The sequence below is a fragment of the Copidosoma floridanum genome, unplaced genomic scaffold (genome assembly GCF_036245765.1).
Source record: "Copidosoma floridanum isolate Cflo_tuat_1 unplaced genomic scaffold, Cflo_Japanese_pri ptg000027l, whole genome shotgun sequence".
In the NCBI taxonomy this organism is placed as follows: domain Eukaryota; kingdom Metazoa; phylum Arthropoda; class Insecta; order Hymenoptera; family Encyrtidae; genus Copidosoma; species Copidosoma floridanum.
In genome coordinates this window covers 13250054-13394232 of record NW_028321904.1, presented here as the reverse complement: position 1 = coordinate 13394232, position 144179 = coordinate 13250054, and the positions used below count along the sequence as shown (strand labels likewise).

Here is a 144179-nt window from a genome sequence, read left to right as displayed (position 1 = left end):
GGACCAGTGAATTTTTTGAACCTCTGCGATGGCAACTGAGGAGCGGTTGCAGGAGCTTACCGCCGCTTTGGCTCTGGCCACTCAACAGAACGAGCAGCTTACTAACTCTCTAGCCAACGCTCGCACTCCTCAGGTGTCGGCTTTAGTGTCGTCAATGTAAGATGTTTATTCTACTCAACTGCGATATAGTACTATGAATGAGTACTATATCGCAGTTGAGTAGAATAAACATCTTACATTGGCGACACTCTGCGATTATTGTTTAATATTTGACTTGATAAGGACTGCCTTGGAGTAGTCGAAACGTCGTTTTTCAAATAAAGTCAATTTGAACACCATAGCCCTTAGTACTTGTCATTATTTATTGTAATGTTTTCTTGTTGAATGTTACATGACACAAAATGTTTCAGCCATCTAAAAATTTAATTTGAATTAACGTTTTTTTTTACTGTTTTTTTTTAAATCTCTATCGCATTATACAGCGTCTGCATTTATTGCAATATACAGAAAAACATACAGTACAAAAAATTTGTATTTTGACGAGATATACAAGTCTGTATATGAATGTGTACTAATGTTTACGTTATCAAGTTCTTAGACTAAATTAAGTAGTTATGATTTGGGCTAAAGTTTGTTGACAGCTTCGGGTTGGATGTCTCAGCTGATGGCTTAAATTCATAAAAGTTTGATCAAAAGGTAAAATTTTGACATCATTTTTAGTGCAGTGCTCTTAGACAAAAGAAAACCAGTATTCCCGCGATAACTTTTTTTGCATACATTTTATGACACGCACCATGGCACATACTCAGACCACCCTCTTATTTAATTTAAAATATGACTTACATAAAATATTGATGATTTACAATTGCTGTAACAATTATGGCTCTGACAAAATTATAAGGCACTCCTATACATAGATCGTGCCTCAAACGTGCAATATCAACTGTAATAATGGAAAAACTAAATGTTGTCAACTACCTAACCGCATGGATTTGACGTTTTTCTGTACAATGTATTTTCAGCTTACTGACTACAAGATAATTTTTTTATAAATTAAAAAAAACAACCAGTTGTATCTGTAGAAGAGCAAAAAATTAGTTCTTAAGTATGTGAAGTACTATGCGTCCAATACGTTATCTTTTTTTTTACGAACGTTTCCATGGTTTCCTGTAAGTTAAGCGATGCCATACTTAACTGTGCATTAAACTGAGCCTTTTATAGATAAATATTTGTGTTTAACTTGAAATGGCACTAAAAACTATTGGTAATACTTTATAAACAATCCATGAATGACTTTTCGAAATGTTTTGGTTTTCAAAAATTTATTTGAAATAATAAACTGTTCACTTAAATAAATTTCTAATCTTAAAATTGATTAAAATAAAAAATTTAATTTAAAAATAAGACAAATTCTAACTTCCCAGAATTAATTACTTGTTTATAACTAAAGACTGCGCATAGATAAATCTTTAAAGAAATTTATAAAAGTGAAAATGTATAATTCGAAATAATAAGATCTGTCTTTCTTTGCGGCAATTAACATTTTTAAAATACAAAATTGCCAAAAATATCAAAAGATGTCTGAAATATTTTTTTTTATGTGGTAGTCTTATTTACATATTTTTTCTAAAAAAAAAAACTCAGAAAAACACCACTGCTGTTCATGAGAGCTTGCATCGCGGTATCCGACTTTATCAATTTGTTGTAAAAAAAATCATTTGGAAAAAAATGTTTTAAAAAATTACTCTCGTTCCCAATAGTCTAACTAAGTATTTAACTAAGATTTATAGAATTAATCATAAGGTTTGTAAAAGGTGTGATTCTCTTTAAAAGTTTTGATCATAACCAATTTGAAAACGTTGTGAAATAACCAAGTACTATTAAATTACTTTTGCATTATTAACTTTATTAATAATAGCTGTATAGCCATCTCAAAAACGATGAAATGTTAACAAAAATTTTCCCCAGTATAAATGTTATATTGTTATAAAAAAAATTTTACTCAAAGAAAGTCACGTAACTAATGAATTCACAAAGAGTAGTCGTTACGCAACGTATACATAAACATTAAATATCATTATTGATAAAAGTTTTATACTATTATTTTTAAAAAGCCAGGAAAAGAAAGCTGCCTTGGTCGAGATTTGAACCCGAGAGTGTTGAAAGCAAAAGTACACGGTGCGGTATTTAGCTACCTTAACTATACAAACGCACTGTTTTCCATAGAACTGAAAGTGACACGTTTATAGTAAAGTTCCAAAATTTAATTTTCAGTCCAAGTGACTGACAAGTAGAATTATTATTTTCCTTAATATTTTTACGAATATTTATTCTTATTAGAAAAGTTACATGCGTTAAGAATAACATTTAAATTCCGGAAAAGTCATCCTTGACCAAATAAATGTAAGATTAAAAGTAACCAGAGCGTATATTCTTGAGATATTTTTAATGTGTAGAATATTTATTAATAAATTTATATTTTGTAACGTAACAGTACATATTTATTAATGACGTTAATTTTTTTTGCCTAGCTATAACAACATAAATGATTCAAGCTATAAGAATAATAATTTCATAGAGATTAAGTTCTAAGGATTGACATGAAATATCGGGGCTTAAGTTATTATTGCTTATTTTTTCATTTAATATCAGAAAAATTCATTATTTAGCTGTACAAGAACTTAATACTCATTTAACGAATAATCCGTATTATTACGAATAATAACGAATAATATAACAAACATATAGTAACTATACAACACTTAAAATCGCTTTTGAGGAAAAATTCGATCAGGAATAGGTGTAGGCATGAAGATGAATGATTAGCAAGCTCAACCGCCAGAGGGCAGCAGGACAAGGTGTAACCAAGATATATATAGATATATTATTTGAATATGGTTTATTTCAATTGATTCATAAAAAAATTCATAAAAATTAAGTACATTGCTGCTTTTAGCAGTTTCTTAAATTGACTTGTATTTAAAGTAGCATAATAGTTCCCTTTTTAAATTTGCTCATTCATCCTTTAAATTAAAAATCTCCCGCTATCTCACATACAAGTAACAGTGAAAGTGTTTTGGTGAGACACCATGATAAATAAACCGATAAACCGTATTCAATCAATATATCTATATCTGTAGGTTGCACCTTGTCCTGCTTCTTTCTGGCGATTGAGCTTGCTCATCATTCATCCTCATACGTGCATATGAGAGCTGCAAGCTGCGAGAGCCGAGAGCCGAGAGCTGAAAGCTCAAGCAGGAGACGGCCAGTGTACACTGGCCAGACATTGACTTGTTAAGCGCGCAATTTGAATATCACCAAGACAAAAGGTTATGTACCTATCGTACCTCAGTCAAAGATGTACAGCTGTAATTGACCCTATAAATTCTAGCTATAATTATAACTATAATTACCTTTAAAACAGCTATAATCCTATGTAAAATACAGCTATAAATATAGCTATCAATAACAGCTGTAAACTTTTCAAAAATTATAATTAAAAGATGGTTTCATGGTTAAAATCAGATTTTTTAAGGATAAATCGAACAGTATAGATACTATCATCCGTATGATAACAGTAAAAGTGAGGGCCTAGAGTACTTTTAAACAATATTTAAAAAATTTGAAATTGTATATGATTTTTTGTTTTTATTTTTACTTATTCAAAAATACTTCAGACACACAGTTTTTATGTTATTGTATGGATGATTGCACATATGCTGTTCAATATGTGTTTCAAAAATCTAATTTTAAACTCACTTTTATTCAAAATTTGAGAAAAATTTATTGCTGTACTTGACACATTATTGTAGCTGTTTTATAGGTAATTATAGCTATAGTTATATCTATAATTTATAGGTACATTTATAGCTATAAATTTTTGACTGACACGCACATTTTGGTCTTCACCTCCGCTGCTGAAAACGAGCATATAGTTTGGCTGGTAGGCCACGACGGGGCGCTCAAATCAGTTTAAAAAAAAAGCAACACACCCTTCACCATAGGCACTGGCAATCTCTCTACTAATCTCTAAAAATACACTCACTATTAACATACTGAGCAACCCAATTCTTTGAATGCAAGAAATGTCGTTGTACTTATTTTTTCGATGAAAAAATTTTGTTTTCAAATTAAAAAAAAAAAAGTTATGTAGTTTGGGAAAATATTTTATGTAATAAATAAGAAAATCCATATTAAAAAAAAATCAATCTCCAAGAAATCATTTTTTAAATTTATTGGAATAGTTCATAATCACCAAAAATGATTATAATTACAAAAAAATATTAAACATAATGAGGAGGGGAAATATTCTTTCGATTCAAAGAATGGGATTGCTCAATGCAGGTATTTAAGAAATAATTCGTTGAGTAATGAATAATTTCTTTTTTAAGGCCATAGTGCGAAAAGCCAAGTCAGATGACTACAAGATTTTTAATAAGAAAAATAATAAAGAAATCAATCCTGAAGGTCACGAAATATTGAAAAAATTACTAATCCTTCCACTGTTACCCGCCGAAAAAATCGAAGAAGGGTTACAATTGATCGAAGATCTGGTGAATAAATCTTTTGCTAATGATAAACGTATGAAAAAAAGTGGCTCAAATTTTTGAAGTATTATTTCGTAGAAGAATGGATGAAGAAAGTGAAGCCGCAAGTATTCTCTGTCTACGATGTAATGGATCGTACAAACTTTTTGGAGAGTTTTCATAGGATACTTAATGAACTGTTGGGAACGAAACCAAGTACCTTTAGATTTCTATGTACGTATTTGTCACATTTTAAGTAATTTATGTTTATTAGCGTATCGTTGAAAGCTGCAGTAATCAATGTGATTTAAAACTGCTATTCTCCATGTAGACAATAAGGCTAGCTATACGTTTTAATCTACGACGGCTGTTAGGTAAAGCATTGCTTAATCTCGGACGCATGACTTCTAGTGTAGTAGAATTAGCTAAAAATCATATCGATAGCCTAAAAATTCTGGCTTACTTGACAAAAAAAGGATAGTAGTTTCAATGCATAGTAACAAATGGACATGAAATTGAAAAAGCATAATTGCAAGCAAAAGGCCCAAAAAATTCTAAAAATGGTTAAAACATGTTTTTTTTTGCGTTTAGAAGGCAACAGAAGAATCGCACGTAAAAAAGTGTTGTGTGAAAAAGCACAATTTTATTACTAACCAAATGAACTACGTTGGGTTTTTTTTTTTTTTTTTTTTTATGTTATAGTGCTTTATGTCCGACTCGCCTTCGGCTCGGGCCGCAAACCTCTCGGTTCGCAAACAAAGACTTTTCAAACTCGTAGGAAAACTCTAATTTCTTACCTAGGGCAGAAAGTACAACTTGCGTGCCCGAAGGGCGCGGTTGTTGTATGTTTCTGCCCGAGGTGAGAACGACATTTTTTGTATCGAGGAACAAACTTTGGGCCCGGCAGGGCTACAATGTTTCTTCTTGCCCGTGGGTGGAAAGTAATTGGTAGGCAGAAAGTGTGCCCTGGGTCGGAAAGCACTACGCCCGAGGGACGAAAAGGTGCCTTTTATGTAACCGATTTTTACGATACTTTTAATTAGAAAAAACAAACGGCGTTTTAGGTACTTGTATAGTAAATATAGACGAAGAGAAATACGTGCGAAAAATGTACCTACGTTGGCTAACAACTTTTTCATTGAACATTTTTGAAGAGGACTTTTTTCGGTTTTTGCCGCGGTTCGAGAGAAGTTTAAAACCGATCAAGCTAAAATTTTGTGTTTATGTTCAGGGATATAATATTCACTTTACGTTAAAATTTCAGCTCTCAAAATTAAACATAACATGAGTTATTGAATCTCAAAAAAATGGCTCAAAATGGCAGTTTTTTACGATTTGTAACAAACCGTTTAAACCGATTTAAGCCAAACGTAGCTCATTTATTTGGTATTGAAATTGTGCTTTTTTCACACAACACTTTTTTATGGGCGATTCTTCTGTTTTCTCCTAGACGCAAAAAAAATGTTTTAACCATTTTTGCCATTTTTTTGGGCCTTTTGCTTGCAATTATGCTTATTAAATTTTATGTCCATTTGTTACTATGCATTGAAACTACTATACTTTTTTTGTTAAGCTAGCCAAAATTTTTTAGGGTCAAGAAACTAATTCTTCCATAGTATACAAATAAAAACTTTCTTCGGTAATAGCAGTGACGTACACTAATACGACACTGTCTTTTTTAATTTAATGTTGAGGGTATGTCAAAGACTTTACTACAACTGGTGACAATTACATTTATGTACATACTTAAGATCTGAAGTGTTATCTTTAAAATAATATTCAAAATAATTTCTCTTGTTTGACTGTAATTTGCTAGTTGCATAAAAAAAAATTTTTTTTGCCAACTCTCTCTCTCAATTTTTGTTTTTTAATCGACCAGAGTTTTATACCTGTAATTAACATTATGGTTCCTTGGCACCGAATAAAAAAAAAACAAATATGCGACTTCCGTTTCATCACAATCTGTCGTTTTTAAAATTTCCAGCCCCCCGAGTATGAGCCATAAAAAACTTCGTTCTAACAAATAAGAATTGTATCCACAGTTTTAGTTAGTGTTCAGGTAAAAGAACGTCATGCTATTGATCGGTAAACTTTTTTATGCTGTAAGTCGATCGGTTTTTGTTGTTTATGTTGTGACGTGGTAGCTGAAGCTATCACGTCACTATATACCTATACATATTGGGCGAGTCATTGGCGGCTACCGAGTCCTATGATACAGTATATATTTTACAAATGTATCGTTTTACAACACATTCTTAATGTGTGTTCTCGGTGCCGCGGACTACGAGCCAGAGGAGAGAGAAGGACCGAAGACCAGAGAAGGGATTGAAAGTGTGTGTGGTATGATTGGGTGAGCATGTGTGTAAGGTAGAGAAGGAGAGAGAGGCGAGGGCTCGCGACACGTGAGAGAGGTGTGAGCACCGAGCGGCCGCGTCAATTCCCCAGATTTGAAAACCTCCAAAAATTTACCGGTTTTTAGGCGTGTTGGAGATTTTTCATATAGACGGGAGGGGCGCGCGCATCTGTCGAAGTGCACTGCCATAACGAGTCAGTACGGCACGGATGAGCATAGAGAGAGGATAGCGGAGAGCAAGGGTTTTCAAGAGATAGGAAAGTGACAGGTCCAGGAAGTAGATTGCACGGAGGAGCTGAGGGAGCCGATCGAGGCACCGTTATCGAGGGAATTCCACCGCGATTAGCCGAGTAAGAGACAGAGAGAGGTGAGAACAATACCCGCGAAGAGCAGAGGAGCCGTCGACCGGGAGATACCAGCTGAGTCAACAGCGAGGATAATCAGGAGGTAAAGTTATAGTATTAGGGCACCGGGTGGTAGACTGGGCAGAGAATCAGGGCGATTCGAGGGTGAGTGAGTGTAGGAGAATAACCTATGTTAGTGGCGCGGGTAAAAGAGCGGGTAGAGGCTCAAGGGCTGAGGTCGTGTGAGTATCGGGTATAAGAGGCGAGGCGTGCTTAAGAGTGTGTGTGTGTATGCGCATGGGTGAGAGGTCGGAGTACGGGCCACCGTCAGCTAGGTCAAGGTGAAGGCCAGCGGAGGACGATCGGGAGGCGTCCGTACCAAGACATCCACGACGGGAGCAGTGCACAATAATATATATATATATATATACATACATGTATATAAAGATTACCGCATAATTCGATATAGAAGAAGAGAGAGAGAGAGAGAGAGAGAGCGGGCATAGTGTGAGAGCATTGAGGAGGAATAAATAGCGCGCGCGCGCTGTGAAAGATATATCAGTGTTAGTGTCAATAATTCGTGTCCTCAGTTTTCCCCTTTTTAATTTCCTTTAGGGAGTGTCCAGCGTTCCCGAGCCGGACACCTGTGGCCGACCTCCCGGAGGAGAGGTATCCAGTGAGTAGGGATACGGTAAGAGACGTAAGTGAGAATTTTGTGAGGGGATACGGGACGGCTGTCTTTCGGCCGAAAAATCTTTGTCACAAATGGCATCCCTTGTGGGGAGCACGTCACAGAATTAGGAAGGGACCACCGGGGCATAAAATTTTCAGTGTTTGAGTGAAAGTACGTGTGGATTGAGAGCGATTGCCGGATCTGAGGGAATATTAATAGAGTTAAGAAATTATTTCTTATTGATAAAAGTTTTCATTGTTTATATATACATATATATATATATGGTTATAGAAATAAGTTTAATTATAGTTTTTTTGGCGATTTGGGGTTGAGACCGTCGGCGACAAGTGTGGGTAGGCGACGATACACAAACAGTGTATCCTCGTTAGGTAAAGTCGTTTAGTGTTTATAGTGCTTTCTTGTATTGTAGCGTGGGACAGCAAAATGGCGTCACATGAGGATACCATGCAGGTGCTGGTAAATACGCGAGAGCTGCGTGCCCTCAGGCGTAGTACCATGCGAATGCCGCTAGAGGCGCTAGGGAGAGAATTAGTTCTGAGAGGATTTAGCGTAGAGGGAACAGAAACTACCGTGAGGGATAGGTTTCTTCGAGTGTTGATGCTAGAGATGGAGCCGGACAATGAAAGGGTACCGTGGTACGAGGAAGACGTGCTGGCGAGAGCGGAGGAGGGGCAATTAGAGCACAGTACTCCACCGACGATCCAACTCAGTACCGCCGGCGAGTTAATACATAAGGAGTTATCACGGGGGGATAGGTCGAATTCCGAGAGGCGGGAGAGTCTGGCACCTCCACCTGAGCCAACTACTACGGGTTCTACGAGAGAGACACCCGTACCAGGGTCATGGAGATTGGAGAGCGGAAATGTGGAAGTGAGCGAGTCCAGAATAGAGACGGGACCACGGCGATTGAGTGAAAGCGATGCTAACGGGTATAGGCCATTAACGGACTCTCGGGTACCGACGGTGACGACAACAACATACACTACGACGTATACGACGCCGGTCACCACGTCAGTAGTAGGGGGAGAGAATAGACCCAAAGCAGGGAAGGGACAGACGCGAACCATCACTATTGATCCTAGCCTGCAGAGGTTTCTGATGGCAGGCCTTCAAAGAGAACAGACTTTTAGTGCGACTACCTACACCCTTGGCAGATGCCTCTCCGCTCCGCAGGGGTTATCCCAGGAGGTGTTAGAATATCTCGCGACAAATTCTTCAAGGTCGATGCCAGAGGATAGGTCTCTCTTGGAGGCACAGGGACACCAGAGGGCCCATCAGGCCGAGTTAGGGCATAATCAGGGTCAAATAGGGGGCAATAGGGAGATCGAAGAATCAAATCCGGCAGCCTTAACTGATACTCAGGCACCCCTTAAGGGAAATGGGAGGACCCCGAAAATTAAATTAATAGCTCAACGGTCGATTATGAAGAAACCCGCGCGGGATTTTTCCTTACGGAATCAAACAAACCGAAGTGAATATTTCACCCCGGAACCGATAGTAGACGCGGATGATTTAAATTCAGAGGAGGACGGCTACGATAGTGAGGGGAAAGCTAACGGTCTGAGCCAACAAGCAGAGGAAGAGTACAGGTTGGTGTGTGCGAAGATTAGAAGAGATTTAGAGAAGAAATGTAAAGAAGAGTTGAAGAAGGGTTTTCCCAATAAGCGCGAGTATTTTAGGCCCAGTGAGAATCCGAGTGGAAAATCTACGAGCGAAGAGTCAGGCATGGATGAAACTCAGTTCAGAGGATTACCACTCGCCCAAAAGAAACTGGCGCCGAGAAAACCCAAGAAGGGAAGGAACAGGCGTTCAGAGAGGGCCTCCGGTGACACAATTTCTCTCGGGGGAAAGGGGCACCCAGATCACCGAAACGCCAGATCTTGGCCCGAACAACAGACTTACCAGAGGAGACGAGTAAACTCCCCCGAGGGGAAACGTGAGGATCGGCACGAACCTAGAGGAAATGAGTGGCGTAACGAAGGGCAGGGACAGCAGAGACCGAACTCCGGGGACGAGGGGATTCTGAGCGAGCAAAATAGTCTCAGGGAAGGTTATAGGACGAGTGGTCCCCGGTCCCAGGCCGTCAAACTTCTGAAAGGTTGAGGAGTGAAGTTTTCGGGCGAAGATAGAGGCGAGGGTGCGGAAGAGTTTTTAGAGCAACTGGAGGATTGTCGAGGAAGTGCGGAATTCAGCGACCGCGAGCTCCTAAGCGCGCTACCTTGCGTTTTGTCAAAGGGGGCTAGCCGCTGGTTCCGTACAATTAAGAGAGAGTTAGGAGATTGGGAGGGATTTAAAGTGTCCTTCAAGAGACAGTATATCGGAGAATATGATGAGGAAGATCTCTGGGATGACTTGCGCCGGCGCACGCAAGCCAAAACCGAGAAAATCGCGGTGTATTTATCGAAATTCAAATACATTGTTTCAAGATTCACGGTGCCGCCCTCTATGAGATCGATAGTAGAACTGGCACGACGGAACTTGCTGCCAGAGTATCGCCGGGCGATGTCCGATAAATTGGTCATGAGTCTGGATGATATCGAGACCTATGGTTTGTGGTGGGAAAGGCAGAGGGAGCTGGATAGCCGCTATGTCCCGCCACCACCCGCGGACAAGATGCACGTGCCGGGGGCAGGATTTTCCGGAACTTCAGCGGTCAAGGCAAAGATTGCGAGCGTAACGGAAGTGAGTGATAAAGAGGAATCCAAGGAGGAGAATTCCTCTATCCATAAAGAAGGAAACAAGGGAAAGAAGAAGGGTAAAGGGGGGAATAAGCTAGATGGCGGAGATAGTGAGGTTAGAAAGGGGACGGTGGGTAAAGAAGGGGGCGGATCTCCGTTCTTTGACCTTCCCTCGGAATTGATTGCGAGCTTCAACCAAGCTCAAAACCGTCCACCATGGGCCCAGTACGGGAGACCGATGCCTTGGAACAATCAGGTGGCCTTTCAAACCCCGACTAACGTCAAGGAGGGGGGTCAGCCGATCAGCACCACGGTGACCAGGGTTCAACCAGGGATCATCCCTAAGCGGACAGCTGGCTAGGATGAAGCTGGAGGGGGAAACGGGTTTTATACCACGTGTTATACCTGCCGGGCTGTGGGTCATCATTCAGCGCAATGCCCAGAGGTGCTCTGCTACGCGTGTGGGACCAAGGGACATTTGGCCCGAAATTGCCTGCTAAGGAAGCCCCCAGTGGATCCCAAGCATAAGCCGACCGTCGAGTGTCAGGTTTGTGGAACTCCAGGGGTAGCTTTTTCGTCCTGCCCCAAATGTGCGTTTTGGCGGAAAACGATGGGAAACGGGGCGTGCGGGGGCCAGAGTTAAACGAGTTAACTTCTGCAACCCCCGCGTTCCGTCCGAGGATAGAGTTAGAGAATAATAGAATTGAGACGAGACATAGAGGAGAGGTTGAGAATGAGTTAAGAGATTCCGTGACATTTAAGGAAAGTGAAGGGAAGAGAATCGATAGTGATAAAACGTAGATCATTGGAGGGGATGGCCAATTAGCCTTGGTCCCTAGAAGGACTCTCCAAGAACCATCGAGTAAGAGTAAGGATAAACGGTCCAAGGCACCGTCAAAGGATGCGCGCGGGCAAGTGGCTACCAACGTTCAAGACACGGCCGAATTCTCTCGTGAAAGCCTTGAAAGGCTGAGAGAAAAGAGTGTTAATCAAACGTGGAAAGATGATGATCCGAGATGGCAGTCACGGGAAAGAGAGTGGAAGCGAAAAGTGAATGAGAAAAGTGAGTCGATTTGGTATACCAAGGAAGTGTCAGGTCCTGACAGAGACTTTGACGTTATTGTGGACAATTTTGAGAGGGAACGAGACTTGAAAACCGAGAGAATTCGTTACAGCAAGGAAGTCATCGAACCGAACTCTGAAAATGTCCGGACGACGACCGATTGGGAAATCAAGAGACAAGAGAGAGGAGAGCGATTGGTGTCGGGCCGAGATGAAGGGGAACCGCAACAGATTGATGTCGAAGACCTCCACGACTTCTTCGACAAGGCTTTTGGAGACCAGTTGGAGGACCGACATTTTCGGGTAACGAGCTCAGAGGCAGTTCTTCGGGAGAAGGACGGAGCGTCGGGCTGCAGTCGGACTACCCTTCCCGAGGTTAGTGGCGAGCATTCCAAGAGGAACCAGGATGGAGAAAATAACAACCAAGAGATCCAGCGAGAGGATGTGGCGGGTATCAATAGCGAAAATAGACCTTATCTGTCGGTAATGTTAGGGGGCCAGGAGTATAGTGCCCTCCTTGACACTGGAGCTCAAACGTCGCTGGTGGGATCCAAACTAGCCGAACGATTCCGTAATAGGTTGGAGCCTACTAATGCGGCCATTGTTAGTGTGAACGCCACATTGTCACGAGTCTTGGGGACTTTGAAAATTAGCTGTGAGATTGACGGTCATGTACGAGAGATACAGGCCCGGGCAGTCACCGATATCAACCAAGACATGATCTTGGGACGGGATTTCCAGGACAGGTTTGATATGGATCTGCGATTGGGTCGAGGGATATTTCGGGTGTTCGAAGGAGACTGGCACTCGTTCAAAAATATGGGGGACGCACCCAAGGGCACCCTTCATGCTGAATGCGCTGGTATTAGTGAAATCTCGACAGAGGAGCGCGAAGAGATCGAACGAATGGTAGATGAAATCTTAGGGTCAACCGAGAAACCTCTGGGGAAGACCCCTCTCACAGAACATGTGATTGAAGTTACGGTCGACAAACCCATACGCCATGCGTATCGACGGATGTCCCCAAAAATGCACGAAGTGGCCGTCGAGGAGGTGGAGCGGTTGTTCCGAGAAGGAATAATAGAGAGGTCCGCAAGCGATTATCGCTAGGCTCCCGTATTACACAAGAAGCCAGATGATACATATCGGTTCTGTATCGACTTTAGGGATCTGAATAAGGTAACCAAGCGGGACGCATACCCTATGCCCAGCATGGATACTATTTTGGATAGGTTACGGGATGCTCGATATTTGTCGAAAGTGGACTTAAAGCAGGCATATCACCAGGTACCAATGGCAAGGACTAGTCGAAGGTTTACGGCTTTTGCAGTGCAAGGGTCTGGACTTTGGCAATACAAGCGAATGCCTTTCGGACTAAGTAATGCGCCTATGACCTTCCAGCGTCTGATAGATATATTATTTGGAGAGGAGTTGCGACCCCATGTGTTCGGATATCTGGATGACTTAATTGTGGCTACCGATACGTTCGAGAAACACAAGTATTATGTGAAGTTAGTTTTGGAGAGATTAGCAGAGGCGGAATTACAAGTGAAGCGAGAGAAGTGTGAGTTTTGTATGCCTCAGTTGACATATCTAGGATTTATTTTGGATAGCGAAGGGTTAAGACCGAATCAGGAGAAGGTGGAGCCGGTCCTTAATTATCCAGAACCAACAAATGTCAAACAATTGCGGCGATTTTTGGGAATAGTGGGATGGTACTCGAGGTTTATAGAGGGGGATTCAGAGCTCAAAGTACCCTTGGTCAAGCTACTTCGAAAGAAACAACAGTGGGTTTGGGAACAAGACCAACAGGAAGCCTTTGAGGGATTAAAAAGGGCCCTCACTACCGCTCCCGTGTTGGCGAGGCCCGATTTCTCGAAGCCGTTCGTTCTACAAACAGACGCTAGCGGATATGCCCTGGGGGCCGCACTCACTCAAATGGGGGAGGACGGGGAACACCCCATCATATACGTGAGTCGAGTCCTGTCACCTGCGGAGAGGAACTATAGTACCACGGAGAAAGAGTGTTTAGCAGTGATCTGGGCTGTTAAGAAGTTACGTCCCTACTTAGAAGGATACGACTTCACCGTTATCACCGATCATGCGGCTCTCAAGTGGTTGAGGAATTTGCGAGAACCGACGGGAAGACTAGCTAGGTGGGCTATTCAAATGCAGCAGTGGAGTTTCGAAATCATACATCGAAAGGGGGCGCTTAATTATGTACCAGACGCTCTATCCAGACTATATGAAGAGGAGGAGATGGCGATTGGTACGTTTGAGGAGATAGTGGACCCAGAGTATTTAAGGTTGGTTAAGGAAATAGGGGAGGCCCCCCACTAGTTTCAAGGGTGGCGAGTGGAAGAGGATAGGCTTTATAGGCACCGTTACAATCCCTTATTGGATCCTATCGCATTCCCAGAAGAAAACTGGAGACTAGTGGTGCCAGCCAAGCTCCGGGAGAAGGTGATTTACGAGGCACATTGCCTCCCCTCCAGTGGACATTTGGGAATAGAGAAAACGTACGACCGTATAGCCCGAGAGTATTATTGGAGAGGGATGTATTACGACGTGAGGAGTTTTATTAGAGCGTGTCCCGAGTGTCAGATGTATAAGGTGCCCCAGACCGGTACTCAGGGTCTAATGGGGAAGCGAATAGTGGAGAGGCCTTGGGCCGTGGTGGCGGCCGATCTTATGGAATTTCCACCCAGCAAGAGCGGACATAAATACTTGGTGGTTTTCCAAGATCTTTTTACTAGATGGATTGAGGTGAAACCTCTACGGAAGGCGGACGGGAAGTCGGTAGCAAGAGCATTCGAAGAATTGGTGTTATTTAGGTGGGAAACTCCGGATTTCTTCCTCACCGACAACGGGAAGGAATTCGATAATCAGTTGATGCGGAAAACGCTGGACGAGTATGGGGTCAAACACGTTTTTACGCCACCGTATCATCCACAAGCGGACCCGGTGGAACGCAGTAATAGGACGATAAAAACTATTATTGCCATTTTCGTGGGACAGGATCATAGGAATTGGGATCAATATCTTCATGAAATTAGGCATGCTATAAATACGGCAACCCAAGCTACCACAAAGGTGTCACCCGCGTATTTAAACTATGGCCGACACCCTCGACCAGTGAAGAGTTTGCGGAGAGACGTAGAGGCCATGGAGGCGATTGAGAAGACAGGACCGGAGGTATGGGTAGATAGGGTAAGGAGGTTAGATGCGTTGCGGGATCTGGTAGCGAAGCACATAGATACGGCAAGGGAGACCCAAGCGAAACGATTTAATAGGAACAAGAAAGATGTTAGATTTCCGGTAGGGACTTTAGTACTGCGTAGGACCCACCCCTTGTCTGACGCGTCAAAAAAGTTCGCGGCGAAACTCGCACCTAAATTCGAAGGGCCCTATGAAATAATCGAGGTTAAGTCGCCGACGGTCTATGTGTTAGGAGAGGGGGAGGGAAAAAGTCGCCGCCTCAAGGAAGCTCACGTGTCGGAACTTAAAAGATACGTGCCACCGAGAGGCCAAAGTATGGAAGGGGCGATGAGGATAGGTTAATCAGACCTTCTTGATTTTTTTTTTGTACAGAGAGATATCGACAGGAGCTAGCGAGCCCGAGGAAGTTGAAGCCATGGAGCGTAGAGAGTTTTCGTCTCCAGGTCCAGTAGGGGACCCCCAAGAAATAAGTGAGGAGAGGGAGAAAGAGTTGTTGAACTCCGATCAGGAGGGAGAAGGGGGAACCACCAGAGTGATAGGGAAGAGAGAAGAGGAAAAAGAGAAGAGAGAAGAGGAAAAAGGGCCGGAGAGGGAGGAGGCAGGAACGAAGGAAGAACGAATGCAGGGAAGGACGGGGCGAGAAGATGCGTGGGAGGATGAGGATTATGGGTTGGTGGAGCTGTTTGATGAGGGACTTGAAGAGGAATTGGGCAGGTCCTTGGAAGGTGGCGAAGAAGGGTCCATCTTACAAGAAGCTCGGGACAGACCCCTTCCCGACTCATGTGAAGGAGAAGAGGACTCCGATCCCGAAACCCACTCCACTTTCCTGGTTCCCCCGGGATTCCACCAACAGCCCTCACGATCCCCGGTCCCGGAAAGGGAGTTTGACAATCTGGTGAGCCAGATGGGGATGTGGACGACTCACACCACCTCGACCACTACGGTGTCAAAGCCCTCGTGTGGATGGTTAGTCTCCTCGGGGACCCACGGTAGATATTGGTGGCCCCCCTCTCAAGGCTTCGAGGGAAGCAAGGACGTTGCCCCGACCCAATCCCCAGAAGGAGGATCCAGTCTGAATGACCAGGGGGACAACTCTCAATTCCCACACACCGACGAGTTTCCCCAGAAGATCGCAGGCGTAAGGGAGACTCCCCAGGGCCCCGACGACGCCACTATGACTGAGGCGAAGGCGGAAACCTTTCGGACATACGTCCCCATCCAACCCCACGAACGAAGGCCTACCAAGGAAGAAGAGAGTTGGGATGTAGCTTTCCCGGTCCGACCGAAGCCGAAAGGGCTGGGAAAACTAGAGACCATTCCCGAGGAAACCCCAGTGAGGAAGGGACCCGTTATCAAGAGGACCCAGATATTCCCGCCTCCGAATCGAGCGGTCACGGAGCCGTCGAGGGGACCTCCAAGGGTCAAGACCATGGGCACCATCTTTGGTAACTTGCTGCCCATCCCAACTGACCCCATTCGGGATCCTCCACCGTTCCGATGTTTCCACTGCTGGCAGCCTGGACACATCGCACTCCAGTATCCCCGGCCACCCATCCAGCATTGCCGTAATTGTGGACGTCGGGAGGTGGACGTAGTCAATTGCCCTCGATGTGGACCAGAAGAGAAGCGTCGACGGTTGGAACGGAAGAGGAGAGTAGAGGAGGTCACCACGGACCCGGGCGAGGTCGCTAATCTAGCTGCCCGTTTGGACTTGACCCGGGAAGGAAGGCCTAGACCACCCCTACATCAGGGCGAGTACCCCCACCGATTTCAAGACCACTGTCGGAAGTATTTGGCGAAAGAGGCCGGAGTGAATAGAGGGGAACGGGAGGAGGCGAAGACCCAAGAAATGGAGGGAAGGCGGATCTTTCAACTTCCGGATTTGCGAAAACGATTGGATGAGCTAGGGGCAAAGAAAGGAAGAATGGAGGTATGTGGTCGGGGCCTCCCAGGAGAGCCAGAGCGAAGGGAAGAGCGTGGCCGAAAGGAGAGAGAAGAACAAGAAGAAAAGCGAAGAAGAGAGAAGAAAGAAAGAGAAGAGCAAGAAAGAAGACAGATGGAATATGAAAGGAAGATGAGGGAAGAAGAAAAGCGAAGAAGAGAGAAGAAAGAAAGAGAAGAGCAAGAAAGAAGACGAATAGAATATCAAAGAAAGGAGAAAGAAGAAGAAGAGCGAAGAAGAGAGAAGAAAGAAAGAGAAGAGCAAGAGGGAAGACGGAGAGAAGATCGGAAGAGGAGAGAAGAAGAACAGAGAAGGAGGAAGGAAGAAGTAGTTGAACGAGAGAAGAGGCGGCTGGAACCAAGGAATATGTCGAGGGAATCGGATGAAACGAAGGAAAGGAGAAAACGGGGGAGCCTGGAAGGAGGGTGGACGGAGCGATGGAATCAACACATGGCTGAACAGACCCGGAGAAAAGAGGACGAGAGGAAGGCTCAGGAGGAGATAGAGAGGAAGGAAAGGGAGGAGGAAGAGAGGAAACGGTGCGAAGAACTGAGACAGGTAGAAGAATATCAAAGGAAACTAAAACAAAGGATTGAGGAGACGCGGTTGGAAGATATCAAAATGAGGAAGGACCGGGATCGAGAGCTGCGTCGTAAGAAAGAGGAAAAGGCGAATGAGGAAAGAAGGAAAAGGAAAATACAAGATCAACGTGACGCGAGGCGGTCTCGACGACAATCGCGGCGGGAGAATGAATCTCACTCTTCGGGGTCAAGAAGGGACGCATTCTCTACCCATCGAAGTCACCGATCCCGTTCGGGGAGGCGGGACGTCCATTCCCGTAGTGGTCGATTAGAAGCGGCCCTACAGCTAGTCGAACGCATCGACGATTTACCGTCCTCCACTAGACAACGGGTATTGGATGGTACCTTCCGAAAGTCGTCCTCATCGCCGTAGAGAGATAGATAACCGGAGGCGCGAGGGTAGGTGAGAGAGGGGAATATCAAGAGAGAAAGAGAAGATCAAGAGAGAAAAAAAAAGAAGATCAAGAGAGAAAGAGAAGATCAAGAGAGAAAGGGAAGATCAAGAAAGAAAGAGAAGGGAGAGTTCATAGGGACAGAGTCGGTATGGATAGAAAGCGAGTGAGGGAGAGGGATTTTTATTTTTCAGGAACTAAGACCAGGAAAGGAAGAAAGGGAGTAAAAATAATAAATAGGGGAAACCCTGGGCCAGGCTAATGATTATTTGTTTTAGGCACACCAAGGAACCCACGAGAGGCGAGTTAAGGAACCATCGGGGGAGAAACCCCCAGGTAAGCGTTTATTTTTCCATTAACCATATGAGGTAGTCGCCAATGATAGACGGCTTTAGACATTCGGGGAAATGTCTAGCCTAGGAGGGGGGTTTGTGACGTGGTAGCTGAAGCTATCACGTCACTATATATCTATACATATTGGGCGAGTCATTGGCGGCTACCGAGTCCTATGATACAGTATATATTTTACAAATGTATCGTTTTACAACACATTCTTAATGTGTGTTCTCGGTGCCGCGGACTACGAGCCAGAGAAGAGAGAAGGACCGAAGACCAGAGAAGGGATTGAAAGTGTGTGTGGTATGATTGGGTGAGCATGTGTGTAAGGTAGAGAAGGAGAGAGAGGCGAGGGCTCGCGACACGTGAGAGAGGTGTGAGCACCGAGCGGCCGCGTCAATTCCCCAGATTTGGAAACCTCCAAAAATTTACCGGTTTTTAGGCGTGTTGGAGATTTTTCATATAGACGGGAGGGGCGCGCGCATCTGTCGAAGTGCACTGCCATAACGAGTCAGTACGGCACGGATGAGCATAGAGAGAGGATAGCGGAGAGCAAGGGTTTTCAAGAGATAGGAAAGTGACAGGTCCAGGAAGTAGATTGCACGGAGGAGCTGAGGGAGCCGATCGAGGCACCGTTATCGAGGGAATTCCACCGCGATTAGCCGAGTAAGAGACAGAGAGAGGTGAGAACAATACCCGCGAAGAGCAGAGGAGCCGTCGACCGGGAGATACCAGCTGAGTCAACAGCGAGGATAATCAGGAGGTAAAGTTATAGTATTAGGGCACCGGGTGGTAGACTGGGCAGAGAATCAGGGCGATTCGAGGGTGAGTGAGTGTAGGAGAATAACCTGTGTTAGTGGCGCGGGTAAAAGAGCGGGTAGAGGCTCAAGGGCTGAGGTCGTGTGAGTATCGGGTATAAGAGGCGAGGCGTGCTTGAGAGTGTGTGTGTGTATGCGCATGGGTGAGAGGTCGGAGTACGGGCCACCGTCAGCTAGGTCAAGGTGAAGGCCAGCGGAGGACGATCGGGAGGCGTCCGTACCAAGACATCTACGACGGGAGCAGTACACAATAATATATATATACATACATGTATATAAAGATTACCGCATAATTCGATAAAGAAGAAGAGAGAGAGAGAGAGAGAGAGAGAGAGAGAGAGAGTGGGCATAGTGTGAGAGCATTGAGGAGGAATAAATAGCGCGCGCGCGCTGTGAAAGATATATCAGTGTTAGTGTCAATAATTCGTGTCCTCAGTTTTCCCCTTTTTAATTTTCTTTAGGGAGTGTCCAGCGTTCCCGAGCCGGACACCTGTGGCCGTCCTCCCGGAGGAGAGGTATCCAGTGAGTAGGGATACGGTAAGAGACGTAAGTGAGAATTTTGTGAGGGGATACGGGACGGCTGTCTTTCGGCCGAAAAATCTTCGTCACAATGTGAAAAAGAGAAAATATGAAATGTTTTATAGTCAGAACTTAGTATATTATATAATGTATTTCTTTGATGAGAGTGGTTGTGGCACAGTACTACAGTATATATTTGTTATATTTTATACTAGTTTAGAATGCTACATAGTTATGTTAATACTTGCACAAAAAAGCAATCTTAAAATTTTATATCTGATTTTACACTTCCTAATTTGTAACTTTTTTTTAAAAACGATAAAATAGACCACTTTGAGTGATGCGCTCATCACGTAAAAATGATCAAAATTTTGTCTATAAGTAGGTATCTGTGAAGAGGGCGTCACTACGCATGATTAGGATTGATAATAAAGAGTTATCTTATTCTTATAATAAAGACCTATGGTTATTCGTTACAGATTCGTTTACATCAATAAAAGAGAAATCCTTGCTTGATCTTCGAAGAGCCCAAAAAAAATTGGCTACCACTGTTGGACCGAATAGTTGTCCCAACGTTCACGAGATGAAGTCATCAAATCTGCATGGTTAGAGTTACAAGGAAATCCACCGTGGACAGTGTCAAAGTTTATCAACCACTTAAGGACGTTCGGTAGTGTTAGCGGGGGGAAACATTTGCGCGGTGAGGGGAAACCAGCGATGAATGAAGATTTGGCAACGTCGTACGGGTCTTAAATGTGTGAGTGTTCATGTACACGCATCAGGTGTCTCTGCACACTCTACACTGTCTGCTTGTCTGCTGCGTGCTGCGTCGGTTACGACAGCGTTCGTGTATCAATGTTTTTGTGATAAAGCTGTAAGTATTTGTTACTGATTTATTATAAAAGTGTAGTGAAAATGAATAAATGAGTAATTAGAAAGACTTGTTCCCCCATGTCGTCTATCATTCCCAAAACAGTGATTAAAAATCTAAGTCAAAATAAAGTAGATTTTAATATTATTGTTGATAAATTTATGGAAGGTAATGATGGTTTAAGATCGTTTCTAATAAATGGGCAAAGCCCTTTAATCAAAAGAGCTACCAGTGTAAATAAAATACTTGAATTTTTAAATGACTTGACAAGTCTCATACAGCATGGGATGTCAGATAAGTAGGATGATTTCTAAGATGAGTGATTCAAACTATGAGCATGTGATTTTGTAATGTGCAAAAAAATTGTATCTTAAGAAGAAATAATAAATCTGAAATTGAAAAAAAAAAATAAATAGCGTGTTATTAACATTTATTGTTTTTTATGGGAAGGGGTGGGCGTTCTGTACATACACTCACGCACACACGTAAGCTTGTATTTTATGCGTGAATGCATAAATATCTACAATAATATTGAGATATTTACTGATCAACATCCTGGAACATTTTAAATTTCCCGCCACTTGCGACGTTGCCGTTGCGTTTCGGTTGAGCTTTTATTTGATTTTTTATTTATAAACGAATCAGACGATCGTCGCAAAACTTGGTATACATCAAATTAATAACATTATCTGTAACATATAAAAAAATTGGCCAAATTCACTGGCCCAATTTGCTTAAAACTGTGATTTAGTCAGTTCTCCCATAAGCGACAGTGTTAAAATGACTTAACTTTGAAATTCAATATCTCGAAAACGAAACAGAGGAACCTCTTTAAATTTTGACTGGTTTATTGTAACAACAATAAAAACGTCTGGTCAAAATTTCAGAAAAATTCGTTGGAAAATTCAATCACTACCGAACGTCCTTAACTGGTTATGATGATGATTGTCTGCTTGAAGATATCAGTCAAAGTATGGTAATTTGTATATGTTTTTTGTAGAATATCAGTAGTAAGCTCTTTTCTGTTTGCACGCGTGAATGAAAATAAAATTCTCTAATGTATACACATTTATTTGTACACGTACGCTCAAGGGTTGTATATCCATTTCCAGACTTCACATAAGTAAACGTCAAGGATGTAACATTACCAACAATTTTATGTTTCACTTCCAAATTGCGGTTAAAATTAATATCATACTAGGAAAGAATAAACAACCTTTAGGTTTACCATGAGTACAAATTCGTATATTTTTATAATAACTACCGTATTTGCAAGTCATCTAATAATCATACTACACACTTAATGATTATAAATACTGAATAATTAAAAGTGGTATATTTGTAGATGAACCAGACACCGAAGACTGTGATTTTGACAAGGAACAAGTTATGGATTCAGATATTGAGGACGAGGTCATGGATTACGAAAACTTTACGTATGACCTCAACAACGAAAACGACTTAGCAACCGAAGCTTGTACAGATGCTGTTGCAAATGAACTGCAAGAAAGCGTAAGTTGTAAACTGATTCAACGTTTATACGAAGAATCAAATTTTTATAGGATTTGTATGTCCGTTTATAGTATTAGAATTAAATGTGATAAATAATACGAGATAAAAATTCAAAATTGACAAAAAAAATTTTTTTTCATGTCGAGGGCTTTTTTTATAATCTTTAGTGAATAATTGAAATACCCCAACATTAAATCATCTGTCTGTATTATAATATTTCTTTGAAACCTCTAAATTTATTTTCCTACTTTTTTCAAACTGTTGAAGTTGTTTGATAGAAAAAAAGAGTTAATATGTAAAACATGGTGTAAGAAGGTAAATCAAATCTGACTTAATTAATTATTATGTACATAGTGGCATTTTCGGGAAAATGCATTTAAGTTGAGCGTGCTTTCATGATTAGTAAAAAGTCGATTAATTAGAAGTGTTGCAAGTCATAACGAGAGAAAGAAGACAGTAATGACATAAATACCTTTAAATTTTTTGGAAAAACTAAATATATAATAATGAAATCATAACGTGCAGGAAATCTTTGAATCATCGAAGAAATTGTTTGTCATTCAAAATTCGTGGTTTAAACCATTTAGAGTTTTATTTAATTAATAGACCGAAGTTGGATGTCCACTAATATTATTAAAATTATCAGTCAAAGTGTTCGGGAAAAATGTAGTTTAATTTACTATAATGCTTTGTGGGTATTCAATCTTGATAATGCACTAGTCTGACATTAATGAATAAGTTCGTTTTTGCTCTATCAAAAAAATTTATTAACTCTATTAATAGAAAAAAAGTTAGTTATAAGAAGCCTTACACTACCATGTTGATGTTAGTATGCATTTATTTGTTTAGATTTCAGATACGAAATCTTCAATGAATGTGAAATAATGGCGAGTTATTAAATTTTTAGAAATACAGTAGACATATTTTCAATGATTTCGAAATTAATTTATTGTTCACAAATATGCGTCACTGTGACGCGTACTATTCGTAAAAATAATACGTTGCTGCACTTGTAGAAATATACTTGTTCGCGAACTCACTGCAAATGTCGGTAGTGGTACTTTTTAAATAAGTAATTTCTTTGCCAGGTTCCAGTCCCATACTACAGTGATTTTATGGATAGATCAGTTGTTACCATCGATGACAGTAACGACAAAAACACTATTAAGGAGCCAAGGATGCAGGAAAACGTTTTGGATCAAGCAACTGATGAAAAAATAGTAAAACGTTCAATGAAAAGAAAGCTAGTCAATGTTACTAATATCATGACGGGAAAAAGAATAAGAAAAGACAATAAGAAAAATGAGTATATGTATTCATAAGTTTGAAAACTGTTAATTAATCGTGATTTAGAGTATATGAGACTGCGATTGTTGAATTTTGGTTATATCAGTTTTATGCGAGTCATACTGTTAAGTAAAAGTTACGTACCAAAAAAATGTATTCGAGACTAGTCACGACTATAATGCTCAGCAGTATAAAAAAACTTTTAAATATTTGTAATGGCAATGTATTATTAGTTGTTTGCTGTAACTTAGCAGTATATCATTTTCATATCAGCATGGTACAGCTGTACTTGATAAGAAATAAAATTTTTTATCAGAAAGTCCTACATTACTGTTATAAAAACTTATATACTCAATGTTATTGTAACAATATGTATACTATGGTACAAGATAAAGTAGATGTAAATTGATAAGTATTGCTGAAGATTTAAGAACTATTGTTGTCTATAAATTAATAACTCATCCGCAACTAGTTTTTAATATTTAAAAATAAGGGTATTCTTTTCATACGCAAAGTAGCTACTACAGTTATTGTCATCGTAGTTAAACAAAATTTTTTTGATATTTCAATCCATGGTATACCAAAATGAGATATTTATATTAAATATTGAAATTATATATTTATGTTAAATATGAAACATCAAAAATTGAACTACATAATAATTCTTTTTGCCTGAGCTTAATATTTAATGTATATGCAAATATCGAAATATCGAAAGTATTAAGAAACTATAACCATAGAAAAGTCCAAAAAATAATTAGAAATAAGATGCAAAGACATACTTCTCGAGATGTGTTTAATTACTTTATTTGTAATGAAGATAAAAGATATACTCCACGTTACAGTTATACTGAAATATTCATTGTGTTATGTCGATATAAAATTGATAGCAGTTAAATAGTTACAAAGTTGTTATTGTCTAAGTAATAAAAGTTCGCGAAATTATTGTAAGCCTGAATGTTTGTATTGAGCATCATTACTTTATGAGATTGAATAAGCATGTACATATATACTAGCACCTGCAAAGAACTAAAAGAATAAAGTTACTACATTTTTACACTTAATTACTATAGAATAAATGCTGCCGCTAGAACAATTGACAAATGATTTTTTATTCAAATCTTTATCAGTACAAAAAAAAAAAAAAAAAAAAAACCAAGCCTACAGAATTTTTTCACTAATACATACACAGCAAAGCAAAATTGTGATAAATAATACTGTCTGGAGTAAAAAAACAATTTAAAAAAAAAGTTTTTCTTCATTTTATTGCTGTATACAAATCAACTTTTATTTGTTTCTTTATTCTCATACTTAAAAGCACAGTAAATTTTTATGAATACACGTATGCATGTCAATATATTTGTACGTAAGAACAGGTTCAAAAAAGCCAGATTTGAACGTTCTGAAGCTCATGATAAAATTATTACTTCCGTAGTACTAGCATAAAAAGTAATATGAATTAACGTAACAGTACGAAAGGGAACAAACCAAAAATCTATATTAAAAAGTAGTAAGATTTAGAAGTAAGAAAACTTTACAAGAACCATAGTATATAATTTATTGTACCTTAAAATTTGTTTTACAAGAATTAAAAAAAGAAAAATTCAAGCCTTTTGTTATAGAAATGTCAATAGAAATCTGATATTTAACGTTTTTTTTTAAGAAAATCGTAGTATTTTCATTATTAAAAATATCGAAGCAACACACAGAATGCCGTGCATTGCAAAATCAATATAAAAGCTCTATATTTTGTAAATTTAATCCATGTATAAAATAGGGCTAACATTTATGTAATATCATAATTTTATGAAAATCGAAAAATCGTGATAGCAGCCGTAATAAGATATAAAATTGAAATTTTTATTTATAACACTTATAAATACAAACAAAAATCTGTTTGAACCCTGGATTATTATAAACTGACAATAAAAATCTGATACTTGTCTTGTTTTAAAGAAAATTGTACTATTTTATTTACAGAAGAAAAACGAAACAAAATTATAGAAAGATTGGAAGTAGAAATTAGAGTTACATTCATACTATATAAAAAAAAAAATTGTATAATAACGGATAAGAATTTTTTTACCCTCTGAATCATAAGAAAGAAGTCATCAAAAATTAATTAGTTGTAATATGACAACCTTTACAAGGTATGGAAACTTGGATGTTTAGTCCAAGTCAACGTACGAGGGAAAAAATTAAAGCTTTAATTCGTTGAAATCAGTTGACAGGTTTTGGAGACAACAGATCAAGTATGTATACGTATATACACTCACGCAGATGAATATTTTGTAACAGTGACATATTCTCATTTCTAATCCTATTAAAAACTTTAATAATAAGTATAGTTAACTGTGGTGTCGGCTGATACAAAGATTTGTCTGTAAGGAAGCAAAAGTAACGATAATTTAGAATACTCCATGATACCAATACTTAATATATGCATAAAATAATATGAAAACTTTTTTACCATGAAAATATCAAAGTACTAATAATTAAAACTCGAAAAATCGTAAAAACAATCTCAGTATTTTTCTTAATATTTAGATTTTGTATCATGGTAGCTAATTCTTCCATCGTCACTTTAAATCGCCAAGTGGAGATTCTATTCTATAGTAATTTTTATTGGCAAAACTTTGAGGTATACAGCCATGACGTAGTTAATAAATAATGTTTTACAAGAATAATTACAAGATTTGACTACAGACTATGGAGTACTTAAAAATAAATTTATATACATCAAGTGGAGATTTAGTTTAGTTTTTTTTTTAGTTTAATTCATTTATTGGCGTCGTATTGGATATACATATGCCAGTACACTACTGGTTACATTTAATGATATTTACATGTATTTATACATACAATATATTGGTTTGACTATAAGTAAATTATTGAAACATTCGTGCGCTTAGAATACTAATGTTGCGCTTAACAATTCATAAAAATACAAAGTAAGGCTGGTCCTAAGAGTACGTAATTAATTGTTACATTTTTCCTATTAGTACGTATTTAAATAGTAATTTTAGTTCCATAAATGACGCTCTTAAGAGCATTAATCACAGCCAAGTTGTTTTCTTGAATTAATTCGTATATATTATATGGTCAGAATAACTTTAATCTATAGAGTTCCTGATTAGTTCTGTTCGGTGCTTTTCGTAAAGAGGACACGCAAAAAATACATGGTTTGCACTTTCGCATTCTAGACCACATTTACATATGTCAGAGTGTACAGCTTTAATTTTGACTAGCGATTGTTTTAGTGAATTGTGGTTACAACGGAGCCTGTTTAAGCAGGTGATAATTTTTCTAGGTAATTCAAAATTGTGAAACCAGAGATTGTTGTTATTATCCGAATAGAAATTTTCAAAATAAAAGGCACCTTTGTTGGTTCTAGCATAATTCTCTCTGATTTCACTAAAGTTTAATTCTTTGTACATTTTTTCCCTCTCGGCTACCAAGTCTGTATAGGGGACTTCATAGACGAGTTGGGAGCAAAAGCTCGCAGCCTCTTTGGCAGATTTGTCAGCCTTTTCATTGCCGTGAATTCCAACGTGCGAAGGAATCCAGAGGATCTCTATGGAAACGCCCAATTTATTGAGCCTGTATAAATCGTGTCTGATTTTAATTATTAATGGTGACTCTGCCGCGAGTCCATTGCAGTGGAGGAGAGCTCTGGGGATGCTTTGAGAATCTGTAAATAGGCGAAATTTAGTTTTAACATCGATCGCGCCATTCGTGACGCCGTCCAAGATTAATTCAGTGGCTAACATGACAGCATTGCACTCCGCCGAGAAGATCGACGCCTGCCCGGGCAAACCTCTTGAACTTTTAAAGTGATCATTAAGTGACCACAATGCACATCCAACTCCGGAGGAGCTCCCGCTACTCACTTTTGATCCATCAGTATACAAGTCAACACGTCCTTCGTCTTTGTCATATTCGGAAAGAGCCCCGATGAGGTCCTGATTAGGAGTAAATGAGTTCTGTATTTTGGGTCCAAGCTTAAGATTAATTGAAGGTCTATAAAATGTTGAGTCAAGAGGATAGCTAAATTTTGGAAACCCATCATGCTTGAGTACAAGGTCCTCTCTAAACAGACACGATTCGTAACACTTCACTATCCTTGGTACATGCCAGTTATGTGCCAATATCGGGCTTTCAGTGGACTCGTGTAACTCAGCTATAGATTTAAGGGTGATATTTTGGATAAATGACATGCATTTTAAGATAAATGTAGAGCAAAGATAGTTCATGCGATGTTGAATGTATTCGATCTTATATTCCGCGGCAATAACGTTAGTGGGGGTAGAGTTTCTGTAGCCCATGGCGATGCGGATACCTATATTTTGAACTTTTTGAAGTATATTTAGGTGATCAGGATTCTTTGCGGGAATCAAAAAACCCCCATATTCCAGTCTAGATCTCACAAGTGCCTTGAAAAGCTTCAATAAGCTCCGCGGGTCCGCGCCCCACCACACTCCCCTCAAGCTCCTGATAATTCTTAGCGGGAAGGAACACTTGTTCTTCGTGTAATTGACGTGTGGGAGCCAACTAAGCCTACTGTCCAGTATCATGCCTAGAAACTTAACTTCTCGCTCCGGTTGAACAGTTATTCCGCAAATCCTTATTTCTAGTTTTTTATATTTTTGTGGATGTTTGTCAAAAATTACAAAACGGCATTTATAAGGTTCAAGGTAAAGGTTCCTGTTGTTCAAGGCTACGTTTAGCAATTCTATTGATTTTTCCAAAAGTTTAGAAGCGATAGTGGGCTCGCATTGATCAATATAAAGTACAATATCATCTGCAAACATTAGTATCTTAACTCTGGGGTCGATGAGGTTTCTAATGAACTTGGTGTATAAGGCGAATAGGATTGGGCTAGATCCACTTCCCTGCGGTAGACCTATTTGAGCAATGTGCACATCTGTCTGAGCAAGATCTCTGGTGATATTTATCGGTATGAGTGTTCTTTTGTAAATTAAGTTTTTGATAAACAGTACGTAATTTTTTGTCAATCCTATGTCAACTAAATCGTTTAAAAGTATGTCCGGAACTACGCTATTAAAAGCGCCCTTAATGTCCAGGAAAACAGCGCTAACGCTAGAGTTGTTGTAAAAGGCCTTGTGAATATGATTGGTTAATATGGTCAAACTGTCTATGCAAGATTTCCCTTTTCTGAATCCGAGCTGGCAGTCCGGCATAATTTTAAAGTGCTCCACGAACCAAGTGATCCTGGTAACTACCATCCTCTCAAGCAGCTTAAGAATGCAGGACGCCAGAGCGATTGGTCTGGCCTTACTTGAGCCCTGAGAGGGGATGAAAACCAATAAGAATTTGTTCCAATCCTCAGGAAATTCAGCCTGGGCGAACAGGTCGTTAAATATGTCTAACAAAACTCTTTTCAAGGCTTCTGGCAGAGCTTTTAATAATTTGTAATTGAACTTGTCGAAGCCAGGGGATGATCCCTCTCGGAAAGAATAGAGCGCGCAGTCTAGTTCCTGTAGGGAAAATAGAGAATCAAATAGCCGCTCATGTTGGGTCGAGAAGCTGACAGTTTCAGCCTGAAATTGTCCAAAAGCGGGATCTTTAGGGACACATAAGTCTTTCAACAGCTTCTGAGCGCTCTCAATGAACCTAGCGTTACCCAGGGTGGCAGTAGACTCTTGACAGCCCCTTTTAAACGCCTTGACTATACGCCATACCGTTGACAATGGAGTAGCAGGGCTAACTGACTCTGCAAACGAGCGAAAGGACTCTCGTTTACTCTCTTTGAAGGTTCTATTAGCTTCAGCAGCCAATTTTTTGTAATTAATATAGTTTTCAATGTTTGTATTGTGTTTAAGAGTCAGTAGAGAGGCCTTTCTGAGTCTGCAGGCCCTATCGCATCTATCATTCCACCAGATTTTTCTAGGGTTGTTATTTGAGTGTCGAGAATTGTTATGATTTTTGGTAGTTGATTTAGTGTTGGCTTTGCTAATGCTATTGTCTATAAAGGTAGTGAGCTCATAATATCTATTCAAGGCACCAGAGTCAACAAAGTCAATACTATTGAAAATGTGCATGCTAGTTGTTAATATTTCTGAAAATTTGTTCCAATCAAGTTTGTTAGTATTGTACTTAAAGGTTTCCCTATGGACTTTACTTGCGGTGGAGTTGATTTCAATGGTGATTGGATAGTGATCGCTCCCCCAGGGATCAATGTCGACTGTCCAGTTAGTATTCAGGGCAAGGTTAAAGGATGAATATGTTAAGTCTATGTTTGAGTATTTTAAACTGTTGTCTCTATAGTCAAAATAGAAGTGCGTTGGGTCGTTATTGTTGTGCAGAAAAAATACGTCAGGATCGAGCGAGTCCTCAAGTACTCTACCATTACAACACGTGCTGGTGCTCCCCCAGATAGTATTGTGACTATTAAAATCTCCCAACAGTAAGAAGCTGTCGTATTGAACCAGTTTGCCGGACACTAGCCCGACCTCCCGGGCAGTCAGCAGATTTCCTCGCTTTGGTGACCGATAGCAAGCAGCAATACAGAGCTCTCCTCCACTGGTGTGTATCTTTATGGCCCCTATTTCAAGGCTGTCGAGGGTCAGGTTCCAATCTAAAATATCGAAAATTAGGTTATTTCTAATAAAAAAGGCGATTCCACCCCCCTTAATACTATCATCTCTATGGTATCTCATAATCTGATTGGTTCAAAACCAGCTATCTTATAATAGTCTCTGGACTTGAGATGAGTTTCTATGATTATCAGAATGTCGAACTCTCGGCCTTTCAACTGGATATCTAGTTTGTTATTAATAGATCTAGCATTCCATTGCAATATTTTTATCTTTGATTGAGTTTGACTAGGTAGTGAGTGAGTGCTATTATTATCCATTAAAGTTGTGGTATGGTTATACGTACAGTAATTATTTATCAGTTTGAGAGGCGGAGAGTTCTCAATCTGAAAACAAGTCTAATTTATACGCTTCAGTTGCAATCCTGTCCTCCTGCGAATACGTCCTGAGTTTTGTTCCCTTGGTTAGCGTCAGCAGCTTGGTAGTTGGAGGCAAAAGAGTGGGTGTAGCAGGCCTGGACGTTGTGTGCGACGGCGAGGTAGTAGAGAGAGAAACAGCAGTGGTACCGATAGCAACGGCATTAATGGTGGTAACGGGAGCAGTTCTCTGGACCGGGTCCAATGTTTGGCCCCGAAGATGAACCTTCTGGTGTCCCTTGTTCTTGACCACTTCATTATATTTTTTGGTGCAGTTATTGAGCAGAATATTTTTTTTTGCTTCTTTTAGCCTAGAAAAGTTGGCTCTATTTAACCTAGGTGCTTCTCTTCTTTGTTCACCGAATACTTCCAGTTTGGCCTCGGACGGAGATTTATCGTCGTATGCCATGATCACGTTGACTTTGTAGTGCTTCTGCCATACTGGACAGCTGGAGTCTATACTTTTGTGTTCTCCCTCGCAGTTTGCGCATTTGGGAGCATCGTGACATCGGGAGCCTTCATGTTTAGCTTTGCCGCACATTATGCACAGCGATTTTTTGGCTGCAATTTCTGGGTTCGGGTCGCACCTTGACGCGACATGGCCGAACTTAAAACAATTGAAACATTGAAGTGGCTTATTGACATAGGGTTCCACCATAACATATGCACCATTGTAAACAACTTCAATGGGTATCTTGGATCCTTCAAATGTCAAGAGGACGGTTTCACTAGGAATCCACTTTTCCTCTGGGGCAGCATTGGGGTTCCTGTTCTTCTTATTCAATCTTTTGACATCTGTAATTTTAATGTCTGATACTACCTCTTCAGCTATTTGTTGCTCCGTGTACTCAACTGGGATAAATTTTATCATGCCTTTTCTTGTTTGCTTGAATTTTGGTATGAATACTTGCAGGTTAAATTGTGAGATTGTGGAGTTGCATTGCATAATCAAGTTCGCCTCTGCAGGGGATCTGCAGACGACCTCAACGTTCTTAAATCCTCTTTGCTCAATGACTTTGAATTTGAGGTTATTTTGTATCAGAATACCTCCTACTCGGATTTTGTTGATTTTTTGACCGTCGTCCTTGATTTTCGTGATCCAGACTGTTTGACTCCCTTGCTGGGTGAGTGGTATTTTATTAGCTGAAAGCAACTGTGCAGCGCTGATCGGCTTGAGCACGTGTTCTTGTTTTGATTTCGAATCTTCTGGAAGTTTTCCTAGGGATTCTTGAGGTGTGGCCTCTTCTCGGGCCTCGCGATTAGATTTATCTGCGGCAGCGATTTCTATCTGCCTTTTCTTGGCTTTTTTCTGCGCCTTTTTAGAGAGTCCTAGGCCTGGGGGTAGGCCTTGCTCTCCTTCGTCCTTCAGGAATTCGCACTTTCTCTTATTGTTCATTTCGATGCCTTCCATCGAAAAGCCATAGCCATTACCATCGCTGGCACCGGCCATTGAGGGTGATCAAGGCCACCCGCGTGCGGGCGCCCAATGATTTGTCAAAAGAACACTCTCCTTTCCAATATTGTACGCACTCACCTCTGTTAATAAACGAGCTGTAATTTTCTGTATCGGGCAAAAGGTGTTTATTTAATTAATTAGTGGCTCGATCTTGACCGCTGACTCGATCGCTCGATGCACGACACCTTTTCTCCAAGTGGAGATTAAAACTTTAATACTAGCCCTGACATCTAGCGGATTTACAAATATTATAATAAGTCTACATTACCGGCGAAAGATATCTTACCAGCGGAAGACTCTGTGGTAACATGATTTTGTGCTGAAATAAATTATTATATACGCAGTTACCACTTGGTTTTGCTACAGTTCGCATTACCCCCTGAGTGAACGCTGTTGGGAACCGACCCTTGCCCTGATTGGTGGGCAATATTTATGATACTGTCTTCCCATTGGTGGGCGTTTTGTCGTCCTTGCTCTGATTGGTGGGCGATATTTAAAATACTGTCTACTCATTGGTGGGCGTTTTGTCGTTTGGGCAAAATGTCCATGACTCAAATAAACGTGGGTCAGTACATTTTTCTTACGAAGTCAATACGGTATCTACGGAAGATTAGCTACGGATTCTTGCATTTTAATCTTTATTGCTTCTATGATAATGTAACATTGATTTGAATATGAATTTAGTACGAGAATTGATTTGGAAGAGGAATTATACAATATTTTCCTTTGTATTCCACTTCACAACATATAATTTTAATATTATTTGTTTGAATTAAGCTCGTACGTTCGCATGAGCCAAAAATTATTTTATTGAATTTATTATGTAAATTTGAACTAGTTTGTAGAACATCACAAATCATGTATTCTATTTTGTTTTCAATATCAACTATAAATTTTAAAATGCGTACATACCGACCATCAATTAATTGGGCATAGTTATTGCACGATCTTTTACACATGTTTTCCGATGTAGTGAACAAACATCCATTATAAACGATTTTTGAGTATAGTAAAGCATTGTGTGAGATGTTCAAAGAATCTGCTAGATTTTTGTTTATGAATTTTCCTTGTCCAAAATATGTTATAGTAGACAGTTTTAATGTATTTTGAGACTTCTTACTCAAAACGTTTTGACAAAAGTCTACAATTAGACTAGGACATTCAGGATAAATTTTTCTTTCAAGTGTTACTATAAATCTTTGTAATATGTTTAAGTATCTTAGTATCTGCATAATTACTCCTTTAGCACAGTGAATCGCAGTGAGAACATAATGATTAGCAGATTCGAAAGCAAAACATGAGTGTGCCCATAAAGGACCCCAGTTATATACACTTTTTGTAATGTGCAACAACTGGTGGACATTATAGGTCATTCCTTTTGTTGATGATAAATCTTCTGTTTGTTTATTAAATTCATGCAACATTACATTAGCTTCGTTTAATTCTTCGTAAGTTATGTTACTTTTAAGGCACACGTATAAGGGTTGAACTAGTAGTTTCCAATACTCCATAATCTCCTTGCTTTTTATCACATGTTCGAAAACTGGAGTACTGTAATAAAGGGCCCAGTTCTCCCATTCCCTAAATTTCCACTTACTTCTTTCTTTTATAGGTCTTGTCAATCTACCAATATGATGTGCTGTTTTAATATTAATTAAAAAATCATCCATTATTCCTATATCTACAGGTGTCGCATTTGATAAAATATACACTGTGGCTTGCTCAGCAACACCAGCCAAATAACAGTGCATGTAGTCCGGCGTAAATCCGTTGATTATATCAAATCCATTGAAATTTAATAATGGTGATGCACTTTTTTACACCGTAGACAGGCGTATTTTCTTCTATCGCTATTTCTGCGTTTCGTATGATACTATTTACGCTACGAGGTTTTGCTGGAGGCACCAAATACGGATATCTCATAGAGCCTCCGTAGAATTCGCCCGGGTGTTCACACCAATCACAACCATACTTTCTATTAAATTGGACCGTTCCGTTTATTGGCGCACGTACTACAGTGTCAACACATGCTACGAGAGGAAAAAATTTTATGTTTCGTTTTTGACCTTGTATTGTGGATGGTATGCCAGTGACGTGACAGATAACTCATTCATATTATTCACAAACACATCTAAGCATACACCCATATCAGGCTTACGTTGGCCAAACCATAGACCGCATACTACCGGATTTTTTAACCTATCTTGTACAGGAATTTCATTTACAATTAGATATACGTTGGCCAAGTTGAAAAACACGAAGACTCAAATACTGGGGCTCCATCAGTATTAAATACTGCGGTAGCATAAGCACTTTTATTACTTTGTGGTAGCTTTTTCACAAAATTACGGTACATTTTACCATCATAAATGTCTTTGATGTGCTTTTTCTCTCTCTTTCGTTGGGACACCACAAAATTATAATAATCGTCGTGTAATTCTATAAGATTTCTTATGTGATCTGATGGATTAACATAAGCAAAAAAGGCAAGGATTGGATGGATTTGATACATCTGTTTCAGTATTACAGATATCACAACAAATTGACTTTCCTGGATCGGAGAATACTCCTAAATATTGGCAACAAGTTGGAAAAACACCATGTAGTGTAACTTCTATGTTTTTGGAAATTATTTTGTCCATTATGTATCGTGAATCCGGTAAAAAATTTGTTTCACATACGCAATTTATAAGCTTTGATAAATTGACCAAGCCAAACATTTATAATCTGTTTGATATTGCATATTTTAAAGCCATTAGTAAGACTTCAGCTGGTTTTTTATTTGTTTGAAGAGATGATTGCTCAAAAAATTTTGCTCCCAATTCAAATCGACGTTTTGAACTTGTCTTCTCCTCTAAGATATTCAATAATTCATCATCGCTATCACAATCATTAGGGCAGATGCTACTAGTATTTTGTTATTTTAGGCCAAAAAAATTCGTGGTGCTTAATATAATTTTATTGCAAACAAAGAGCAAGGAAGTTTTAAAGAAAGCTAAATTATCATACCAGCCTGAAGTATTGGGAGAATCTGAAGAAAACACAAGCGACGATGACAATAACTGCCATACGAATGATGCTCAAAGCCAAAAAAAGGAGATCAATGTTTTGTCTACTCAGAACATTAATTCACGAATAAGAATTGTGAAGTGCGGGAACATAGGATCTGCTCTTGCTACAAATACAGGTTAGTGTATAATACTGGTTTGTACTGGTTTGTACCTTTTTTCTTACGTACATAAATAATGTCCCCAACAGCAATGCGTTTTACAATCCATTATAACGATTGTTATTCATAACGACAGATTTAAATGTAAGAAATTTAATATAGATCATACAGGCAAAGCGCATAAAAAAATCATTTTATACATAATATTATGATAATAAAAATAAATTTTCCATCCAGACAATCCAATTAATAAATAAGTAGTTGACAGTTACATGAAATATAAATATATTGTTCCTCACATTTTTGTTGACGAATGTATAAAATTATACTAAATGTGCTTGGAAATATTGAACTGAAATTGTTGTTGATGACCAATTAAATGCTTACCCAGTTTAATTTAGCGTTATGATAACTACCTTAATACTGTTTGCTTCATACAACAGATCACTTGCCATAATTCTAGTGATAAAAACTATTAAATATTACTTTGCTTGGAAAATTTTGTTTCAATTCTATTTTATATTTAATTTTTTTTCCATCATTTTTATCTTATAGAGAATATATACATGAAGGTAGCATGTAGTACTAGCGGCGTGAGGCAAGTTGCGAGAGAGAGCGCTCTTGCAGAAAGGGATTGGCGTTCTCTCTCATTAACCTTATTTTGTAGGTATAAATAAGCCCGTCGACAATAAAACAAAAAATTGTAATCAGTTAATGTCTGATAAAAAGAACGGAGTAAGTAATGAGAAGTCGGAAGAATACGCATTGAATAATTTAGAAGTTCTGGATCAGTACAATATCTTATTTGAAATTGACTCTAGGGCAACAAACGTCAATAGTCTGTCTACCGCACAAAATCATCCCCAAACCCATGATAGAAATCCGTCACCCAATGTTTTTAGAGATATATGAGCCAAGATCTCCTTATAATGAACACGTAGAGGATGATATTGAAAATCAAAACACTGGGAATAACAAGGGTATGTGTACAATATATTTTTAATAATTTAAAATGTTTCGTTATATTTCTAAGCGGTTTTTGAAAGCATTCCTAATACTCTTAGACAACTCCAGGATAACAGTTAGCAAAATAAATTTCATTCTGCAATGTATTAAATTTTATCAAGACAAACAGGGTTATGGGTTTGAAGAGAGAACCAAGCGTTATACCATGATCAATAATATGGTACTTGAGTATTTTTTACAGTACTATTTTTTGTTTATATTATAAGCCACAAATACGATCTAAAGAGTATGGCTGCTTCTTAGACATTCTGGATATTAAATTATTGTATTTTTTATAATAGGTTTATTTGGGTGAAAATATATCTATTGACAGCTTCAAATGGGAATTGATTCAAAAACAAAAACATCCATCTTTTTTTCTAATACAAGCAGCTCTCCACTTGTGGAAAAATGATTTGTGTAATCGAGCTTTTGACCTAACCAGAGAAGTTGAAAATATCCCTGGCAGAAGCCCAGTAAAGCTGATAGAGACAAACAAGCTTCGTCTACTAATAAGTGAGTACAACATTTAATTTTATTAATTTTACTCATACTTCAAAGCGTGTTCATATGATCTACGATCCGTAACAATAGATGTGTAGAGTTATTTGTAAAAGTATATTTATAGTCATGTAAAGATCGAACGGTAGTTACATGTTTTATATCGAAAAGTTCTGACAAAGAAGCAGTACACAAAGATAAAAGTCCCTCCTCGTACTAATTTTTACAATGCCTTTTTTGTAATTATTGAAATATCAGTATTTTCTGTCTATCTACAAATGCTGTCATTTTTTAAGCGCCTTTTCTTTCTGAAATGATAATGTATGTTAATAAATTCTACATGAAATATTTTTTTTTAACTATATGTATCAATGAAAAATGTTATTAGTTGTGATATATAGAGATCTTCCGTGCAATTTAAACCACAAATAAATGCATAAAATGCCTAACTTTCATATTACCTAATTCGGATATTATGTATGAATGAGCTTTGTATCTCTATTGAAAATAACCACGTGGTTTTACCACGTGGTAAACCACATAGTTTTACCACGTAGTTTTTGTCTCAAAATGCCACATGGTTTTTAAAAGCAGTCGGTTTTTTAATACCACGTGGTTTTTTCACCAAGAAGTTCAATAGTTTTCACAAATATAACCTTCTTCTTTCTAGTTCTATTGATAAATTTTTTTCTTGTCTTGTTATATACAATCGTAACAAATACTTTTACAAACAGTTTTCTGAGCGATTTCTGTTCCTCTATTGAAAAAAATCACGTGGTTTCACCACGTGAAAAAACCATGTGGTAAGCCACGTGGTTTTATATCATAAATCACGTGGTTTTGTTTCAAATTAACACAGGGTTCTAAAAATCACGTGGTTTTATTACGACTATGTGGTTTTTTAAAAACCATGTGGTATTTTTAGACAAAACCACGTGGTTTATGATATAAGACTACGTGGTTTACCACAAGGTTTTTCTACGTGGTAAAACCACGTGGTTTTTTTCTATTTTTGAGAATATTGGATAAGACAAACAAACATAGCAAATAAGGTAATCTTTATTTTATATTTAGAAGCTGCAATCAGTTCATCAATCACAATAAATATTTTTCTTACTACCTCCCCCGAAAGTTCGAGTTTCGGTGGCTGTAAATAGGGACGAAAGCCGATATTCCTTCCCTATCGATGCGACATTTATATCGCATAGAGGGGTCGGGAGAAAAGCTCCCTGCTCCTTACTTTTCTTTGCGTGAGAGAGAGGTAGAGAGAGTGAGCAGCAGTGCAAATGTTCATTAGTATTAAGTATTTACCTACGCAGCGTTTATTAATTTTTTTTCAAGCTGTGAGAAAATTTGGAGCACGTGTCGAACTAGAGTGTGATCATAAATTTGACGTGCAATACATGTTATCTCTTTTGGTAATGTGTAACGTAGTTAATTTCTAACCTAAATCTGAATATAGAAACAATCGTAAGATGATTGTTAAAAAATCTCATCAAAATCTAACTCTTGACTTTTGCAGCAACCAATGCCGAGAGTCGAAGAAATAATCATATTAGCGTATAAATGATTGAATGCTGTTGATAAGCAAAAATAATATTTATACGACATCATTTAGTACCTCATAAAATTTAAAGGATTTTTAATAAAATTAAATTGTTTTGACCGACTTTTTCGCATTTCGGGCCTGTTAACATCCACTAACCAACAACCCTCACTTCACTTGGGTCGTAAATGTTATTGGATGATACAGGCTCTATACTTTTGCCATAAACATAACCTACCACTACTGAAGCTAATTATTTTCTGATTGTTAATGAACCACAAATTTTTAGCCGAAGCTGCAGGAAAAACAGTATACATTACACGGAACGTCACTTAATAATGCGTTCCGGCGGTTTACCCCTCGGCTTCGCCTCGAGGGGCAACTTCACCGCCGGAGCGGAGAAGTTGTCCCTTGTAATATAATGTACTATGAATTACATGTTGTGTGTAGTTTAAAAATCTAGTTAACACATGTTAAAGAATGATGTTTCTATATTTCAGAGTGTCTTTTTTGGGTTTTTTGTGTCATAACAAATGTAAAAGTACAAAATAATCATACACTTCAGTTTAAGTTATAATTAGTTTAAGTTAATTAAATTTCATATATAATATTTAAAAATAATATATTACAGCGTCTTACATTATTTTATGGATAATTATATAATTAATTAATATGGTACGAGAATCACGTGAATTGTCACGGAAAAATCTCGTGATTTAAACTGTGATCAATCACACGATGCATAGTATGATATTTTATTTAAATTAACGTAAGAAAAATATTATATTGTAATAAGTATTACAATTATCAAAATTATGATAATGATTATCATGACTAAGATAAGTACGATTTTACTTGTAATTACAATTATTACCGTTCAAAACCAGGATTATTAAGATACATGTACGTAATTAAGACTATAATCATCATTAAAATAGTTATGTGATAATTATGATTATTCTGATTTTTTAATTATTGTGATGATAATAATATTTATAATAATAACAAAATAATAATAGTAATAATAATAATAATAATTATAATAATTTCTATAGTTACGACGGTGGTAACAAAAGTTATGATGATGATGAACATGCTCATTCTTTTTATGATTGAAATGAGTATGATAATGATAACAACGATTATGATAATTATAAAATTATGAAGATACTGATTACTATGATTTTTTTATAGTAATAATAGTTATTCTAATGAATGAGATGAATGCAATTGAACGAATCACAATGATAATGATGATTGTGTTTATGATTAAAATAAATGTTATGTCTATTACAATATTTATTAAGACTGAAATGCACACACATACACGCGCGGGCGTACAATGACTATGATAATGTTTATGATTGCGATGATTGTAATTATAATTATAGAAATTATCAATAGTATTATTGTTTTAATCGCCATGATAATCATCGCCCGATACTAAAAATCCATATCAATCCATACAGTTTTTTTTATTGGGCGTAATTATCGTCATAGTTAACATCATCTTTATCACAACAATCATTATCGCTATTAATATGACAGTCATTGCATTTGTTTTCTTAATTATTATCATAATCATATCAATAGCCTAAATAATTTATCCTGATCGTAATCACTACCATCTTAATTGTTATTACAGTCATCTCAATTATCATACTCGTTATGTAATCGTCACGACCATAAACATCACCCAATTTTCATTATTATCATAACAATCCTTATAAAAACTATAACCACCAGTGTAATCATCTCTATCTTCATTATTATCATAATTTTGATAATTGTAATACTTATTACAATATAATATTTTTTATTGCGTAAATTTAACGAAAATAACGTGTTTTATCACGTGACTTTTTCATGATGTGTAGCGTGACATTTTGCTCGAAAATATCATGTGATGCATTGTGTGATTAATCACAGTATAAATCACGTGATTTCTTACGTGACAATTCACGTGATTTTTGTAAGTAGGATATAATACTTTGAAAAAAAGTTTGCCTCATATGCGAACAACGCTAATGCTTAATTATTAACTATTGGAGATGTGTGTACTAAGACGCTGAAGTCATAAGATGCAATAGTAAAACAATGAAAAATTTCAGTCAAAGATGTTTGAAACATTCATGTACGAATCGCTTAAAATTTTTACACTTTTCAAAACTTAGTTTAAAAATAATCACGTCGTATCTTGAAGGAAAAGCAAAATTAATCAAAAAATAGGACTAAAGCTACATTATATAATTGATAGTCAACTGATTTTATTATTTTCACAGAGCTTTTAACTATAAATTATTTATACACTTCCAAACATTTACTTACGTTATGATTGTTACAGACTATTATATATACATCTTTATTTATACTATACATATTATATATACATAGTTTATCTATAATTAACTGAAGCATGCATCTTCATTGTAGACACTGTTGTACGTGCTGCGCTTGGCAACAAACTTTTGTTATTTGATCTGTAATTAGGTCCACCTACGGTCCCTTAAGTATATAATTAAATGAATAAATAATCTAGAAAAGGTATTGTAAACGTGGTGCTTACAGGAGAACAAAAATATTAAGATGCACCAAATGAAACGTATATTATTGATATAAATACTTATACTGCTATACGAATTAAAGGTACGCTGTTGAAAAAGTTATTAAATTTAATAAGAATTTTATTAAATTTTATAAACTCTTACGATGTATAGGTATACTTAATCTACAGAATTAATAAAAAGTTTAATGATACAATAATACAAATTAATGACATTTTATAAAGTTTTGCCGAAAAATTTTCAACGGTGTACACATCAAGAAAAATATAATAATACTTTTTAAAAAATAATCATAATACTATAAATTTCGAGCATAAACAGCAAAGAAATGTACGGAAATCGTGCCAAATAGCTACATTTTGTTTACAATATATTATATAAGACAATATTATTCTAATCTTTGATAAATGATTAGTATTGAATATAATAATCTCCAAAATTATGATCATTTATACAAAACACTTCTTGTTCTTCAAGCTGTAAAAGATAAATATACAGATATGAACAGATTAAGAATGATTGAACAGATTGTAGCAATCAATTACTATTACAATCACTAAATTATATATTATATAAGAGTATAGATAAGTGATCTGTTGGGAGTAAAGCGGGAAAATGACTATACGAAAGTATTTAACATTTTCCATGATAAAACTCTATAGGCAGAGCTCTTTTTGATGCATACGTCCAATAGTTGCATTGGCCCAGTATACACAGCAAGGTTGGGTATAAGAGGAAAAAAGGAAAGGATTTGAACACGTTTCGTCCTAGATCGTTGGCGGGACTCATCAGTGTGGCTGTGCCAACGATCTTAACCATAGACGCTGGTGTCGCAGGATGGAATTGTTGCGTATGATATGCATTCACATACCACGGGCGTATGTATGATGGAGCAGAAGGGCTGGACGAACAGTGCAGGATGTTGTGCAACATTATTATACGTCGCGAGTCTAACTCTGATCCAAGACTCAAATATTACTATATTCAATTAGTTAAAGCACCCTCCACTGTCATATGATATAGGAGTAGAGTTAAGTGATCTGTTGGGGGTGAGGCGGGAAAATGACGTATACGAAAGTATTTAACATTTTCCATAATAAAACTCTATATGCAGAGCTCCTTTTGATGCATAGGACGAAACGTGTTCAAATCCTTTCCTTTTTTCCTCTTATACCCAACCTTGCTGTGTATACACTGAGAGAAACCTAGCGCGTGATCCGTCCTTAAGGTGGCGCGGTTGAGCTGCCGCTTGTTTGGAACGCACGGGACACCAGACTAGCGCGTCAGCTGCACCACTAGACTGGCTTGAGCGTTGAGCTGTTAGGCTAGCGCAAGTACTGCATCATACAGTGTACCATACGTTAAGCATGAGAATAAAATCGTATCTGTATTTATTCGTCGATCAAAATGCGATAAGTTTGAACGCATTATGACTCAGAAAGCCACTTTGTTTCATTTTCCATTATGAAAAACTTGTTCATTTTCATCAAAAATTTGAAATAAAATATTTTTTACAAATACTACCACTTTTATCATGAAAAAACAAATATTCCAGCATACGGTGACTAATAACAAAAATAAAATGTTTTCCTTATTATTGTAGCCAGTATACTGTTCAAACAAACTTCACTATATCTTAAATCCCCTGTCAACCCGGCAATACATACTCAACGATTTATGAATATAGTTAATATAGGTGAAAGTTGCTAATTTTTTTAAATTAAACTTATTTCCGTTATTTCATTTAAATAAAGGCAAGAGAAGATTATCACTTACATTATATTAATATAAATGTACTGTCTAATAAAAATAAGGTTATGTGAGTTAAAAAAAAGGTCATTTATCATGACACCACTTCATGAAGTCATCGGAATATGCTGTATACCTTTAAAAGAAGTGGTCCATCTTTCATTTAACGTACATCCGCAGTAAATACTGAAGCACTATACGTTACATGAAATAGTTATAAAAAGAGTAAGTATTTATATACGGGTTGCTGTACCATATACCAAGTGCTGTACCGTATGTTTGACTGGCTGACGGACTATAGATACATTTGGTAGCTGCGCTATGTACAGTACGTAATGACGATCCACACTGGACGCTCAGTCGGCCCAAGTGGTGCAGTTGATGCGCCACTGATGTAGTCAAGGGCTGCTTGGTTAATTCGCGCAACGGCTGTACTTGTGGAGCAGCAGACGCGCGAGTTCTTTCTCAGTGTACTGGGCTAATGCAACTAGGGGTAAGTGTACCTATCTCCGTGCTCTGCCCTATTACCGTGGATTTTGAAAAACTGATGATTACTTGCTTAAAATAAGAAATGTTTCATATAAAATAATTTTTCAATTTTAATAATCTATAATGACGTTAATGTAGATGCAATTCAAACAGAAATATTTGTGTATATTTTGAGTAAATAATTATTTTCCACGGTATTCGGTACAACGCGCTCATCAACTAATCGTGTACGTATTTCCGCGGTGAGCGTACGTAAACATAACCCTATACTTACAGAACGCACGATAGTTAACGCGTAATCAATTAGTAGGTAAGCACGTCAATCTAACGTAACCAAGATGAAGAAAACTAAAAAAGGGAAGAAAGGCAAGAAATCGATCGAAATAAAGAAAAACAAAAAGTGTTACTCTCTAGAGACATTAAAATTAGCTTTGAAAAGTATCTATTCTAAAAAATCTATTGCTGAGTGCTCAAAAATGTAGAGGAGTTCTACTAAATGAATCAGCAAGTACAAAAAAAAGTAATATTTTTTTAAACAACAAATAAGTCATGTAGAAAATGTAATGTAAGTCATGTGAAATTTGCATTTTTTTATATTCCGCAAATACAACTTTCTTCACCCACGGTAATACGGACACGGTGATTGGGTTTGGCTTCATAAATTTTTTTTTAATATTCCGTAAGTGATTATGTAAGATTTAAAAAAAAAATATTCCAAAAAATTGTAGTATACCATTTTTTATGGTATATTTAAGTTGGAATTTTCAGTACGTGCCACGGAGATAGGTACACTTACCCCTATTGGACGTATGCATTAAAAGGAGCTCTACATATAGAGTTTTATCATGGAAAATGTTGAATACTGTCGTATATGTCATTTTCCCGCCTCACCCCCAACGGATCACTTATCTCTACTCCCATGTCATATGATAGTGGAGGGTGCTTTAACTAATTAAATGTCCTAAATTATATTGTTTTTTTTAGCAGTCTAAGTCAGTTATTCTTATAATAAACTAGCTTTTTCTTCTGCTGTTGGAGATTTTGGTAAAAAGGCATTAGTTTCTTCCAAGTGTTTATCTATTTTTCATTTCATTAACAACAAAGAAAAGCTCATATAAGTTTGTATTTAAGAATTGACATAAGATCTTACTTAAGCTCTTATATAAGTTCTTATAAATTATTTTTTCCTGGGCATACGTTAGTTGAAAAGTTTACTCTCTCACTTAAGACATTATTATTATTTATTAGTGTTTATTATTACTGTTAAAATAATAATTATCATGATCTCCAAGGTATAGTGGTTGTAAAATGTAATTGATAAGACATAATTATGTTTTATGTAATAAATAATACTTTTGATGTTTTTTGCCATCCAGAATTTTTTACTGTATACTCTTCTTTCTATCCTTTATTATACATACGTATTAAAGTATAAATCATACATAAATAGTATGTCTCAATAGTCGTGTAGACTCTTGTGCCTTACCATCTATTATAAAATTGCGAGAACAGGATCCATAAGATCAAGTTGTATAACTAAAGAGACTCTCTAGTGGATCATACAATGACGAATATTAAAAAATGTGAAGAGTTGGTACTCAAACATTTCGTAAACAATCGCTTGATATTTCTATTACGTAGATTAAAAAAACGTATCCTTGCGCAATAATCGGAGTCTATAATAAGGAAGTATATATAGCTTTCTAGTACGTTTAGTTTAGTTTAGTCAATTAATGTACAAAAAAAATATAAAGGTCATTATCTAGACTAATAGCATTCCTTGATGCCTTTTAAGTGGAATCTTAACTTAAGGATTCTATAGAAAAAAAACACGTGGTTATACCACGTAGAAAAACCATGTGGTAAACCACGTAGTTTTATATCATAAACCAGGTGGTTTTGTCTAAAAACACCACATGGTTTTTAAAAAACCCCATAGGTTTAGTAAAACCACGTGGTTTTCAGAACCCTGTGTTAATTTGAAACAAAACCACGTGATTTATGATTTAAGACTACGTGGCTTACCACATAGTTTTTCCACGTGGTGAAACCATGTGATTTTTTTTAATAGAGGAACAGAAATCGCTCAGAAAATTGTTTGTGAAAGTATTTATTACGATAAAATATAACAAGACAAGAAAAAAATTTATCAATAGAACTAGGAAGAAGAAGGTAATATTTGTGAAAACTATTGAACTTCTTGGTGAAAAAACCACGTGGTATTACAAAACCACCTGGTTTTAAAAACCATGTGGCATTTTGAGACAAAAACTACGTGGTGAACCACGTGGTAAAACTATGTGGTTTACCACGTAGTAAAACCACGTGGTTATTTTCAATAGAGTAATAAAATAAGAATAACAATCACTGTGTTAGTTGTTTTTTTTTTAGGCTTGTATTATGATTATGTCATGAAAAAAGTAAATACTACACCATCTCAAAAGGCAGATTATTTGGCACAAGCAGTAGACGTTGTTAGACACAAAATCCGGTCATTACGAGCAGCTGAAAAGGCACCATTTAAAACAGGTCCGAACCCGCGCAGAAAGCTTAGATATAATGCTAAGTAACTGTTCTTTTATGTTTTTTTTCTATTATTTTGATATAGATTGTTAGATTATCTTATCATTTCTTTAAGATATATCGTGCAAATTTCTTTTTGTATCGATTTTTTCTATTTTATGATCGATCTCAAACAGTTACGTTAAAATTTAACTTTAGATCTTTCTCGTGCACAGAGAGAACTAGTCAAAAATATAGTGTTCAAGTTTAACGTAAGTTACATAAATAAAGAGAGTATTAAGATTATTATATTCAGATTATTAACATCTTCAATGTTACATTTTGGCTTGATTTTTACTTTGGCTTTACTAGGTTTTTAGCGTTTGCATATAGAAAGTTATAACAAATTAACAAATGATCGCCCTAATTGACATTATTGAATCTGTCGTGATCTCAAATTTGTATGCTATAATCTTTGTAGATCTAACGTATCATAAATCATAAAAATTATTCAAGAAAAATATTGAAGTATAATCATGTGATTACGAATGTTATATCTTATAAAAATTTGTAACATAATTATGCAATAAAAATGACAATAAAAATCTATTAATTGAACTTAAAAGAAAAATTATTGATTTGTAATTTACCAATGCGTTTTTTGTTACGATATGTATATACAACTTATAAGAATAATAATAACAACATATATTTAAACAGAAAAATAACAAAATTAATGATAAAACAGTAATAATTTCAAACTACGTATATTTTACAAAAATCGCGCGACTTATCACATAATAAATTTGTGTGACTTTTTGCTCGATAATGTCACACAATAAATCGTGTGCTAAATCACACGATAAATTACGAAACACGTCACACGATAAATCGCGCGATTTTCGTTAGCAGGGGTAAGCGTATACATAAAAAAAGGTTTTTTCGGAAACTTTTAGATTCAAACAAAAATTTGGAAATTGTTATCTCAACTAGAATTAAAAAATGTAAAAAGCATTATCTTAAATACATTTCTGTTGGTATTCGATACGCACATTAAAGTATTAAAGAGGAAAATGTAATACACAACTTTGTTGTAGCAGTTACAAAAAATTTATAACATTTTTAAAAATAGACTTTTTCCCTTGGAAAGTGGAGTATCTGGAAAGTTTTAGTAAAATCTGTGAACAAAAAGAAGTTGTAAAATCAGTTACTAGATTTACTGTTGACGAACGTATTAAGAAACACGAAACAATGTAAAATTTACATTTACAAAAAGTTAATTATCAATTAGGTAACTAAGGCAGTAAATGTTATTCACGAAATCATAAAATGAACATTAGTTTTAGATGTACCTGATAATGACGTAGATTCTGTCCCAAGTGTCTAATCCATTCTGGCCCAGTGGTAAAGACATTCGACTACCAATGATTCGGACCAAGTTCATATCCCTTTACTGGATGCTTTTTTTAACTATTAATATAAACTATTCTCACAGCTTTTAAGCAGTTAGAAGTACAAATTTTACTTTTTCACTTTTGAATCGCCGAAAATCTAGCTTATAAAAAATTAATACATTACATCGAAGAAAACTGTTACCCTGAATTCAATCTATGTAATTGAACAAGAATATAATAATTAAAAACAGTTAATGATTTATGATTGCAATTATTGAAAATAGTCATTTATTACATTTTGAAGTAGCACCATCCCAAATTGATATTCATTAACTACTTCAGTATGCCTCTATACATCAAAATTGTGATTTCTGTCTTGAGCAGCTATGTTTGATATAGGCATTCTATAATGTATAAAATATTTAGATTTTAATATAGGTAATAAATCAAGATTTTTTCAGTTTTATAAGTTTGTTGTTATTCCTAGCCATATTAATTATGTAATATCTTATGAACATATGGAAAAATCTTGTGAAAAACATATGAAAAAAAACCCCAGGAAATTGTGCAATATCACGCAAGTATTTATAATCTCAGAGCTAAAATAGTGATCATGGTGTAAAGCTCTTGCATCATTTAATTAAGCATCTTCACTTATTCTTCAACACTCCAAATGTCTGCTCTATTTTGCATCTGGCATCACGCAAAGATCTGTTGAAGTTATCTTCAGGAGATCCTTGCACTACATCGAGCATCAGGGTCAATAAGACCCGAGATGGTGTCCCAAAAGAAAATAATTTGTACGTTCTTACATAAGTTCATAGACAAGGATTAACGTTAGTTCTTACGTTAGATCAAAGGTAAGAAATTACGTAAGAACATACGTAAGAACTTGCGTTTGATTATCGACTGCTTAATTCCGACGTAAGAACTAACGTAAGTTCTTACGAGAAATTTAAATTTTAAAAAATTTCATAATCATTTGACCATTACCGTACATTTTTACATTAACATTTGTTACTGTATACAATTTCATTCTTTATATTTAAGTGCAAATTAAGGAATTACATGAAAATAAGTCATAAATTAACATGATGATGTAACAAGAGCGTCTACATAACATTGCTTACCATTCAAAACGTACGAAAAAATAACAGATTTTGATTACTACAAGTCCGGAGGCCTACTTGCCTGTTACTCATACACTATTTTTATACTGTACACGTAGATTTATAAGTATTGGTATACCAAAACATTAAAACTTATTTATGAAGCAAGTGCTTACGAGTGATTATTCACACATAATTAATTTCTTTGCATATATTCTTAAGTACAATATTTATTGTTCATAAACACAAATATATGATTAACAATTGTTATTGTGATTTCGAAAATGGTGAAAAACTATTATACTTTATATTACTCTGATACACATATGATAAATATTAGGAAAGTACTATTCAACTTATCAGTGGTAAATAGTAATCAAATAGATTTAAAAAAAAATTGTAAGTAGGACTTATTTAAATCAGAATATTTCCACTCACAATCAAAAAAAAAAAATACTTTTTTGGATTATCACAGTCTGTTGAAATATGTACTTTTTACATAATTAAAGATTTTTCTTACTTAAAGAAAATTAATCATACCAATAAGGCTTAGTAAATAAATAAAGAAGTTGGTTAAAATATATGTTTATACATTTCTCATTAAGATTCGCCTGATATTTACAAGTATACTCGCGTGCATAAGGTTCATCAGGTATGCGAGTATAACTATATATATGTATATATACCTTAAGCAGACGAAATCAGGCGGCGGTTGGGTAGAAGCTTGGGCCCAAGTCTGCGCTCCATTAGAAATATACACTTGGCCCTACCTTGGCTAACTGGGTATCTTGACTTGGGCCAAGCTGATAACAATTTTCAATTTCCAATCGGGAGTATTTAATTTGTAAAGGCCTACGCAATGAAAGCACAAGCATATATGCACAGGCACAGTGCTCAAAAGAATAACATTGGTTGATGTATCTACATGTATATCTGTGGAAACGTAAAGCACTCTGAACAGAAATTGTAAGTAGGCGATCAGTAGTGCCTACTTAGGCTGCCTTTCTTGCCAACTAAAGTCCTACGTTGACAGCGTCAGGTGGCGTTTGGTAGGCCCTAAGTAGGCTGCCTCCATTGACGTAACATAACCAACTTTCAATCGGTAAATATAGATATGTACATATGAGAATACACATTGTATTATAATTGAACAAAAGTCATGCTTCATTTTAAACGAATCATATTTAATTTCTTCATGAAAATTTTTTATCACGGCATTGTTGCTCACGTGTAGTTACAAAAATATAACCCTAAGATGAATAGAAATTTTACATAAATAAAGATATAAATGTCACCTTAAAAGTATCTCTCATTCACAATTGATATTAAGTTTACAATATGAACATGTGATTCGTGAGTTAATTCTGAAGAACTATTAAATAATCACTAATATAAGGAATGAATACAAATTACATGCTCACACTGCAGTTTACTTTTTTTTCATACAAAAACATATGAATTTAATTAGATATGATACAGGAACTTGATTTGACGGTGCACATCTAAATGACAGTGTACAAGCTGTTAAATGTTAAATTTCATAATCTTAGTACGGTTTTTAAATAGTTTTTATTGAAATTTTTTAAAGCACCAATTATTATTTTTAATTCAGTACTTTGAGAAACTTTGTTTAGTTGACAAAAAATTTAATGTCGATGTCGATATAGGACTCAATGAAAGACACTTGTAACTTGTGTACCTGTGTGTTATTTTACGCTACAGTTTACACTGCAACTGTAGCTGATGTAACTGTATATACTATTCGAGAAGTAAGTAAGTTATGTAGGCTGCCTAATGAGTACCTCAAGCACGCCCCCTGACGCGCCTACGTGTGCCCTCAGTAGGAGTAGGCTCGTAGGCTGTCTAAGTAGGGCCTCATGAACTGGAGAGGCAACCGACTTTCGTTTCTGCACAGCACAGCGCGCTGTTCATCACGTTTATAGGTATACCAACTAATGTTGTTCTTGTGCACTGTGCCTGTGCATTTGCTTGCGTTTTTCACTGCGTAAGTGCGTAGGCCTTAATTGTTTCTCTATCGATTAGGGTCATATTAGGGTAGTTCAAGTGAGTAATCGCGTTCTTAAGTGTGTTTAAGATACCCGGACGTAATCTCTTGGGACAAATTCCCTGTTTACCCCATATTAGGATACTATCACTCTACTCATTAAAAAGTTAGAATCTCATAGGGACTCTCAGTAAAAAATGTATAACTATTATTACACCTATAAATTGTAGCTATACAAGAGTTATAATTACCTATAAAACAGCTATAAATTATAGCTGTAAGTTTTGCTTAAATTTATTTACAAAAAATTGGTTTAAAATCGGATTTTTTTAAAGTTAACAAACTTAGAGAACTTATACAATGATCCGTATATAATAACATCAAAAATCGGAGCTTGAAGTCTGAAGTATTTTTGAGTAAGAAGAAAAAAAAAATTTTTTTGGTTTTTTTTTCTACTTATTCAAAAATACTTCAGACCCCCAGTTTTGATCTTATCATACGAATGATAGCATGAGGTTTATGATTGACCATTAAAAAATCCGATTGTCAGCCAATTTTGTGTAAATTAATTTGAGTAGAATTTACAGCTAAAATTTATAGCTATATTCATAGCTGTTTTTTAGGTATAATGTAGGTATATTATAGTTATAATTTATAGGTGTAATTATAGCTATTAATTTTTGACTGAGCTAGAGTAACCAAGGACCGACCTCTCAGAATTCGATTGACTTGGCATTTAAGTGCGTAACCAGGTGACGGACCAACCGTCCAGGACCATAAAGAAGAGGAAGAGCGTCATCTACATGTCTGTAGTCTATGACCGTGAGCCAGGTATTAGATTTGTTCGATTAAGAGGTTCCGAGCGCTCGGAGCGCTCGCAGTGCTCCTAACTCTAGCCCGAACACGCGTTCTTGCTCCGAGTGCTCTGAGCTCTCCAAGTGCACGTCACTCAGGCCGCCTGTGGATAGCCGTGTAAGATCCAGCTCAACGTAATCGCGAGTAAACAAACCATTTTTTTGTTTTGATTGCATTGTTGGATCTTACACGGCTACCCACAGGCGGCCTGAGTCACGTGCACTTGGAGCGCTCGGAGCACTCGGAGCAAGAACGCGTGTTCGGGCTAGAGTTCGGAGCACTCCGAGCGCTCCGAGCGCTCGGAACCTCTTAATCGAACAAATCTATTAACACTTGCAAGGGCCTATACTTTTGAAAACACGTTAAATAACGATGGCTGACACTGCGTCCTATGAAGTAGTCCTCATGTTCCAAACAATAGTGAATGTCTCTAAGTTAATAATTGGTTTACTGCATAAGCATTCTCGATTTTTGATAAACTTATTTTTAATTTCTTTGGTCCTGTGTTTTTGTTTACATCCATTGCGTTTTGCATCTCACTATAACTACATTTGTCCTGAAAAAATTCCATTTGAATTGGAGCCAGCTTACTTTCCAAAAAAAAATGCATGCATGATTGTAGTTGCAACTCAAGCTCATCTTCAGCTCTTTTATCCTGAAAAAAAGCCCCTAGAAGAGTCTCAGTTTCTTGCGTACCGACTGAGCATATTACCTGGTGGACAGTGGCGGCCACAGCGTTGTCAACCGCTATTCAATGTTGCCATAATACTACCATACAGAAATCGTCAAATCCAGTTACTAATTTTTTTAAACTATATACATCCATTTCTACAGTTACAAAATCTGGACTACAGAATATTTGTTGTAGAACAAACTTCTGATAAAGAATTCAATAGAGCAAAGTTGTTTAATGTAGGTTTTGTCGAGGCAAGTAAAACAAGCAACTTTCATTGCTTTATATTTCAAGATATCGACCTTATACCACAGAATTTGAGAAATATTTATGCATGCACTAAGCTGCCAAGGCATATGAGTTCAAGTGTCAACACGTTCAGATATAATCTCCCATACACTGGATTATTTGGAGGAGCAATTGCGATTACTAAACATCTTTTTCTACAAGTAAATGGATTTTCCAATGTTTACTTTGGTTGGGGAGCAGAAGATGATGACTTTTATAATAGATTACAAAGTAAAGGTTTACCTGTAAGTTTTCCCAAGTATTAATGAGCATGGGCATTATACATTACTTGTATTCACATAGGTTTACTTTAAAAACCCCAGTTAATCCTTTTCACGCAAAAGTCAATTCATATATCAATTTTAAATATAAAGTTGGTTTTAACAGTAAATTTTAGTGCTTCAAAATATATTGGAACCGAGATAGATTATTAAGTGTCGATTTAAGTCAATTTAAATACATGGTCATAAAAATAAATAAGTACTGAATTTCTTCTTTTGCTTGGTTATGTAGGCTTTTGGATTTAAAAATAAGTTGTTTTAAATTAACACCTTTCATTGACCAACTGTATGGATAATTGTGTAAAATTTAATTAACCCATACAGAAGGTAAAGAAATTTAAAAAATCTGCATGGATCGATGTGGATTTTGTTACATCAGTGCTGCACTCAGGCTGATCTTGCAAATTTGGAGAAAAGACTTGATGGAGTTGTCCTGCATGCTGTCAGATCTTAAGTAGGTGGACTTAATGAATTTTGGTAGAGCCACTGTCTATATTACCTACAGTAAATTTTGTGAACATTTTTGTAATTTCCGCTTCCTCGCAGCAGGAGTCGAGGATCGAGCAGATGAGCACTGGAGCCGTAAATTTTGTTGAAAAGACGGTAAAAGTGGCTTAACATTAAATTAACCAAAAAATAAAATCGGCTTACATCATAGAGCGAGGTTATTTAAGTAGTTTGTAGAGTCATTCAAAAATAAATAGATATGTTAGTGATAAACATTTTACTAAGGACAAAATTCATAGTCCAAATGTCATTAACGACGTATCTGGCAAAATTTCAACAAGTAAAGTAACCACATAACCACTGATTTTAAATTAAATTGTACAAAAGATCTTATTTATTAGAAACACATTCTAACTGTAGTATTTATAAATTGTTAATTGACAATGGTATAACTAGTAAACATAAAAAAACGTGGAGGACTTGTATACGTAAATAGTGATTTACATGATATACTAAAAAACAGGAAAAAATATTTTGTTGATCAATGAAAAATGTTAAAAATAGTACTTAAGAAGCAACTATTAAAAGTATCATACGCAATTGTAATTTCAAATTTCTTTGCAATGATCATAGAGAGCATATGATTGCGGGATATTTCCATTATTACATTTTCATGAGCTTAAGGCAACATGGGAAAAAGTATGAAATGACAACATTTAAGAGCAAAGCAAAGAACACAAAAAATTGTTATAATTATTGAAATGTCTAGTTTACTAGTTACTATTTGTTTATTTCATTTTAATTTTTTTTTATACAGCATATAATATTTGATATATATATACAAACAAATTTTTTTATAGAAAACCCAACACTCCCGCTATTACAACGATATAGTAAACAGTCCTTGACTCTCATGCACCACCTGTTAGATCTCAAATGAAACAGCACAAATATTTTACATAAATATTTTATATATTTTTTATCGTGTAAACGCAATTGAAAATTACTAATAAAAACTGGTAAAAAAATTTTTCGTCTATTTCTATTCGGTTTCGGCACTAGAAAAACTACATAAAAAACAATAACGTTCGAAAGTTAATTTTTCTCATGTCTATTGTCTTACTGGTATAAGATTGAATATAAGTAAACAGTCTAATTGAGTCGTACTATCCGGATAGCCACACCAGACCAGGGGGGTTCAAGTATTTTACATGGAATCTTAAAAAAAGTAAGAAAAAAACTTTTCATCATAATTCTACGTAAAACACATAAACCCCCCTGTTTTGGTATTGCCATCCAGATGGTAGTACTAAATTTATCAATATACTTATGTTCAATCTTGTGCTCGTAAAAAAATAGATATGAGAAAAATTAACTTTTGAACGTTATTGTTTTTTACGTGGTTTTCCTAGTGCAAAAACCGAATATAAACAGAAAAAAAAATTTTATCAGTTTTTATTAGACATTTTCAATTGGTATGTATATTTAGGCTTTAACTTATAATAAATGTGAGATCATTGAAGTTTAATTATAAAACTTACATGGGCACTTCCATTTGTGGTCAGTCAGTCGGTCCCATTCTTTGAGAAAGTTAGGTCGCAATTCACTTAACGATGAAAATGTTTCAAAAATTATATGTCATAAAGAAACATAGATGTTGTCACCAAATTTCAACACAATCGCATTTACAGATTTCGAGAAAAAAATCCATGAAGCTTCCGTATTTCGTCGTCTTCAACATGGGCTCAAATGTAAGTTATGAGAATAGTTGTAGAAGAATACCTATTACCCTTGACACAGTGATGAGAATGTTTTGAAAAACTCATATCTAGACGTCGCATTGTAACTTTTTTTTCGTGTATTTGTAGTCCAAGGCACCTCCACATGGTTGACGGTAGGCAACGGAGCTTATCCGTTATCCTGCGGAGACCCTGGATAACAGCGTTTACGCCGTCATGGAAAATGTACGTAAAAAATGTACGATGCAGGGGTCGGATCCCCAGTATCAGTGGCTGGTCAGTGTGGAAAAGCGAGCCCGCAGGCGTCGTCATTATATACCGCCGCTCCGTAGAGATGGAATCTTTGGCCTCTACGGAGTCTAAAACTACGAAACACATTCATGATGATTTGAAGAAGCTGGACAGTTTTTGTTACGTGTGTGGTCGTTTAACACCTCAAAATATTAGGAAAAATATAACTGACTGTTTGAAATGCTTACAAGTATTTTTTTACAACAAAGATATCAAATTTGAATGAAGACTGGGTCCCCCTCATTGTGTGCACAAACTGCAGCAGAATATTATTAAAGGATATTTCTAACTTAAAGATCTTATCACCAGCCGTATAGAGCAAGCTAAAAACAAAAGAAGTTTGCTTTTTTGCACGACAGTGACGAAGGGATATAATTCTACGAACATTTCTATAATCAAATATGTATATCTTAGTAATATGTAAAGCAAAGTCGCTAAAACCGTTGCAACCGCTAACCGCAAAAACTACTGAACCGATCTTGCTGAAATTTTTCATACCGATTTTTAATGATTCCAAATGGTTTTCGTATAGCTTTTTCTTAGAAAAATAAATAACAGTAGCAACAAATGGGCTCAAAGTTTTGCAAAAACAAGCTAGCTTTGCGCATTAGTTCAATCACTTCTACGAGGTAGCGTCAAGGTAATATTAAAGCCACCCGCAATTAAAGATAGTGAAGAGTGGTTATAAGATGACCCATCGAGTTGTCGATCATCGTAGCCGTTCATCGAGTGCCACGGAGAAACAGGCGTTTGGTTGAGACGTTAACGTCTCCGATGGATTACCAGAAGACGTGTCTAGCCAGATAACAACCTGCTCCAACACTTCAAAGCTTTTTGGCCGTTCAACCATTTGGCCTGGTGCCGTCAGAGAATTTTCTACTTCGAGTGCAAGCCCGGAAAGACACCCCTGTAGAGTGCGGGCAGCCACAACGGCCTCCTTCTTAGTGGTCGTCCCAACGGCTTACTTACAGAGAAGGTATTTTCCAGGCCCACTTTCCTGACAAACGATAAGAAGTTAGTTATCCAGAAAACTACCTGAAGACGCGATGTTCTTTCGTCAGCGGTGTACCTCTCTCCTGTACGGTCTATGTACACAGAAACTTTAAGGATAAGAGTCAAGCTACCCGCAGCTGGCCCTCCATTATAAGGAATAACTGGAAATTTCACCACTGGCCCCTTTCAGGGCCATTATAATTATTTGCGTTTCCTACTTAAACCTTTAATCTCATCGGTTCTTTCATGGGCCACTTAAGCTTAAACTACCTTGTCAACAAATACATTTTTACTACCATTTTCGGAAATGTTATTCGTCAGCTAAAAGAATATGTGAAACCAGTCACTATTAAACCAAGTCAGTCATTTACTGGCAGATGTCACGAGAAGCATTGTTCGTCGCTAGGCTGGGAACCTCGGTGACCGACAAACCCATATTACCCTCTTAACTCTAAGCATTCAACTAGGAATCACCGATCGCCTCAAAGGTCTGCGCTGCGAAAACCGAACAGCTATGAAGCAAAAATAAACTTGAGCCAACGGGACAGTCTGGAACAGACAATCATTGCAAACTAATTTCCCCACCTTAGGTCACCAAAACAACTGGACTGCAAAAAAAAGTGCTTTAGACACAAACGTCTCTGACGTTATACCAGGAGACGTTGGGAAACAGCTCTATAACTACCGCCAAAGCTTTAAACGTTTAGATTTCCCCCTGATCAGTGTTGTGCTACAATAACAGGCCAGAGAATATCAATCTGAGGTATAGAGGCAACCACGTTTGCCGGAAACTTCAGTCAAGAAAGAGTTTCCTTAAGATGCTCACCGGTTCTTGTCCGGGTTTTCGGACGTCAAACTACCTTGCCAACCAATATATTACAACTTAATAAAGTTGAAAAGAACAGCCTGAAGGGCTTAGTAAAGTCTTAACTATGCCAAAAATCGCAAAAAGTCAAATTGGAAGGAAAACTTCAAATGCATATAATTAATACAATTTTAGGCGACAAAAAAATGACGCTAAACATTTATCGAGCTTGAAGCAGCATCAAAATCGATAAATAAAGAATTTATTAAGTGAGAGATTAGCTTTCCACTAAAACCCTTATAGTAATCTTTTGAATCTTCCAAATTTTGAATTAGGTAAAATATGTATTTATATTTTTGTTGCCATTAAAAACGTAGAGATTAAGCTTCAGTTGCTGTGGTAATAAAGTTGTGAGGTAAGAGAAAAAATTTTGTTCAGTTGTATATTTTTTGTGAGTATTAAGTCTTAACAGCTTTCAAAAATAGCCCTGTTCATAGAGTATACAGGAAAAACTGCAAATCAACGACCTCTTAAGGCTAACGATTATTTTATTTCATAAGGAATGCACGGGATTTTTCAGTATAAGTACATTTCTTTCACTATTTACAGCTTTTTACTTCATTTAATAAACTGTATGGATTCCGAACAAATATGTTTTTATCAAAAAGATTTCTGTTTTGAGAAGTGTCAGAAATAGATATAAAATTTTCAACTGAAAACTTTTCACATTACATGTCAACACACTATGGTGTTCCATTTAGTGCTGCTTTAATGAATTATTGAATGGAAAACGACACTGCAGAATTAGAAGATTTTTTGTTGGACGTAGAAGAAGATTCCCAAATCTTGAACGAAGATTGCGAGACTGATCCTAGTGCATGTAGTAAAGATTCAGGTTTAACTGAAGATAATGACTCAAGTTTTGTGCATAATTAAAGTAAGTGTAAAATAGCTCAGTAGACTTTTATCCAAGCCGAGTTAAGTAATTAAGGTAGAGAGCGGGGTTTATCAAAGGAAGCCCATGAACTTTTGGCATCAAGGTTGAAAAGTGAAGAAGTTTTACTATTCATGTTTGCAATCAGTTTTTAAGATACTTCTAATTTGTACAAAAAAATGGCGTTCTAGGTACTTGTAGAATAAATATAGACGAAGCGAAATATGTTTGAAAAATGTACCTATGTTGGCTAACAACTTTTTTATGGCCATTTTTCGAAAGAACCTTTTTTCAGTTTTAGCTGCGGTTCGCGAAAAGGTCAGAACTGATTGAGCCAAAAATTTTTGTGTAAAATAAGAGCTATGATATCTGTCTTGTGTTAAAATTTTGGCTCTAAATGTTGTGTAGAATGCGAGTTATTGAATTTCGAAAAAATGGCTCGAAATTGCAGTTTTTTGCGATTTGCGAAAAAATGGCGGAGTTGATCTGAATTCAACACAGCTCATTGTGTTCGTCTTGAAATTGCACATCTTTTTTACTTCACACTTTTTTACGTACGACTCTTTGGTTTCTTTCTAGACGCGAAAAACATATTTTGGCCATTTTTGCCATTTTCTTGGGGCTCTTGCTGACAATCTACTTATTAAATTATGTTTCAATTTGTTACAATACATTGAAAGTACTCAACTTTTTTTTTTCGAGCTAGTCATAATTTTCGAAAAATTAATTCTATTATGCTATAAGGGTAAATGGTCTAACTACTGTGCACTGAAATTTTTGACTGTGCTAATTATTGTTCATTTTATGCTGTTTTTTCATGTAAATTAAAGCAGTTTTATTTTATTTTTATCTGCAGCATATTATGCAATTAAAACCACGAACGTTTTTCTGTTATGTTACTTATTTATTTATTATTTTAACTATTTATTTTAGTGTCAATATCACTTTTTTATATCACAAAGTACGGTTATTAAATCAGCACCAGTTACTACGCTCTCAATTACTGCATGGGTATCTCTCACACAGTTTTTATTTTGAAGTCCAGACCCAACTACTGCGCACCGATTACTGCGAACAATTACGAAGTTTTGTAGGTTAGATTTGTTGAGTCATTTAGCGAAACAATTATAAAATCTATGATGTAAAGTATTATTCTGGATTAAACGTTATTAATGTCCGTACATGTTACAATATCTGGAGCACACGAGTTTTCAAGTATGTTCTTCTTATTTTGTATTACTGTCGAGTGCGAGGTAATTGGTGCCTGCTTAGTAGTTGGGTCGTTTAGCCCTATTTCTATTTAATATGCGGCTTGAGGTAAGAATAATAACAATTTTTTTAAAAATATACGCATTGAACAGAACAATAAGTATTTATCAAAATACCTAATTAATGTGTACTATCTATAACCTAGAGGGCTGTATCCCCTGCGCGGTTCGCGCGCAGCCCCCAAAAAACTTAGTCAATCATTTCTTTTCTCTATTTTTAGAGAATAATACAATAATTATGTCTTTGCCGTAACACGCAATATTATAATCTTTATCAACTTACAAATTTAAATTACTTTTTACTGATTTTTCAAAATCTCATTTTCAAATCTATCCGCTTTTAATCAGTCTCAGCCAATCACACAACGAGTAAACAGGCTTCATCACATGATTTATCGTTTTTTTAAGATAGGAGTAGTTTAATAAGAAAAAAAAATTTTTTTCGATTTATATTTGTATTTACTGTGAAAAACATTACAACTTCACGTATGATGTATTTTCCGGTAGATCTAACAAAGTATTAAATCTAGTCATACATCTTTAAAATAAGCTGAAATTATCATTAAGGAAAAATTAAATCTAAAACAATAAAAAATTTTAAAAATCACTGAACGTCTTAACTCAAGTTTGATACTATCAATGATATTACAAAATTATTGAAGTGCATGTCCCTGAAAACCATGTTTCAAATAATAAAGTCTAGATTTTAGAAAAGAAGGAAACACTTAGAAAAAATACTGCAGTGCTTCTCAGTAAAGCAAAGCAAAGCATTGTTAGATATAGCTTATAAAATATGGTTTAATTATTTTAATATCTAAAACAATATTGTGACGTACAGTATCTAGACCCTTTGTAAGTTCGCGCCCAAGACTCACCTCTCACGGCGCATGAGCAGCGGATACAGAGTATGATGATCACCTTTCGGCGGCGGGCCCGAGCGTTATCAGCTCTCCCGCTCGCTCTCTCTCCGATCAGCCTCCGAACCTAACGCGACAAATGTGATTGCTCTCGCTTTAAGACTCTAATAAACGGACATATACTTTCTTCCACGTGTATTGAATCCCCTTACACCCCCAAACTCCACAATTCCCACGTTGTGGGAGGTTTTAAATAACCCAACCCCCAATTTTTGGCGCTCGACGTGTGGCGAGTTGTGTACGACAAAGTAATAGAAATTTTTTTTTTTCGTTTTCTTTTGTTGTCGGGAAGCACCCACAGTGCAGTGTAAGTAGAAATAAAAAGAATTATTGCAAAAAAAAAAGTAAAAGAAAAAAAAAAAGAAAAAAAATTTCTAAAGACAAAAAAAAAAGAATTTAAGAAAAGAAAAAGTGAATAATAACAAAAAAAGAAAAAATACAGTGTTAAGAAGACACACGCGGTGAGACACGTGAGAAACGAGCAGGTGTCAAGTACCAGCGAGGGCGCACAGCAGCCATCCAGGAGGCCGGCACCATCAGGAAATAAGACAAGGGAAATCTAAAACACGAAACTACACCATACCACGCACCCTCTGGTAGCAATATTTTTCTTTAGACACTTTGTTTACGGACACGGAAATGCTTTGGATCGTACTGCTTACAATACTGTCCAGATAAATAAAATTTATATAAACGGTAAATAATATTACTGCTGGGCGATGAGTCTTATCGAATAGGCCCATAAAAAACAAATACAACCAAACAAAGAAAAAAAAAACAACACAAAAAAAAACAACCAAGCAAAATAAAACAGAATGCAGTCGGGAAAAATTGATAACATTGTAGGTGGGGCGGTGGACCGCTTAGCAGATGCGGAGGTCATTACAGACAACAGTTTATGGTTACAATTTTGCCACGATCCCAAGGTGGTCGAAAAATTAGAAAAGTCAAACAAAAAAACAAGAGACTTAATTGGAAAAATTTTTAAGGGCATGAAAACGGTCATACTAAGAGATACGAAAAAAGAGGGCCCTAAGCAAATAATTGGAGGAGACGAAGCCTCAGAATTATATATATAGCCCCTGCGTAGTGATGATAGTGAAGAGGAAGGGGATGAGTCAGATAGGGGGCCCGCTAGGAATCGGCTTGGCAATTGAAGAAGGGAGTCAGAGTTGCTCCGGGGATTGCCGGAAAGGGAGGGAGGAAAAAATAAAAGAGAATTCCACAACAGAGATAGAAGGAAAGCTAGACCGATGCGGGAGTTCGAAAATTTTCAAATAACCAGGAGAGGTGGGAGCGAACAACACGTGGAGCTACCCACAGATCGCCGCATCACCGGGAGTATGAGAGGAATATAAATAACTCAATTAAAGAATTAAGCACAATAATCCCCACAATACCAATACTTACAGGGGACCCTATAAATCTAACGGCGTTCACAAGGGTAGTAAGGATAATAGGCTGGCAGGTGAACGACAGAGACCTCCTTTATTTATTGGCAACGCTATCCAGCAGGCTGAAAAGTCGAGCGGCAGCACATTTGAATGATAGAATCACACAGTTTGAGTCTATTAAAGAATTTCTCGAGGAGGTTACGAAAAGGTACGGGGCCATCAGGAGCACAGAGACAGTTATGGCAAAAATTAGGTCGGAACAACAAAGGGATAAGGAATCTGTAGAAGGATACTCAAATCGCATGCAAAAGTTGTTTAACAGGGCCATGGGGCTTTAAGAAGCAAACTTTGAAGTTTCTGAAATGTTAAGGTAGGGAGTTAAGAAAAATATTCAAAAAGAAGTAGTGACCCAATATATATAAGGCCTTAATCCCCCGTACAACCACGAAGTTTCAATGCATAGGCCCATGACGCTAACAAAAGCCATTACATTGTCATTGAAAGTCGAGGATATGGTGGCTATGAAGTCACCTCGAGTAGACAGCAATAAATATGAGAAATGGAAAAAAGAATCTAACAAAAGGGAAGACGAGGTAAACAAGTGTTACTATTATGGACGAATCGGGCACAAAGCAAAAGAGTGTCGTTCATTGTGGCACGACATAGATAAGGGGCTGCTAGTGAAGAAAGGTCGCGGTGAGGAGACCAGAGCACCGTACTATACAAGGTACCAGGATAGGGGTGAAGAAAGAAGAAGTGCAAGATCATATAATGATAGCGGAAGAAGACCCGGGGACTACAGACATAATAATATGGCTCAAGCAGAGAATAAATACAACTACGGCAGATATAGAAGAGATTTTGAAAAAGGGAATGCTTATCGCGAAAATAATAACAATAATAATAGTAATAACAGATATTATGAGCCGAACGGAAGAAATAACGGCCAAAGAGGCAGTGGTAGGGATGATAGCCGAAATAATTACGATTGGAAAAGTAACGAGCGTTATGAGCCTAGACACACAAACGGGACACAAGACGCAAGGGAGGCTGAACCTAGACGGGGTGATATCTCTAGTAAACAGAAGTCGAATTTTTAGAACGATGCTCGAAGTACTCCCCTAACATCGAGCATCGGGAAAAAGTGGCTACGTATTGTAAAAGACCAAAAGTAAACGATGGAAAAATTGGAGAGAAAGAAAAAAAACCCACACAGTCGAAGGTATGGAAAAAGGAGATAAACAAAAACAAAATTAATACTCGTCAACAAATCAAGCCAAATTAAAAAAAAAAAAAAATCAATAGATGAAAATATATTGATGGAAAAAGAGGACGAAAAAGAAGTCATGACGGTACTAATTAATTATGCAGCAGTAAGACGCAGACCGCCAACAGTAACGCTGGAGAGTGAAGATTTCCGAAATTAAAGATCAGATTTCTATGCTGACACGGGTGCTGAGATCTCGATACTAAAAGAAGATTATATAAAAAAAAATTCGCCATTGGATGAAAATGTAAAAGTAAAAATAATTGGAGTAACTCATGGAGAACGTGAAACAAAAGGCACGGTGGACATAATGATCCACGGTATGAAGTGCACTTTCCATGCAGTCCCGCAGGATTTTCCGATCGAAGTAGACGGAATCCTTGTATGGGATATGTTTAAAAAATACAATGGCGAGGTGAGCGCAAAAACAAATATACTTAGTCTAGGTGGTGTGAAAACCCCACTGAAGACGGCAGAATGTTTTGAGATAGCAGCAAGGTCCAGGCAGGTTATGTATGCAAAAGTCAAAAAAGGATTCGGAACGATTCAAGTTGAATCTGTGCCCCTTCAAGATGTAGGAGAACATGTGCATTTTAGAGACTTTTACGGCACTAATAATAAAGGTAAAATGTATGCGGAATGCGTGAATTTTTCAAACAAAAAAGGAGATTTCAGTACCGGAAGTGGATCTAGTAGAGTGCGAAGAAGTGAAGAAAATGGAAATAACTGGCAACGTGGGGGACGGCGCCAGAGAAGAAAAGACTGCATTTGTGGGCTTGCTCGAGGAAGTCAAATTGGAAGAAAAAAAAATAGAAAAAAAATACAGATTGAGATATAAAAGCGTAGATGGAGATAAAGAAATCGACACGTACGCGGTAAAAGACTGTGATATAAAAAGTGTCGAAGAAAGAATTGAAAAAATTATGACACTGATCGACACTGAGAGCTGTAACGAAGAAGAGTTACAGCACGTAAGAAAATTAATATCAATGAATCCGTTTGTGTTTGGGTTGGACGGGGAACCGTTAAAAACAACTCATTTAATTAAACACAAAATAGAGACTACGACAAATAAGCCAGTAGTGGTCAGAAGATATAGATACGCGCCCGCGGTGAAGGAAAACATCAGGAGAGAAATACAAAAATTGATGGATTTGGATGTAATAGTACCGTCAACGTCCCAATATATTTTAAATATATGGATAGGGCCTAAACCGCATGAATGAAACGGCGAAAAAAGGTGGTGACTGGTCACAGATTTCAAACAGCTGAACGAAATAACTGTTGGAAGCTGTTACCCACTACCCTTTTAAAGCGACATATTGGAGCACTAAGCGGCCGCTAAGTACATCACAGTAGTTGATTTGAAGAGCGGATTCCACTAGATTAAAATCCAAGAAGAGGATGCGCATAAAACTGTATTTCTGTGACCCGACGGGCACTATCAATATAAACGTGTGCCAATGGGGTGCTCAAAGTCACCAAATACATTCCTGAGGGCGATAACGGTAGCTCTAGCCGATCTACAAGGGCGAAAAATTGAAGTATATATGGATGACATTATGGTGTTCGCAGCAAATTTTGAAGAACATGAGAAACGCTTCAAAAAATTGATAGAAAGACTGGCAAAAGCAAACAAGACCATAGAGCTAAAAATGTTAATTTTTGAAAAAAGAAGCACAAGTCCTTGGTCACGTGGTTGGAAATGGTAAGATAGAGACGGACCCGAAGAAGATTGAAGCCGCAAAAGAATATTTAAGACCGACAAATACAAGGAAAATTAAACAGTTTCTTAGATTCGCGGGATATGACAGAAAATTCACGAAAGATTATGCAAAGATAGCGTGACCACTCTCTACAAAGACAAAGAAGAATACAAGGTTTAAATGGGGCGAAAAAGAGGAAGAGGCCTTTAAAAAACTAGTGGATGCGCTATGTTCGGAACCTGTATTAACAGCACCGGGTTTAAGTAAACCGTTCATTGTTACAACAGATGCGTCGGATTATGCTATCGGGGCAATCCTTAGCCAGGGAAAGATAGGTACAGATAGACCATGTGAATATGCGTCACGGTGCCTCGAGGGTAGTGCACTTAGATATCAAACGTATGATAAGGAGTTGCTTGCAGTAGTTTTTGCAAAGGAACAGTTTAGACCTTATCTGTATGGCAGGAAGTTCATGGTGGTTACAGATCACAAGCCGTTGAAACATTTTAACACGTCCAAAAAACCCGACATTCGGTTCAACAGATTAAAAACAGAGTTGCGTGGTTATGATTTCGATATAATTTATCGCCCAGGTATCTCAAACAACGCACCAGATGCTCTTTCAAGAAACCCAGTCGTAAAAGAGGGCGGAAAGAACCCAGAACTACCGCAAGAAGAACTGTATCAAATGGAAGATGAACAAGAAAAGGAAGAAGGTGTTGTAAGTGATGGCCCACCAGCGCGTATATTTAAAATTAGGGCAAAATAAAAAATACGGATCGACGGTAAGCTGAAAAAGGTAGTAGTCAAATCAGATCCAGATTCATCACATAAAAAACCCAGGAAAAAAAAGACTGAAGTGGAATTGTGTTCGGAGGGAGAAGCTGAGGAGAAACAACAAACTAAAGAGAAAATCTTATCACAGGGGCCACTAAAGAATAAATTAGAGCACATGAAGAAAGAGAAGGGCTGGATATAAGGGGTACAAAAAACGAGCTCACCTTATGTCGTCATAGACCACCAAACAAGGCAAAAGCAAAGGAAGAAAAGACAAAGGCAGCTCGACACTCTCAACAGAATTAGACAGAATTTTTCTGTCACTCCTGTAAAAAACACACAGACTGAAGAAAATATAATATTGGATTGGAAAAAAAGATCAGAAATTAAACAAAATAATTTGGAGGAAATTAAAATATGCTTGAACGGATCAGAGCATGGAAAAGAGAAAGACGGAAGTAAGGAGAGAAGCTCAAAAAGTCGTAGTACTTCGGAGGAACGAACGTCTGGGGAAGAAAAAAAATCAGAAAATCCACGTCAAGAAAGGCGAAAAGAGTCTAACTTTTTTGCAAAAAAGGATCCAAAAAAGCTTATCGACTTTACCAGCATGTTACAAGAAGACACAGATAGACTAAAAAAAAAAGTTTTTGTCGATATCAGAAAAAGGAAGGTAGAGGGAAAGGTGATTGAAAGAGAAAAAAAGAGGGAACAGCAAGTAAGGAAAATAAGAGTGAGGAAGAAAAAAGTGAAGGCAAGACCAGCAGCGAAGGAGCTATTCTTCCGTGGGATAATCAAGGAAAAAGGCTATCCTTAAATCATGGCGAGATGTCTGGGGCGTCCGATAATTTAAATGATGAAGAATCAAGCAAAGAGAACCAATTGATTTCAAACGATGCACTTAATGAGCAAAAAAGTGGATCAGACGGAAATTGTGCAGAGCCATGGAAAGAGTGGGATTTAGTAGATGTAAAGGGCGATGATAATTGCCTGTTTTATAGTCTTATTGTACTGTTCGATCTAGACTTGACAGCAAAGCAGCTAAGAAAAATTTTACTGTATTTTGAACATATTAAAAACTGCGTCGACCTGGAAAATACTAAGATAATATTGAGGAAGGATTACGAGTTTGGGGATGAAGAGTGCATTTTTGTCTTTTCTCAGGAGTTCAAAATGAGTCAGATTTTGAATGAAAAAAAAACGAATATCAAAGAATCGTGATCCGCCACCACCTCCACCGGAACCACCGGACGAGCCTAGCCCAATAGCAGAACTAGAAACACCAAAAATATCAGATGACGACGTAAACAATGAAAGCCACGAAAAAGAAATTAGCGATAATGAAAATGGAAAGGAGTTACTTAATGGGATCATGGTGAAAGATGACAATGCCGAAAGCACAGATGATGGCAAAATCAATATAAGTATACCAGGTTTAGATAGGTACAGAGCTTGCTGGACACGACTACCAGTACAAAAACCACCACGTAAGCCAGAGGAAGATAAAGATATACCACCATTCCAAAGGCTTAAGAAAATAAACGAACACCCATTTAGATATATTGACAACTTAGCCTTCCGTACAATAACATAAAACATACCGGACACAGAAGCCATAGACGCGCTTCACGAGAGAGGTTATATAAATTCAACAGCCATGAATAAAGTAAATAGAAGGGTTGGGAAGGTCTTCCTATCTAGAGCAAGAAAAGTATCAGTAATGCAGTTATACGTGGAAGAGCACTTTGACAGTGTGGGATCAAAATCGGAGATTAAAAAATGCATATCGTCTTTAAAACAGCTCATGTTGTTTAACAAGTTGACGTCAGTAGGTATTATACGAGATCTAGCAATACTAAGCGTATCACAGTGGAACTATTTTGCAGAGCAATTTGAAAACACCTTCGCAAACACAAAAATATTGGCGGTGTTGTACTTGAACAATTTAGTAGTACCGCCAGTGGAGCAACGATTTGATGTACTCAAAGAATTCCACGAGTTATCGGTAGGAGGCCACAGAGGTATGAACCAGACTTCCAACAAAATTGTGATAGACTATTACTGGCGAAATATGCGACTGGACGTACGTCAGTTCGTGTTAGGTTGTGAATCATGCCAATCTAAGAAATTTGTTAGAGTAAGAACAAACAGGCTCTAGTTGTTACAGATACACCAGCTAGGCCATTTGTTAAAATATCAATTTATTTTTACGGCCCGATACACAATCCATCGGCACATGGCAATAGTCACATATTGTCAATTTAGGACTGGCTCACGAAATATATAATTCTTGTACCAGTAAAAAGAGCGACGGAGTTAGAAACAGCAAAAGCACTTTTAAACAATGTAATTGCATACTTTGGCGCCCCAGAGAAAATGCTGTCAGACAGAGGTGCACATTTCCAAAACAAACTCCTGGAAGAGTTCGCAAGAGTATTAAAAATAGAGAAAATGGAAACAACAGCCTTCCATTCATAGAGTAACGGCGGTATAGAACGAATGTATTATACATTAACGGAATATTTAAAGGCGTATGTAAATAAAGATGACTTTTGGGACGATCATTTGAGCATGTGCATGTGCGCTTACAATTCGACAAAACACTCAGCAACGGGGATAGCGCCTCAAGAAGTATTGCTGGGCTACCCAGCCAGAATCCCATCTAGCTTCAAGAAAACAACGAATGAACAAACGTATGATGAATATGTAGAAGACGTAATAAAAACAATGACGTGGCTAAGGACAATAGCAGCCATGAATCAAGTTCAGGCGAAGTACAGGTCCAAATATTATTACGACAAAAAATTGAACACAAGATTTTTCATAGAAGGGGAAATGGTCTATGTTCTTAAAAAGCCGAGAAAGAAATATTAGGATCACTACGTAGGACCATACGAAATCGTAGGAATAAATTACAAGAACCACAACATAAAATTAAAACGTGGCAATGAAACAAGAATTACCCTCGTGGATAAAATCAAGAAAGCATGCGTTATAAAAACCCAATTGTTAGATAATAAGGAACTCGGGGAATGAAGCAGGATAACAAAAACAAATCGCATAAGAGTAAGAACCAAATAAAAAAAAAAAAAAAACGAGATATCAGAAACAACAAGACCAAAATAGTATACTTATCTCGTAAGCGTGGCCTTCGGACGACTTACGAGATCAGCAATCAAAACAGTATTAAAAAAAAAAGAATACAAATCTTGTGTTTCAGGGCTGGAACCATGCCGGTGACACAGCAACCTGGAGTGATAGAGGAAATTGAAAGAAACCCTGGAATATTGATGGAGAGCTTGGGCCTAGTCCAAGCAGTCGCATTAACTTGGAAAATGATATGGTATGTAGATTGAAATGACGTTGTCGAGGAGGTAAATTCGTTTTTAGACGCTAAAAAGCAAGCAAAATGGAAGTGCTGGGTGACGGTGAAAAAGGAACACGAATGTATAAAACAAGTAGAGTACACGGCAGGAAAAGTCCTAAGGGCCTTGGAGAGGGTAAAAGAGGCATATAGAACAGTAGTAGGCCAAAAGATCGGTGATAAAAGCAAGACGGTGCAAGCGCTGCATGGGGGTGTGACTGACGCGGAAAAAGAGAAAATACAAAAGCTACTAAAGGCGATCCTGACTCACACAATGGAAACAACTAAGTACTTAACGGAACAAATTAGAGTCATAACATATGGAAACCATGAACGATACCTTCAAGATATAAAAACGTTTAAAGATAAAGCTGGAAGAATAACGGAGGAAGGTTTAAAAATGTTTGTAGAATACTTCAGCAATTATGACAGAGTTACAGAAATGGTGGGCGAATTTAAACACTTAGCCGAGAAACTTATAACAAAATTTGGAACAACGGTAGACATAATATACTTCGCAAGTCAGGGAATGACACATATACCAGATGCGGCATTGAGAGCGATTTTGGAAGCAAAAATTTTGGCAGAGCAGCTGAGACCAGACCTACAGTTCCCAGTAAGGGAAAATATAACTACAGAAAAAGAAATTGGAGAAATCTCAGAAATAACGACCATGGCATTTAACGGCAGAATAATATTTTACATATGGATACTACTGGTTACGAAAGAAAATTTGGACCTTCTTAGGATGTCATTATTGCCAGTAGAACAAAAAGGCCTAAATACTACGGATTTAGTGGCATACTTGCAGCCAACATACGAATACATAGCTAGCAGTGTTAGTGAGAGAAAATTTACGCCAATATTTCAAGAGGTGATAAGACTATGTAAAAGACTAGGAAGAACACGAATATGCACGCAAATGGAGCCAACACAGGAAGTCGAAGAGGACCACCCCCGTGAAATACGCATCATATTGAGGATTGCAGTGAAGAAGCTAGAAGAATGTCCGATAATATTAGCCAAGTTAAAGGGCACATTTTGGACACGTCTCCATGCTAAAAACCAACATGCCTTTACCACCACGAGGAAGGACTTAGTCCACACGAGTTAGTACAAACAAAGGAGGAATACTCAAATTGGAAAGAATACGCATTGTTGGCAGCGGAAACAGTACTAGAATTGGCAGCCAGATCTTTTGGATTTTTGAAATGGGGGGGGGGTCCAATAATACTTAAAGGTTTGAGAATGATAACAGGCGGATGGGAGAGGATCCGCGGAAACACCAACTCAGTACTACAAGATTTGTCAACCCAGAAGGCCATGGTTAACGCACGAGAGGTACAAGTGCTACTTGGCGAGCGGGTAGGATCAGAAGGGAGAAGACAACCGGCTTCAACCAACCAGCAATGATCATTGAAATCGAAGATATAATAAAAAGGGTTATACATAAGATGTGTACGGATTAAAAAAAAAAAAAAATAGGAAATAAAAATTAACAAATAAATAAATAAAAAATAAAAAAAAATGATAAAAATAAAAAAAATAATTAAATAAATAATAACTATACAAAGAATATAATTATATAAAAATAATGTAAAGAGAGCAGCAAAAACAAGAACAATTATGTATACACAAATAATTCACAAACAACACAACACAAATATACTCGCACACACTAACCAGTATGGCCATCGAGGACGATGACCGCGTGGCCTCGGACGTGTGACGTACAGTATCTAGACTCTTGTAAGTTCGCGCCCAAGACTCACCTTTCACGGCGCATGAGCAGCGGATACATAGTATGATGTTCACCTTTCGGCGGCGGGCCCGAGCGTTATCAGCTCTCCCGTTCGCTCTCTCTCTGATCAGTCTCCGAACCTAACGCCACGCACGCGATTGCTCTTGCTTTGAGACTCTTATAAACGGACATATACTTTTTTCCACGTGTATTTAATCCCCTTACACCCCCAAACTCCACAATTTCTACGTAATAATATAATATACATTACATTTAAATCTTTTGTATGAAAACTTATTTTATGAAACCAAAAAGATTTAAATCAAATTTAGTTTAGTTTAAGAAAGTAAACGGAATTCTTAGATGTCTCTAATTAATTTTATTAGTTACTGAAAATTAAAAATGCATAGTAAGAATTTTTATTTACACAAGATATCGATGACTTACATACACGTAAAAATTTTTTATTGAAAAAATCATTTACAAAAAATTTCTTTCCATTCTACATTATATATTTACAAATCATTTTCCTAATATATCCTTATCAAAATATTGTTAGGATTGTCTCACCTAGAAATAGCAACATATAATCATCCATATGAGAATAAAGGCTTTTTTTTCATTACCAAACGATTTTGTCAAAACTTTGTCCTTGTGTTTACCTAATTGTCACAAAAAATGATAAAAAAAGTACAAATTGGTTTTGATGTAATAAAAATGAGTAAGGTGATATCACGTACAGTATGAAACTTATTGCGTGGAATGTGCCTCAGCTATTAGGAGAAGGAAAGAAGACGAGTGGGGAAGTAAAGAGGATAAAAAGGCCCGCAGCAGTGGCCACAGGGCTCTAAAACGCCGGGTCTAGAAAAAGGGTAGTCACGATAAGTAACTCGGGACCGTCAAGCGCCTTCTCTCAAGGGATAGTAATAAAGTGATTAATTAAATTTCACTGCTGTTTTGTTATTAAGCACATTGAGCCTTCGGAATCCCACGAAACAGTTTAAGAGCTAAATGTGGAATAGGTTGCGTCGTGAAAATAAAAATTTTTTTCTCACCTTTACCCGTGATATTTCGGAATTTTTGGGCGACTATCGGAAAGCACACATAGTGCAGTGCAACAACAAGCGCAGAAAATTTAAAGCAATTACCTGTATCCACTGGCGAGTGAGGAAGGACAAGGGTAAATAACCATTTTCAAAAAGATCTATCCTTAAGAGGATGACTGATGTTACATTAACGCTCATTTCGTCTGTTGCCTGAAAGTAAGTAATAATTCTTTTTATCTTCCCAACTATGTACTTGTTGTCCCTCGAGGTTGTTTCGAAAAGAGAACGACATACAAAAAAATGTAACAATAACTAAACTTAATACGGCTAGCTTTGCTCGTTCTAGTAGCCAAGTAGTCAATAAAATAGAGGTACAGAATAGAAAATAATATGGAATTTTTTTCTACTTTTCTCTCTTTTACTTCTTCGTGGGTAGTCTGAAATCGACTTACATAACTAAGCTTACATCACTCTATGAGTAAAAAAAAAGAATAATAATAATATCTGATTACGGGGAAAAAATAGACAACGCAGGAGATGATTTAAACGATACGTTTTTGATGACACAGGAAGATTCAGATACAATGGCGGTTATGCTTAAGCACGAACCCGAATCGTATGCACTCTGGGAAAAGATGGATAAGAAAAATTGACTCCTTATGCTCAGGATATTTAAAAATGTAAAACCAAAAGTCTCTTCTAAGAATAATCCTAATAAAAAATCAGGAGAGGCAACAAATGACACAGCAGAAATAGAGATGTTGGAAACTGGACCAGAATACTTAGAATTAAATGAGAATGCGATTAAAGAAAAAATAGTGGTAGACAGGAGACGTGATAAAGTAAACATGGAAAGGCTAGGCAAAACGAGTTGTCAGGAAAAGTGTACCAAAAGGCTAGAACAAGAAAATACAAGTGTTAAATAACATTTTGTCCAATTCTGCAACCGGTCACCTCTGCATTCAAATGGCTAAAATTATAACAATAAGACTGATAGGCTAAGGTTTGGATACGAAAAAAATCATTATAATATGTGCGTAAATAGAGAATACTTTTTTCCTTTATTTGACCCACTTATTGAGCCACCGAAAGATAAACAATTATAGTTTTTTCAGATGGTACACGGTAAGACACGGGATGACCCTTAGCGTGAAACTATGCAATTTCCTCCTAGTACTAGGCAGTAAGCAGATGCACCGTTGGCTTTAGGCGAGAATTTTAGTATATTAGACTACCTAAAAAACGCAGTAAACGGCATACCGCTGTATAATGGAGACCCGTGCAGTTTTCCTTATTTAAACGAATAATTAAGATGGTAAAATCAACAACACCCACCCAATACGAAAAATATTTTGTAGGACTTTTGGAAAGTAAATTGCGAGGTATAGCGGACGATCAGTTCCACGCACGATTGTCATTATTTAATTCCTTTGACGAGCTTCTGTCGGCTCTTTTTCGGAGATTTGGTAATATGGAAGGAGTAGAGACACTTTTAGTGGGGCTTAAGACTGTTACGCAACGGGACAACGAACGAATCATGGAATATTGCAGGCGAATTCAGCGGTTGCACAACAGGATTATGATGGCACATGAGGTGAATCCATACTTGACGCAGGCTGAGAAAAAAGCGTCGAAAAAGAAATCAGACGGCGAAGCAGTGAGACAGTTTTCTTACAGCTTCAAGGTTACATATAACTGGAACGTCGGAGGGTTCCAGCCAAAGACGTTAGAGGAGGCTATTTAAGCAGCCATCACTGTTGACAACGAATTAAGTCTCCGCCAGTCATAGATCGAGAAAAAGTGGTGGGCCTTATCAGCAGTGACGTGCCCGTAGGAAAGTTGGATACGGACGAGTAGAATGGTGTGGATGATGTAAAATATTGTTCATATTGCCAAGAGCATGGCGCACATTCTACTAGTTAGTGTCAAAAATTGTGGCAGGATGTTAAAAAGGGAGCAATAAAAAATCCTAACTTTCACGAGAAACCAAAAAAAGGAATAAAAGAAAAAGGATGGTATGACAGAAAAGCGGCATACAATGATTATTATTACCGTCTGTATAAAAACGATAGGAATTTCAATATACAGCAAGGAAAGTATGGTAGAATCCCCTAAAATCAAGGCAATTGCTATGAGAAAAGGAAATATAATAACAACGATAACAGTATTAATTATGGTAGGAACAATTATAATAACAGAAGAGAAGGTCATAATTATAATAGATATGACCTCAGGAAGGATGATTATCGTGACAGGCGGAGTAATCAGTACTGCAACCAGAATAATCGCAGGGGCGATTATAGGAGAAATAATTTTAACAAACAAAATGCGGGGGTAAGCAACTCGAAAACCGGGCATTTAAACTCGCAGGATGTTCGACAAGATGCTTAATCGTCGAACATAACAGCGCAATAAATGAAGAAATTCACAAGAGAAACTTAAGAGCGTTCGAGAAGGGTGTGGATAATAGTAAGCATAAGGTGTCAGAGACTTATGCCACGACGTGTGCAGATGAGGCAGTTTCCGACGACAAAGAATCGATGGATACTTTGTCGGAAAATAAAGGAAACAACACACGCTTCTTGTTATGTCTCACAAAATATAATGAGAAATTATCCATGGAATCCAAACGCAACAAAATGGCTATAATGATACAATGCAAGCGTGATAAAAAAAATTCTAATGCTAAGAAGAAAGATGAGCAGCAGCTATTTCGCACGGTAAAAATAAATTTATCTAAGATAGGATACACACCACGTACAGGAATTCTAAGAAGCCTTTATACAAACGAAGGTGCTACATTTTATGCCGATACAGGCGTGGAAATTTCAATAATTAAGGAAAATTGTTCCAACGTTGAAGTAGCGTTAAACGGTAGGAAAAAATTAAAAATAAAAGGCGTAATACACTGAGTTCACCAAACTTTGGGATCCATAAGATTACCCCTAGATGACTTAATGTGTACCCTACATGCGGTAAAGGTGTCAGAATAGAATATTTTCAAGTTTTACAATGGCCAGATAAATGCTGAAAAGAATACACTCAAATGTAATTGAAATTTAGCTACTAGAGTCAGAAAGTTTTGAAATTGTTCCAAGAACAAGGCAAGTTTTATATGCGTATATGAAAGAGTTGTACATAGAAATTGAAGTGGGCTGGATCCCGTTACAGAAACATGGAGAGGGCATTTTGCTCGGTAATTTTATCGCAACGAACAATAATGGTAGGGTGTATGCCGAATGTTTAAACATATAAAATGAAACAATAAATGTACCAGTCCCAGTGATGGACTTGTTGGAGTGCGAGACTACAAAGAAAGCTGACTCATCTGACGCCAATAGGGATGAATTAAAGCATTAGAGAGAGCCTTTATACAAATGTTTAAAGCAGCTGAAAATCTTGGAGAAAATGAAGAGTTAGGTAATGAAATAAAAAACAATGCCAGCTGCACATGTGCGAAGAAAAATATCGTGGGAAACGGAGATTGTGACAAGGATGGCTATGAAAATGAAAATACTTAGACACTTTAGGAAAACATTAAAACAGTTGGCTTAAGTAACAGTAAAGCTCAAGTCGACAAAATAGGGTGGTGGGTCAATATATTGGGATGCAACGAAGAAAAAAAAACACATGTGCGAGGGCTTATAAAAGTGGACCCGTATGTTTTTCTACTCGACGAGGAACAACTTGGAGCGACAAATCTTCTAAAACGTAAGATAAATACGACTACAGATAAATCTATGGTAACGAAGCGATACAGATGTTCGCCAGCTGTGAGGGAGCAAATGAAAGTTGAAATTAAGAAATTACTCGAACAAGACATAACAGAGCCTCCAGAATCGCCATACATCTCGAACATGTGGATCGTACCAAAAACCGCAGGACCAGACAGCGAAAAACGCTGGTGGTTGGTAAACATAAAACAGCATTTTCTGGACCTGATGGACACTACCAGTACAAAAGAATGCTTATGAATTTGGAATTATATTATCTGTACTAGTGGCCCCCCCGTTTTGGCTTCGTCCGAGACTCGCTAAATGGAACACCATAGTGTGTTGACATGTAATGTGAGAAGTTTTCAGTTGAAAATTTTACATCTATTTCTGACACTTCTCAGGACAAAAATCTTTTATCGAAAACATATTTATTCGGAATCTATACAGGTTATTTGGCGAAGTAAAAAGCTGTAAAAAGTGAAAAGAATGTACTTATATAGAAAAGTCCCGTGCATTCCTTATGAAATAAAATTATCATTAGTTTGAAGAAGCCACTGATTTTCAGTTTCTCCCGTATATCCTGTCATTAGGGCTTTTTTTAAAAGCTGTAAAGATTTAGAACTCACAAAAAATATAAAATTAAAAAAAATTATTTTCTCTCATCTCACAACTTTATTACTTCAGGAAAAAAGTCCTAGAGCTTAATCTCTACGTTTTTTATTATAACAAAAATACGAATACATATTCTACATATTCAAAAATCTGGATAATTCAAGAGATTACTATGAGGGTTGTAGTACAAAGCTGATCTCTCACTTTATAAATTCTTTATTTATCGATTTTGATGCTGCTTTGAGCTCGATAAATGTTCAGCGTCATTTTTTTTCGCCTAAAATTGTATTATTTAGATGCATTTGAAGTTTGCCTTTCAATTTAACGCCTTGCGACTATTAGCACAGTTAAGACTTTTGTAAGCCCTAAAGGCTATTTTTCAAGTTTATTATTATGTAATATATTTTTTGGCAAAGTAGTTCGACGTATGACGACCCTTGGAAAGGACCGGTGAGCTTCTTAAGAAAACTCTTATGTGACTGAAGTTTCCAGAAAACGTGGTTGCCTCTATACCTCAGGGTAATCTTCTTTAGTCTGTTATTGTAGCACCACACTGATCGGGAGGAAAACTACAATGTTTAAAGCTTTGGAGCTAGTTGTAGAGCTCTTTCCCAACGTTTCCTGGTATTACGTCAAAGACGTTGGTATTTAAAGCACTTTTATTTTGCAGCCTCAGTTGTTTTGGTGACCTAAGGTGGGGAAATTGGTTCGTGATGCTTGTCCGTTAAAGATTGTCCCGTTTGTTCTAGTTTATTTTTCCTTCATAGCTGTTACGTTCGCCCAGCGCAGACCTCAGAGAGTATCGGTGATTCCTGGTTGAATGCTCAGAGTCGAGAGAGTAATGTAGGGCCGTCGGTTACTGCGGTTCCCAGCCTTGCGACGAACAACTTTGCTCGTGACATCTGCCAGTGAATGACTGGCTTAGTTAAACAGTGATCGACTTTACATGGTCCTTTAGCCGACGAATAGAATTTCTGGAAATGGTAGGAAAAATTTATTCGTTGGCAAGGTAGTTTAAACTTAGGTGGCCCTTAAACGAACCGATAAGACTGATGGTTAAGTAGGAAACGTAAATACTAATGATGGCCCTGAAAAGGGCCAATGGTGAAATTTCCAGTTATTTTTTATAAACGAGAGCCTGATGTGGGTAGCTGGACTCTTATCCTTAGAGTTTCTGGGCACGGAGACCGTACAGGAGAGAGGTACGCCGCTGACAAAAAAATATCGCGTCTTCAGGTCGTTTTCTGGATAACCAACCGCTCATTGTTTGTCAGGAAAGTGGGCCTGGAGAATTCCTTCTCTGTAAGTATGCCGTTGAGACGACCACTAAGAAGGAGGCCGTTGTGGCGGCCCGTACTCTTCAGGGGTGTCTTTCCGGGCTTGCATTTGAAGTAGAAAATTTTCTGATGCCACCAGGCAGGATGGTTGAATGGCCACAAAGCTCTGAAGTGTTGAAGCAGGATGTTGACTGGCTCGACACGTCTTCTGGTATTCCACCCTAGACGTTGACATTCTGAACGCCTGTTTTTCCGTGGCACTCGGCTATATTGGCCATTCGGGATAAAAACCGATTTATTTCACTTGCCTATAAAAAAAGAGTGTTATTAGTAGCCGGAACGCCCAGCTGCGTGACTAAAAATTTTGTTTTTGGTGTACTGCTGATGAACGACTACGATAATCGATAACTTAATGGGGCATCTTATAACCACTATTCACTATCTTCGATTGCGGGTGGCTTTAATTTTACCTTAACGCTACCTCGCAGGTCCGAGTGAACCAACGCGCAAAGCTAGCTTGTTTTTGCAAAACTTTAAGCCTAGTTATTGCTATTGTTATTAACTTTTTCAAGAAAAAAACTGCGAAAACCATCTCGGAATCATCAAGAATCAATATGCAAAATTTTAGCAAAATCGGTTTAGTAGTTTTTGCGGTTAGCTATTACAACGGTTTTAGTGACTTTGCTTTATATATTTGTGAGAAGGAGAGAAATATCCCGAACTGACATGACGAGTATTACATGAACTTGCCGGAGAGCAGGAGAAGGATGGTCATGGTGACATAAATGTGCCACCCGCACAAAGATTTAAGGTACGGACAAAAATAGAAAAAAACATATTAAGAAAGGATAAAAAATAGCAGATAAAAGTATCCGTTCCAGACGTGTCGAACAACAGGGTAGAAATAAAGAAGCCTCGCAAGGTGGGCAATTTAAATAAGTTAACTGTCAGTGAGCACACTGATGCATATTCAGTGTCGGAATGGCCGGTTGCGAGTAAAACGATAAAGAGTAAAAGAGTGGAGCCACGTAAGGAACAGGTGAAAAGAGGCAGGCCACTTTATCACATTGTGCAGATTACAGAAGAGAATAGGGAGAAATATATTTAAATGGGACCTTTAAACAATGATAGAGAACAAATCTTATCGCAGGATCCGACCGATGATAAATTAGCCTATATGCGCAAAGAAGAAAATATGGAAAAAGGTGTGGGAATAATAAGCACACTTTATTTAGAACGAGACATTTAACTGAAAATATAACCTAAAAATCGTAAAAGGCAACTAAATACGTTGCATAGAGACCCGCTAAATTTTTCAGTAACACTGCAATTAGACAGTGTGTCAAAGGAAATTATCATAGTGAACTGTGACTCTCCAGCGCGCCGCGGCAGCCTTAAACGGAAATTCTGAGCCAGCAATACATTGGGGATTTCAACTAGCCGCAGCTAGCCTAGCAAACGAGAAAAGTAAAGACCCCAACAGAAATCTATTGAGGATACCTCCTTAGTTAGTGAGGACCTCTATAGGTATCCTACAGCGGACCTACTGAGGAAAGTAACGTGGCGTACAGTAGGTCCTCTTTAGATATCTTAAATAACCGTATACATCACCAAACTAAAAGCATTTTTCCAGTCGATAAATATATGTGTGTATGCAATAAAAGTGAGGGACAGAAATAGAGTTAATCTGTCAGAGTAAGAGAGCTGCTAGATTCAGTAAACAAATTATGATGATAATCGTTTAATAAATATAAAATAATCTAATCTATATATGTGTAAATTATTGATTACATGAGATACTTTGTGTCTCAAAAGTACTTAAATTGCTTATACTTTTAATACTTAATGTAGTTATTTAACATATAAGTATATATTAAGTATTAAAAGTATAAGCAATGTCAGTACTTTTGAGATGCAATATCTCAAAACTATACACAATAGGCTTAAGTATAATGTTACAAGTTTACATTTTTCGTCACTCTGCACATTTTTGTTAAGTAATGATTATAATTGTGGCCTCAAAGTAGTCGTAATTTCTTTAATTATTGTACAGCACGTAAGAGTCATTTAAACAAGTTTACATTTTTTCAACCATTCTATTTTTTTTTCTATATAATATAACACCTTTAGGTATAATAGTGTATTTCATTATAATTCTATCTCACTCTGTCACATTAAATTTATACATATACTTTAACTCTAGAGACTCTTCAAGTTTGTTTAGGTACAAAATTCTTTAGGATACCTTAAGAGGACCAACTGTACGCCGCGTTACTTTTTCTCATTAGGTCCTCCATAGGCTATGTAGGTATCCTCTAGAGGGCTTCTCGTTCGCCTCGATAAGATTTCTGTTCGGGGAGGAGTCAAGAATAGCAAATACAGATATAACAGAAGTAGATGCGAATAATGATGAGCACCGGGGTCACCAGCGGGCACAGGCAGGTCTGGTTGCAGAGTTGATCGAAAAGAAAGCGAGAATTCTCGACCCTATAGATACACTAGAGAAGATGAGTTCGGACGCAGGTATGCCAAGCGAAATTGAGAATAAAAGAGAGAAGGGGAATGACTGATGGGCTCACGTGCAAGGTGTGCTCCAAGAGAGTAACAAGCAACAACCAAAAATACCGAATTTGGTCGAGGGGAGCCGACTGATGCCGAAGGAAAGGGCACAGGGCAGACCGTCTAGTAAGAGTGTAAGCGAAAAACAAATAAATGAATCACGATGAGATATGCAGACGAATGAAAGTCCAGGAAAAGGCACGGGATTAAACAAAAATATCAAAGCGATACGTGGTGAATCAATCGATAACTTACAAGCAAAAGTTAGACTAGATGTCAAGCGCTGAGACTTTGAAGGTAAACTGTGCATCAGAATAGATGTTTAGGAATCTGATACTACCACCGATCAACCTCTGAGCGATCCGACAGAAAATACGGATAATGTTAGAAACACACCTCGACAGCCCTTGAAGAGAGAATGGGCTCAAGAGATAGAGATAAATATATATTAGCGAGAAGGATACTCCGCGCGATTCACCACAGATAAATAAAAGCCCATCGTGGAATGAAAGAACAATAAACGAGGTAATAAGCGAATACACTGATAAAGGTAATAAGGGTGGAAATAAAACAGGAGGCGGAAATATTACCAAACGTTGTTCAGAACAAAACTGCAGGTAGCCGAATGAAAATTCAAAACTTACAGAGGAGCTTCCAGTAAAAATACCAGACAACTGCTTATTCGACTCACTTATCTTTTTCTGTGACTTGAAATTGACAGCATGGGAACTATGTGATATTTTACAGTGTTTGAAGTGGAAAAATGTGTGTTTTGATCTGGAGGAAGTAGAAAAAATCCTGCGATCTGATACAGAGTATGGTAATGATGACTGCATATTTGTGTTTGTACAAGAATTCAGGAAGAATATTTCTATACATTTACACTAAGAAGGAAATAAATTGTGAAATTTTCGAGAGTTTCACGATAAATGACAATGAAGAGTATGTACAATTGCATATTGTTAATAATTACTTCAGACCACTCGTTGCCGTAAACAAGTATAGTGAAAAGGAATAAAATCCAGTGAAAAAAGGATCGCTAATCAGTGACAAATCAGATAGTGATATGAATCGGAAAAATGAGGTAAATAAACCAGTGGGGAAAAAGAGAAAGGGGATAAAGAAACGGGGCATGATGAAAATAATTCTATAAATGTGAGTGTTCATAATAGGGACACGCCCCCACCTGATCCACCCGACACTTCAAGTAGCCTAGACTCACCAAATAATAAGAGTGAAGAGAAGGCCGGCTTATACAAGGCCAGACTGGAATAGGAAAGTGAACCAAAAATGCAAGCCTCAAAGAAAAAGTATTATCGAATCTCTCACAGCTCAAGAAGTACAGAGTGTTCAGAACATCATTACCACATGAAAAACCACCGTGGCTACCGGGGAAGGACTTAAATATACAGCCAGTTTAAAGAACAATCGGGCAAAAGATCACCCGTTCCATCATTAAGATAATCTAGTATTCGCGACAGTAACAGAAAGCGTGCCCGATGCAGAAACGATAAACGCCCTTCATGAGCGCGGATAGATAGACCCAATAGCCTTGAATAATGAGGGAAAAACGGTTGGTGACGTCATGAAAACAGTGGTGAAGTTAGGCGTGGTAATAGGAATGTTGAATAATCCGCATTCTAAAGGTACTGCTCTAAAATAAGTTATTAAAAAATGCATCACGTCACTCAAGGCACTCGTAAGGATTAGTTAAATAAAATCAATAGGCGTAATAATTGACTTGGCAACACTCAACATGAACCAATGGAGCTACTTCGTGGAGCAATTTGAGGTAATTTTCAAGAACCTCAAGGTCACAGTGACCTTTTAAATGAACACCTTAGTTGTACCACCAGTGGATCAAAAGTATAAGGTTATTAAGGTATTTGTTTCCCAATCTATAGGTCAATTTTATGTATTGATATACAATATACATATATCATCCCGTATTCAAAATATCAGAGTAAAATGTGAATGCCTTTGCGTATACTTATACATACATAAACGTGTACATCAATCTACTTGTATTCATGTGACAATGCGACGTTGCCACGTACACGATACTTACTTGTTTATCTTCCAAAATCAAACGAAGAGCACTTTTTTGATTACTATTACTTTAAAACTATGTGGTAAAAAATTCTCAAAAAAATTAATGAGTTTCTTTACTGTCTACGAAAGTTTTCAGTAGTTTTTCAATTATTATAGATATGCGGTAAGTTACACTTTTTAAAGTAATGGGGCTATGTAGTGTTTGTACCATCGCTCCAATGTTAAAAAAGTGATTTTTTGACGAGGATATTACAATAATGGAATGGTAAATCGGTCCCAAATTTTTTACACATATTTCTCGACGATTATATTAGTTTTGCTGACAATTTCGTACGTTTTTAGATACTTTTGATTTAGGAAACAACTACCTTAAGGACCACCACGAATCAACAATTGGGGGTCATAAAGGAATGAACAAGACCTACAATAAGATAGCGAGGGAATATTATTAGAAGAACTTAAGGGCTGACGTAAGGCAATTTTTACTTGGATGCAGATCATGTCAGACTAAGAGTCTAGTGCGTGTAAAAACAAAGCAAGCTGTGCTCGTTACAGACAGCCAGCAGACTGTTTAAAAAAGTCTCGATTGACTGTTAGGGACTAATTAATAAGCTTTCAACAAACGGCTATACATATATTCTGTCAATACAAGATTAGCTAAGTAAGTTTATTGTATTAATACTGACACAAAGAGCAACTGCTGAAGAAACGGTAAAAGCCTTAACGAATAAATTTTTATCATTCTTTGAAGCGCCAGAAAAATCATTATCAGACCAGGGGACGCATTCTATAAACAAAACGATGGACGAGTTTACGTGATTATTCAAGATTGAAAAACTTGGAGCACAGCATTTCATCCTCAGAGCAATAGTGCAATTGAACGCATGCACTACGTTCTGATGGAATATTTGAAAGCTTATGTTAGCGAGACCGAAAAATTGGACAAATTACTGTCGTTGTGTATGCTCGTTTACAATACGTTAGAGCACAAGAGCTCAGGCTATAGACCTTACGAGTTTGTATTCGGCCAACAGGCAAAATTTCCGGCAAGCCTCAAGTAGCCAGAGTTGGGCCAAACATATACAGAGTTACTGCAACAAATAACGGGGACGCTTGTGCAATTACGAACATTGGCAGCAATGACCCAAATACAAAACAAATACTGATCAAAATACTACTACGACAGGACGCTAAACACAAATTTTTTTGTGGAAGGTGAAATGGTATATGTACTAAAGGAGCCGCCTACAGGGAAATTCGATGAGCAGTACGAGGGACCGTAAGAGATAGTCAGCATCGATTACAGAAACCATAATGTGAAATTACAGAGACGAAGAAATACGAATTTCATATGTGGATAAGATAAAAGAGCTTGTTTACTAAAGGCCCCATGTCCAGGGACAGCAAAATTACAAGAGAGGAGGAGAACAGTGAAAGGGACCAAAAGGCATTGGGACCGACTGAGATGAACTTGCTCCCCACCTCGACAGTTACTTACGGATACTAGCATTATAGACGAATTAAGGGTAGAAACTGACATGAAAATTAACACTTCTCCTTTCGGAAACTCTTTCTTCTTCGTGGCCCCCAGACGCTCTGCGAAAATTCATTAAATATAGGCATATAAAAGCAAATAGGTAACAAAAGGGAGATATATTACTTTTAAAGTTGTTGGCACAACTGGGGAGTCAAGGTAAAGAGAGAAATATCTAATAATAATAATAATAATAATAATAATAATAATAATAATAATAATAATAATAATAATAATAATAATAATAATAACAACATTATAAGGGAATAACTGAATAGGCATCATAATAAGGTAATATTTCATTTTATTTCCTTCGGCATACTATCCAAAAACGATAAAAAGTGCTTGTGGCTCTATCTAAGGAGCGTTAGAAACCATGTAACTTTCTATCTGTACACGAACATACACATGCACGCACGCGCACACACACACACGTGTGTGTGTGTAGATACATAAAGATGGAAGGGCATTTTTTGGGTTGCATATTTGTAAGGTTGGGTGGAGCATGGAGTAACGGAAAATAAGTTAAGACGAGGCATCTACAAAATTCTTTTTACTGAGGACCACGAGCTCGCGAACAGTGACAGGGCTTTTTTCCCTCTTCTACCCTCCTTTTTCCGTCCGTCGTCAAGAGCTATCCCTCCCCCGTCAGGGTCACTTCTGGACAATAATAGCGTCTGTAGACGACGCATACAGTCGTCATCAGACGATACTGGATCGGTGCTCACGTCTTTGGCCACGAACAGACCTTGCGTTGGACCATCCGCCTGTAACAATTTTTTTCAACAATAAACATATAGCTGGCAGCTATTACGAGAAGTAAAACAACTGCCAACGTACCTGGATTATTAGTTGGCTGCCAAGAGGGTAGGTAGCCGCGTTAAGCTGCACATCGGCCACCACCATAAAGGATTGGGCCCCGAGCCTCGCAGATTTCGACGCCACCACAATAGGGGTATTGCCCGCGCCGTGCCGTAAGGGTAAGGGCGCCACGTTGCGGGGCCACCCTGGTTCACGCAGAGACTTTGGTACGCCAAAATAAGCGTACAAGTCTATAATGAGCTGCGTACCCTACTAAAGCAAAGGAATTTTTCATACTTGAAGACCACAATATCCAATAATCTGATAGCCTTACCGAACTGTGTGAAGGACAATGGACAGCTGTGAGGGTTGTAGAAGCCTTGACCACGATGATGGTTGCAGGAGAGGGTCGCCTGGTGGTGGGAATCTGCCGGCACACATGTAGATGGATAACCTGAAACGGAGAGGAACCAGGATAATAAAAAAAAAAAATAAAAAAAATTAATAAAAATAAAAAAAAGAGGATGGAAACGACAATAAAAGAAGAAGGAAAATACGGATTCGGTAAGTCATAAAAATATGAATAGGCTGCAGGCAAGGTCCTCCTGCAGGATTGAGCCTGACAGGACCGCACATGGGGATCCTCTGGGAGAAAGAAATTTCACTGGTGTACTAAGTTTTTTAAAGCTGATCTCCAAAAACTCGGGCAACCGCACAAAAATATCGAAAATCGCGCTTACACTAGACATAGCGAAAATCTTTTCTTCGTTGCAAGAGAACAACAATGAAGAATACCAGGCAGAATCAGCGAGTACACTGATGAGTGAGAAAATGAGTGAAGTATTGGTCCCAGTGCGACATACTGCTCACTACGAGAATACATGATCATAAAACTGCCTACTCCTCCAAGTTCATCCTTATCAGGACACGATCAAACTGTAATGAGGCGCGTGATCCTCAAAAAGTATAATAAACGAACCGAACACCAACATCACAAAAATCGGCAAATACAACAGTAAACGAGCAGACATGCATGTACCCAACTCGTGACGTCGAAAATGAGTGAAGTATTGGTCCCAGCGCGACATACTGCTCACTACGAGAATACATGATCATATAACTGCCTACTCCTCCAAGTTCATCCTTGCCAGGACACGATCAAACTGTAATGAGGCGCGTGATCCTCAAAAAGTATAATAAACGAACCGAACATCAACATCACAAAAATCGGCAAATACAACAGTAAACGAGCAGACATGCATGTACCCAACTCGTGACGTCGGAAAGAAAACAAGATTTTGAGCAAAGCAGAAAATTCTTAAGAGACAACGCTAGTATACACCCTACGCTTATAGTATACATATACATGGTGTAACGAATATAAATGGAAAAATTTGAAAAATTGGCCGAAAGACTCGTAGCTAAACTCGAAATAGTGACGGATATAATATAATTAGCGAGTCGAGGCGTGTCGCACTTGCCGAAAGCAACGCTAGATGTGATAGCAGAAGCGCAAATATTAGCAGAACAATTTAGACCAGACCTGAGGTTCCCAGGAGAGACAAACATGATAAAAGAAGAGGTAGCAGAGATATCGGAAGTAGCAACAGGACCGCTTGATAGAAAAATTATTTACTACGTCGAGATACCGCTCATGACAAGAGAGAGCTTGGATTTCCATAGGATATCACCATTACCGGTAGAACAAGAAGGATTAAATAGGACGAACGTAGTCGCATATCTAAAGCCAATGTATGTATACATGGCAGATAGCACGAGGGAAAAGAGATTCACACTGGTGTGGGGTGGTACGAGAGACAGTGGTACAATGCAAAAAGCTGAAGGAGGTAAGCAAATTTACATGAATGGAGCTGACACAAGAAGTAGAGGAGGATCACCTTCTGAGACACGGCTTATACTAGGGGAGACCGTAAAGAAACCTGAAAAATGCTCGATAGTGCCAAATTAAGGTGGCTCATCATGAAATGCAACTACCTTAACTATGACTGGAACTTGGGGGATTCGTACTTCGATATAACATGAATCACCTCTCAAAAAAATCACATCACTAGACAAATTTTGTAACCAAGTTGCTGGAAAATTAATTTTTAACATGCATGTGCATGCAGACCATTGAACTTTGATCAATTATATTCTGATATCTCCCTAAATGTACCTTAACTCTTATCATAAGGCTAAGTGCAGATAGAAGAAATCGTAAGCTTTAGAAAGACGCAAAGAAAAATAGGACTGACTAGGCAATATTATTAAATATTTAATCGAGAAAGTGATCGTCTTTGCGATGAGCAAGAATGAATCGCCTACCGTGAACAAGCAGACGCTCGACATATGCGCGCGAAATTCAAATGATGTGGTAGATATTCAATATGAAAAGCAATGTTTTTTATTATTGACTGCTTTATTTTTTTATCTGATGAATTAGTATATGAATTGGAAAAAAAGGTCTTACGTATTTTATCGACAATGAAGGGTTTAAATAAGAATTCACAGAAACATAAGCTTTCAAAGGACTTATACCAAACCTTTACTAAATAAAAAATAAAATAAAGCATCGCAGAAAGTAATGTATTTAATAAATAAATTAAAAAGCCGGAGCAGGCTAATCATAAAAAATAGTTTTTATATATTCATGGTTAAATATACTCCATAACCTTTCTTGAACTTTTTTGACTAACAAATTATGTAATAAATATGTTATTCGCCTGTAAACAGCTTATAAATTTTTTCCAAAATTTCAAAATCTGGTAGTTTTTAGAATCTAGGTTTTTGTGATTATAAAGTACGACTATGTCAGACACGTAATAAATAGGTTAGTTTACTGACGTAAACAAACGTATTGTATGAACCAGATCTGAATACAGTCTGCTTCGATAGTCACGTATGTATCATTCTGAGTACCTGGAGTAAAGAAAAATTTATTTATTCAACGAAATTCTACTATCTACCTTATTCCAACGTCCATACACGATATTGTACTGATAGTTGATTACATTTCTACAAAAATTTAATCAATAAATATCAATCTGATTCAGACCCCCTACGGGGCCCTGCCTAAAAATGGCACCATCGTGATGAGCCATCTTTAAGGGCACGTACTGGACACGTCTTCACGCGAAGAATCAACATGCGTTTAGTACCATGGGAGAGGAAAAAATACTCGTACAATACGATCGCGCCGAGAACAAAACATTTAAAGTAATGGAGGTGGAAGTGATAAGCCTAGCGAAAGATTGCACAGCCCAAACATCAGAGACGAGATTGGACCCGAGTCAGGAGGAGGGCGAGAATCAGATAGTCAAGTTTAAGGGTTCGAATCTGGATTTAAAAGAAATAATGCAGAAGATAAAAGGGGTGAAAGTAGATAAGATGTTGGAGCAAATAAAAACGGTAGTGGACAGAGATGGATTACAGGAGCTTGGTAAGCAGCAGCATTGTCCCGAATATAGATTAATGACAGTTACAAAGCTAATAGACATAGTGTAATGTATACATGAATTTGTACAAACGAAAGAGGAATTTTCTGAATGGAAGAAGTAGGCGTGGTTAGCGTTGGAGATAGAATTGGCAATGGCTGTAGGATCAGTCGGAATTTTGAAATGGGGGGCCCTGATAATACTAAATACGTCTAAAATGTTTACGAGAAGAAGAAACAGGAACAACGCCGCGAGAAATGAGAATGCAGGGAACCCTATAGCGCTGCAACCGATACTAATCCAAGTACGAGGCAAGCGGCAACGGGGAGATCAATCGATATACAGCAACAAACAATTACTATAAAAAATAGATATACGTTAACTAAATTAAACATAGGACCTTAGTACCTGAGCATTAATGAAAAAAAATAATAATAATAATAAAATAATAAACAAATAGAACACAAAAAAATAGTAAGTAGATACTATATAAAAACAGTTTATATACCTTTTGTTTATTAGGTGATGCGTTAAATAAATGAAAATTTTAGAAATAATACTTACATAATAATAATAATAACAATAATAATACAATAAATCGGTTTTTGCCATATTGTGTAAAAAACGCTACGTGTAATGTAATAAATATATGGTATAGAATAAAAGGAGGAGGAAAGAAAAAAAACGAATGTACAATACAACTATTAGGAAAAGAAAGGAAGATGAGTAGGAAAGGAAAGAGCATAAAAAGACCCGTAGCAGTAGCCACGGCGCTCTAGAACGCCAGAACTAGAAAGAGGGTAGTCACGATAAGTGACTCGGGACCGCCAAGCGCTTTCTTTCAAGGGATAGTAATAAAGTAATCAACTAAATTTAATTGCTGTTTTGTTATTAAGCACTCTGAGCCTTCAGAACCCCACGTTACAACGATTAATTTCCTCTGCGTACTTAAAGTTTTATAATTGATTATCTCGTTTCATTACATAACTTATCTACTATACTGAAATTTCTTATTAATGTCACTACAGCTCCAATTTTTAAATTTGATTTATAAGATAAAATACCTATACAAATATTCTTTAGAACTTCTGTTAAAAAATTTATTATAATATTATATCCAAATTTATCATTATCTTTCCATGTAGCTTAATCTAGACTAAGTACAATAAGTAATAGTTTCTCTTTCAATCAAATTAAAAATTTTTTTATTTAAGAAACTTATAATCATAATGTCTTATTAAGGTTGCTTGTACGGATGGTGCCGTACCTAGGGTAAGGTGCCACAAAGGCCCCTAAATAATCAACGTTTTTTGATGGTAAATTTTTTAATAAATATAGTTACTTTGAAAAAAGAAAAGTACAAAATCAAGAAATTGCCAGAAAAGTACCGTGAAATTTTAATAGTGAAAATTGGAAGATATTGCGAGGCAAGTCAGATTAGTGCGGCCTCTTATGAGAGAACAAATTTAAGATGCCTTTTAACTAAAAATTAGGTTACATCATGAATATGTTAGGTTGAAAAAAAAAACGTTTTTATAGATACTTTAGTACCGAAGAAAGTTGCTCAATAAAAAAATCACGTCTTACCAAGGATTTTTAAAAATATAATCAATTACAGTCCTACAGTTTGAAGTTTGTAGAGTGCAAAAGGAGGTGCGCGGTAAAGGGGACACATTTTCGCGGGCAGGGAGGACCCCCCGTTCCTCGCCTCTCGGAATGAAACTCCTAAACCTCCTTAAAATGACACCGTTAAAATTAAATCTGACTCTTTAAATAATTCTTTAAAAAACATTTCGTTCGTTAACTATTTTCTTGGAATAACGAATGACTTGAAATTCCCATTTTCTATTTTTAGTAGAAAGTTTTAAAGTTTGGCATCACTTAAACAAAGACAATCACTTAGTTTAAATTTTTTTATGATGGTCATGTTATTCTATTTCTATTTCTGTGATATTTTCCAATGTCAGAACGAGTTAGCCGAAAATCATTTCCTAAAACAATTTGCTTGTGTCCAAAAATTGTTTTGAAAAAAATTATTATGTAAGTAATGAAAGTCGTAAATTTTTTGTGGGAATAAAATTCTTTAAGTAGAAGATCAATTTTGACACTCATTTTACTTTTCAGTGGCCAACTAGATGCTTTATAGCAGAATAAAAACACAGAAAATAATACTATAAATACCGTAAATAATGATACTATAAACAAAATTTTTACATACTGTTTATTTAATGAAAAAGTCACTACATAAATGTTTTCAAAATTATATGTAAACAGAATGATAAAACCTCAGTCATAGACTGTCCTAGATAATGTGAAAAAAACATTTTTGTTGAAAACCTAAAATGATTATTTTATTACTACAATAAAACTGTAGAAGACCAACAATTTAACTCTAATTCAACTTTAGATTTAACGAATAGTTAAACCATTCTAAAAGGATTAGAATAAAAATAAAATCAAGAGGAAGTGAATTTTATCACTTAAAATAAGGCTTTCATGATTCCACAAAAAAGCTTTGAATTAATACACAAGGCTTTGCGTGATTTACTATTTATACTACAGTTAAAAAAAAAAAAACAATCATGATTTGAGAAAGACATTTTCTTTTGAATAATATCTCCTGTTTAAAAAAGAAGTAATTAAAGTATGATCATAAAATAAACTATTCCATAGCCATTTCATTGGTTTTATTTTTGTATTCTAGAATTTATTGTTAGTATTTGTTTTACAAACAAGCAAATTAAAAAACTGCCGTTTTAAACGTAAAGACACCACAATTGTTTAAATAAGCTACAACTATAAAAATTTGCATTGAAGTACTGAAATAAAAAATTCTCTTTAAAAAATGAAGAAATAAATAAAAAGATAAGAAATATTATCACGGATATTTAACCGGAAGATTTTTATGGAGAACAATTTTTGTTTTTTTTGTACAAATTATTTCTTTTAAAATTATGAGATCTTACAATTTTTTAAATCCATTAAAAAACTACAAAGAAACAAAAAATGAGAACAAAAGTTTTTAAGCTATAAATGACCATAAATACAAAAATGAACATTCATTTCCGTTTGTTTTACACCAAAAACTATTTTATTTAGTCGTAGCTTTTTCCATGACTATTGAAAAATCTTAAGTCAAAGGCAAGGGGTTGAACTTAAATAAAGTCTCCTCTGTTTTTCTATAAAAAAGGAAACAGGGTTTTCTTTTACGTGGTAAATAGAAGTACTTGTGAGGTTCACTGTATAATGATTTCGAAAGCTTATTTTTTTTTTATTTTTTTTTTTTAATGAGTATGATATTACCATATAATAATCGTATTAAAATTAAATAACACATTTTATAAGCTTATAAGAAACTTTAAAAAACTTTCTATGACACTTCCTCAATGAGGGTTTGAAAATTTGCTAATTAATAGTACACAAAATAATTTTGCAATAAATTTTTATACTTAAATAAAATAAAATTAATCAAAAAATATACAGTTTTTAAAGTAGCGTCAGTTAAAATAAAAACTTTGTTTTTATATTCTAAAAAAATTGAAAGGTGCTCAATCTCTTTAAGAAATAAAAATAACAAAAGAAGTTTTTTATTATAATTGATAAGGTAGAAGTCAAAAAGGAGATTTAGGACTTAGAGAATCAAGCAGAAAAGTAAACAGAGTGGAATAATAAACCAACTGTAATAGTTTTACTTTAAAATAAAGGTGACTAAAATGGGCTTAGTAGGCGGCAGAAAGCATAAGGGGATAGTAGCTGAAATGAATAATTTACCGAACTAAATGATGGACAAACTTTAATAGTTTATGCTAATACTGACAGAAAGCTGAGAGTCGAAAGGGGCATTATCAAAAAAAGTAAGCTGAGGGAGGAGGTTTAGTGTCATTATAAAAATGATGAAGCTAATGAGGGGGGACACGAGTATCATTAAAATGGGAGAGATTAAGGAAGTTGAAGAGGCATTCTTTGAAAAGTTAAGTCTAATAAAATTGTTGACACTAAATTAATTTCACATTATATTTAGAGGGGCTGAGAGAGGAGAAATTCAAAAAAATTATGTGGACTAAGAAAGGGTTATTGGTATAAAAGTTGTTTTGAAACCATCAGAAGATTCGATGAAAGTTCACAGGCTTGTACTGGCCAGCCTCCATATTATTTATATCGTATTATGCCATGATATATATTGTTCATAATTGTTCAGTTATTACATGTTAAAATATTTATAGAAACCACACCCAACTAACGTAGATATACTCATTCCAACGATAATTGCACCACCTTTGTACACAATATCGTTTTATAGGAGGTATATTTATATTTACAATTAAACTATTAGTCATATAATTTCATAAAAGTATTACTTCTTACTTGGGTACCCAAGCACCCATTGTCTACTGGTTTTTGGTGGTGCCAACAGACATTTTGTATGACACTCGTAGTATAATACTGTTTGGTACTCGTGCTTAAACGAAATCAAACTGAGTAATATTGACTTTTGACTAGTACCTCATGCAATCTTCAGATCAAATACATTAGTGCCTTACTATGACCAAAGTAAATGAAAATATTTGAGCAAAATTTAATATTACTCTGTTTGATTTTGTTAAAGTACGAGTACTACACTGTATTATGCTACAGGTGTCATAAAAAAATGTATGTTACGCCAAAAAAACAGCTTTACCGTTTAATATTTTTATTTAAGAACTTTTCAAAGCTACAATTTGTGAATTAATCTTATTAGGAAAAATACTATCCATTGAGAGTGTATAAAGGTTTCAGAAATTACTTAAGAAATATTAACTCAGCACATACAACTTACCTTATCTTTTGGTGTAATAAAGAAGTATTTTTTTTAAGATATCACAACTTTCCAGAAAAAAACAATTTTTTAAAATATTTATTTTAAAAACTTGAACATTACATTAAATACCGGTCATATTAAGGAGTATGGAAATTTTCTGATACAATACAGTTTCAGGATTTTTAATGTATGATTCTTTTTTCTCTTTCTTTCTTTCATTGAACTACTTCGTCGTATTATGTTCAGCGATTTCTTCTTCAAGCTAATTAGATAAACTGAATTTCTCTTTCCAACAAAATTTTTAGGTAATATACTTAGTAATTAAAAGCATGGAAAATCTCAAATGTATCATTTATTTAACTAGCTTAGTAAATAAACAAGGGTGGCTCTAACATACCTGTACTGCAATCGCCGTGGCGACTCCGACACACCTCCCCTTTCCTGCAGTTTTACTACTCTCTCTGCCTGTGCCGCGTAAGTTTTGTGGGATATTGAGCTCTCTCTTGCGCAGCTTCTTTTATCCGCGCGCTGCTTGGTAGGTATAGTCGGCATGCTGCTTGAGTTTTTTTTGTTGGAGATGGAGCTTTCTCTTGCACAGCTCCTTTCATCTGCGCGCGCTGCTTGGTATAATTGGCGCGCTGCTTGAGCTTGAGTTTTTTGAGTGAGAAGATGTTGTACAAATTATTTGATAATGCGGTACATACAAAACAATGGGAAATAAGCTCAATCAAAACGACATTAAGCTTATCAACATTATCAACAAGTGGGCGAGAAGACTTGGGGCAGAGGAATATATTGCACGTCCCAATATTCATATTTGTAATATATTTGACGAGCACCTTGTTGCTTTACGATTAATGCGCACTGATATTTTTATTGAAAAACCAATGTATATATATGTATAGGGTTACATGTCCAAAACACTTGTGTATTAATTTCATTACGATATTATGAGAAATCAAATTGGAGATCAGTGCAAACCGCTGTATACCGACAATAGTCTTGTATACAAAATACAGAAAAAAATTATCTTTAAAATGATGCGTAAGAATTTCATATAATTTGACACATGGGACAATCCTATTAACAATGACTTCAATATACCTCGTGAAAACAAAAAAAATTGTTGGTCTCATGAAAGATAAATGCAATGGTAAAACATGTTGGAATTTATAGGATTGCGAAGAAAAATATATAGCATGAAAATTCAAAATAAAAAACCATAAAAAAAGCTAAGGGTGTAAAAAGCTCTATAGGAAAGACTACGATAACCTTTGAAGACTACACTAAGTGTCTTACTGAAAGTTCTAGCATTAGTCGAGAGCAGAAAATTATTAGATCGCATCATCACCAGCTATTCACTGAAAAAGAAAGAAAAATTGTTTCAAGTGCACACGACGTCAAACGATTTTTGCAACCTAGTTGTACAGATACTCTACTATGGGGTCATTACAGCATACTGGGAGAAAAATCGTCCTATAAAAGGGGAGGATCGATAGACGGGGTAACCAATCAGGTAGGAGAAACTGCAGGGACTGTTACTGTATTGAATTCCTCAAAAAAAGACAGAATACTAGAACTTGAGCTTATAGTGGAGGGTTCGGTACTGTATAAGAAGTTGTCTCGACCAGGCAAGCTCATTCTACACTCCAACAGAGGTACAAGTAAGGTTAAACTTAATCAGCAGAAGCTGATATCACCTTTAAGTGAACTACCGAGTAAAAAATTTAAATACAGTCAAGGTAATACATTTTTTTTTAGTAAACATTTGTGCATATTTACACAGCATATGTAATGTATGAATATTTTATGCTAACTTTCATGTCTTATTTTTGTTTTTGTTAAAAGTAAATCGTGCAACACTCAACAAAATCGCTGACAGCGATTTTCTTCCAGTGAAAAAACTTTTCGACTTGATTCCCGATCAAAACCACGTGGTGTCAAAGTAAGAAAAGTTTATACCGGATTCGGACCGAAGGTAGTTGCAGAATTTGACGACGACTTTCAAATTTTTTTTCAAACTAAAAGAAGTTCAGCTTTCTTTAAAAATGAAGAAGTCTACAATGAATTTTTGGACGTTGTAAATAAATTCAAATTATTTATGGTGTACAACGGAAAACACATTATATTTTCTTATGTATAATGTAAAAAAAGTGGAAAACATAAATTACAATTTTATCTCCAATTTTGGTATTTATTTAAAACATTCTTTCTATGCAACATTTTCATAATAACTAGATATATACTACAATCTTATGATTTTTAAACTTAAAGTAATATAAAAATCTTAGTTACTTATTCGTCCAACTATTGTGAGTACTGTCGAAGCCCAACCATTTGACAAAAACATGATCGCCACGTCTTTGAGACTTTTCTACGAGGTATACATCAGGATGTTTTGTTTTCTGTAGTTCTTGCTCGTAGAAACCTTCAGAAATAGGTTGATCTTGATAATTATTCAGATGATACGTCGTTAGACTTATTGCTGCAACTCACGTAATTGTAAATATTTCTGTCGACCAATTCGGTGTACAACCTTTTTCGAATACTTGTTTTGTCTTGCTCACGCGTACTGTATCGCCAATTTAAAATTTTGGCTAATTGCTATTTTTACATTGTTTTTAAATTTTTTTCAAGACTTGAACTTCATTTTCAGCAGTAATTTTTTTTAATTTTAATCCAGTTGTTCGATGTTTTTATTGTTTAATAATTGAATTAACGTTCCTATTGTTACATGCATCTTTTTCCTATGCATCTTTTTTATCCCCTTTTTTTGTAATGTTAAATTTTTATACATAGTTATGTATAAACTGGCTGCCCCTCTGTCTCGGCTTTGCCAAGGTTCACTGAATAGAACATCGAAGTGCGTTCATACAAAATGTAAAACGTTTTCAGTTGAAAATTGAACATCTATTTCTGACAATTCTCAAACTAAAATTCTGCTTATTAAAAACATATTTATTCAAAATCCATGCAGTTGATTTTGTCTAATAATAAGCTGTAAAAAGTACAAAATTTAATTATGCTGAGAAGTACCGTGCGTTCCTTACGCCATAAAATAATTGCTGGCCCTACAGGGCCGTTGATTTTCACTTTCTTACGTTATGATAAGTAAAAAGGTCTATTTTTTACAAATATAGATATTTAAAACTGACAATAAGTATATAATTAAAAAATTGTTTAATCTTACAACTTTGTTACCAGAGCCACAAAGTTCTGAAGCTTAATCTCTCCATTTTTTATGGCCACAATGAATACAAATACACAAATATTCTACCTATTTAGAAATCTGGAAAATTTACAGGGTTACTGTCTGGGTTGTAATGGAAATCTGATTCCTCACGTATTGTATTTTTTATTTGTTGAATTTGACGCTGCTGTTTCAATCTCTATAAATGTTCTGTGTCAGTTTTTTGACGCCAAAAATTTAAAGCATTTGAAGCTTTCCTTCCAATTCTCTCTCGTGTGACTAGAGGTGTGATTAAAACTTTTGTGAGCCCTGAGGGCTGTTTTTTGTCAAATTCAATAGGTTTTAATTTATTTTTTGGCAAGGTAGTTCAACGTCCAATGGCCCTAAAAAGGACCAGTGAGCTCAACTCTTTCTTGACTAAAGTTTTCAGCCAACGTGAGTGCCTGGATTCCTTAGGGTGATTTTCTCTAGCCTGCTGTTGTAGCACCAGACTGATCGTGAGAGAAACTACAACGTCTGAAGCGTTAGAGCTAGTTGTAGAGCTCTTTACCAATGTCTCCTGGTGTTACGCCGGAGACGTTGGTATCTAAAGGACCTTTTTTTTGCAGAGCTCAGTCATTCTGGTGATCTAAGGTGGGAAGATTGGTTCATGATGCTTGCCCGCTGGAGACTGTTCCTTAAATCTAAATTTTATTTTTTCTTTGTAGCGGTTTGGTTCGCTCAGCGCAGACCTTAAAAAGCATTGGTGAATCCTAGATGAATGCTTAATAAAACAATGATTTTTTACTGAATCCTGAAAATTAAAAAAAAACCTATACGTACCGGCTAACAGGTATTTATAAATCAGGCTGTTTGCGTTATGCCGCATTTTTTGCACTGATTTCGGTACTTGGACAGCTCTTTTGTCCTGGATTTATGATCGAAGAAAAATGCCTTGATTGATCATAACAGTTTTATCATGATCTGTAAATAGATAAACAGAATAATATTTTTTAAGTAAATTAGTCATTCCTCTAGCTGCGGTACGAGAGTTAATCGGCGTAAACGTCATATAATTTAATGAAACTAGAAATGTTTCACTTCCAAACGCACATACACTCGTGTAATTGTATATTCAGTTAAAATATCAAAAAAAATGTAGTAATCAAATTATACTTGCCTTATTTCAATAATTGTCCTACTTGAGGTATAAGGACTTTTTTCTCTGATTAGACTTATCAATGGGCATACCGCATTGTTTGCTTACACGTACCCACCCTACAATACTTCACTCGGAGATTACTTATCAACAAACAAAAATGTAGACGTTCGTGATCAAATGTTGTATGATGCCGCAGTTACTGCGTATGTATTCAGGTAGACTGTGTTCAGTAATTCTTTTAAGAACGATGGAAAATGCCTCAATTTGTTTGTAATTTAATAATATGATTGACAAGCAACAAGCTGACCTAATTTTCGTGAATCACATCACACGTATGGATGCTAATTAATTTGATTTATGCATCCCTTTTGCGCAAAAAATTGTTGTGAATAAATTAATGACAAACATAGTCACATCAACTTTAATACTGCGTTTTTTGTCCCTGCTCGATTATTTTTATGGCGAATAATTAAAAATAAACTTTAATATAACTTTAATTAATCGTATGTGAGAGCGTTAAGAAACTTGAATACTTGCTGTACGTAACACTTAGTAATAATTACGATAAACAAATATTTGTAGTATAACCTGTGTACCGCAGATTTTGTGTAAGTCCAAAGTAAGGGTTATTAAGTTACTTGTAATTATACTGGCGGTACATTTGTCGTTCTTAATCACCGAATACCATAGAAGTTTTGTTAAAACTTTTAAGGCAATGCTAGTTTTTTTGTTCCATTGAGAAAACAATCATGTTACGTAGTCCATGCATGATTATTTCTTTTTAAAACCAATACCTTTTTTTTTTTTTTTAAAAAAAGACACTTTTTCACATGGTGTGGTTAAATGCCAGTTTCATGGCGTGATTTCATACAATGAATCTAATGTTAATTCTGAATGCTATCGTTTTTGCTAAAGGAAACTTTTTTGTGTTAGCGGACAAATTATCATGATGTTCGGTTTAAACTTTTTACAACAGTTTTTATCATTTGATTAATATTAAATAAAAATCTATACCACAGCTGTGAGTTAGTCATTATAATTTAAGCCTCTAACAATTACGAATATGCTTTTTAAACTAGCTAGTAGTTTGAAAAAACATTTATGCCGTTGATTGTACAGAAACAAATACTTCATTTACGTATACTTCCTGTACCATGGGTTATAAGGTTGTTGGGGCTGCGGTTATAGAGTTTAAAAGCTTGTGTAGAGAATTATTGGGTTTGATTTTCTTAGGTAGTGTGTTTTGTACTTATAAATTTTTGCGGCGGTTTATAGTCACGTGACTCCCTAACATCTTGAGCGGCTGTACCAGGAAATCAGCCATTACCCATGTGTGGCTGAATGTCCGTGTGGCTGGGACCCAGTTTAACTGCCACAATTCAATAAGTGAACCTTGTCCACCAATGTAGGCATCGCGAATATAATAAAGACGATGCTCATGCTGTAACTGTTCTTGCAGCTGTGCATCTTGATCCTCATATTAGCAGTCGTCAAGCTGAAAGGGAGACTAGTATACCAAGAAAAATATTTTTGAGAATCCTCCGAAATCTAAGTTAGCATGCTTGTCATATTACTCTGGTTTATGATTTAAGACAAAATCACATTCAATTATGGATTAAATTTTGCCAATAGGCTTTGCAAATTATAGAAAATAATACACATTTTTGTAACTTTGTGCTTTTGTCTAATAAGGCTATATTTTGTAGTGATGGACAACTGAACAGACATAATTGTCATAATTGGTCTAACGAAAATCTCCAGAGAAACAGATATGTAGACCGTCAGCATCGTTGGAATCTGACAGTATGGTGTACATTAATAAATGGCTATCTAATCGAGCCTAACTTTTTTTAACGAAATGTTAATGGATATAGCTATTTAAAATGATTAAGAGATCGATTGCCAGAGTTATTCGAAGATGTCGATTTAAAAACAAAACGAAGGTTATGGATTCAACAAGATGGTGCAGCACCACATTTTGCACTGATTGTACGTAACTTTTTGAATCGACATTACAATGTCAGATAAATGGGAAGAAGGGGTCCAGTTAACCGGCACCCAACTTATCTAATTTGACATCTCAAGATTTTTGTTTATGGGGTTATTTGAAAAGTATTGTCCACAGAGTACGACCCACAAATGTTGCAGACATTCATCAGCGCATTCACCAAGCATGCGCTGCAATTCCTAGACAAACTTTACTTAACACCGTCCGTCGTTTCCATACGTGTTTATCTTTATGCCTACAGGCAACTTTGGGAACTCGCTCCATGGGTGAAATTATAACCACAAATCCTGGATGCGAGAGGCGAGGAGACTCACGGTCAATAAGCACCCCGAAAATGAGGGGCAAGAGGACTCACTGTAATCAAGCACCCTGAACATGAGAGGCAAGGGGACTCATGGGAACAAGCACCGAAAAGTAAACAGTCCTTATTATGTCCACGTCGTTGTTTCTACGTAACGCTTAAAGTAAGGTTAGAGACATCTTTATGGTTGTTTTTTGTTGATAAAATAGTACTGTGATATTCAGCTAATGTTATACATTGACCCCAAGATAATACTAATAACCAAAGTCTAATGAGTTATTGACAATGTTTACGATGTTTTCGATGTTTACCTAAAAAATATTTCTTAATCTACTTTACCTATAGAGATTTTTGAATGCATCGATTATAGGGATGGTTATCGCCACGAGTACTCTCGTGTAGGATTAGGTACATCGTTGCGTTCAATCTTGCAAGATCTTGCGGCTGCGTGCCTGCAAGCAGCGGCTAACCAACGATCTTAGCAGTAAGTTCATTTAAAGAAACTATAAATAGTATAAACAGTGTAAATGTAAATCAACACTTTGTTGTTTATACTATTTGTTAAATTAACTGTTTCTGGATTTTCTAAATTTATTAAATCATCAGATAAGATGTAACTTGATTGTTGATTTAATTGAGTTTCTTAATTCAGAAACAATCCAATTATTAAATAATATGAAACACTTCAATATCCAATATTCTAGTTGATTGACACATGGTTCTTACCTTGATAAATAAATTGAATATCGAAAAAAAATTAAATAGACAACCTATGTCAAAGACCTTTACAAGGACGTGAGATAAAATGACAACAACAAAAGATACGCTACTACCGTATGACATAAGACATAAACTCAAACAGTAGGTCAACGCCAGCTCGGCGTACACCACTCCATATATATTGCTCGGTGAAACCTAACACCACAACGCCGAGTCAACGAGTTAAAAGAAAAGTATACTGTAAGAAAAATTAAATAAGGCGTTTGGGTCGACTGCTGTTTCCTGACGAATAAAAATTGAATTTATTTGTTTGTAGAACCAATCTACGAGTTTCGCCCTTAACTTATAGAAGTTCAGACGTAACAAATTGGCATCCCTTGGGAAACTAAGACCCTCCGTAAAATCTCGTACTTTTTGAACTAGATGCTTCAGAAAATTTTAGTGATGATGTTCCCAACGTAACGAGAGAGGACAGAATTCAATATATTACAGAAGAAGTTTGCAGGCATCATCATGATAAGACAAGCTATAAACAACTTGGCCGAATTGTAAAAAAGTATTTAGATCTATCTTATATCAAAGTTAATTCTGCTCCACGTACATCGTGTGTACAATATAATACACCAACAACTGACGATAAACCTGTTTTTACTAAACTATATAGAAATCCTCCTACTCTACACAAAGAAGTTAGCGATCAAATCGATAATTTATTACACGAAGGAACCATTAGCTACTCTTTCGGCCCATACAATTCGCTCTGTGCAGTATTCTGAAACAGCGCCACCTGCACGGCAAGAAGGAGGCGCTGCTGAATAACACGATTACATAGCCTGTTATGGGCTGCAAACTTTGTTAATTGTTTTTTGTAGTTTTAATGCATTTTTGATACTTACAGTATAGATTTTCAGTGTTAAGAATTTGTGGTAAACAGGAAACAATTTTCTGTTACATTACTTATTTATTTATTTTTTTAACTGTAAAAGAATAGTTGTTATCTGTTTGAAACAAATTCTTGACACTGAAAATCGATACTTTAAGTATTAATAATGCATTAAAACTACAAAAAACAATTTAAAAAGTTTGCAGCCCATAACAGGCTATGTAATCATGTTATCCAGCATCGCCTCCTTCTTGCCGTGCAGGTGGCGCTGTTTCAGATTACTGCACATAACGAATAGTCCGCTGTGAATTGTCACCAGGAAGCCAGGACCCAACGGAGAAAAGAGACGTCGTCTCGTAACAGATTCCAGAAAATTAAACGCTAAAACTAACCCTAATGCTTACCCATTTCCTAATATAACAAAGATATTAGAATAAATTGGTGGGTCAAAATTTTTTTCAGTATTTGATCTAGCTAATGGATTTTGACAAAATAAAGTACCTCCAGAAGATCGCCATAAAACAGCTGTCAGTATTGCCTACAGTCATTGCGAGTATACATGTATACCATTTGGATTAAGTAATGCACCAGCTACATTCCAAAGACTCATGGATTCCGTATAAATGGGATTACAAGGCACATAACTATTTATGTTTTTAGTTGATATTGTAATATATACCACAACTTTAAAAGAACATGAAATGAAAGTAAAAAAATTCTTAAATAAACTATCAGACGCTGGTTTAAATATACAGCTAGATAAATACAAATTTTTAACTCCTGAAGTAACATATTGAGGACATAAAATAGGTAGTTATGGAGTAAAATCCGATACCTAGAAACCTGAAGCAGTTAATAATTTCCCAACATAAACAAATTGTACGAAAATTCGAGAATTTTTAGGACTCACAGGATATTATTGACGATTTATTAAAGATTATGCTGAAATTGCAAAGCTTTTAATACTATTACTACGAAAAAGTCTTAAATTTGATTGGACTAAAAGTCAGGAAGGGAGCTTTGGAAGATTAAAATAAGCCGTGGGCGAGGCCCCAGTACTTGCATGTGTCGATACCGACAAACCATTTATTCTAATTACCGACGCATCCAACTTAGATCTCGGTGCTGTTTTAAGTCAAGGAGAACCAGGAGAAAATCATCCTGTAGCCTACATGTCTCTTACTCTTAATAAATGTGAGAAAAATTCCTCCACTACTAAAACGAATATTTGGCAGTAATAGCCGCCGTACAACATTTTTTAAATTATTTTTACAAACGAAAATTTACGGTTTACAGAGAGTGCGAGCCTTAGACGTGAATCAAATTAACAAAAGACTCCATAAGTCACATAAATCGATGATGAGCAAAATTCAGCGAATACAACTACATGTATAAGTACAAACCTGGAGTGTGAATTCCAATGCTGACGCTTTATCGCGTAACCCTGCAGATTCTTATGAAGTGAATACCATGAAAGATGAAATAGATTATAAGAAGAGGCGTAAAAGAGGTAGAAAAATTTCAACATCCAGCAGTAAAAGAAGCAGTAGTCGCTCTAACAGTTAGAGCTCTGACAGCGAGTCTAGTAATTATAAAACATTACAGTCGCGTATGTTACCCTTACAGCCTATTTTAAAAGTCCCTCGATAAATAAAAACATCTATTGAACGTGCTAATAGGTCCTGTGATATACACAATCAAAGCTCAAGTAAGCTCGAACCCACTACTACAGTAAAGCAAGCAACGAGAGGAAGAATAAAAGGCTCTCAAAATTCTCCTCTCATTATACCGCCAGGAATGAAAGGAGGGCAAGAAGAACTCACTCGACCATCAAAAGCTCAACGGTGACTTAAGCGCCAAGATTAGACGAAGTTCACCTCTTTCTGACAGACCTATGGCCACTTCAAACTCTGATGACACAGAAATTCTCAATGTATTGGAAGATAAAAATAACCAACAAGTAACGATACCCCAAAGAGATACATCTTTACTTCCTAGTCTCTTGAACACTAAACCATATTCATCATCCATTTCAACGACAACAGATAATGAGTCACAACAAGAAGCTATTACTGAAGCCAGTGACTTGGAAAGAATATTCAACTCATCAGCACAACCGTCAACTTCTACGACTTCTACAAATAAAAAAATCGAAACTGCGCCTCGAAAATCAGTATGATTTAAGTTTGACACTGACTTATTAAGTACATCAGAAGACGAAATGGTTGCTAAATTAAAGCAAAATCCAAAGCTGCAATCCACCTCTCGCAGATCAACGCATAAATTAGCTTTGGAAAGCAGTTCCGATAAAAAAAATGATAAACAATATTCTTTAACTAACAGTTTGCAAAATACAAACTTCGCTGACCCATCTTTATATTGAGATTATTACATACCGCCAAAACTGATAAATATAACAGCAAATAACGAACCAGAGTTAACCAAAACAAATTTTCAGAATTTTAAAACTTCTTCTAATAATGCTCTAGACTATTCCGATGATTATATATATTCTATAAAAAAAGAAAGCTGTCTTATTGGATAAAAATCACCTATATGCTGCTCCAAGGCTGCATCTACGGTACTAGAAGACGATGTCTATACTGTATGGAAAGAGCCTAATGTTTTTACCATTAAACAAGAAGATAGCGAAGAAGCTAGAGAAGAAATAAATAACGCATGGTAGTATACCCAATACACCTTCTTTTTTAAGTGCTAAACAGCGAGACACATTTATAAAACAGCATTATGCCCCGAAGCAGAGTAACTTGACACCGTCTACTCGTCCTACAGCTGCATTTGAAATATTAAAGCAGCAATGGAATGCCGAACGCGATGACCGAGTCACTCGTAAGGAAAGCACTATGATTAGACATTATGATAAGAACAGAAATGGATCACCTCGAAATATTCAGCACACAAGAATGTTTAACATATACAAACGACAACATTGCAACGTTTATTTCGGCCTACTTGACGCTTATTTTTAGTAACAATAAATTACTATTAGATTTAAATTATATTTCAAAATCCAAATGGAATAAAACGCAACTACAAGTTGGTGACGTGATAACAACCAATTATAAAAATGAATTAGTATTCTGTTTGATTATCAAAGAAAGAGAACAAGATGGAATATTGCCTCAATATCTTCATTCATGCTTAGCAGGTTCAGCCAAAGTAATAGAAAATAAAAACATATAAACATTGAGAATATCCAGAAAGGGTGAAATAAACGAAAATTTGCCCAGAGGAATATTGCCCAAAGCAATTCATAAAGAACCCAGTCGTATAAACATTTAAATAACTATATGTTTCAATGAATGTGCTTATTTATCAAATAAAATGAGACAAAAAAATTAATAGAATGCTACAAGTCTCTTTGGCGGGCATAGAGGCATAAATAAAACTCATAGATAAATACGAGAATTGTACTACTAGACATGTATGAGAAAAGATATTGAAAATTTCTTACGAAAATGCAAAATTTGTCAAGAACAAAAACTAACACGGATAAAAACAAAAAAACCTATTACAATAACTGATACTCCAGTTAAAGTTTTTTAAAAAATGCCCATCGATACTATAGGACCGTTAACAACAACAACGTCTGGTAATAAACATATATTAACTATCCAATGTTTATTTTTAAAATTATGTGTAGCAGTAGCTATACCCAACATGCGAGCTATCACAGTCGCAGACGCTCTGGCAAGACACTTCATAGCGTTGTATGAAGTGCCTGAAATAGTTTTCAGTGATAATGGAAAGAGTTTTCGAAATAATATAGTAACAAATTCAGCCCAAATTTTCGGTTTCAACCGTAAAACCACTACACCTTACCATCTTCAATCCAACGAATTATAAGAACGTTGCTATCCCATGCTTGAAAGCTTTTTAAGAACAAAAGCTACAACTAAACACGACAAAATTTTTAGACCCTACTGAAGAAAAAAAAAAAAAAACAGAAGTTTTTATTATGATATATAATTCCAAAAAATTTCGTTTACTAGTTTACGTATACTACTCGTTTTAATTGTACTCGTATATTGTATTTTGTAGAACTTGTAAACATAAAACAAATTATACGCACGTCCGAATCGTCAACGGAAAATTTCATGTTTTAAAGATGTATTTCCAACCACTGATGTTCAACAATATTTAACTTAACACTAGTGCATTGTAAAGTTGTGACGAAAATCTGTTGTAAAAGTCATGTCTTATAGTTCGCAAAATGCTTTTGAAACATGTAAAACATCAATGTAAATAAACCTCATAGTGTTATAACACAATTTTACGTAGGATTAAAAACGATTCGATGAAGGTGTGACAGCAACACTGCAGTACCTCCTCTCACTTGATTTCAATGAAGCATTACGGATCCCGCAGAAATGTCGCATAAAACATCAGCTAGGATACTCTGTAAAATGCAAAGCACCTACGCCTACTGCATAAAACTACCAATTAAAGCTGCAATCAAGAAGTAAAGTAACTGACAACTCTTTAATGATTTCAATTAACACGCCCAGCAAATAATTCGTCACAATTTGTTCCAGATTAAAGATATATACCAACCTTATTTTATGCTCCAGTTACAATGCACTACCATACCATGTAATGCCTTAGAAAAAGAAAAGAAAAAAGAGAAAAAGAAGAAAAAAAATTAACCAACAACTTTATATCATCTTATTCATTAATCAAGCGCAAACATCATTACTACCAAACTAAGGAAAATTGTCACCATTTCGCTGCCATTTTCCAATTGCAAACCATTTTACAATCATAACTGTAGCACATCATCACCTACAATGAGTACAACACAAAAGACATGCAACGACAAGATCTCAAGAAATCATGATTCATTCTATAAATTGTTTTAATTCGTTTTAACTTAATTTTTATGTCTTATTCTCTTCATTCGATACTTTGTACTACTAGAAATGTATGTGTATCTATTTATATATGTATATTAATTGTGTTTGTATTTTAAAAACTTGACATGAGTTCGACTATTTTCGCTCTTATGATTGCCGAGGGCCGCAATCAGCTAAAGGGGGGCGTGTGACATCCCCTGTCATATGATTAATATTTATTACTTTAAAATACAGAGTTTCGTTTTTAAATTATAAAAAGTTATAGCTCAGCGATTTCAAAATATGAAGCGACAATTACGTGACATAACTTACTTCTTTCGACACAAGCTACCGTCGCCAAACGCGAACTACGCTTGCAACCTTCAACAATCTTCTAAAGCGCCCATCTTACAACACTAATTCGCAGTGGTACACCCAAGAATGAGAATAATCAATAATTTCAATGCTCTTTTATGCATATGGCCCCAAGAAGTATCATACACAATTTCGACAACAACTTGTGCCTAACATTAAATCTGAGACATCAGCAGTTTCAACTATCAATTACTGCGTAATTATTACACCACGACTGTGCTCACGTCAATCGAGAGTAATTAGGTTAACCTCTGATGGTCGTTCAGATCCCCAACTTGACGCGTCCTCCTCAAACGCAAGAACTCCTAGCACATAACAATATTCGCCTTTTCTCTTTCGTCAAGTGCTCCAAAGTAACTATAAAGGTTAGAGAGTGAGTTCTGTTGCGTCTTTTGAGTGGGTGTAAGACTTAGTTCGGTGGTTAAGCTACGTGTTCAAAGCGTGCATTTCAAGTAAATGTAAGACTTAGTTTGGTGACTAAGCTGTGTGAGAAAATCTCGAGCAAACCAGGCCACTGTAAACTTGCCTAAAAAGTGAATTAAGGAGAAACAAGAAAGAAAAGACTGTCGATTTGGGTTCCAACATTAAAAGCAGAAGCCTAAGTAGTGTCATCGCCACGAGTACTCTCGTGTAGGATTAGGTACATCATTGCGTTCAACCTTGCAAGATCTCGCGACTGCGTGCCCGCAAGCAGCGGCTAACCAACGATCATAGAAGTAAGTTAATTTAAAAAAACTATAAATAGTAGAAACTTTGTAAATGTAAATCTAGACTTTGTTATTTATACTATTTGTGAAATTAACTGTTTCTAACTTTTGTAAATTTATTAAATCATCAGATAAAATGAAACTTGATTGTTGATTTAATTGAGTTTCTTAATTTAAAAACATTCCAATTACTAAATGATATGTAACACTTCAAGATCCAATATTCTAGTTGATTGACACATGGTTCTTACCTTGATAAATGAATTGAATATCGAAGAAAAATTAAATAAACAACCTATGACAAAGACCTTTACAAGGACGTGAGATAAAAAGACAACGACAAAAGATACGCTACTACCGTGTGACATAAGACATAAACTCAAATAGTAAGTCAACGCCAGCTCGGCATACACCACTCCATATATATTGCTCGGTGAAACTTAACACCACAACGCCGAGTCAACGAGTTAAAAGAAAAGTATACTGTAAGAAAAATTAAATAAGGCGTTTGGGCCGACTGCTGGTTTCTGGCGAACAAAAATTGAGTTTATTTGTTTGTAAAATCAATCTACGAGTTCTGCCCTTAACTAATATAAGTTCAGACGTAACAAATTGGCATCCCTTGGGAAACTAAGACTTTTGTTTTACTTAGACTATGCTTTAAGCAAATCAAAATTTTTCATATTTTTTTTTTTTTCTTTAAATTTCTGTATGGTCTTTCTTTATCTATTTCCAAAATTTTTTTCATAATAGATCAGACACTTGAGGATATTAGTAAGATAGCAAATGTTGCTTCAAGGGTAGTTACATGAACAATACCATTGGGCAAGGGAAGCCGAAAAATCATTTGAATTCTGGAATCATTACGTAACGTAGCACTAACAAAAAAAACGTGGTCAAAATATACTTCCCAGAGATTTCTTGCTAAATGTTGAAAATGTGAGGTCCCTTTTCTCAAATGCGGAAGAGCCTATGTTTTTAAGAACATTCATTTTTTGGCTAAAGGATAGAGCAAGAAGTTGTATAGATGGATTAACAATAAATACATTAGATGACCTTATAAACCATTTAAAAGCATTTTTTGCACCATCCAAACCCTATGCTCAATACATCGTGGACATCAATACTTTTCAAAACAGAGAGAAACTGTTCGCGATTTTCATGAGAGAATCTCCCAACTCATTAATCGAGGCGCTAGAGCAGCCAAGTAGAGGTTGCTTCCAACAACATTCTTGAAAACCAACAGTCTGATTCCAAGTTATATCTAGAAATGGTTGACCGTGAAGCATTCGTGCAAGGCCTACTTGATGGATTCAAGGCCAACATGATGTCAAACATACCAAAAACGTTCGCTGGTGCTTTACCAGTAGTTTTAGAAGTAGAAGAAATTGGAAAAATATAGCCTAATACTCGCGTTACCATGTACCATTAGAATTCACATATGTACCTTGCTCAGCAGTTACACCCTACAGGAAGACAAAATCTATCAGTCCACCACAAGGGCAGAACATTTTTCACATTTTTAACCTTACTAAGCTAACACATAATGTGTTGAATTTAATGATCCCAACACATACAACTGCAATAATGTACCTCAATATCACAATCCTAATGGCACAAAAATTTTTCCTACTACGTTTGATTCAGACGATAGAATAGTATCACACCCAGCTCTTAAATATCGAAATAACGACTCAAATAATCAATTTGTAAAATTATTGCAAAATTAAATAAAATGAAATTTAACCAGCCTTCAAACGACTCGTGGAAAAATCATCGAAATTTCGGACCCACAATACCAACAAGACGACAAAACCAATTATAATTGTCTATTTGAATTGCCCCTTTCACACAAGCTTACTGCTTGGTAATGTTTACGATGTTTTCGAAGTTTACCTGAAAAATTTTTCTCAATCTACTTTACCAATAAAGATTTTTGAATGCATCGATTATGGGGATGCTCATCGCCACAAGTACTCTCGTGTAGGATTAGGTACATCTTTGCGTTTAATCTTGCAAGATCTTGTGACTGCGTGCCCGTAAGCAGTGGCTTACCAACGATCATAGAAGTAAGTTAATTTAAAGAAACTATAAATAGTATAAACAGCGTAAACGTTAATCTACACTTTGTTGTTCATACTGTTTGTAAAATTAACTGTTTCTAACTTTTGTAAATTTATTAAATTATCAGATAAGACATAACTTGGTTGTTGATTAAATTGAGTTTTTCAATTTAAAAATATTCCAATTACTAAATGATATGAAATACTTCAAGATCCAATATTCTTATTCATTGCCACATGATTCTTACCTTGATTAATGAATTGAATATCGAGACATAGTTAAATAGAAAACTTATGACAAAGACCTTAACAAGGATGTGAGATAAAAAGACGAATGAGATACGCTACTACCGTATGGCATAAGACATAAACTCCAACCGTAGGTCACTGCCAGCTCGGCGTACACCACTCCATATATATTTCTCGGTGAAACCTAACACCACAACGCTGAGTCAACGAGTTGAAAGAAAAGTATACTGTAAATAAAAGCTAATAAGGCTTTCGGGCCGTTGTCTGGTTCCTGAAGAACAAAAAGTAAATTTATTTATTTGTAGAACTAATCTACGAGTTGTGCCCTTTACTTGTAGAAGTTCGGAGGTAACACGCGTTAAATTTAATCCTTTTTTAGAATCTGGGGTCAAAAGTAGGCGTTTGTATTAAAAATTAAACTTGACCATAAAACGACCATTAAAGTAAAGTTTAAGGTCAAATCAAAGGTTACCATTAAACACCTCTTACCAAACTCAATATCTTTTATTCAAACTTTTTTCCTGTTTAAAGCTTTCCTAGTGCGATATTGAGGTGTTAACATTCAAATGGCCCACTTTTTGTGTGTGTGTGTGTATGTGTGTCTATAGATTTTGCCATTCTTAAATAACATAAACTTTTCCGAACTGTTTTTTTTTTTTTGTCTTGGTCGTCGATATACTTTTATAAAAACAAAAAATATTTTGCTTTTACAAGGTACGTGATAATAATTTGAAGAAAAAAAAAATTCTGGCCAAATTGGTACAATACGTCACTAGGGCACAATGTACAAACATGAGCGCCCGAAGGGCACGATTGTTATGTGTTGGTGCCCGAGTTGCGTATAATGTTTTTCTTACCGAGGGCGCAAAATGCAATCTAGCACTTGTGGGCACACTTTGCGCCTGGTAAATCACTTTAGGCCCTAAGACAGAAAAGGGCTTTAGGCCCGAAGGGCGCAAAAAACTTTTTTGCCCGTGAGCCCAAAATTATTTTAAGGGTGCAAAATATGACCCAAGGGCTTGAAGCGGCAGTTGCATTTTGGGTCTATGGTAAGAAAATTATTTTTGGGACGTTTTAGCTGCATTTAAGGTAAATGTCCCTACCACGGAACGAATTTTGGTATCGATTTACCTTTATTACAGATAAAAAATTTTTTTTAACGTTTAATCATAAGATTTCGATCAATAATAATGGTGGGTTATCTGTTTTTGAACGTAGGTTGCTGTTTTGTATCAAAATTTAAGCAGAATTGAAAAATTTATGTGATAAATAAGAAGGTGATCAAAATGTACATTAAACGGAACGTCTGCAGTAGTTAGGCAGCACTGTTCCGCAGTCATTGTCCCCATCGCGGAACATGATTTGAAATGAATATATATAGAACTTTCAAATTATTTATGTATAATTTAAAGGTAATAATAACTGAGAGGGGGTCAGCCAAGGTGAAATACATATAATTTACTTTTTATTTTATAAATTTCGTATTTATTTCTTTTTATTACTTAAAATTATTGTTTATTCTTATTTTCTTTTTACATTAGTTAAATTTTTTTTTTATCAAAATATTTCCAGTTTGAGTACATTTCAATATAAAATCTTAGATTCAAATAAATTATAATCAACTATCTACGGTTTTTCTTGTTTGATATTTAATAAAATAGCTTTAATTTGCAAGTCTAACTCTTTCTTTGTATCATTCTAAGACTTTTTTTCTTCTTGCAATTTTTTTTCCCATCACCTGTTTTTTGTAATATTTTGATTTCGATCTCCTTGATTTTTATATCTGTTTTTTTTAACAACTAAATCATTCTTCTTTTCTTGCATCTTTTTTATTCAGCTTCCTTATCTTCCTTTTGTTTATGGATGTTATACCACGGATCAGATTTGCATGCAGCGACAAATTTTACTTTTCCTTTAATTTTTTCCTTTTTTTTTTTGGCAAACACTTTTCAGGCAGTGTGAAAATGTTGTTAAGCATTTCTAAAGATTTATTGCTTTCGTGTATGTTGGATTATTTTGAAGTGTTTGAAAAAGTAAGAGAAACAGAGAGAAAGATATTTTTTGAAATTCTTGTGTGATTATTCAAAATAATTTGTAGGGGTCTAAAATACCAAGTTAAGGTGCAATATTATATTGACGCCTCGCACGAAGATCAGGACAGTTCAGATTTTCCCGTTTAAAATAACATTGCAAAATCTAAACTGTGCTGGACTTCGTACGAGGCGTCGAAATGCAACTGTATCTCAGGAGAGTTTAAATTTAAAGGCTCTGCTTATTTTTTTTTTGTTTTTTTGGCACTTATATTTGCCATTTTTGTATACTTAAATCTAAAATAAATAAGTGATACTTTATGTTGAATAGAGTTTTAAGGTTAAGTTTTATGTTTTCAAGTTATTGTGATTTAATATTACTTACCAATTAATTTAAGATGAGCAATGACAAATCTGATCTTATTAAACAAACAAATAGTACTTTCAACACTGCGAAATTGTTCAATACGTTATAATAACGACCAGTAAAGTGTGCTTCACGATGGGGACAAGATGTCTTGTTTACGCAGGTAATGAGGAACGCGTTATTTTGGCTGTTCTTTTTAATGTACATTTTGACCGATAATGAACATGGAACGGAACATGCGAAAATTAATAAAAATATTCAGTTTTTCATCAAACTATACATATAAATCGAAAGTATAGCTTCAATACATGCAATAAAATTTAACTCCCAGCTCATATAATGCTTTATAATTATTACAGCATGGGTAAAGAAATCCTCTCTCTTCATAGTAAGTGTCACTTATCCTCATAAATTTTAGATGCAGAAAGTGCACGTTCTTAAATTATTTCTTATTTACTTCTCATATCGGTGAATTCAGATAAAATTTTTTAAAAAGTTTTAAAGATATTTTAAGCTATTTATTGTAATTTTTGTAAGCTTATAAATAAACATTAAAAATTTTGGTACAAAAAATAAGAAATCGTTCCGCCATAGGGACAATATTTCTTGATAGGGACATTTACCTTATGTATCTTCTAAATTTAATAAAAGTTTACCATTAATTTTTGTCTTATTTTCATGAGGCTAGCATTATACTATCTAGTAAAAGGGGTGATCAAAATAAATATTTAGAAAAAACATAAAACATTTTTGTTTAATCATTCTTTCTAGTTTTTTTTATTGATAATCGATTACCTCAACTTTCTTGATACATGGGGGGGGGGTTACAGCTAGCACTGTAATTTTAGTACCAATGTCTGTTTCATGGGAAATTTAAAATTACCAAGAAAATTATAGTTCTGTCGAAGCTTCCTTATTGGAGAAATGACTATAACTTTAATTTCGACTGAATACAGAATAATTTAAAATAAAATCTTTTGTATAATTTTTTTATATAACTAGTTTTATTTTACCAACGATTTTGCAAATAAATAAATCCAACCACATTCATCGAACCTACATATTATTCATACATGTTGTTATAATAAGTAAGAATTTCTATCAAAGTTGATTGAAGTAAGTGTGATAAACTACTACTAAGGTCCATTAATGTATTTTATTCCATAATACTGAATCAAATTAATAAACTTATTCGCTACTTTTAAGTATTAAGATCGATTGATGTGATGTATTCCAAAATGTTGACTTAAAAAATGTCATTAGTGCCACTTTTAATATTCAAATTAATGTATCTATGAACTACACTAGCATTACTACAAAAAAGAAAGATGTCTCTACAATACATGTTATAATTTTGAAATATCTCTAAAGTATAAAAAAATAGTTAATCAAAAGTTGTAAGGTTAGAAAACTTTAAAATTACATAGAAATAAGTCGTATAAATAGCAAAGTTTGTTGTTACTTCATTGGCTAGATGTTGACGTTGTATTGTGTTGATACCATCAACTCAATATTATTATATAACTTATATTATTAATAACGATATCTGTATTTTGATTTACTTGATTTTTGGATTTCAGGTGACAAGATTCAGCCCTGAAATTTCCCGATACTTTATGTTAAGTCATAGAAAAGAATCTCCTAGCATAACAAGATTCACACATTTAGAGGAAGCATCAAAAAGATTTAATACAGATGGAATTAGTAATCTTCAGTATAGAATTATCAGTCACCAACTAAAACCATTATACTCTTGGATATTAGTCAAGATTTGAAGACATTGTTCATAACAACTGCTAATTTGTAGTAAAATTTTCACTTCTTGTAGGTGCTTAAAACTTTAAAATATTGAGTTAAATACACAGCTTACTCGTTTTGGTGCACTTTTTATTATTTTTGTTGAAACACTTTCCCACCGCAGCTGACAGATGTAATTCTCAAAGAATTTAGTTTGTATTAACCAATATTTTTGTGAATTCTCGAGAAACTTATAATATTGTTACGTGGGATTTTCAGTGCGGGAATAAATAGAAGCGTGACTTGTTGTTACTTATACTTTATTAGAATTCCTTATATTTGAGAAAAGTTGTGCGTGTCTTCTCGTCTCGCAGACTTCGTCCTTATCCTCTCGCGTCTCTGGCTGATCTCCTTGTCCCTTCTCTCTACCTTTCCTATCACCTCTCTTCTGTATTCCCCTACCTTTCAGGCCCAAGCCAGCACGTGTATGTCTGTGTTATGTTGTTTGTGTTGTATAGCATTTTGTGGTTAGAGGAAAAAAGGTGGCTTAAAGCGCTCTATTCCTATTTCCTTTACTGGTTTAATTCGCTATATTTTATGTGTATACATTTTGGTTTATTGTTTGCACGCTTCCCTTGTACAAAAACTTTATTCTAGGGTTCGCCGAGTTACTTATATTATATAATCGCTTAATTACAGTTTTCTTGCTTATTATTTATGTACAAATGCACTATTCAGGGTTATTGAACAGTTGATTCTCGCATTGAATAAAAATTAATATCATTGTCATTTTCATATTTTTTTTTTTTTTTTTTTTTTTTATGTCAAGGATGTTGAGGGTCAAGGTCTTACTGCGCTCATTAATTCTATTATTAATAAATTTTTTCTTCGTATTGATTGCTTGGACAATTATTGCCCTTGTATAAGTACGCCACTTAGATTTGTCTTGATACCTTCCTGTAAAATTATTGCTGGTTTCAATGCCAAACTATTGTCCAGTGACGTTTCGTCGGCTCTCTGACTGGTATTCTTTCGCTTCTTACCTGAAATCATTCTATAACAAGTCAGCAGCGGGGCCCCCCGTGGGAATGGCACTTAATTTCGACTATTGCTCTAAGAAAGAGAAGGCAATCTGCGTCAATATGCTGAATCTTTGCACCCAACATAACAGGGTAAAAATGATTTGTTTAATATTTATTATATGCTAATAGATTTTGCCATTAGGTACTTATTTGTTTTGCACCCCTTTTACACATTATATTTTTCTGGCCTCATGTTAAATTCTTATTTTTTTGTAACAACTCTTTTTTTCGTGTACAAAATGCTTGTACTAATTTTCTTATTAAATATAACATTGTTTTTTTTTTTTTTTTTTTTTTTTTTTTACATTAGTGGACTTATAAGGATGTGTTGATTGCATACGCGATTCAATCATATATGAAATGTGTTTTTTTTTTCCTTTTCGTCCGATGTCAGTTTAAAATACTTCTCAGCTATAATTCATGTTTGTTTCTTTCTCTGATTGGTGACCATGTACGTAGTTTAAAGGGAAATTTATAGGAAATTCGTTAATATTTTGACGGTAATTTGTTGGTTTTTTTTTTTCTTCATTTCCGTATGATTCGCAAATGTTTGATTTTTTTTCCAGGATACATATATCTGGGTCAGACAATACAAGGGTTTTTGACTTTCTTTTCCGTTGTCATAATCGAGTTGTTTTTTTCTCTGGTGTGTATCTCTTCTGCCCTGGTAGTACTAGCATTCACTGATAGTATTGTGTAGTGTTTCTGTAGCAGGGTTGCTCCATTGTTCTGGCAATTTATGTTTCATGTTTACTGTGGATTTTGAGGAATTTTTATCACAGGTGTCCGCTGAGGATGTTCTGGCTTCGTTTATGAGACTGAAGACTCGTATTATAGGGTTTTTTCCATATAACACGTATGTATGTAAATACGTAATGTATGTATATGTTTTTTTTTCGTTTTGTTGTGAACTATCCCTGTAGGCTCTGCTATGTTGTATGACTATGCATGTAGATGCTACTGTTATTGTCATGGTGAAATGCTGTTTCAGATTTAATTGTGATTTTGATCCCTTATACAGTGGCGGAAATCTTATCTTATATGGCTTCCAAACTAAATGTGTGTGACTATTTCTCTTGTTCAGTTTTATTTTAGTCTTGTTATGTAACCGAATCTCCAGAATTTTCAGTAGTTGTTGTCATCCTCTGATAACCGTTGATTTTGATAGTAGGTAAGGAATATCAGGATTGGCTATGAATAGAGTACTTGACGGATTATAGCTGAGTGCGCAGTTGGTAAAAATTTTTCTATTGCAGCTGTATTTCTTGATAATTAAAATCAAAATAATTTGAAAATAAGATCTTCTTTTTTTTTTGTTAAAACTTTGCATGTCTCACATCCTTTAAAATCTGCTAATGAGACTGTTCTGAAAAACGTCACATTTAATCGTAATTATACTTGTAATTAATTTGTTATAAGATCCCTTTTTTTTAATATTGTTAACAATGTTTTTTTTTTGATTGTTTTTTTTCCTTTTAGAAAACAATAATAATTATTATTATTTACCTATTCATTATTATTCTCACTGTATTTTTTTCTATGGTTTTGAGTATAAACATATAATATTCTTATTATAAAAAATATTTCTTATTGGTTTTCTTTATTTTGACCACGCCTGTTCTTTTTAAGGGTTTGCAAAATACATTAACTCTATCTTTTATCCTATTACTCATCTTTCTGTAAGTTGGATGTTGTACAGCCTAAAAAAGTTTCACATACGTATGCTCTTCTCTTTCTTAATTTTTTTTCTTCACCTTTATTTTGCGCGTGTCTGTTGGTTACGTAGTTATTAGTTATTTTATATTCTCTTTCCGTATTATTTGTTGCTTTCTCTCGCGGCTTGTCCGAGGGCCGCGAATTAATGAAAAACAACGCTTTTCCCTATATATATTCATACACGTACGTTTCTGTGTATCTTGTCTTCCTATACAATGTACTATATCGGTATACTATCTTTATTACTCTTATGCTTCTGTCATTATCATTATTATTATATTACTATTGTTATTATTATTATTAACTTTATTAATATTGTTATAGCTATCGTCGTTGTATTTTCTTCAGTTAATGGCTTACAGTCGCTTTAGGGTTCTGGTGGGGGTGGTGGTTCAGGTGGGGGCCTTATGCGCTTTTCGTTGGGCTCCCACACTCCTTTTTCCTCTCTCTCACTCTTTTCCTCGCTCTCCGTATCCCATACGTCGTCTTCATCGTTCTCTTCGTCTTGTTCGTTTACGGCGTGGTCGTTGCTATTTCCTTCAAAATTTCCTTCTATGTTATCTCGAGGTTCCTGGGTATCGGAATCGTCGTTTTGCTTCTCATTATTATATTTGGGTGAGTGATCGCCGCTAGTTTCTTCAACGAGGGCTTGATAGTGTTGGTTTCTGAGATGCATGTGTTTAAATTCTGCGTCTTTCCTCCTCATGAATTGTTGGTATACTATTTTATCGGGTGATACTTGTAGGTGTATACATATGTTTGCTTCATATTTTTGCGAAAATATAAAAGCACATTCTCCGTCACCGAATTAATGGCTGTTATTTAATATTTGTTTGGTTCCTTTTGGGTCTTTACATTTAATTATCCATGCTGACTCCCGTAGAATTTTTCTGAGCTCGTCTATTGATTCTGTCAATCCGTATAGAAGTTTTAGGCGATGGAACAGACAACTTCCGTCTCTAGGGACATCGATCATTATTAGCTGTCTGTGAGGTTCTGCGCATTGGGTCCCCGATACTCGAATCTTTGCATCCTCTTCTTCGTTCATTGCGGTTGGTGTGCTATCGCTTTCCTATATATCGGTTCTTATGCCCTCTTTTCCTTTGATGTCTTTCTTCTCAACGTCGATTGAGACTTTGCTCGGAATCGATTGGTTGATTCATTAAATATTGACCTTAAATTGGTAATTTGACCTTTGTTATTATTATACTTATCGTTTCCGCCGTTAAGTACTTGTGTATCTGGCGGTTGTTGGCTCTCGTGTTCATTCGGTGCCGTTCGGCTTTGTTCGGTCATTTCCGTCCTCCGCTCATATACTTGCTGTCTACCTTTGGCTCTACTCTCTCTCTGGTCATGTACCCCTCCTTTATGTTCCGATTTTCCTTCGCTTTCTTTGTCTCTGTCAGGTGTTTCTGCTGTTGCCGTTTTCCCTATTGCTTTCCTAGCTTTTTGCTCTCTCTCTCTTTCTCCGCTCTTTCTGCTGCCTCGCTATTCTGCGCTAGTTGGTAACCCCAATGTTCTTCTTGCTCAGTTTCCCTCTGCGTTGCTGCCGGTGTATCACAATGCGCGATAACAATCTCCTTCAAGTTGTGCGGTTGCTCGGCGGTGTTAGAAAAATCTGCGATTTTCCTATGTAGAGTATCTAACTGTCGTTTACGGGTTCTGTGTTGTCTTTTCTCTGTTACACCCTTGTAGATAAATGGTTTGCTCGTCGTTTTTACCCCTTTTTCCATGTTTTTCTCTTTGCACATGTACGCCAGTTTATCTCCGCTGATCCTTGCGACAGATTTTTTCTTTATCGTTTACCGCTGTAAGGGTGTTTTTATCTGCCTTATCTTTTATTTTTTCCGTCATTTCCCGTTCTGATCCTGTGTCTGTACTACTGCAGTTGTGGGTACTTGATACCTGTTCGCTTTCTCTAAGTTTTCTGGGCTTCTTTTTAATTGCCGTCTCGTCTGGCTTGTCTGAGTCGGACGTTGCGATTTTTACTTTCCTGTTCTTTCGTATTAGATTCCTCTGTCTCTTTGTACGCATTTTATATATTCGTGCTGGTGGTGCATTTATGTCTTCGTGATTGTTCCTTTGCTGTTTTTCCGCAAGCTCGTACAGCTCCCGGCGTGGTAGTTCTGGATTTTCTTCCCCTACTTTCAGTACTGGATTGCAGAAAAGAGCGTCTGGTGCTTTATTTTTCTGTCCAGGTCTATAAACAATATCGAACTCATATCCACAGAGTTCTGCCTTCAATCTTGTGAATCTTTAATGTGTGGAAATGTTTAAGTGGTTCATGGTCAGTTATGACTGTAAATTTACGACCGAACAAATATGGCCCGAACTGCTCCTTGGCGTACACTATCGATGAAAATTCCTCATTGTTGTCGGATATCGTAATTCACTGCCCTTCAAGCATCTGGATGCATATTCGCGAGGGTGATCTTTGCCTATCTCTCCCTGGCTTAAAATTGCTCCGATGGCGTAGTTGGATGCGTCGGTTGTTACGATAAAGAGTTCGTTTATATCTGGAGCCCTCAGCACTGGCTCACTGCACAGAGCGTTTTTAAGTTTTATAAATGCATGTTCTTGTCCCTCTTCCCATTTCAATTCAGCTGTTTTTCTTGTAAGCTTAGAGAGAGGTTGGGCTATTTTTGCGTAATCCTCGATGAAGCATCGATAGTACCCCGCCAACCCAATAAATTGTTTCATTTTTCTCGCATTTGTTGGTTCAGGAAAACTTTTTACTGCTGCAATTTTTTCCGGATTTGTTTTGATCTGGCCGTTTCCTACAATATGACCGAGCACTTTCGCTTCTTTTCTAAGGAATTGGCATTTTCTTGGTTCTATTGTGAGGTTTGCATCGGCTAGCTGTTTTGAGAGCCTTTTGAATCTTATCTCGTGTTGTTCCAAGTTTTCTGCAAATACCATGATGTCATCCATATATACCTCTATCTTGCGTCCTTGTAAGCCAGCTAGTGCCAGTGTTATCACTCTCATGAATGTACTTGGCGAGTCTATGCATCCCATCGGCATTCGTTTATATTGGTAATGTCCGTTAGGTCCTGAGAACGCAGTTTTATAAGCATCCTCCTCGTAAATCTCTACTTGGAAAAACCCGGTCTTCAAATCTACCACGGTTATATATTTTGCAGCTGCTAAAATTTTCAAAATTTCATTCTGGAATGGCAGTGGGTAGCACGTACCAACTGTTATTTCGTTCAATAGCCGGAAATCTGTTACGACCCTCCAGCGTTTTTCTTCGTTTGGTCCCACGTTTTTCGGGACAATCCACATATTTGAGTTATATAGGGATGCCAATGTCCCAATTATTTGTTGCTGCAGTAGTTTATCTATTTCTACTTGCATCTGTTCCTTTAGTTTTATTAGATAGCGTACCCTTTTGGCAACTATTGGCTTTTTTGTTGCCGTTATTATTCGATGCTTAAGTAAGTTTGCAGCCTATAGTGGCTCGCCGTCAAGGCCAAACACGAACGGATTGTACTCTATAAGATCCCGGATGTGGTTTAATTCCTTCAGCTTGCAGCCAGATGTATCGACGATTTCCATTATTTTGCTTACTCGAGCCACTATATCCGATTTCTTGATATCTTTGAAATTTTCAATGTTGTTCTTTATTTCATCATTATTTTTACCGCTCACGGCATTTCTTTCTTTCATAATTTCATTATTTTTCACCTTTGCGTCTGAATTTTTAGTGTTAAAAAGTCCAATCATGGCTTCGTTTAACCCTTCAGCGTCGTCCCCAGCGATGCCGAATGGTTCCGCCCCTTGTCTGATTTCAAATTCGAAAATGTTTACTTCTGGTACTGGCACGTAAATTTGTTTGTCTGTTATGTTTACACTTTCCGCATTTATTTTTAAGTTTTTATTTTCTCCTATAAAATTTCCAAATAAGATTCACTGCTTTATATTTTGTAGAGGGACCCAGCCGACTTGTACGTGGCTGCTCTCATCTTTTATACGCGCAAACATTATTTTCCTTGATTTTGCGGGGATTTTAAAATATTCTGGTTTTAGTAATAGGATTCTGATGCCTTTTAATTCTAAATAATTTTCTTTGGCGCTTATAAGGCTATTATACAACCTAAAAGCGTCCCAGCCAATAATGCCTTCCATTTCTATCGGAAAGGTATCGGGGACTACGTGCAGATTCATTATTATACCGTTAACAGGTATTATAGTCGTCCCTAACGTGCAGCGTGCTCCGTGTGTGACCCCAGTTATTAGGACTTTTTCTCTGCTCTGTATATGCATGTCTGTAGTGAGACAGCATTCTTTTATGATTGATACTTCGGCACCAGTATCCGCGTAAAATTTTGCGCTTTAAGATTGCATCTGATTGCTGTTTAATATTACTGATAGTGGTGTGCTTCCAGTACTCGATATATTTACCTTGCGAAGAGGTAGGTTCATGCTTTCATGGATTTTTTCTTTACCAGCTGAAGGGCTACTAGTTTTAAATTCTGTTTCAATTATTTTTTCTTTGTGAGCATTCTCAGCCGTTTGAGGAGCCTGTTCGGAGTCTGTTTCTAGCGATACTTTAATTGTTTCTTTTCTCGTATACTTTTCTTTGCATGATGTCTCGCTATCTTTACCTCCGATGCGTATTTTATTTGACTCTGCTTGCTCCTCTCCTTCAGCTGACTCCATTTTCTTTTTATGCTCTATTCTCGGGGCCCGCTCGGCGCTTGGGGAGCATGACGAGCGTCCTGCGAGTTTAAATGTTCCGTGCTACGCGTGGATATTTTTTCATCAGGTGCATCATTTGTTCAATTCGGAGGTCCTCTGTCGTTATAATTTTCATCCCTATAATAATTTCTGTTATAATTATAATTTCTTCTATAATTATTGTAGTCACCGTAATGGTTGTTGTAATTGTTATTATTATTTCTTGAGTAATTAGCGTTTCTGTTGTAGTTATTATATCTGTTGTAGCCTGTATTGTTATAGGGGTTCCTTCTATAATCGCTGTTATAGTTTTGGCTACACGTATTAGGGGGGTAATTATAATTATTCCGGTAGTTAAAATTTCCTTCCGTATTTTCCCTGTTATCATTGTTGAATTGTTCAAGTCCGTCGCTCCGATTTATTCTCCCATTCTCTGCGTCTCTTACTAGTGTGCGGCATTCGCTTGTATAGTGCCCCCTGCGTTTGCAGTACGCGCAATTTTTATCCCTTACGTTTTGTTTAACTTGTGATACCTGCACTGGTGGATCATTTGCTTTTATGTCTGGGTTTTGAATTCTCTTATTCGCTGCGTCTACTACTAATTTCATACATACTTTTGTAGCATGCTCCCCGTATTCATTGCAATATGAGCAATATTGATATTCCCCTGTTATTTTATTTGTATCTGTTGTGTCACGTACTTCTGCCTGCTCATGGCTGCTCGCACGATTGTCCGTATCTCTTGTTTCTGCTCTCGCTTGGTATATTTGGGCCTCGATTCGTGCCGGCATTTTTCTCGTAGGCTTAAGTCGCTTTCCATTTTCAGCGCGGCTACTATAGCTTCGCCTAACGTTTACGGGTTAAGGCATGTTACCCTGTAGTTGTAAGGTGATGATATCCCGAACGTATATTGCTTTATAGCTTATTTTTCAGCGCTCTCCTTTAATGCGTGTCGTTGCCTGGGTGATAATGTCGTGTCCAAATCGTGTAGGGTTATTATTCTATCGTATAATTTTTGAACGCACCTGCTGTATTCCTCTACCAATTTCCCTCTGTATTGTATCACTACTTTTAATTTTGCCAACAACGTGTCAACGCTTCCGATGCTGCAATATCTATTTTTCACTTCTACCAAGAATTCATCTACAGATGAGAACTGCGCCAGGCGCGATATAAATTCGGCGGCTGCTTCTTTCAGCTTATTCGCTAGTGAGCCTATAAAATGTTTTTCATATACGGGGCTTACCGTCCACGATACCACTCTAACCATTTGTTCGAAAAGAGTTAGTTTAACGGAATCGCCGTCAAATATCGGTATGTTTGCTGCTAGGTGACTTAGTGACGACAGTGTGTTCTGAATTGGGCGTTCGTAATTAAGATTTCCTGTATGATGTGGGGGTACTGTAAATCGGTGTTGAACGTTTAAGTAATTTCTATTTGCCCAACCTGACTCGTTTTCTCCTGCAGAATGAAGTGATGCCGCTGTGTTTTGTCTATAATAATTATTGTCGTGGTTTGTATTATAAGTGACGCCATCGTTCCCCATTTCTTGCTCGCCTTGAGCTACTGGGATTCGCATTTGTGTTTGACGCCGTGTAAGTTCTCCGTACGTCTGTTGTGATAATTGATGTTTTTGGTTGTGTAGGTGTAGGTATTCGATTTGTATATTGTTGCACTGCTTGTGCCGCTGCTTCTTTCATTATATCGTGTGGACTTGTGTCGTGTTAAGCTTGTGTTTTATCGCTATGTTGATTAGTGACTCGTTGATTCATGTCAGTTGTCGCATTTTCACGTTCGGTATATAGAGTTAATTTTTCAAATACGAGGGGTCTATGTGTTTCTGTGTGGGATGGCGCATCAGTTTCGTTATCGCTTATGTCTTGTCTATGAGATAACTGTCCACGTTTTATGCTTGGCGTTAATTTCCTTAACATTTTCATCATAACAAGGTTCTGTTTTTTGCTGGCCTTCTGCCACTCTGTCTATGTTTCCAGATCATCTTCTAGATTAATTTGTATTACTTCGTCATCTGTGTCAATTGGTCCTATTTCGCGTGTATCTGTGCACGGCTTCCTGTACTCCCCTTCCCAGTGTATCATTTGTTTCTACGTCACTCATAGTGTTGCTCTTTAGTCTTTTTTTTTCTGTAGTTTGTCTTGTGAGTTTTCTAGTTCGTATATATATTTTTCTAATCATAAAACGCCATCGTTTCTGTGTACTTTGTGTTAACCTAATAGGTACGCGCGCTCTATCGAGTGTTAGTCGATAGTCTTTTTTTCGGTTTTGTTTTCGGTTGGCTACTCCTTGTATTTATTAACTAATTTAAAAAGTTTGAAGAGTTGTATCGGTTATATGCTTGTACATGCAATTATGGGTTGCCGCTAAGGTCTTAGGATATTGCGATTTAGAAGTAATATTGATGTATAAGTTTTTTCTTTTAGGTGCGTATTTCCCTCGGGGGTTATGAGTATAGTATATACGAGTAATCAAAATTCACTTACCAGATCGCCGTGACGATGGTCAGCATGACAATAATCCCGTGCATACTTATGGGTCTCCTCTTTGATCCTTCCTGGAGTTGCTTAGCTTCTGCTTCTGCTCGTTATTTCCTTCCCCCGTGCCGTGTATCCCGTGTTCCCTTTGCGGCTGTAGTCCGGGCTTGGCGTACCGTGCTTTCTTCTATTTGTCTGTATTTTCCTGGGTTTAGTGAACGGTAGCTGCCTCTAGTGTCCTGGTATATTGGTCCACTGGCTTGATATGTAGTTTTTCCTTGTCTGGTATTCTTGCAGTATCGAAGATTTTTCCGATTATATCTTGCTGTTCTCCTCTACTTTTCCAATTTCCCTTATATTGTGGCACTTGAAACGCTAAATTTGGCGTCTAACACTTTTGACGCTTTTTTTTCTTTGCGACGAGAGATATATTCTTTTTATTTCTTTTATTAATTACGTCAATTAAGTCGAGAAAAAAATAATTAAAAATTTTTTTTTGTTTCGCGAGACAAAGTGATTTCCGCGCATGTGACAGACCGTAAAAAATTTAATCTGTATCCCACTTCTGACACGAGGTGTTACGTGGGATTCTCGGTGCATGAATAAATAGAAGCGTGACTTGTTGTTACGTATGCTTTATTAGAATTACTTATATTTGAGGGAAGTTGTGCGTGTCTTCTCGTCTTGCGGACTTCGTCCTTACCCTCTCACGTCTCTAGTTGATCTTTCCATCTCTTATCTTTCCCTTTACTATCACCTCTCTTCTCTATTCCCCTCCCTTTCAGGCCCAAGCCAGCAGAGGCGCACGTACGCATAGCTACATGCTATCGTACGTAACAATATAAACCAAAAGAATTAGTTTTAAGTTCTTCAGTTGTTCAATTAAATCCAATCACAAGAATTCTCTAAGTGTTCGTAAAGAATTTTTAATTTAAATAACCCATAAAAAAAATAGGTTAGACTGCATACGGAAGACAAGAATATAGAATGAATAGAATACCAACACATCGAAAATTTTCTTCTTCTTTTTTTAATTCTTAATTCAGCAAGGATTAAAAAAGAAATCTGAGTTAAAGAAAGGCTGCTACATTAGTAATAGGTAAATATTAAATTTGGAATTTGATATCGATAAAATGAGAATTCCTTCGACATATTTTTAAAATAGAATTGAAACTTTTGAATGCCATTATTTAAACTTAACTTATGAAGGACTTTAATTTACAAAACCTTAACTTTCACCCTTCAGATTCTATTTATACACTATTTTTTTAATCAGTACAAAAACACTTATCTACTGACTACCTACTATACACACTACCTCTAAATGTACAAAGTCACAAACGTTTTTTACAGGATTTTCATTTCATTTTAATTTTCTCAGCAACTTGTTTTCTAAATTTTTTTACTTTCATTCATTAATCATTAATTAACTTTATATAAGCCTTAAGTTACGTTAAAGTTGAACTTAACCCTACATACATTTAAATGAACGTATTTTTGTCTTTTCTAATACAAATCAACTTTGTCTTTTGGACATTTAATTTCTTAACTTTAAAGTATCTCAATTTATTTACTATTCAAATTTAAAAAATTTCTAAATGTCCTGCTTATGTCTACTAAATTAATACTTTTTTTGTACTTATTTTATTTTGTTTTTTATTTTTTTATTTTTTTATCGGGTTACCGCGACAGCCTACTGGCCTAGTCGCCGGGGCCACTCTCTCACCACCTACGTGTGGGGGCGTATTGCCGCACCTGTTTTCCAACCCTTTTACTGATGTTATACCTAATCCATGGGCACAGTGTGAGTATCTCCGATGAAACTCCTTGCCAGTTCAGGTAGCACTCTCTACACCAATGGTGCATCGGGTCTACTCGCCCATGTGTAGCCATTCCTCCGAAAGGACTCCATATTTCTGGACGTCCACCCCTCACCGGTTAAGCTGGCGCTCTCTGCCGAAGCATACGATCGAGGCTCATTATCATCCCCGGAAAAGCCCCATGTTACAGGGATCACTCCTCGCCGGTAAGGCCGGCAATCCCTGCCTGTCGCATTGGATCCGCTAATTCCTACCTCTTAACACTGTTTCACATTCACCCAGGCCCGAAGATCTGTGGGGCAAGGAAAAAACCCGCCCCGACAAAGTCGGGGTTACATAGGAACTTTTCCCGATGAAAACAGTTTTGGAAAAAATCTGCATTCACCGAGAATCGAACCCACGACGCCTAGAATAGCGTTGTATCAGTAACAAGCTCGCTTACCACTGTAGTTACCGCTTACCGCAAGTCTCTTTAAATTAAAACTAAGAAACATTTAATCTCGGAAAATTACCTCCACTGCTGTCTTGAATTCCTTTTTGGTTACTTGTTCTCTGAAAAATCTTGTAACAATCAACGCAAGTAAAAACATTATGCATTTACATAAAAGTCATATTGTTATTACTATTAACCCTTAGAGACTCATATATTGCTCAAAGGTCCCAAAGGATGACCTGTGTAAATTGTAATTAAATTACAATTTTACATTTCTACAATAATGCAATTTGCTGAGAAGTTTCTTCACGCAGAAAAAAATTATAGGAATTGTTATCTGTTAGCAGTATGGGATTAGGCGGGTGACTTGGCGAATAAAACACAGTGCAAATATCGAATCGAACTTAAAAACGTTTATTTGTACTATCTTAAGGTTTGACTATCTTTACACTTTACTATCTTGAGTACAATGAATAAGCGAACAGAAAAGGTAAAAGAAAAGCGAAGGCAGAGAATGCGTGTGTACAGACTGGCTGACTGCGCGAGAGTGAACGAAAACCGAAGTTACTAGACGCTGAAGTGCAGCGTCACAGCGTCTCGTCTTCTTGCTGTTGCGCATGCGTAATAATTCAGTTACGAGCGCCAACAATACATCTAACACTCCCTCCCGTTCGTATCTGAATTTATTAAAAAAAATGAAAGAAAGGGATATATTTCAACGTAAACACTAAATATATATGGGTTTTTGATCAGCCAATGATGCGGAGCACGTGGGCTTCTGGATCACTCATTGTGGTTGATTCCGACGAGCTAAAACATACACAGAAAATACATTAATCAGCATGTCTACCATCATTGTCTATCTATTATTAATTTACTAGTTTTACTATCTCAAATCAAAATTTAATTATCATGCATTTTATGCTAATTAACATTCAAAATTTCTTTCGTTAGTCTTTCATGCAGTTCAAATGGCAGGGGTTTTGTAAATATATCTGCTAGTTGTTCCTTGGATGGAATCCATTTAACAATTATTTTTCCTCTGGATACACATTCTTTAACGTAGTGAGCCTTTATCTCGGTCATGTGTCTCAGCCTTTTGCCACCATCTATCTTAGCACTTGCTCCGGCAGCTTTGTTGTCACACCACAAATCCGCGGGCAACAAGGTGCGAGACAATATAATACTTATAGAGTGTTCCAATCCAATCAATTCTTGACTTGCGTCGCACATTGCCACATATTCTGCTTCGCAGGTTGAAATAGCAACATAATTCTGCTTTCTTGTTTTCCAAGCAACTGTATCCTCATACAGCCTTAGGAGATATCCGCCTGTTGTTATTGAGTCTTTACAATCTGCCAAACTCGCATCTGAATAGGCTTCTAATCCATCTTTACGGCCTCTGTAAGTTAATCCTAGAGTCCTTGTGTGTTGTAAATATCTAAATACTCGTTTGACCATTTTCCAATCATCTTCAGTTGGGCTGATTTGATGTCTACTCAGTACATTCACCGAGTATGAAATGTCTGGTCTAATTGTGTTGGCTAAATACAGCAGACTACCGACTGCTTCTCTGTACGGCACATTTACTCTCGTTATCGTGCTTAACTCTCCAGCATCTTCAGAATCTTCTCTATCTTTTCTTTGTCGATTCAAAACTTGATTTGTCACCATTGGTGTTCTTTGGGGTTTTGACTCGTTGAATCCAAATTTCTCTAACATTTTATCTATGTATGATGTTTGTGTCAGTGAAATTGTGTTGAGTTTTCTATCTCTTTCCACTTTGATGCCTAGAAATGTGCCAACCTCGCCAAGATCTGACATCTCAAACTCAGATTGCAGACCCGTCTTAATTTCATTCATTTTGCCTGCACAATTGCTGGCTATCATCATATCATCCACGTATAGGATCAGTACTAGAAAGTTATCGGCTTCTCTCCATGTGTATAGACAGGGCTCGCTCGTATGTGACTGTAGTCCTAATTTAGATGCAGTCTCGCGAAACCGCTCATTCCATCTTTTTGAGCTGATCTTAAGTCCATAAAGTGCTTTCTCCAATTTACAAACCTGAGCTTTCTTGAGACTATCACCATCAAGCAGGCCTTCAGGAATTTCCATATATATCTCTTCTTTGATAGATCCATTTAAGAAAGCTGTCTTGACATCAAGTTGGCAAGTCTCCAGATTGTATCTATTTATTATTGATATTACTGATCTTACCAGGGCCAAACCAGACACCGGGGCATAAGTTTCTTGCAGATCGTACTTGTTCCTATCTTTGAAACCACGAATCACCAACCTCGCTTTGAACTTCGTGTTTCCATCTTTATCTATCTTTTTCTTCAAGACCCACCTAGAGTCGATGATGTTGGGCTTGCCACCTTCAGCGTTCACGGTTGGTCTTTCTACAAGTTTCCACACTTGGTTTTTCCGCATTGATTCCAGTTCTTCATCAATTGCTCTGAGCCATTTATCGCGATCCGGAGATGCGACAGCTTCTTTGTAGTTTGCGGGATCTTTGTTCAGTCCAGCAATCAGGGCATGTGACATTTCATCTTCGACTTCTGCGATTAAACAGTCAACATCGCCCTTCGATTGGAGCAATTTATTCAACTTGTTTGTGTCGATGGCTCCTGCAAAACTGGTATCATTTATTCTAGCGAGTTGCTTAGAGCTTTCTCGATCAAGATCTTCAACTTTCTTGGGCCGACCGCGCTTTCTCTTGACTATTGGTTCTCCCTCCGTTTCCAATGACTCTTTAGGGCTAACCTTATCAAACTTAACGAACCATTCATCTTGTTTAATATCTGTCTTGTGGTTTCCCCAGTTTGCTATTTTGTCCTTTCCCCAGATATCTCTGAACACCAGTCTTTCTTGGAATTTTACATCTCTACTCTCATAAATTTTTCCATCTTCAGGTCTTAAGAAAGAATAGCCAGTGGGAGTATAACCAATCAGCACGACTCGTATCCCTTGTGGACCGAATTTGGTTCCAGTATTCCTTTGTATCTTGATAAAAGCGACGCAGCCAAATCTTCTGATTTGGGTTATGTCTATCTTCAGATTGGGCGCAAACTTTCCTAAAGGGGCTATCATATCATTAGACCTGTGAGGTGTCCGATTGTAGGCATATACTGCACTACCCAGGGCTAAGTCCCACATGTTCTCCCTGAGCCCGGAGTCGTACATGTAGGCTCGTACCTTGTTTTGCAAGGTACGATTAACTCGTTCCGAAACTCCATTATGCTGAGGAGTGTCTGGACAGGCCAACTGAAGTTCTGCTCCCAACCTCTGGAGAACTTCTACCGTTTGGCCTCCTGTAAACTCCGTGCCTTGATCGGTTCGAAGATAGCATATCTTTGCATCAAAACCTAACAGGTTTCGTGCGCTTGTCACAAAATTGTCCAAACAACGTCCTGCTTCGCATTTTGTCTTCACTGGGTATGCCATAGTCAATCTTGAGTAGTCGTCTGTGTAGACGATTATAAATTTATATCCTTTAGGGTAAGTAGCTGGGCTAATCGGTCCCATTGTATCAGCATGAACTATCTCAAGTGGTTTGGTTGCCCTTTCTCTTTTAGTATTGAAAGGCAATCTCTTGATTTTAGCAACTTGGCACACCTCGCATGTTGTAATGAAGCTGTCAAAGATGGCCTTACTCAAATCTTTATTGTCCGAATATTTTCTTTGTAGTGCCTTGAGATATTCTGCTGAGGCATGTCCGAATCTTACATGCCAGAGCATGGCTCTGTTATTTCTCTCAAATGTTCTGTATTTTTCTGTAAACGGGCTTTGAGCTTCTGGAATCTCACCAATCACAAGATCATCACAATTGTTGATTTTTCTATCTTTAATTGTTTTCTTAAACTCACTTTGATGAGAGCTGTGTGGACCAGCTCTTTCTGATTCATTACTTGAGATTCCAGGGCAGCTCCTATCATTAGTGCTGACTTGCTGAACCTTCTCAGTCTTTGCTTTTAGGGGATTTTCTACCATTAAGCAGTCTATAATTTCTTTGTACTTCTCATTATTATTTGTGTCCTGGCCATCTTGCAGTAGTTCTACTATCCAGTAAGGGCTCTTGTAGACACCAGAAATTATAGTTTCATTAGAACGCGGATCAAATATATCTATCTTTGTGTTATCAAGGTATATACTCATGCCCCTTTCAGCAAAACGGCGAAGCGACAGCAAGTTTCCAGCTAGTGCCTTAGCGCATACAACTCTATCTAGGATTATCTTATTTTGGTTATTTTTACCCGAAACGCACCCTTCTCCCTCCGCTCTCAAGTCCGCGGAGGAATCTTTGTTCGCGCATTTAATCAATTTATTTTTACATCCATTAAAATTTTTAAAATAGAGTTTAGAATTAGCAAAATGTTCTGTGGCACCTGAATCTGCTACGAACTCAATTTTCTCGCAACCACTATCTCGTGTTTCCTCCGCGCGCGTAGAGAGCAAAGTTTCGGGGTTAACAGCAAACAAACCACTGCATGCATTAGACCTAAGTATTTCTACATTATTATTACCTTCTTCGCCTTGTTTCTTGTTATCGACCTTGGCTTTCTTGTTGTTATGATTTGTGTGCTGTTTTTCATGCTTCCGTTTATTACTATCTTTAAAATTATTCTTATTGTTACCACCACCAGTATTGCGTTTAAAATCCCAATCGTTATTTTTATTAGTATTACCTCTGCACCTGCCTATGTGCTCTCGTAGGTTCTGTACAAACCGTTGGCAGGTGTAGCACCGCCTAAGGTTCTGCCCTTTTTTCGGGCAGTCCCTTGCGTAGTGCCCGTTGTCGTTGCACTCGTAGCACAGAGTGCTGGCGGTGGCCACGTTAGCAGCAGCTACGGTGGCTGGTCGAGAGCCTGCCCCACCTCGGCTTGGCCCAGCACCGGTCCCGGTCCCACCTCGACTCGGCCCTGCATTCGCCCCACCTCGGCTTGTTCCACCCATTGTTGGTCGTGGAAGTGATCCTTCTGATTCCTGTTTCAGGATATATTGTCTTAAGTACTTAAAGGACAAGCCATCCTCGCTTTCAAACAGCCTGTTAAAATCGGCTATTTTTACATCCGGTACTCCATCGATAATTGCATGATAGAAACTATCTCTTTTCTCATCTTCAGGGAAACTGTTAGTTTTACTAATTAATTCAAAATCTCTTACCAATCCATCAAAAAATTCACAAAATTTAGTAGCACTTTGCTTTTTGGGGTCGAATCTAATGGAATGTATTTTGTTACGTATTTGATATGCGCTCATCTTTATGTCACCCCTTTTCATATCTTTAATTTTTTGTATCATTGTTGATGGATCAGTAATGTGGTATACTTTGTTTTGGTAGTCTAGGGACAACCTACCTAGTATTACGTTTAGGGCCTGTTCTTTATCTTCTTCCATTTTTTCTTGAGTAATGTTCATGGTTGCTTCCATTTTTGAATCAATTGTGTGGAGCAATTTTTTACTTTTTAGTTCTGACTGCAATTGTTTTAAGAATAACTCTAGTTTTGTTGCATTAGTGAGGGAATAATTAAAACACCCTAGGCTATCTTTATTAATAACTTCTATCTTTAGACTATCATTAGGTGCAGCGCGTTGAAACGTCAGCGAATTATCAATGGAGTCGGAGTTTAAATTAATTAATTGTTTACTTAATTTAGGTCCTGGAGTAGATGTAGTAAATTTATTTACCTCTTGTATTCGACTCCTGGCCAGTTCTCGCTCAAGAGCCTCCATCTTTCTTTGTTGAGTAGCTATACGCTGCTCAAACTCAGCTCGAATTGCCTCTTGAGCCCTCCTATTTTCCTCTCTTTCCTTTTCCAGGGCCTTTTTATGTTGTGAAGCAACAACCTCAAACCTCATCGACATCCAGGAGCTTTGCTGATGCCTCTCTTGTTGTATCAGTTTCTTTATCTCCTCGATGTCTTTCTTTGAGGCTTCTGTAATTTCTTTTCGTGAGTATATAATTTCTTTAGGTTTGATGTTTTGACCTGTTCTTTTCATTAGTTCTTTCTTAAGTTCATAATTTGCATGCGCCATTTCTTTATGTAAGCTATCTAGCTCTTTCTTTAGATAATCTTTCCTGTTTTGCAGGTCTTTAAATTGGCTATCAATTGAATCTAAATTTTTGCTTTTCAAATCTTTAACCTCGTTGGAGGTTGAGTTATCAGTAAAATTTTTCTTTCTATCTCTCAAATCTTTATTCTTATCTTTTGATGAGGTATTACTCGAATTTATTTTTCTATCTTTAGGGCCTTTATTCTTATCTTTAGATGAGGTATCAATCAAATTTATTTTACTATCTTTCAAGTCTTTATTCTTATCTTTAGATGAGGTATCAATCAAATTTATTTTTCTATCTTTAGAACCTTTGCGTTGGATACGCTGTTTGTGGACGAGTCGAATTTGTCCAGCACATTTTTCTATCAAATTAAACAGGTCTAACATATCTTGATTGCGATGTGCATCTCCTCCCAGATATGCAACGGTTTCATTATTTACGGAAAATATGGCCTGGTTGTTTTTACGAGTTACTACCACCTCGTCTAGTTTCCCTAGATCGTCTTCAATCTTTTTATATGCGTCATTTAGCATATTGAGGGCATTTTGACCTAAAATTAACAGGGAATAAATGGGTAAAAGTATTTTATATTTTGTTATCGTGTGCGTTAGGCTATTAGTTTTCTTGTGGAAGTGACACGGAGATCGGGCGTAAGCAAATGTGAAGGAAAATGGCGCTAGCATCATGTGTGACATGCATAGAGAAAGAATTAAAATGGCCGATCAACATCGTTTACTACGACGCGCGCCACCAGCCGCAGCATGAGAGGACGCGCACACTCAGTTCAGCCGAACGCAAGCCATAACCAAGACGCGCATCCCCTCCTCGCCTCGAGGCGTCCCCCTTGGCGGTGACTGGCAGGTTCATCAAGAAACGCGCTTCCTTTGTCACGATGCGGGCCTCTCCCTCACATAAACAAACGCGTGCCGGCTCTCTCGAGTTCTGCGAATCTCCGTAAAAACAAAGGAAAGCCTTCTAATCAAGGGAATCTCAATCTTGCAATCTTAAGTGAGCTGTCTTGCTCCATTTTAAGGCAAGACACCAATTTTTGTCTTTAGAGATTTTAAGCGAACGTGACCCAACGACAACAACACCTCACGCAATTACCGAGTCCTCAAAACAATATCTATTTCTAGTACTTACTACTGCTCACTCTCTTCTTAACTTCCTCTCTTCTTACAGCTCCGCCCGAAGCCTCGATAGTAGGAGCGACGTCCGTATCTCGAGGCGATTCGGCCGTTGTGCCTCCATCTCGATCCCGATCCGCTGCCTCCTGGGGCTGTTCTTCTGCCGCTTCGGTGGTAGTCGGGGTGAGGGGACTGCCAAGCTCTTCCATCTCGCAGTGCTCGCTGCCCGATATAGAGCTCCCGGTTGCTTCCGCCATTACGTTTCCCGCGTAAAAAACAGGTGAAAAAGGAAGCACACAGAGAACGCGCGACAAGCTCAAGCGCGGAGCGGAAAAAAATAAAAGAGAAGAAGAACACAAGACGCGATCGAACAAATTTCACACCCACACTACCAATTAGGGCCCATAACCTGTTAGCAGTATGGGATTAGGCGGGTGACTTGGCGAATAAAACACAGTGCAAATATCGAATCGAACTTAAAAACGTTTATTTGTACTATCTTAAGGTTTGACTATCTTTACACTTTACTATCTTGAGTACAATGAATAAGCGAACAGAAAAGGTAAAAGAAAAGCGAAGGCAGAGAATGCGTGTGTACAGACTGGCTGACTGCGCGAGAGTGAACGAAAACCGAAGTTACTAGACGCTGAAGTGCAGCGTCACAGCGTCTCGTCTTCTTGCTGTTGCGCATGCGTAATAATTCAGTTACGAGCGCCAACAATACATCTAACATTATCGTAAAAGCAATGATACATCTGTAATATTTTATTATTACGTAAAACTCTTATCTTAGTGTATAATAACTAAAATTCATTCTTAAGATGGAGAGGACACAAAAACTATGGTTTTTTTTTTTTAATTTCATTGAATATTTAAAATTTTTTCCAATTTTAAAATTGATCAATTTTTTGAACAAGTCGGTGATAAGTGCGAAAATAAAGATGGTAGAAGTGAGTTAATTGTATTTCTATATCTATATACATTGCACCATGGCTAATAAATAAGAAGCTAATTTTACTAAAGACGACTCAAGGAATCTTCCAGTAGTTCATAAGGAGATGATTTTTGACTTAATTAAAAATGGTGATTGTTTTAATGCACCAGAAACACGAGGACTGAAAAATTCTGTATCGGTGAATCTGTTAGATTTTATTGTGTTTACTTTTATAGAATGTCAGTTATTCCCTCACACACAGATCTTTAAGAGAAATTTATAGGAAATATGTTGTTTTTTTTTGTTTTTTTTTTGTTTTTTTTGTTTGATGGAGCGGGGAGAGGAAAATCTTCATGGACACCCCAGCTAATCTGGTGGTAGTGTCGGATTCACCCGGTGTGCCTACCGACTAAAAACTAACCTCCTCGCGTGGGACAGGTCCGTGAGGACCACTCCCCTAGAAGAAAAAAGGGCATAAGAGGAGAAAGAAGAAGGAAAATAACGGAGAATTTCGGAGGCCGACTCGCTCTCGAAGAGATGAGGGGAGGGGGCACTTACGCATCTGGGCGAAGCTCGAATCTTGGCTTGCGCCGGAATAGAGTTGAAGAAGCTTAGATTTTGTGTTATTGTATGTGTGTGTGTAGATGTGTGAGTCCCCTGGGTATTGTGTATTTGGAAGCGTACTTGTGACTAGTGTTAGTGTTGTATCGGGTTGAGGCCGTAGAGGATATGGTGGATAGAAGGGTGCTCCTGAAGGGAGCGTACGAATTGAAGTCGCGTTCGTTTTGTCAAGATCATGGAGATGATGCATCCAATGGAAGCAGGGAGGATTGAAGACCTAGAATATATTAAGGATCCTCGGGGTTCTGTGCTAGAGCGCATGGACGTCGTATAAGGTCGAAGCGTCTGGGTTGGAGGTTCGCGAGTGCGATGATGGTGGGGTTTGGGTGTTCCGTAATGGAGGCGCGGATTTTGGACGCAAGGACGGGAGCTGCTTGTATTGGAGGGACGATGTTGAACTCCTTGATAATTTGGGTATTCCTGATGTACCACGGAATACCCAGAACCGACCTCAGTATCTTTATGCAAGAGCCCTGGATGCCCTGAAGTCGGTTTCCCTTTGAAGCGCCCCACGTCGGTATCGCGTAGGTGCTAATGCTCTTGATGATGGCGTTGAAGGTGCGCAGCTTGGTCTTCTGGGAGACTGCTTTGTTGTTGAAGAAGGGCCTTAGTTGCACGGAGGCTCCGTATGCCTCACCACGGGTGCTGTTAATGTGCCGAACGTACGTGAGTCGACGGTCTAGCGTTACGCCGAGGTACTTGGTGGAGTAGCTCCAGTCAATTTCTACTCCGTTGACCTTTATCTTCTGCAGTTTCTTCCTTGGATTTTTCCAGGAGACGAGCATGGCTATAGTTTTTGCCTCATTTACGACCAGTTTCCAAAGACTATACCAGTTATGGAGAGTGACGATGTGCTCATTTAGAAAAGTGGTGCACCGAGAGTGTTGTTTTGACGTGCAGCTGACCGCGACGTCATCTGCGTAGACGTACATGTTGATGTTTTCGCGCTGGGGCGGGTCGTGGCAAAAAATATTGAAAAGGGTGGGTGAGAGTTTGGAGCCTTGGGGGACTCTGGAGGTTATTGGGTTATTGGTTGGAAAGAGAGTCGCCTACTTTAACGCAGATAAGTCTGTCCGATAGGTAGGATTTGATGGTGCCAATGAGGTAATGCGGAAAACCTAACTGAATAAGCTTGTATAGGAGGCCTTCGTGCCAAACTCTGTCGAAGGCCTGCTGTGCATCTAGGAAAGCTATGGCGGTGAAGTTTTTGTGGATGAGGCTATCAGAGAGGTCTCCGGTGACTCTCAGAAGCTAGTGTACGGCCGAATGTCTGGCTCTAAAATTGTACTGCACGTCTGGAAGGATGTTATTTTCCGTGGCGTGCTTGTTTAGGTGGGTAAGAATGACGCTTTCAGTGATTTTATTGGGCGATGAGAGTAGGCTAATGGGTCTGTGGCTCGCAGGGTTGCTGAAGGGTTTTTCCGGCTTCGGGAGACAGATGACCATAGCCACCTTCCACGCAATTGGGAAATAACGAAGGCGCATCATGGCGTTGGTGATATTGCAAATCGCCGTGATGAATTTTTGAGGGAGGATTTTCAGGACGCTATTGGAGATACCGTCACTGCCAGGGGTTTTTCGAGTTTTTAGGGAGCGTATGATGCCTCTGATTTCGAAGGGTGTGCAGTGTTCGAAATCTGGATTGTCAAGGACCTGTTGCTGCACCGTGTGATTCCTGTGCTAGTTCTTATGCGCTAAGGTTAGGGGAGCATTGATTTTGCAGCGAATTGACAAAGATCTCTGCTTCGTCCGAATCTAGCGAGTAGAGTTTGTTCCCTTGTTGAAGAGGAGGGAAAAAAGGCCGTTTGTTACGGAGTTTTTTAACGATCTTCCAAGCATTTCTTGGGTGCGACTCTGCCTCGGCTATGAATTTGTTAAATTCCTTGTTTCGGAATTTGAAGACTTGGGATTTGACTTCCCTTTCAAGGGAGTTAAGGTGAACTTTAAGTTCGGGGGTTCTCCTTTTTTGCCAGAGTTTCTGGACTCTTTTCTTCTCCTTGATGAGACGCAGGAGGTCACAGGGGAGTTAAAGTGTGTGTTGGGGAGCTGGGGTTGTTGTGGTGGCTTCTTGTATGCATTTGTTGAGTTCGTCAGTGAATTCGTCTACTGCTATGTCGAATTTCGTTTAGGATCTACTGGGGCAACATTCGAATGGAGAGGATTTGAGGTTATACGCAAGGTGGACCCAGTCTATGCGGCTGGTGGTAACGAGTATGGTGAGAAGGGATCGAGGGATCTCTAGGTAAACTGGGTTATGGTTGCAAGGGAGGTCTGGGGATGTTCGTGGTTCCGTAGGGATGGTCAAGTTTTTCGTCAAGAATATGTCTAAGATGTCTGGGTCTTGGTCTGGTGAGCTGGGGTAGTGAGTCGGTTCACTCGAAACCTTATTGTTGATGTTGAGGTTGCGCAACTGTTTGAGGAGGGAACAACCCTTAGGATTTTCGTGTTTGCATCTCCACGATTTGTGCTTAGCAAGCACAAATTCAAGTCACCAGCAACTATCGTAGGGATGTTGGTGTCAAACAGCGGGATTGTGCATTGGAGGTTTGGATCATCCGTTGGAGGAGAATAGAGGGAGATGATTCTGATGGAGGCAGATAAGGTGGTGTGTACTTCAACGCTGACTGCTTAGCAGTTAGCAGCGTCCGTACTTATGACTTGGTGGCGGATGCCCTTGCGTACAAGGATAGCCACTCCGCCATGGGATTTTTCGCGTCTGTCACGTCTATGTACTGTGTAATTTGATATGTAGAGTGTTTTTGTGATGTCTAGGTGTGTTTCTGTGATTCATGCAATGTCGATATCTTTTGTCTGGAGTATGTGTGTAAATTCAGTCGTTTTGTGTGTGATGCTGTTCACGTTCCAGTTGAGTAGCATAAAGTCTCTGTCTAGCGTGCTTCTGTTCTGTTGCCCTCGAGACCGGACACTCTTTGGTCGAGGCGAGTCAGCAGGGTCATTATTGAATGGAGAATTGTCTCGGTAGTCGGGGGTGTGTTGAGCAGAGGAGTCGGGGGAGGAGCTCCTGTTCGGTGTTGTTAGGAGGATGCCACATTCGCGTATGACATCCCCAGGCGAATGATATTCGAGCCTTGAGCCGTGTGATTGAATTTTTGTCAGCGACGGCACTGGGGAATGTCGTTTGACTTGCGCTTCTGTTCTACTCTGACAGAAGTGCCCCTGAGAGACCTGATGTTGTAGATGTCATGGGATCTGACATCTGACGCATCTAGGTATACAGTGACTAATGACTAGGTTCGGTCACCTTTGGTCATGCGATAGACACGACGGGCGGATGGTACTTTTTCCTGGATCATCTCCAGGATTTCTGCATCCGTGTAGCCGATGTTGACTCTACGGATGACGACTATCATTTCACGATCCTCGTGAAGCTGATGGGTGGTAAATTCGACCTTTTTCTTGTCAAGATCGTGGACGATACGTCGAAAGCCGTCAACGTTGTCGGGGTAGACGCGTGTACCTTCGGAGCTCGTAATGACGCGGCGAACAGGGATATTTTCCGCGATGAAGGCTTTATTAATCTTGGGCCATAATTTTTGGTCTAAGATTGTGATCGGTAGGTGTTCGGATGTATGAGAAAGAGAGAGAGAGAGATGTAAGAGTAGAGAGTAAAATTGTAATTTGAGTAGTAGGTATGCTCTCTCTGTGTGAGTCTGTGTGTTGTTAGGTATTAACTAGACAAAGGATAGCTCGCTTTTCCTTATGCGTGGGGGAAAATTTCTTGAGGTAGTCGATGGTGTGAAGCGTATTCGAGTTCAGTTCGGCCGGAGCAAGCGATTGGGAAGCCACGGTGTCGACTCTTCTTCAAACTTGGAGATTCGAGAGAGCGACAAAACCACAACTTATCAATTGCCGTGGACTTCATCAGCAACGAGCAGTCTTTTGGAGGCACCGACGAATACATCGTTTTTCCTTCGTCAAATCAAGGCCTTCGTCTCACCTCAACATCTGCGAGCCAGATTAGTAACACAGCGCAGGTATTTTGTAAATTTACTAAGAAGAGATAAAAGGTGTGTGTTTTGCGAGCGGCCAGGCAACTATATTATTCGAGGCCTTTCGAAAGGTAAAACAAATAAAGTCAATTTCGTTCCATGAGTTTAGAAAATTGTTCTTAGAGTTTATTTTGTATTCCTTTCCTTTACTATCAACCATGGCATAAATTGTGGCAGTTGCTCCGCGTATGATAGTCAATAATTCGATTGACTTAAAGCGTCAACATTTTTGGTAGCAGAGCGTGGTTGATAGTGAGAGGAAACGTTTTTTCTTCGTATCGTTGTGTCGGTGCATTTACTGTGGGTTGTAACAAAAAAAAAAAAATGTACTCGCAGAAAAAGCAGTTGTCTTCAACTCGGATGCATTGGGAATTTTGGCCCTTTTCCGTCTACTGGGATGTGATTTCGACTGGTTGAGCACCGTTATCGTGGTGCTGCTTTGATTGGATACTCGCAGCGAAGTCGCATTGCTGCATGACGATAGAGGACGGCAAGCATCAACAACTTCGAGGTCACGATTGTTTACCTTCGGCGATTATTCCTGATGTACGTGCTACACATTGAGCACGGAGAGGTCACCGTCGCTGCTTGAGATACCTGCTCGCTGTATACCGATAAGTAGACGCTTGGCTCAGCCGAACTTTTGTGTTGTTGTTGTGGTTTTAATACAAAACTTGCTTTTGGTACCTTGTAAGCATATTCGTAGGAATTTTAACTTTGATTTTAAAAATTTGTTTTAGATGCTCAAGTAGAAGATTGGAACTTTTATACTTGTTATTGTTAATTTTACTGTGAAGGTTTTTTGTTATCGTTAATTATTGTAAGGAAAGTACAGCGAATTTTTGTTTCTTGTTGAGAATACATTGAGATTGGCACGATGGCACAGACTGCTGTTTCGAAGCAGGTGCGACGCGCACAGTTAATTATTAATTTCGCACAAAATACTTTTGAGAAAGCCGGTCCGACTAAACAGACTATAGAGCAATATGAGTCGCGTGCGCCCTTGTTGGAGCAATATTGGTCAACGTTTGTAACTGAGCATTATGCACTTATGGAGTACGAGGATCAATTAATGGATCATGATTATTTTCGTCAGGACGGTTATGCGCGGACGGAAACTGCATATCTTGATGCTCGTTCGTTGTTGGCGGCAAAAATTCGTGCACTTAATAATGCAAAGTCAATGCCTCCGGGTCATTTGGGCCTTAATATTGAGCCTGGTCTAGTAACGACGTCCACTTCAACCTTGCCTTCGGTTTCGCTTCCCATGTTCTCCGGTCGACAGGAGGACTGGGAGAGTTTTAAACAACGCTTCGAAGCCGTAATGCAGTCGCAGACAAACATGTCAGGAGTTACTCGGTTGCAGCATCTTTTGAATTCGGTACAGGGTGCTGCTGCTAGTAGATTAAAGGGGCTCGCAGTTATTGAGACGAATTACTCTGTGGCTTGGGAGCGTTTGCTGCGGCGCTATGATAATCGTCGTTTACGTCTTGCGACTCATTTGGAAAATCTTATTCAGTTGCCCACGGTTCGAGCACGCCGAGTGGACGATCTTTCGGCTATTATTGATCGCGCAGAAGAAACCATACAGGCACTCGTCGATCTTAATTGGCCTATAGAGCAGTGTAATCATTTTGTTGTTCACTGCATCGTGCGTAAACTTGACTCGGGCACGCGAGAGTCGTGGAATGTTTCACAGGAAGGCAAGGACGCATTCGATCAGTATAAAGAATTAATTGCCTTTATAGAGCGTCGAGCCCGATCTGTGGACCAGTCTCGCTCTGATTCAAGAAGTGAATCATTTTCTCGGGCCGATTCAAGCGGTAAATCGGGTGGTGCGATTAGGAATCAGTCTCGTGCTGTCGTGGCCAACGTGGCGAATGAGAATTCTAGAGAGGTTTGCGTATTTTGTCAGGGCATGCATTATGTATATTTGTGCGAAAAGTTTCGATCGTTGGATGCTTATGCGCGGTTCAAATTTTGTAAAAAAGAAAATTTATGTTTAAATTGCCTGGGGAGGGGACACCGTCTCGCTGATTGTTCCTCGAAGCGCTGTTGTAGTCATTGTCGGAAGCGTCATCATTTATTGTTGCATTTGCAGCCTGCTGGGGGCCCAGGGTCGGCTGCTTCGCAGACAGGAGCACATCAGGCTCAGACAGTTCATTCCGATTCTTCGAATGGTAGTAAGGAGATCACTGCTGGTGGATCGACACTCGCTTTTGCGGCTTCAATTGATGGTCGAGTTCTACTTGCTACAGCAAATATTATTTTGAAAAATCCGAAAGGTGGATCTCGTGTTATTCGTGCGCTTATAGATCCGGGTGCTGAACGGTCTATTCTGTCAGAGAACGTAGCCTCTTGCTTGTTATTACCTCGGAATAGGGTTTCGGTATCGATTTCAGGCGTTGGATCAACGGTTTGTGCTAGGGCGTCGCACGAGGTCACTGCTCTGATCGGCTCCAGTGTGGATAGAGAATTCGTGAGTTCGCATCGATTTTTGGTTCTTGGTGAATTATCTCGAGTTATTCCTTGTAGAGTGACGGAGATTCCAGACAATCGGTATTTGAGTGGAATCCAGCTTGCTGACGAGCAATATAGTTCACCCGGTCGCGTTGATGCTATTCTTGGTGCTGACATTTATGCCGATATATTGAGGGAGGGCATACGACGTGGTCCGATCGGGGCACCGGTAGCTCAACTGACGGTGTTTGGTTGGATCCTCACTGTTGATATTAATTCGGAGAGTCATTCGACTGTGCACGCTCATCACATTCGTGTTGATGAGAGTTTAGATAAGTTAATCGTTAAATTTTGGGAGATCGAAGAGGTGCCCGATACTAAAGTTTTGTCAAGGGATGATGAATATTGTAACGAGTTCTTTCAGCGGACCACCAAACGTGATCAGTCGGGTCGATTCATAGTTCGACTTCCGTTTCGCTCCAATGCTTTGTTGAGAGATTCGAAGGAGATAGCTTTAGCGTGTTTGCTTCGTTCGGAGAAACGTCGGCAGGGATCTTCCGAATTACAAAAGGCTTATGATAGTTTCATGCGCGAGTACCAAGAGTTGGATCACATGAGGAGAGCATTGCAGTCGGAAAGGAGCGCGGCTTTGTGTTATTTACCTCACCATGCAGTTTTTAAAAATGATGGTTCAAAGAAATTACGCGTAGTGTTCAATGCGTCGCAAAAGTGTTCTAACGGTTTATCGCTTAATAGTCTTCTACATTCCGGACCAAAATTGCAGGTGGAGATAGCGGCGTTGATTACTCGTTGGCGTTTTTTTAGGTTTGTTTCTACCGCAGACATAGTAAAAATGTTTCGTCAAATTCTCGTACATCCTGAGGATCGGAGATGGCAGAATATCCTTTGGCGTTCTAACAGGTCCGAATCCATACAAGAGTATCAATTGTCAACGGTGACTTATGGTACTGCTCCTGCTCCATTTTTAGCGATTCGTACCTTGTTGCAGTTGGCTGAGGAGGGTAAATCAACGCATCCTGAGGCGGCTGCTATTCTTCGGTCACAGGTGTATGTGGATGATATTTTTGCGGGTGCTGATACTTTGGGGGAGGCAACTCTTCGGCGTGATCAGTTGGTTTCGTTGTTGGCTGGTGCTGGTATGCAGCTCGGAAAATGGGCGTCGAATACAGTTGAACTATTGGAAGGAATTGAGGGCTTGTCAGAAGGGGAAGTTTCTGTAGATATCGATGAGATTGTTTCAGCTTTAGGATTGAAGTGGAGTCCAAATGAAGATGAATTTCGTTTTAAGATTGATCTTCCTACTCTTTCTGTTAAGATCACGAAAAGGCTTGTTTTATCGGAGACTGCACGTTTATTCGATCCTCTTGGTTTCTTAGCTCCTATAATTGTCGTGCCAAAAATATTAATGCAAGATATGTGGATTGAAAAATTAGATTGGGATGTAGCTCTTCCAGCTGACTTCGAGAGGCGTTGGTTGGCATTTCGTGATTCATTGAATCAGTTGAGTGAGATTAGGATTGTTCGAGCAGTGGGAGTCATATCGACTGAAAACTGGAGTCTCCATGGGTTTTGCGATGCTTCTCAAAGGGCATACGCTGCCGCAGTTTATTGTGTAACTTCTGATGGAAAATCTACTTTGTTGATGGCTAAGTCCAAGGTGGCTCCAGTTAAAACTCAGTCGCTTCCGCGGTTGGAGCTCTGTGGGGCTGTTCTCCTTACTCGTTTGACAGATTTTATTATTGGGCAGCTAAAAACGAAGCCGAAAAGTATTTCCTTTTGGAGCGACTCCCAGGTTGTGTTGGATTGGTTGAAGAGTCATCCGTCGCGTTGGCCTGTTTTTGTTGCCAATCGTGTTAGTGAGGTATTAACTCGTTTTCCTCATGTCACATGGAGTCACGTGAGGTCTGCCGATAATCCTGCGGATATTGCTACTCGAGGAGTTACACCATCGCGACTAGCTCTCAGTGAATTATGGTGGCATGGGCCTGCGTGGCTGGGTGATGATAGTCCTCCATCTCTGTCGGTGGCATCCATAGAGGGTTCCCAGGCCGTGGCATCTCTTGTGGCTAACGAAGTAGAGGAGAGTTCGGGTAGAGTAGAATCTGAAGCACTTACTCGGTTGAGGCAAATATCAAAGTATTCTAAGATTTTGAGAGTGCTAGTGGTTATATTTCGGTGGCGACTTGGACTGCGAGTATCGAGTGCAAATGTGAGTTCCGTTGCTTCGCGAACCTGGGCTTGGCGGGCGGCACGTATCTCCTTTTATAGACTTATACAGAGCCATCATTTTTCTCGTGAGATTGACCATTTGCAGAGAAAGAGCTCGATACCAATGATCTCGCGTTTGTTGCGCTTGGCGCCCTTTATTGATAAAGACGAAGTGCTGAGGGTTGGTGGAAGGCTTCAAAATTCTGTATTGAGTTTTGAAGAAAAACATCCTGTTATATTGCCAGCTGATGAGCCGTTGGTTCGACGCTTAGTTGAGTATTCTCATTTTATTACCATGCACGGTGGGGTTGCGCTCATGCGAAGTTATCTAGGTCGTTTTTGTTGGATTGTCCATGGTAACAAGCTGATCAGAAGTGTTTATAGAAAGTGTGTGATTTGTACGCGTCATGCTGGTAAGGTAGTTGAACAAAAAATGGGTATTTTGCCTTCCTATCGATTGAATGGAACTCGAGCGTTTGCCTTTACTGGAGTTGATTTTGCTGGACCGTTTCCCATACTCTTTTCTAAGGGTCGCGGGGCCAAAACGGTCAAAGGATACGTAGCGATCTTTGTATGCATGACTGTGAGAGCTGTACACATCGAGGTAGTGTCGGATCTTTCTTCTGAGGCATTTCTTGCAGCATTTCATCGGTTTACTGCTCGTAGAGGTGTTTGTATTAGGGTTTTCTCTGATAATGGTACCACGTTTCGAGGTGCTTCACGAAAAATTGAGAGCCGTTTCAACGGAGCGTTCAAGGAAATGAATGATGTTGTGGCTCGACTGGCGGAACAAGGGATTGTATGGGAATTCATTCCACCCAGGGCGCCTCATTTTGGCGGTCTATGGGAGGCAGCCGTTCGATCTTTTAAATACCATTTGCGTAGGGTAGTGGGTGAGAATTCGCTTACTTTCGAAGAATTTTCGACTTTGGCAGCACAGATTGAGGCCTGTCTGAACTCTCGGTCTTTGTGCCCTTTAAACTCTCAGGGTGAGGATAGTGTGGCATTGACCCCGGGTCATTTTTTGATTGGATCCGCACCTCTGTCTGTTCTTGAGTCCTGCTCTGATCCAGGTGAACGATTAACTTTGTATCGGCGTTGGAACCTGCTTACTCAGATGCGCAATTCTTTTTGGGTTCGCTGGCGCAAGGAAGTCCTGAATCAATTTCAACTGAGAAGTAAATGGCTTAAGGAAAAGGAGAATTTGCAAGTAGGTGACGTAGTGATTTTGCGTGAAGAGCAATCTCCTGCTGGTCGATGGCCATTGGGTCGAGTGATTGAGTGTTTCCCTGGCTCTGATGGGTTGGTGAGAGTGGTAAAAGTCAAGACGGCGGCTTCAGAATTCAAGAGACCAGTCATTAAATTGATAAAGTTGCCGGTTGATCAGGAATTAGGGGTCGCGATTGCTCAAATAAATGGGAGTAAGTTGCTAGAGCAAGGCGGGCGGTAGTCAGTTGTGTTGGTTAACTCTCCAGGCAATGCGTAGAAAAAGAAATGTATTTGCTAGGAAATCCTGCGTCAATTTTAATTAATTATTGCGAATTATAAAGCGAAAATTTTAATTGTATAAAATTTGTTGTAAGATCTTTTGAAAACACACTTTTTAGTATTTATTTTTTGTAGTGATAAATTTATTTATTTTTTCTTATTTTTATTATTTGGTTAAAATGTGGAGTGTGAGTTCAACGGATCGTTGAAGAGATTTGTTCAAATTTCAAGAATTTAAATCAAGTTGAGCATTGTTATAAAGAATTTGGCTGAATTTTAATTTTGTTTTAGAATTAGTAGAAAACCAATTTGATTGTTGCTTGGCCGCAACAAGGCTGGCGGTATGTTCGGATGTATGAGAAAGAGAGAGAGAGAGATGTAAGAGTAGAGAGTAAAATTGTAATTTGAGTAGTAGGTATGCTCTCTCTGTGTGAGTCTGTGTGTTGTTAGGTATTAACTAGACAAAGGATAGCTCGCTTTTCCTTATGCGTGGGGGAAAATTTCTTGAGGTAGTCGATGGTGTGAAGCGTATTCGAGTTCAGTTCGGCCGGAGCAAGCGATTGGGAAGCCACGGTGTCGACTCTTCTTCAAACTTGGAGATTCGAGAGAGCGACAAAACCACAACTTATCAATTGCCGTGGACTTCATCAGCAACGAGCAGTCTTTTGGAGGCACCGACGAATACATCGTTTTTCCTTCGTCAAATCAAGGCCTTCGTCTCACCTCAACATCTGCGAGCCAGATTAGTAACACAGCGCAGGTATTTTGTAAATTTACTAAGAAGAGATAAAAGGTGTGTGTTTTGCGAGCGGCCAGGCAACTATATTATTCGAGGCCTTTCGAAAGGTAAAACAAATAAAGTCAATTTCGTTCCATGAGTTTAGAAAATTGTTCTTAGAGTTTATTTTGTATTCCTTTCCTTTACTATCAACCATGGCATAAATTGTGGCAGTTGCTCCGCGTATGATAGTCAATAATTCGATTGACTTAAAGCGTCAACAGTAGGAGTGCCTTCTTTTTGGGCGCGCTGCTAACTACCTCCGCATCATGTTGAGTTTGGTCCTCAAGATGACCATCGAAAGCGTTTTTCCCTGTCAGGGAAGAGCTGAATGGTGACACTTGCATTGGGGATTTTTCGACCTCTATGTCGGAGAAATTGGCTGCGGAATTTTCCGCGTCGAGATCGCGCGTGCGCCGTTTTTTCGGGGGTGGATTTACACTTGGGGAATTCACTGGG

The 144179-nt window shown here is 37.3% G+C and overlaps 2 protein-coding genes and 1 pseudogene across 3 annotated transcripts; 2 read left to right on the top strand and 1 right to left on the bottom strand.

The window, feature by feature from the left end:
- Positions 1-31907: 31907 nt before the first annotated feature.
- Positions 31908-36005, bottom strand: LOC149373789 (uncharacterized; annotated as a pseudogene).
- A 14820-nt stretch (positions 36006-50825) lies between these two features.
- Positions 50826-111918, top strand: LOC106637202 (beta1,4-N-acetylgalactosaminyltransferase B). Of its 2 annotated transcripts, none has more exons than XM_014349909.2 (2): positions 50826-51657; positions 111630-111918. In XM_014349909.2, the coding sequence occupies exons 1-2, from the start codon at positions 50857-50859 to the stop codon at positions 111822-111824; spliced, it is 996 nt and encodes a 331-aa protein (XP_014205395.2). In that variant the 5' UTR covers positions 50826-50856; the 3' UTR covers positions 111825-111918. The 2 variants fall into 2 exon arrangements, with proteins under 2 accessions (XP_014205395.2, XP_089451822.1); XM_089595696.1 differs by lacking the exon at positions 50826-51657 and adding an exon at positions 52248-52296.
- Positions 111919-137642: 25724 nt separating this feature from the next.
- Positions 137643-143820, top strand: LOC149373788 (uncharacterized). Its single transcript, XM_089595712.1, has 4 exons — positions 137643-138662; positions 138867-142875; positions 143234-143283; positions 143485-143820. Exons 1-4 carry the CDS (start codon positions 137643-137645, stop codon positions 143818-143820), a joined length of 5415 nt encoding a protein of 1804 aa, XP_089451838.1.
- Positions 143821-144179: the final 359 nt, after the last annotated feature.

Coding starts and splice junctions, on each gene's coding strand:
- LOC149373788 (XM_089595712.1), top strand. CDS start 137,643: ATGGCACAGACTGCTGTTTCGAAGCAGGTGCGACGCGCACAGTTAATT. Junction 138,663..138,866: donor CGAATGAGAATTCTAGAGAG/GTTTGCGTATTT, acceptor TTGCATTTGCAG/CCTGCTGGGGGCCCAGGGTC. Junction 143,284..143,484: donor TGGCCGCAACAAGGCTGGCG/GTATGTTCGGAT, acceptor ATTCGAGTTCAG/TTCGGCCGGAGCAAGCGATT.
- LOC106637202 (XM_014349909.2), top strand. CDS start 50,857: ATGTTCCAAACAATAGTGAATGTCTCTAAGTTAATAATTGGTTTACTG. Junction 51,658..111,629: donor TACAAAGTAAAGGTTTACCT/GTAAGTTTTCCC, acceptor TTTGGATTTCAG/GTGACAAGATTCAGCCCTGA.